The sequence below is a fragment of the Tetrao urogallus genome (assembly GCF_951394365.1).
Source record: "Tetrao urogallus genome assembly, chromosome: 8".
Classification (NCBI taxonomy): domain Eukaryota; kingdom Metazoa; phylum Chordata; class Aves; order Galliformes; family Phasianidae; genus Tetrao; species Tetrao urogallus.
Genome location: NC_136821.1, coordinates 9,013,520 through 9,157,698, shown reverse-complemented (window position 1 = coordinate 9,157,698; position 144,179 = coordinate 9,013,520). Strand labels below are relative to the sequence as shown.

The following is a 144,179-nucleotide window of genomic DNA, read 5'->3' as shown; positions in this document are numbered from 1 at the left end:
CAATGCCGGGAACCAAGTAACACCCTCCTAAGGGTGTGCCAGTGGGCTTTCCCATCCTTACCTTCTGTTGTTAGTACTGTAGTGATGGTAGTACTGTTCTCAGTTGTCGTAGGTGTGGTATCTGAGGAAGGGAAAAGAAGAGACATGGTAGCCATACTTAGTGTTGCGGGGAAGGAAACCCTTGGGGCACCACGGTGTGTTCAGGAGCACCTCGGATTCAATAAGGAGGAGATTGGTGTGGGGTTGAGTGGGCCAGGTAAGGGAAGCCTTGCACTTCCTATAGGGCGGTCCATGGCCCAGCTGAATCTGTACTGCAATGGGACTGGGTTCCCTTCAACAGACGTAGTATCACTAATGAGGATTGCATGGAGCACAGGCCTTGGGGAACCACAGGGTACGCAAGCAGGCAATGGGCTGCAACGGAGTGGCCGTGCCTGTCATGGTCAGGCAGTCTGCCTACAGGTTGTCCATAGCGCTGATATCTCTTCAGACTTACTCGCCCATTCCCACTTCCCTCCAGTGTCCAGTCTTGAGCATGTTCCCCAGAAGTCCATGGCACTTCCTCAAGCTCAGCTGCACTCACCGGCCATAGCCAGCCCAGTCACCAGCACATGCATATCTACCCAAAGCAAAGACTCTCCTCCTTCAAACTGCATCATGTTCTGCATGGCCAGCACCAGCTGCCAGAGCTGGCAAGGACACCCACCAGCCTGTGATTGTGCTCCCCATGATGGCCTGCTCTGCACTACTCGGTAGTAGCAGCACGGCAGCATCTGTCTCTGTATCTGCACATACGTACAGAACAGATGGCTTGAGGTCTGACCAGGAATGACAAGTCCCTACCTCCTTCCCTGACCATGCTCCAAACATCCACAACAACTCCCTGCTATTCCTGATGAGGGCGCGCAATCTGGGCAGGGGGACACAGTGCTGCCTGTGGCCTCTGCAGCTCCTGGAACTGAGTGAAAAAAGCCCTCTCCTAATGGGCTGATGAAGGGACTATTCATAATTACCTGTTGGTGCTGATGAAGAACTGGTGGCAGTAGTGTTGTCAGTGGTTGTAGACGAGTTTCCTGAAGAAGGAAAGAGACATGGCAGCAATACTTCCTTGTGGGGGAGGAAATCTCTTGAGGAACTACTTTGTTTTCAGGACAATCTCAGATTAGGTATGGAGTGGAGCTGAGCGTGGCCCAGTGGACCAGCCCTGCAGTGCCTTGCTCCAAGGAGCCACAGCAACGACCCCGTGCAATTCTTCAGCAAGCTTTGACCACAACTTCTCTCTGTGCAATGCCGGGAACCAAGTAACACCCTCCTAAGGGTGTGCCAGTGGGCTTTCCCATCCTTACCTTCTGTTGTTAGTACTGTAGTGATGGTAGTACTGTTCTCAGTTGTCGTAGGTGTGGTATCTGAGGAAGGGAAAAGAAGAGACATGGTAGCCATACTTAGTGTTGCGGGGAAGGAAACCCTTGGGGCACCACGGTGTGTTCAGGAGCACCTCGGATTCAATAAGGAGGAGATTGGTGTGGGGTTGAGTGGGCCAGGTAAGGGAAGCCTTGCACTTCCTATAGGGCGGTCCATGGCCCAGCTGAATCTGTACTGCAATGGGACTGGGTTCCCTTCAACAGACGTAGTATCACTAATGAGGATTGCATGGAGCACAGGCCTTGGGGAACCACAGGGTACGCAAGCAGGCAATGGGCTGCAACGGAGTGGCCGTGCCTGTCATGGTCAGGCAGTCTGCCTACAGGTTGTCCATAGCGCTGATATCTCTTCAGACTTACTCGCCCATTCCCACTTCCCTCCAGTGTCCAGTCTTGAGCATGTTCCCCAGAAGTCCATGGCACTTCCTCAAGCTCAGCTGCACTCACCGGCCATAGCCAGCCCAGTCACCAGCACATGCATATCTACCCAAAGCAAAGACTCTCCTCCTTCAAACTGCATCATGTTCTGCATGGCCAGCACCAGCTGCCAGAGCTGGCAAGGACACCCACCAGCCTGTGATTGTGCTCCCCATGATGGCCTGCTCTGCACTACTCGGTAGTAGCAGCACGGCAGCATCTGTCTCTGTATCTGCACATACGTACAGAACAGATGGCTTGAGGTCTGACCAGGAATGACAAGTCCCTACCTCCTTCCCTGACCATGCTCCAAACATCCACAACAACTCCCTGCTATTCCTGATGAGGGCGCGCAATCTGGGCAGGGGGACACAGTGCTGCCTGTGGCCTCTGCAGCTCCTGGAACTGAGTGAAAAAAGCCCTCTCCTAATGGGCTGATGAAGGGACTATTCATAATTACCTGTTGGTGCTGATGAAGAACTGGTGGCAGTAGTCTTGTCAGTGGTTGTAGACGAGTTTCCTGAAGAAGGAAAGAGACATGGCAGCAATACTTCCTTGTGGGGGAGGAAATCTCTTGAGGAACTACTTTGTTTTCAGGACAATCTCAGATTAGGTATGGAGTGGAGCTGAGCGTGGCCCAGTGGACCAGCCCTGCAGTGCCTTGCTCCAAGGAGCCACAGCAACGACCCCGTGCAATTCTTCAGCAAGCTTTGACCACAACTTCTCTCTGTGCAATGCCGGGAACCAAGTAACACCCTCCTAAGGGTGTGCCAGTGGGCTTTCCCATCCTTACCTTCTGTTGTTAGTACTGTAGTGATGGTAGTACTGTTCTCAGTTGTCGTAGGTGTGGTATCTGAGGAAGGGAAAAGAAGAGACATGGTAGCCATACTTAGTGTTGCGGGGAAGGAAACCCTTGGGGCACCACGGTGTGTTCAGGAGCACCTCGGATTCAATAAGGAGGAGATTGGTGTGGGGTTGAGTGGGCCAGGTAAGGGAAGCCTTGCACTTCCTATAGGGCGGTCCATGGCCCAGCTGAATCTGTACTGCAATGGGACTGGGTTCCCTTCAACAGATCCCTGAGCTCAGGCACCTTCTCCACAAAGGTACTGCTCCCCATCCTGCTCAGCTGCACTCACTGGCCACATCAGCCCCAGGCAATGGCACACGTGTCTCCCTGCAGAACAGCTCCCCACGTTTCACCTGGCAGCCCCAAGCAGTCAGCGCTGTCTGACAGAGCAGGATGAGGGCACCCACCACTGGTGCATTCCCTGCACGCACTCTACCCCTCAGAGAGAACAACTTCCTCCCGGGATTACTGATGGGAGTCTCTGCAACAAGCACAGTCCTTTGAGGGACTGGGCAGCTGATGGGATAACTACCATCCGGTGGGATGGATGAGCATGACCACTTCCCCATGGAGGTAGAGAAATGGCATCTCCACCCAGGCAGGGGAACACACAGTGAGTGTGGGGGTGCCTCAATGCGTTTTGGAGCTCCTTGCTCTGAAAAACACACAAAAGTCCTCATCAAGCGCTCCTGAAGGGACTGTCCACCCTTACCTGTTGTTGGTGTTTCAGACGCGGTAGAAGTTTCCAGAGTTGTTGTGGATGAGCTTTCTGATGAAGGGAAAAGAAGAGACGTAGTATCACTAATGAGGATTGCATGGAGCACAGGCCTTGGGGAACCACAGGGTACGCAAGCAGGCAATGGGCTGCAACGGAGTGGCCGTGCCTGTCATGGTCAGGCAGTCTGCCTACAGGTTGTCCATAGCGCTGATATCTCTTCAGACTTACTCGCCCATTCCCACTTCCCTCCAGTGTCCAGTCTTGAGCATGTTCCCCATGTCCATGTCCCCAAGTCCATGGCACTTCCTCAAGCTCAGCTGCACTCACCGGCCATAGCCAGCCCAGTCACCAGCACATGCATATCTACCCAAAGCAAAGACTCTCCTCCTTCAAACTGCATCATGTTCTGCATGGCCAGCACCAGCTGCCAGAGCTGGCAAGGACACCCACCAGCCTGTGATTGTGCTCCCCATGATGGCCTGCTCTGCACTACTCGGTAGTAGCAGCACGGCAGCATCTGTCTCTGTATCTGCACATACGTACAGAACAGATGGCTTGAGGTCTGACCAGGAATGACAAGTCCCTACCTCCTTCCCTGACCATGCTCCAAACATCCACAACAACTCCCTGCTATTCCTGATGAGGGCGCGCAATCTGGGCAGGGGGACACAGTGCTGCCTGTGGCCTCTGCAGCTCCTGGAACTGAGTGAAAAAAGCCCTCTCCTAATGGGCTGATGAAGGGACTATTCATAATTACCTGTTGGTGCTGATGAAGAACTGGTGGCAGTAGTCTTGTCAGTGGTTGTAGACGAGTTTCCTGAAGAAGGAAAGAGACATGGCAGCAATACTTCCTTGTGGGGGAGGAAATCTCTTGAGGAACTACTTTGTTTTCAGGACAATCTCAGATTAGGTATGGAGTGGAGCTGAGCGTGGCCCAGTGGACCAGCCCTGCAGTGCCTTGCTCCAAGGAGCCACAGCAACGACCCCGTGCAATTCTTCAGCAAGCTTTGACCACAACTTCTCTCTGTGCAATGCCGGGAACCAAGTAACACCCTCCTAAGGGTGTGCCAGTGGGCTTTCCCATCCTTACCTTCTGTTGTTAGTACTGTAGTGATGGTAGTACTGTTCTCAGTTGTCGTAGGTGTGGTATCTGAGGAAGGGAAAAGAAGAGACATGGTAGCCATACTTAGTGTTGCGGGGAAGGAAACCCTTGGGGCACCACGGTGTGTTCAGGAGCACCTCGGATTCAATAAGGAGGAGATTGGTGTGGGGTTGAGTGGGCCAGGTAAGGGAAGCCTTGCACTTCCTATAGGGCGGTCCATGGCCCAGCTGAATCTGTACTGCAATGGGACTGGGTTCCCTTCAACAGATCCCTGAGCTCAGGCACCTTCTCCACAAAGGTACTGCTCCCCATCCTGCTCAGCTGCACTCACTGGCCACATCAGCCCCAGGCAATGGCACACGTGTCTCCCTGCAGAACAGCTCCCCACGTTTCACCTGGCAGCCCCAAGCAGTCAGCGCTGTCTGACAGAGCAGGATGAGGGCACCCACCACTGGTGCATTCCCTGCACGCACTCTACCCCTCAGAGAGAACAACTTCCTCCCGGGATTACTGATGGGAGTCTCTGCAACAAGCACAGTCCTTTGAGGGACTGGGCAGCTGATGGGATAACTACCATCCGGTGGGATGGATGAGCATGACCACTTCCCCATGGAGGTAGAGAAATGGCATCTCCACCCAGGCAGGGGAACACACAGTGAGTGTGGGGGTGCCTCAATGCGTTTTGGAGCTCCTTGCTCTGAAAAACACACAAAAGTCCTCATCAAGCGCTCCTGAAGGGACTGTCCACCCTTACCTGTTGTTGGTGTTTCAGACGCGGTAGAAGTTTCCAGAGTTGTTGTGGATGAGCTTTCTGATGAAGGGAAAAGAAGAGACGTAGTATCACTAATGAGGATTGCATGGAGCACAGGCCTTGGGGAACCACAGGGTACGCAAGCAGGCAATGGGCTGCAACGGAGTGGCCGTGCCTGTCATGGTCAGGCAGTCTGCCTACAGGTTGTCCATAGCGCTGATATCTCTTCAGACTTACTCGCCCATTCCCACTTCCCTCCAGTGTCCAGTCTTGAGCATGTTCCCCATGTCCATGTCCCCAAGTCCATGGCACTTCCTCAAGCTCAGCTGCACTCACCGGCCATAGCCAGCCCAGTCACCAGCACATGCATATCTACCCAAAGCAAAGACTCTCCTCCTTCAAACTGCATCATGTTCTGCATGGCCAGCACCAGCTGCCAGAGCTGGCAAGGACACCCACCAGCCTGTGATTGTGCTCCCCATGATGGCCTGCTCTGCACTACTCGGTAGTAGCAGCACGGCAGCATCTGTCTCTGTATCTGCACATACGTACAGAACAGATGGCTTGAGGTCTGACCAGGAATGACAAGTCCCTACCTCCTTCCCTGACCATGCTCCAAACATCCACAACAACTCCCTGCTATTCCTGATGAGGGCGCGCAATCTGGGCAGGGGGACACAGTGCTGCCTGTGGCCTCTGCAGCTCCTGGAACTGAGTGAAAAAAGCCCTCTCCTAATGGGCTGATGAAGGGACTATTCATAATTACCTGTTGGTGCTGATGAAGAACTGGTGACAGTAGTGTTGTCAGTGGTTGTAGACGAGTTTCCTGAAGAAGGAAAGAGACATGGCAGCAATACTTCCTTGTGGGGGAGGAAATCTCTTGAGGAACTACTTTGTTTTCAGGACAATCTCAGATTAGGTATGGAGTGGAGCTGAGCGTGGCCCAGTGGACCAGCCCTGCAGTGCCTTGCTCCAAGGAGCCACAGCAACGACCCCGTGCAATTCTTCAGCAAGCTTTGACCACAACTTCTCTCTGTGCAATGCCGGGAACCAAGTAACACCCTCCTAAGGGTGTGCCAGTGGGCTTTCCCATCCTTACCTTCTGTTGTTAGTACTGTAGTGATGGTAGTACTGTTCTCAGTTGTCGTAGGTGTGGTATCTGAGGAAGGGAAAAGAAGAGACATGGTAGCCATACTTAGTGTTGCGGGGAAGGAAACCCTTGGGGCACCACGGTGTGTTCAGGAGCACCTCGGATTCAATAAGGAGGAGATTGGTGTGGGGTTGAGTGGGCCAGGTAAGGGAAGCCTTGCACTTCCTATAGGGCGGTCCATGGCCCAGCTGAATCTGTACTGCAATGGGACTGGGTTCCCTTCAACAGACGTAGTATCACTAATGAGGATTGCATGGAGCACAGGCCTTGGGGAACCACAGGGTACGCAAGCAGGCAATGGGCTGCAACGGAGTGGCCGTGCCTGTCATGGTCAGGCAGTCTGCCTACAGGTTGTCCATAGCGCTGATATCTCTTCAGACTTACTCGCCCATTCCCACTTCCCTCCAGTGTCCAGTCTTGAGCATGTTCCCCATGTCCATGTCCCCAAGTCCATGGCACTTCCTCAAGCTCAGCTGCACTCACCGGCCATAGCCAGCCCAGTCACCAGCACATGCATATCTACCCAAAGCAAAGACTCTCCTCCTTCAAACTGCATCATGTTCTGCATGGCCAGCACCAGCTGCCAGAGCTGGCAAGGACACCCACCAGCCTGTGATTGTGCTCCCCATGATGGCCTGCTCTGCACTACTCGGTAGTAGCAGCACGGCAGCATCTGTCTCTGTATCTGCACATACGTACAGAACAGATGGCTTGAGGTCTGACCAGGAATGACAAGTCCCTACCTCCTTCCCTGACCATGCTCCAAACATCCACAACAACTCCCTGCTATTCCTGATGAGGGCGCGCAATCTGGGCAGGGGGACACAGTGCTGCCTGTGGCCTCTGCAGCTCCTGGAACTGAGTGAAAAAAGCCCTCTCCTAATGGGCTGATGAAGGGACTATTCATAATTACCTGTTGGTGCTGATGAAGAACTGGTGACAGTAGTGTTGTCAGTGGTTGTAGACGAGTTTCCTGAAGAAGGAAAGAGACATGGCAGCAATACTTCCTTGTGGGGGAGGAAATCTCTTGAGGAACTACTTTGTTTTCAGGACAATCTCAGATTAGGTATGGAGTGGAGCTGAGCGTGGCCCAGTGGACCAGCCCTGCAGTGCCTTGCTCCAAGGAGCCACAGCAACGACCCCGTGCAATTCTTCAGCAAGCTTTGACCACAACTTCTCTCTGTGCAATGCCGGGAACCAAGTAACACCCTCCTAAGGGTGTGCCAGTGGGCTTTCCCATCCTTACCTTCTGTTGTTAGTACTGTAGTGATGGTAGTACTGTTCTCAGTTGTCGTAGGTGTGGTATCTGAGGAAGGGAAAAGAAGAGACATGGTAGCCATACTTAGTGTTGCGGGGAAGGAAACCCTTGGGGCACCACGGTGTGTTCAGGAGCACCTCGGATTCAATAAGGAGGAGATTGGTGTGGGGTTGAGTGGGCCAGGTAAGGGAAGCCTTGCACTTCCTATAGGGCGGTCCATGGCCCAGCTGAATCTGTACTGCAATGGGACTGGGTTCCCTTCAACAGATCCCTGAGCTCAGGCACCTTCTCCACAAAGGTACTGCTCCCCATCCTGCTCAGCTGCACTCACTGGCCACATCAGCCCCAGGCAATGGCACACGTGTCTCCCTGCAGAACAGCTCCCCACGTTTCACCTGGCAGCCCCAAGCAGTCAGCGCTGTCTGACAGAGCAGGATGAGGGCACCCACCACTGGTGCATTCCCTGCACGCACTCTACCCCTCAGAGAGAACAACTTCCTCCCGGGATTACTGATGGGAGTCTCTGCAACAAGCACAGTCCTTTGAGGGACTGGGCAGCTGATGGGATAACTACCATCCGGTGGGATGGATGAGCATGACCACTTCCCCATGGAGGTAGAGAAATGGCATCTCCACCCAGGCAGGGGAACACACAGTGAGTGTGGGGGTGCCTCAATGCGTTTTGGAGCTCCTTGCTCTGAAAAACACACAAAAGTCCTCATCAAGCGCTCCTGAAGGGACTGTCCACCCTTACCTGTTGTTGGTGTTTCAGACGCGGTAGAAGTTTCCAGAGTTGTTGTGGATGAGCTTTCTGATGAAGGGAAAAGAAGAGACGTAGTATCACTAATGAGGATTGCATGGAGCACAGGCCTTGGGGAACCACAGGGTACGCAAGCAGGCAATGGGCTGCAACGGAGTGGCCGTGCCTGTCATGGTCAGGCAGTCTGCCTACAGGTTGTCCATAGCGCTGATATCTCTTCAGACTTACTCGCCCATTCCCACTTCCCTCCAGTGTCCAGTCTTGAGCATGTTCCCCATGTCCATGTCCCCAAGTCCATGGCACTTCCTCAAGCTCAGCTGCACTCACCGGCCATAGCCAGCCCAGTCACCAGCACATGCATATCTACCCAAAGCAAAGACTCTCCTCCTTCAAACTGCATCATGTTCTGCATGGCCAGCACCAGCTGCCAGAGCTGGCAAGGACACCCACCAGCCTGTGATTGTGCTCCCCATGATGGCCTGCTCTGCACTACTCGGTAGTAGCAGCACGGCAGCATCTGTCTCTGTATCTGCACATACGTACAGAACAGATGGCTTGAGGTCTGACCAGGAATGACAAGTCCCTACCTCCTTCCCTGACCATGCTCCAAACATCCACAACAACTCCCTGCTATTCCTGATGAGGGCGCGCAATCTGGGCAGGGGGACACAGTGCTGCCTGTGGCCTCTGCAGCTCCTGGAACTGAGTGAAAAAAGCCCTCTCCTAATGGGCTGATGAAGGGACTATTCATAATTACCTGTTGGTGCTGATGAAGAACTGGTGGCAGTAGTCTTGTCAGTGGTTGTAGACGAGTTTCCTGAAGAAGGAAAGAGACATGGCAGCAATACTTCCTTGTGGGGGAGGAAATCTCTTGAGGAACTACTTTGTTTTCAGGACAATCTCAGATTAGGTATGGAGTGGAGCTGAGCGTGGCCCAGTGGACCAGCCCTGCAGTGCCTTGCTCCAAGGAGCCACAGCAACGACCCCGTGCAATTCTTCAGCAAGCTTTGACCACAGCTTCTCTCTGTGCAATGCCGGGAACCAAGTAACACCCTCCTAAGGGTGTGCCAGTGGGCTTTCCCATCCTTACCTTCTGTTGTTAGTACTGTAGTGATGGTAGTACTGTTCTCAGTTGTCGTAGGTGTGGTATCTGAGGAAGGGAAAAGAAGAGACATGGTAGCCATACTTAGTGTTGCGGGGAAGGAAACCCTTGGGGCACCACGGTGTGTTCAGGAGCACCTCGGATTCAATAAGGAGGAGATTGGTGTGGGGTTGAGTGGGCCAGGTAAGGGAAGCCTTGCACTTCCTATAGGGCGGTCCATGGCCCAGCTGAATCTGTACTGCAATGGGACTGGGTTCCCTTCAACAGATCCCTGAGCTCAGGCACCTTCTCCACAAAGGTACTGCTCCCCATCCTGCTCAGCTGCACTCACTGGCCACATCAGCCCCAGGCAATGGCACACGTGTCTCCCTGCAGAACAGCTCCCCACGTTTCACCTGGCAGCCCCAAGCAGTCAGCGCTGTCTGACAGAGCAGGATGAGGGCACCCACCACTGGTGCATTCCCTGCACGCACTCTACCCCTCAGAGAGAACAACTTCCTCCCGGGATTACTGATGGGAGTCTCTGCAACAAGCACAGTCCTTTGAGGGACTGGGCAGCTGATGGGATAACTACCATCCGGTGGGATGGATGAGCATGACCACTTCCCCATGGAGGTAGAGAAATGGCATCTCCACCCAGGCAGGGGAACACACAGTGAGTGTGGGGGTGCCTCAATGCGTTTTGGAGCTCCTTGCTCTGAAAAACACACAAAAGTCCTCATCAAGCGCTCCTGAAGGGACTGTCCACCCTTACCTGTTGTTGGTGTTTCAGACGCGGTAGAAGTTTCCAGAGTTGTTGTGGATGAGCTTTCTGATGAAGGGAAAAGAAGAGACGTAGTATCACTAATGAGGATTGCATGGAGCACAGGCCTTGGGGAACCACAGGGTACGCAAGCAGGCAATGGGCTGCAACGGAGTGGCCGTGCCTGTCATGGTCAGGCAGTCTGCCTACAGGTTGTCCATAGCGCTGATATCTCTTCAGACTTACTCGCCCATTCCCACTTCCCTCCAGTGTCCAGTCTTGAGCATGTTCCCCATGTCCATGTCCCCAAGTCCATGGCACTTCCTCAAGCTCAGCTGCACTCACCGGCCATAGCCAGCCCAGTCACCAGCACATGCATATCTACCCAAAGCAAAGACTCTCCTCCTTCAAACTGCATCATGTTCTGCATGGCCAGCACCAGCTGCCAGAGCTGGCAAGGACACCCACCAGCCTGTGATTGTGCTCCCCATGATGGCCTGCTCTGCACTACTCGGTAGTAGCAGCACGGCAGCATCTGTCTCTGTATCTGCACATACGTACAGAACAGATGGCTTGAGGTCTGACCAGGAATGACAAGTCCCTACCTCCTTCCCTGACCATGCTCCAAACATCCACAACAACTCCCTGCTATTCCTGATGAGGGCGCGCAATCTGGGCAGGGGGACACAGTGCTGCCTGTGGCCTCTGCAGCTCCTGGAACTGAGTGAAAAAAGCCCTCTCCTAATGGGCTGATGAAGGGACTATTCATAATTACCTGTTGGTGCTGATGAAGAACTGGTGGCAGTAGTCTTGTCAGTGGTTGTAGACGAGTTTCCTGAAGAAGGAAAGAGACATGGCAGCAATACTTCCTTGTGGGGGAGGAAATCTCTTGAGGAACCACTTTGTTTTCAGGACAATCTCAGATTAGGTATGGAGTGGAGCTGAGCGTGGCCCAGTGGACCAGCGCTGGGCAGCCCAGCAGAGCCTTGCTCAAAGGAGCAATATGAGCTTTCTGCTGAAGGAATGAGACATTATAGCATTACTTTGTTTTGCATTTATGAGACGTCTTTCAGAACCATTGTATATGAGCAAGCGTATGTGGGCTCTGGAGCAGTTGATACTGAGTGATCCCTTCTTAAGGCTCTGCCTGTGGGCTTTCACATCCTTACCTTCTGTTGTTAGTACTGCAGTGATGGTAGTACTGCTCCCAGATGTTGTAGGTGTGGGAGCTGAGGACCGGAAAAGAAGAGACATGGTAGGCATGTTTAGTGTTGTGTGGTAGAAAAACCTTGGGGATTTCTTGTGTTCCCAAGAACCTCAAATTATATATGGAAGGGACATGCACGGGTTCTATTGTAGACTAGTTCTGCCCTTATACTGTCCATGGCACTAACAGCTCTTTAGGCTGACATGCCCATATTCCCCGGTTTGCACATCCTCCCCAGAAGCACATGCCATTCCCCCAAGCACATACTCAATGTCCACAGCTGGCCCAATTAACAGCACAGATGTGTCTTCAAAGGAATGTTCCCCCCAAGTTCTCCAAGCAGGTTCTGCATGGCTAGCACTCTCCAGATCCTGTTCTGAATCTCACCTAAATCCACAAATATTACATTCACTGCAAGACAGATAAATATTTTGAAATTGTAAGAGATGCTTTCTCGAGCATCATTAAAAATTCCAGATGGACTCTTTAAGAGCAGTTATGGAGAAACGCGTGTCTTTTCTAATGCCATTTCCTCAGATGAAACAAATTCAGGTGCATATTGAAAGTAGTGTATTTCTGTTCATATAAGGCAAATTCTGCCAAATTATCATCAGTGTAATCAAGATCTTTTTTCCAGGACTGCACTACTATGTAGTCATGATATTATGCTTTACTTTTTTGTCATTTTTTTTTCTTCCTTGTTTGTCTGTCTAGTGTTGAAAGTAAAGGAAACAATATACAAAATACAACAGGCTTGCTGCTAAATTTGTGATAGCAATGAACAGTTTGGATCACACAACCTAACTTCAGTCTTTGTTACTTAATAAATGCATTTAATCTGGGTTAACGTCACACTCATAATTTAATCTAAACAGCATGAACTGGAACTCTCATATATTTGTGGCTAACACTCTTGGCACTAGCAAACTCTTATAGCTGGTGTATTAAATACAATACTGCAAATAACACTAAATTCTCAAAAGACACTTGAAAAATAGGCCCCTCTCTTCAAAACCTTTTGCAAGTTTTCAAAAATCCAAAAGAGAAGCAAATTTAATAAGCCTTTTTCTTCTCATCAATAAAGCTGTCTTGGAAAAGGCTCACCAAAAAGGCAAGGCCTAAAGTAATCTCTTAGTGTGTTCTGGGTGAAGAGGAAATGTGGTTTCTCAGTCCTGCGGGCAGAATTTTGTTTCCTGGTCAATGTCAAGAAATGGACATTTTGGCTATAGCCATGATTCTCTGTTGTCCACAGGCTAAAAGTTTGGAGCACTGTTTTAAACTTCCTTCTCAAAATCAATGTTACATCACTAACGTCTTCAGTCAACAATGTTTAGCTTTGTACAGGCTGGCTAACAGCCCTCCACAAGTACCCTTTGGACTCAGGAAGAATCACATCTGTGTGACTGCAGAGCACATGAACTGCACCTGGGCTTGGCACAGGTAACGCAAGCAAAGGTGGCTCTTTAATGGCCCTATCTGCCCAGCCCCAACTTTCTGTACCAGGAAACAGGATGTGTCATAGATTAAGGCATTTACCATGGACGTAATAGATCTTAAGATTCAGGCTATGAAATAGCAGACATCTGGGTACCAAGCAGAGTAGGCCTTTGTGAGTACTTTGCAAATGGACACAACACACAAAGCTTTTACAGTGTTTGCTTAGAATGAAGTAGGTTTCTGGGCATGGACAACCTTAGGAAAAATCTACACAAGTCAATGGAAGGCTCCCATTGCCTTTGGTACTTCCTAGGACAAGATCTTTCAGTCTTACTGTTGTTCTCCAAACAGAAAACCAACCAACTGCCAAACTTGAAGTCTTCTATGCTTATAATTTATAAATCTGATTGTAGTATGCTGTAGATGTTGCTATAAATATGTATATTCACTCACAATAGGTAACAGACTCACTGCCATCTGTCCCCATCTGATGCAATCTTGGCAGCATCAGTGAAAGTCTTAATTTGGGTCATATCTCTGTTTAATTGTCCCTGAAGTAAATGAGATTTCCTGTCCTTTCACAGCTTCAAGTTGCCACCAAACTCCTCCTACAGCTACTTTTACAAACTCCCTGCTACACTTGATCTGTTACTGAATATCAGATACTCTGACCTGTAACCACCAAAATTGTTACAGGGCTAGAAAAACGATTAAGTGGTCTATGGAATGATTCCTGCCCTGTCTTTGAATAGAGCACAGGGCAACCCTCTGCCATCTGAGCTGGTGGCGAAGTCCTTGTTAATTAACTTCAATAGGAGGGGAATGAATGCTCTGAGAGCCAGTTCAAGCAGTGCTGCTTTCCAGACTGATTGTTTAAGGAGACTCCATCCGGAAGGGCAGCGGCAGCACTCTTTTTCCTGGGTGCTGGGCTGGAACAGCCACATCTTTTATAATGACTGTAATAGAGCTTGAATTACCTGGGTTTAGCATGCAAGTCCTGAAAACTGCTCGTGGAATAGGCTGAATTAGGTTAATCACAAGCCCCAGTGCTTTTGCATTGTTCTGTGAACAAGGAAAACTGTTTTCTTGCAGTAACGTTTTTCATCACTAATTAATCAAAATCTAGATGTGCTGAATGGTGTGTGGCCACTGACTTCAGTCTCTCAGCAGCTGCTAAAAGCACTGAGTAATCTATTCACTGCAATAGAATAGCTCCTCAGACAAAACCCAAAACAGAAGATAATGTTTCTTACCTTCTGAAAGGCTCAACACCAGGCAAAGCAGCACAGTGAAGAACATACAGCGTCCCATTGCTGCCTCTACTGCTGCTGCTACTCCTCGCTAAACCTGAGATGAAGTGCTTTTCTCTTCCAGCGTCAGCTCATTTAAGGTCCCAGCCACAGGTAGGGAGTTCAGCCCCGAGCTGACGTCATGGTGGCAAGTGGCAAATGACAGATCCAAGCTGTTTTTTTCCTTCCTTCTCAAACTGGGAGGAGACTTCTGGACCCGCAGTATTCTTCCTGTAAGTTATAAACATGTGAGACCTGTTGACACAAGGAAGTTAATTAATGCTAAATACATTGACACAAACTGACAGGACACTAGCTATCCCTGCTAGCTCAGCAAACACTTTCGGTGTAATTTAGGTGGAGGGCGCAGTGCAGTCTGTTCCTAAAAGGAGAAAAAGCTATTCCATTCCAAAGCATGCTAATGATGTACTTAGAGCAGAATACCTGGGACATACACACTCAACTCTGCAATACATTGCCAGTGCAGACAAATTCTATGTCTCAGACCTCAAGCTCTCTATACTTCCAAGCAAAATTTTACCCCAGAGCATCTCTTACTGCTCAGCTGCTCAAGGTAGAAAGCAAGAGAAAACACCTGCATCTTCAACATTCACAAAACTGAGCTGGCTTTGGCTGTTTTGGGAGTGATTACAGCTGGTCTATTTGCCTACATCTTTGTGTGTTATGGGCTAGTTAAAGCAGTGTGACAAAAGAAGCAGGAACAGGGAGGACAGCCAGCAGCTATTTAACTACCTGGGCAACAGCCCTTCTTTCTTAGGAGTAACTGTGTTTGTACCTGGGAGACATTTGGAAACAGGAATGTTGAGGATGTTACAGGGAACCTTCAGGAGGCCTGGAAATGGGAATTAGCACAGGGAGCCATGGAGCAACTAACACAGCCAGAACTTGGGAAAAAATTGATGGATTTACTGAAATCACGTATCAGGAAGCTCTGAAAATCACAGAATCATTAGGGTTGGAAAAGACCATGAAGATCATCCTGTCCAACCATCAACCTTTCACCACTGTGCTCACTAAACCATGTCACTCAATATGACAGAATAATGATGTAAAGACCAACATGAGGAAGAAGACCTGTGGACAGTAGCTGTTTCTCCACAGACTGCTTATTTTCAGCTGCCTCACCTACACAAGTTCTCTAGCTCAACAGTGCATTTGTTCTACATTGTGCTCCAGTAAAACATACTACTTGAAATCAATAGATGCCAAATTGCCCATGGTATGTTGCAGCTCCTCCTTTCCAGGAAAAGATGCCATTGAGTAACTTTCTCCCACTCTGAAGGTCTGTCTGATCCTAGATCCTGCTGCACCTGCCAGGAAAGCCTTTCTGGGAAGCACACACAGATTATCCTGCCATTGTAACCCATGGACAAGAAAACACAAGCAACCCACTGGTGTATCCCCACAGTGCCACTTTGGTGGGAGTCTGTGGGAGTCTGCTCTTTCCTGGCAAATGCCACTGTCAGCAATACTAGCACGTTGTTAACAATTTCCAAATGCAAATTGACGACTTGCTTTTGAAACTCCACTCCCCTTTCTTCACCTGCTTTTGTCTGATCCTGCTGTGCTAACAAGACATGCAGTCTGTGTGCTAATCTAATAATGCATTCAGAGGGTGGCTCTCTCTCTGCAGGAGGGTGGGCAAGATCAAAAGCATTACTCAAGCTGTTTGTGTGCTGGGGTTGTCCTCAGCTTTTAACTTGTGCTGAACCAGGAAATATTGGTGGCTTGCAAACAGCAACAGTAGTTGGGTGCCTCTCTGCCAGCATGAGGAGTGAGTAGCTTCATCCCCCAGCACCTGTTATAGAGGCCATGATTGGGCCCAGGACCCAGTCACAGAGGCTGCCCTGGTGTCCCCAGGATGCTGGAATGGGCTCTGGTCTCACACCAAGAAACCTCTGCCACTCCAAGATGCAAACTGAGAGTAGAAGAACCAGGCCACTTCTCAGAGTATTATCAGAAATGTGTGCTGAAAGTCAGCAGGTGTAGATGATAATGGCTGAGGGCTGACTACATCAGCTGCTACTGATTACGTTGTCCAGCTCATGAAGACTGTTTTCTGCAATGTGTGCGCAAGAGAGGCTGGCATACCCTGAGCCATGCCTTTAGAACTAACTCCCACTCTTCATTGTTTGCTTCTGTCACCTCTGGGATGTGTGACACCTTCACCATGCAAAAAGCACCAGGAAAGGCACTGAACAAACATCTGCACGCTTAACAGATTTTTTTCCTCTACTTTTTGACAGATCAGCTGTCACAACAGGCTGTCCTGGTGAGAGGTGAGGTGATGAGGCTACATGTTCCTCTTTGCTTGCAAATTTAGGGGGAAACTTGGAGATTTGACCATTTAGGAGAGCACAGAGAATTATCAAAACAGGACAACCAATATCAGTGAAACATCATTACCTCTAATGGAATTATTAAGGAAATTATTAAGGGCATATTTAGACATCAAATAGTTGACTACTAGTGCAGACAGACTTGCCCTCCCAGAGTACCTCTGATGTACCATAGAGAATCACAGACAAATCATTCTTTGAGGAAGTTTTTAAGTTACTTTCCAGAAGCTGTAAAACCAAACTGACATGCGTCAAAGCTATGACAAGCAAGAATACTGATCAACAATTACAACGATTTTAAAGTGTGCTACGTTTAGTAACAGGCAGTGGTTATTCACCTGTCTTGATCCTTTTTTATGGCAGGAAAACAGTATCAGAGGTGAAAGGTTTTTATTAAGTTTAAGATAAAAGTAATGTCCCCATTATCCAGCCATAACCTGAATATAAACATGGGACAACTGGGGCAATTGTGTCATCAGAAGGTGTTCATTGGAGAAGGAACAATGGTCTTTTATAAGCTATTCACATGCTGCATTATTTCTTCCTGCATATTTTTTCAGTTTTATTCCTTACTAGATTCCCATACATTTTGCTGTCTCATGTAAATTTAATTAATCCACGGAATATTACACGCACATAGACTCATAGAACGGCTTGGATTGAAAGGGACCTTGAAGGTCACCTAATTCCAGCCCCCAACATTTAGAAATGTGTGTCATAACTGGGTGAAGATTCAAACAAACCTGCAGAAAGTCTAAATCAAAATTATACGTATCCAGACTCACCTGTAATTGGGGGAAGCATATGCAGTTCAAATTCTTCTGTTAACTGGTTCTCAAGATGGGAACCTGATTGTTGGAGTCCCTTGGGAGGTAGTTCGAGAGGCAAAAAGAGTCCAGAAAAGTTGGACATTTTTCAAGAGTGAAATCTTAAAGGCACAGGAACAGGTTGTCCCCATGTGCTGAATGGAAGACCAGCCTAGCTGAGCAGAGAGCTTCTTCTGGAACTCAGTAAGAAAAATAGAGTTTATGACCTTTGGAAGAAGAGGCAAGCAATTCAGGAGACTGCAAAGATGTGCAGTAATGGGGGAAGCAAATGAGAAGGGTCAAAACTCAGCTAGAACATAACTTCACTGGTACAGATTAAGGCAATTTAAAAATTTTAAAAGGCAGGATTCACCCAAAGATACAGAATGAGCTGGCAGAAGTGCTCATCAAGCCACTTTCAATAACCTGTCAGCAGTTCTGTATAACCAGAGAGGTCCCAGTTGACCAGAGTTTAACAAATATGATGTTCACCTACAAGATGGGCAGGAAGGAGGACTCGAGGGAATAACCAGCCTGTCAGTCTGATGCCAGAGCCAGTGAAGGTCATGAAGCAGATCAACCTGAGTGCCATGACATAGCACGTACAGGACAGCTAGATGATCAGATCCAGTCAGAATGGGTTTGTGAAAGACAGTCCTGCAGGACTAACCTGATCCCCCATCTATGACAAGATGACATGCTGTTTCCCACAGCTTCTCTTGGAGAAATTGGCTGCTCATGGCTTGGATGGTTGTACTGTTTGCTGGGTAAAAAACTGTCTGTATTGTGGACTCAAAGTACAGAGCTAAATCAGAAGGTAGCCAGTCACAGGTCATGTTACCTAGGGCTCAGAACTAGAACAGGTTTTGTTTTGCATTTTTATCACTGACCTTGAGGAGAGGATGAAATGCACCTTCAGCAAGTTTGCAGATGACACCAAACTGGTCAGGAGGATTGATCCGCCTGAGAGCAGAAAGGCTTTGCAGAGGGGTTGGGGTAGGCTGGGTCAATGGGCTGAAGCCAGTTGTATGACATTCAACAAGGCTAAATGCTGGGTGCTGTACTTGGTCACAACAGCCTCAGATACTGCAGGCTGGGGGCAGAGTGGCTGGAAAGTTGCCTGCAGAAAATGACCTGGGGGTCTGTTTGGCAGCTAGCTGAACATGAGCCAGTAGCACGTCCAGGTGGCCAAGAAGGCCAATGGCACCTAGCCTGCATCAGAACCAGTGGGGCAAGCAGGGCCATGGAAGGGATGGTCCTTCTGTCATCAGCCCCGGCGAGACTGCACTTCAATAGACTCACTTTGGGGGTCTTCACTATAAGAAGGTTATTGTCTGGAACAAGGATGACAGGACTAGAAGGCAACCTGGTCTAGAAGATAAGACTTCTGAGGAGTGACTGAGGGAAGTGGGGTTGAGAAAGAAAGACTGAGGGGAAACCTGGCTGCTCACTACAGCTACCTGAAAGGAATTTGCAGAGATGTGGGTTTCAGTTTCTTTTCTCAGGTGACAAGTGATAGAATGCAAGGAAATAGGCTCAAGTTGCATCAGAGGATATTTACATTGGATATCAGGAAGAATTTGTTCACAGAAAGAGTGGTTAGGCTTTGGAGCAGGAAAGTGATAGAATCACCATTAGAGGTACTGAAGAGATGTGTGGGTGGCTGTGGCGCTTATGGACATGGTTTAGCAGTGGACCTGGTAATGTTAGGTTGATGGGTGGATTCAATGATCTTATGGGTCTTTTCCAACCCAAATGATTCTATGGTTCAGGACACACAGCATGGATGCATTCAATGATCTCAGAGGCACTAGTAAGCAAATATGAAATGGGCAGGACTGTTGAGTCACATGCTTGTCCATAACTGCAAATTTACCCAACCTCACAGTAACATAACCTGTTCTTTTGCTTAAGAGATACCAACACCACACAGAAAACAGATCAGCTTGCAATACTATTACTGGTAACAAAACAGTGGCACTGCAACATGCCTTTCCTTACAAATGAACAGAACATCATTTGACAGGATTAACCATGTTACTCTCTCCTTTTATTTTCCCACTGGAGTTTTACTAGAAAAGGAGCAGGCATATAATGTAATTCTGTACCATATTATTGCAGAAAGTAGACTTGAATTTCAGGGTGCAGCAAGAAACTATGTTCTAGACTCACCATTTCTCTGCAGATAGCACTAGTGCAGATGTCTGTATGCAGAGTCCTGTGACACTAGTGTAAAGGCAGGGAAATCTTACCTTCTGTGGATGCTTGCCTCTTCATGGGTATTGGAAGAATCAGATGTGGTTTTAGATCACCCACCTAGACTTTGGTCGAGTACCTTGGTCCCATTCGATTCCTGTCACACCTGAGTGTTGTACTTCTCTGGGACACAATATAGAATGATTGCCCCAGATTAACAAGCCTGCCAATACTCAGGATGCTCTTCCATACCATGTCTCTTTGCAGGACTCTGTGTTTGTCTGGATACAAGGGACCAAGCTTTCTCCTCGGAGGAACACTCAGCTTTATAGTCTTCATGGTTCCCAGTGGCTATCAGTGATGTGGGACTGACCTCATTGTGGTCAAGTTCCCTGTCCTTGCACCAACCTCTCTAAAGCTTTTCCTTCCCTATTTTCACCAATTCCAGCATTTCCAGATCAATGAAAAATTAAATTGAGTAAAATTCTTAAATTAAACTTTGAATGGCTCAGTACTATGGAAATAAACATATCATCACAGAAGCAAGCACAACTCTGTTTGGCACAACTAATCTGAACATATCACTTTCCTCTTGCTTTTCATTTTAGTTATTCAATCACCAAGCACCACTAGAAGAACAAAAGGCTCTAAGATTTCTTCAATCTAAAAGTTGCACATGTATCTCTTCACAGGGAAAACTTTAGACAATAAAAAAGCTGAGACATACTAATATTCATAGTTTTATTGTATCTTTTTATAATACTGACTAGAACGCCAGATTTAATAATATTGGATGCAGGTATAAAAATAATCCAATCCTTAAAAATTATATTTTGCTACTACAGTACTGTATAATTAGTAGAGGCAGAAAACATGATACAACTTTAAATAATACTGGTTTGGAGAAAGTCCTTAGAACCCCAGCAACTTGGAAGCGAACATTCAGAGCTGCATAGAAGGAAGCACAACAACGGGAAGAACATGAAGCAGGCTGGTAGAGGAGGCACAGATTAATGCTTAAAGTTCACCTTTTGAAAGAGACCTTGCTAAAGGTGTGCATTACTACCACGGTTCTGAAAGCTGTTAATGAAATTGTGATGACTTTACATATAAAATTTTGGTTTCTGCTAGGAGAACATTCTGCAGAATGTAACGGGGCTTAAAACAAATGATTGAGTTGAAAAGAAATTATTACATGCTTATTCTGTTTTGTTGTTGTTGTTTCCTTTCCTTAAAGTAAGTTAATCGTACTGATGGTTTTTATAACAGGCACATCAGGCAAATTTTGTGTTACTGCTCAAGAAAAAAAAATGACCACTTTTACCAGATTCTGCGCATGTGGGGTTGTGCAGATTTGGGGCCACTTACCCAAGCAAAACTCTCATCCCTTCCAGCATTTTACCAGAATGAAGACCAATAGATTTAGCACTTACACATGACTTCTGAAGAACGTCAGGCACCCTCTCTCAGTTTTCCATCAACAAGGATATTATCACACAAAACACAAACCACATTGGAGAAGTGTTATCTCAAGCATGACCTTACAGTACAGAACCCTTTCAAAACTGGGAGATCTTGTTTCATTTCTGAAAGCACAAATATGTGAACTGACAGGTAGTTCTTAACTGTGAATGCACGAATCACCTCTACATCCCTGGAGATCTTACACTATGGGAAACAGGTCAGCTGAACAGTACGTCTTCTATGAAATTCACATTCATTCTCTTCTCAGAAAGGCATTTCAGATCTTGAACAACCTGTTCGTTCAATCTTACATAATACAGGCTCTGCTACAGTAATAAGGACATATGAAAAATAAATATGATGTGAAAATGTAGCAACAGTACACAGGAATGGGCAGAACACAGAGTTGCAGGAACGCATGGCATACACACAAGTGACCCTGACAGGGAAATAATTCAGACCTAAAATACTTCACTGCAATATGGCAGAGTCACCATCCCAGTCACCAGAGTGGATGCTGGATTGGGTCCTTTTGTGTAAAGAGGAGAAAAGCAATAGTCAGCAGAGGAAGAACATGTAAATAAAATACATCTATTCTTGTTCATTTAAGGAAGAAAACTAAACACCACCATGAGAAAATGAGAAGTCCAGATAGATTTGGAATGGATGTGGCCATTTACCAGCATTAGAGACACGTCCTGGGAAAGCTCTTTCTTTACAAGGCTACAGCAGTGTCCAAACTCATACTGCTGCTCTGTTAAGCCTCAGCAAACAACCTTTATAAATATTGGCACCATTCTGCAATTGCAAACACCTCTCACTAAATTCATTTCATTGCTATTTTTAGAAAGCTTTTTTTTTTTTTTCCCTCTCTCTCTTTTTCTGTTGCTCGCATTGCAGGCAAATCAATTTAGTGTCTCTGTAAATGACCACAACAAAGCAACTTTCCGGGATATGCTGCAATGAAAACAAGATTCACTGCTGTTCTTTTATCTAGTGCTATAAACACAGGGTAAAGGGCATCCAAATACCCCTTTCCCCACATTCCTCATACAGTCAAATTCAGTGCTTTGAGGTTTCAAGGGTGTGCAAAAGAACACTGGTTTTCCAGTGCAGCCATGCGCTGGAAAGGGCTGGCCATGATGAGCAGGGAGCAGGACAGGGATGCAGGAAGGCTGCAGCATTCCTTTACCCCTCCCGTCTGCATTGCTCTGCTCTGTTCACTCTGACTCGGTCTCCCAGGCTGACTGCTGAGGGGGTATTTCTGTGAGCAAGGGGCTTCTCTCAACACAAGTGGTAGAGCACTGTAGCAGCAAACAGGTCTCCTACATCCTTTCCTGTCGTCAGCTGAATTAGCAGTTTTTTTCCCCAAAGACTCACATCACCTGTGGGCCCTTGCTGACGGCTCACCTGGCTTTACACAGCAGCCAGAAACACAAAGAGATTCTTTGTCGAGTTGGTGTCGTTTTCCCTCCTTTCCCCACACCTGGCAGAGTCACTTGCAGTCTCCTAGCATGAAACCTGCTACTTCCATCTTGCCCTCTGCAATCTGGGGTGCTAAAAGCAATCTAAACAGCCTGAGTTGTATTTCCTTATGCATCCTAGGAGGAGTTAGGTACTAAACACAGGGGCACCCACATTTGAAAGCAGGCTTCAGGGAGTGATATTCCACATGGAAACTCACATCCAACAGGATTGACAAAAGCCAAAACTGCTGCCACTGCTTATCCTGCACAGGTAAGTGTCTGCACTGACGCACTGATCTTAGGGCTGGCACCTGTCTCAATCCTTTCCCCTGAGAAAGCCATAGAAGGTTCTGGCAGGTCAGGAGAGACCCTTTTGCTCCTCCTGTGAGCTATGTATTGAGTCACATTTGTTACCAGAACTAAAAGGAAGCTGCAATGGACTAATCTCATAGTAATTTCCCTGACATTTACTTGCTCTGGCAGATAGAATTTCAGTGCAATAAAGTTTGCTCTCTGGGAAAAAAGCCAGGGTTTGCAGTCCTCACTCAGAAAATCCTTCTGACTTTCTCAAGACCCATTCATTTCATTAAGAAGAATTTTAAAGATCATTAATAAAATGAATTCTGTGATCTCAGCTAGGAATAGTCCTATCACATTTCCCACTCAGCTCACTCGCAATTTGCAATTTGCTGTAAAATGACAGATTGAAGTTTTGCTCACATAACCCATATGTTGCTCTTCACATAGAAGAATCAATTTGCATTTGTCCTTTGGTATTTCACACTTTGTTCTTTGCACCTGGCACACAAAGGAACATTTAACAGCTTTCGAACTAAACAAGAAATTAATCATAGTAGGTATAAGCAAACCTCCACACTCTTTCCTGTCTGAGTGTCATGCAGTTAAATCCTACCATCGTTGCTGTGACATGCTTATTTTTTTGTTAGGCTGCTTTAGCAAACAGGGAAAATCCCAGTGCTCATCTATGTGCTCTGGATTTAGATCTAGCACCACGTTCCAGCTTTCTCATTCATTTGTATTAGAGGCAAAGCTTTCACCTGTCCCATGGAGAAACAGGCCCTTCTGTCCTAGGCCAGAGCTAGTGTTGGGTGAAAGAAGCAGTTCACCCTCCTAGGAATGACCCCAATAATGCCCTCTTTGAAGAGCCCCAGAGCACGGCAGGGTCCAGGCCTTGGTTCACACCACCCAGTGGACCCTGTGCAATTAAGATATTGGCTAGTAACCACGAGGAGAAGAACATCTTTCTCAATTTGAAAACACAGGGAACAGTTAATTCTTATGCTTTGCCTGTTACTCTTTTGGATACTATAACTAGAATGCTCCTTAAATATAGCTCCTTCAGCAGCATAAGCATGCATTCATTTCCACCCTACATTTGAGACAAGCCTGCAAATTTGATTATGGATTCAGTCATGTGCACTATGACGATAAGATGATGTCAGTGCAGAGCATACTGCCCCTGGCATCCATAAATATCTAGTTTTTGCAAAATCACACCCTCCCTTTGCGTAGCTGCTGCTCCCTTTTGGTAGGGAACACAACAGAACACAACATTTGTTGAAAGTGCTGAAAGGGCTGGGAGCTTCCCAGCACCACCAGGACATGAGTATTGCCATGCTTACCCCTGGCTTGCCTTCAAGGACTAGCCACACCACACATCAGCCTTGGAACTGCCCTTCTCACCAGGGGTCAGGCACTTTGGGGACACATGCTGCAGCCCTCAGTGCTTCAGAGCTACTTACTGAATTTAACTGTAGGCACTGTGCCTTTCTGAGCACTGTGTGGGAGAAAGGAATGTCAGATGGTACATGCCCTTCAGTGCAGAGATGGTGGGTTAATGGTAGGGAACTGTGCTATCTGATATGCCCATGCAAGCGGCTATCCTGAATTAAAAGCATGATCACACTGAGGGTAAAGGTCTGTAGTGGGATCTTGTATCTGGACAAGGCCTAGATAGTCTAGGTTATCTTTCCAGTTAAGATAAGCGGGAAATACACTTTATTAATAAGAGCTCTTTCAACACCCTTCTCCAGAAAGAATGAAGTCAATAAGCTTTTGATCTGATCTTTAGTGAGGAATGTAATAACTTACATTCTTCAGCTTCTGCCAAAGCGACTAATATGAACTCACACACCTAGCTGAGAAAACCTGCCCAGTTTGAATCACCTGAAACTAGAACAGAAGAAAGCAAAATATTTTGATGTAAGTGATCTTTGCGGTGCTAGGATTGAAAGGATCGTGTTTCTCTCTGCTCTAAATGCAATTGACTAATGGAGAGCCTTATTTTCCAGTGGACTGTAAGTTTCCACAGTTCCCTCTGAAATCAAGGTGGGCTGTGAAGTCCTGAAAACTATGTCCCACCCACAGTGCCTAGATGCCATGTTCCACCTGCCTAGCCAGGACCACAGCATTATTTATTCTTCCAACATTTCATCCAAGAAGCAGGGTGAATTCCCTGCTTATGTTTTTCTTCCTTGTGAGCAGCTATTTTACATCACATTTATGTTTTTATAGGTCTTTTCATAAGTAAACATCCTGTTAAGCTCCTATACAGAAGCATTGTGATGATGTGTAGCAGCATCACTTCTGAATCAGGCTGGCTGACAGAAAGACAACATACTCACACTCTTCCCTATGTACATAAGTTCTCAAAGCAGCACCCACGACCACCTGTGCCTACTTCCAGTTTGAATTGCAGTGGTATGACTAATTTGTCCTGCTTCTCAAAGACAATCCACCCATGAGTTCAGCCGACATTGCCAGGCACCAGGCTGCTGCAGGGGCCTCGCCATTTGGAGAACTTCTACCAGTAAGAAGGTCAGGCCCAGAGGACAAGCCAGCTTTCCTGTTGCATAGAAAGCAGAAAGCAAAGCAGCAAGGAGAAAAGGGGTGGACAAACTTGTCCTACCAAAACTAGTCACACAGTGAATCTTTGCATGAAGGTCGGCCAAGAAGACAAGCACAGTCAACAGTGAACAAGATCTGTAAACAAAACACTCCCTAGTGGTATTCAACACAGAGTGCTGGACACAGTTCATCCACCTGTACTGATCCATGCTTGCCATGTAGCGTAAGGAGTGAAGAAGCAGCACAGAACAAAACCAGAGTACACACGAGCTTCCACCTGAGTCTTTTACTGATGTGCACCTTGAGCCATTCACTTCCTTCTCCTCTTCCTCTCTGCTGCTCAGCGAATGTAACCATTCCTGGGAGCAGCAACACTCAGTATGGAGTTCAAAGACCATCCTGTTAAATGGAAGAGTAAGACTGGTATGGGCTGAACTGCCAGGGGACACATTGTACCTGGGGATCAAGGGCCACAAAACTGTGTCAATCTTCCAGTCCCTCTCTGTTCTGCTAAAAATAGTCTCTTCTTCTGGCTTCATCACTAATAAAGGATGGATTGTATTGTCCAGGGTAGATGCATGAATGTCGAGATCCAGGCAAACCAGTGTAGGGAGGATAAAGTCCATTTCTTTCCAGTTCTGGATTTCTCAGTCCAGTTGGCTGTATTAGTAGGAAAAAAAACACCACACAAGTCTTAGACAACTCCTCTTTCAAGCACAGCTTTACCACCTTTCCTACCAGTTGTTTCAGTAGATAGAAGGAACAACACGATCACTAATTTTCTCTAAGACTTAGAATTAATTGTACTGTGGGAGGTATGCATTTCCTGGAGGGCGGTATTCTGATGCAGCTGAGTTTTGACATCTGGCCAAATAGAAGACCTGAAGCTTACCCATCCAGAAGGTTACCTGACTCCACCAAATGCAGTCTAAATGTACAGTTAATTTTTAATCCAAGAGAACTGTGCTAACAAGCTCAGGCACTAAAATAATTCATCTTAATACAGGATATCATCAGAGTTATTGTTATAAGAAATGCTCCCAGAAAATCAGTTTGTTTCCTGCTTTGAGTATTATCTAGAAGTGCTTTTCTCTCATTTTCCTTCATGCTGTGTAAAGCAGTAAAATTACTCTGGGAAAACTTAAAATACAAGCCAGAAAAGGAAAGTTTTGCTCACTGCTCTCGTCCCTGGAAAGCAGAAGCTCAGTAAGTGTGATTTGTGTGAACTCCTGCAATCTTCACTCACATGAATAACCCCTCCTCATCTTGAGATCCTAGACATTTTCCTAGCATTCTTTCAACTGACACTTTTTTGTGATATTCAGACACATATAACAGCTGGAGTTCACATAACTCCCAACGCCTTGCTGTCTGTGGCAGCCATTTGCTTTGCTCTTTTGTTTTGAAGGAAAGGGATTTATGCTTCCAAAAATAAAGGGATGTTTCTTTGCTATATGAAATAGCAAAGGTTAAGATTTAAGCTGTGGATAGATACCGAGTAATACACATCTGTCATCTGCAACAAATTCTTGGTGCTTCCATTCTCCTGCATCTCAATGGTCTCTCTGCCCCACTCTTGTGCTCGGGGGTTCTTCGGATACTCGGCATATGGTGACATCTGGAAATCCCCACTCTTGAAAATAAGTTTACTTATGTCATTTTTATTCTTCCTGTTTAGAAAAGAATGAAGGAAAGTCAAAAGTTATAACTAATCCTGATATAAGATCCTCTCCTGTTTCAGTTTATGCCTCTTGTCTCTTAAAAACATATATTTAGAAAGAAAGAAAAATGTATGCGAGCCCCCAACTATTCAAGTTCCCAAGTGCCTTCCAGGCACTATGTTACTTCCTAAGAAGGAAGAACTGGAAGCTGCCAGTCTGAACACCACAAAAAGCCCTTACATCACCCCCATGTTGTAGGAGCGGACTTTGGTAACATCTCCAGTGCAAAGAAGATTTCTCTCCAGGAAGGCACGTGGCCTGCCAAAGGCCAAGACCCATGAGAAGACCAATCCATCCCCACAGAGTTCTGCAAGCTGGCACCTGGAGGTGTAGTGACCATCATATCTCCTGGCTGGGCCTTGCTCCTGACTCAAAGCACCAAAGGATGCTGTGCCTACTACCAGTGCTACATTACTGATCCATCCAACTGCTGACTTCAGAGAGCTGTGAAATCTTAGATTTGGGGTTAAAATGGTTGGGAAGAGAGTGTTACTGCAAGGCAGCCCTTTTTCATGGTTTATAAATCACAAAGCACAACTATCTCAGCAGCACACCTTGCCTAGTTGAAAGCTGCCTGCTGGTACAGGAACTAGGTGTGCACGTGTGTGAGTCTGCCTGAGAGGGAGACACACATGATGAGAGCAGGTGCAGGAGCTGTGCTTGGAGAAGGACCTTGAATGCACTCCAACATCTCTTTACAACGGCCCAGCAATTCTTCCTGTTATCCAAACTCCTCCTTTCTACCTAGCCTGCATTTTCGGAGGACTTACCGGCAGCAGGTGACTATCAGCGCTATGCCCATGATAAGCAGCAATCCTCCTCCCGCAGCTGCAATCACCACTGTAATGAGTTGATATGCTAGGGGCAGGAAAGAGAGAGATCTGCTTAGAGACAGCAGTTTGGCCATAAATATTCATGTATCACAGTTCTCATGCAAGTGGATTAACTGTTTGCTTCCTGCCTTCCTCCCTCTGTAGTTGTCATCTGAAGCAAATGGAACTGGGGGTCTCTCACTGAAGGAAGGATGGGCTCCTGTTGCCAGGGGATTGATTCTCTGCACTGATAAATCAGGATAGCACAGACAAACTTTCATGGATTCACTCTGAATATCTCACTTCAAAAGTGTGTACATGCTATCTTGGCAGAGCATCCATGGAAAGAAAATCTCCAAGGAAAATACTGATCTTGTTGGCAGATAATATCAAGTCAACTTTGTCAAATAAATATTTTGATCAATAAAACAATTTTCGACAGACAGTGAAGAAACACAAAACCTGACATGAATGATTTGTGCTTACTGTGCTTTAGGCATAGTTATTTGCAACCATTTGTTTCAAATTTCCCCCAAATGAAATGACTGATACTTGGTACTTACGGTTCCCACAGTTGAATCCCCCTAAGCCAAATGGGCAACTGACAACAGAAAACAAGAGGGAGTATCAGCAGCTTGCTTGTGCCAACAGGTCACCAAAGTAGCACTAAGAAGGATGGTGGGGTAAGAGGGGGCAGAGCGCTCACCATACCTCACACAGGTCTCATTTTCCAGCTTGTATCCATCTTCACAGGCTGCAAACACAACAGAGAAGGGCCATGAGCACCGCACAGTGGTGCAGAGGAGGCACTCGCATTGCTGCTTCCCACAGCAGCTTCACCCCAACCAGCCTCTGAGCTGACAGTGCTGGTGCAGCAGGAAGCTGCATGCTCTGATGCTACATCATCCTCTGTTTTAGGCAAAACACTGTGCACTTAGCTCACCTCCCAGCCTGCCATAGGGTGGGCAGCAGGTAAAATAATTCACGACACAGTCTCTTCTTACCCAGCTGGGAACTAACTGCACACCTGCATTGTTTCCCAAGGAATATCAGTGTAAAAAGTTTGCATGTGCAATTTTGTCTGCTACAACAGGCTGGCAATATCCTAATAAACCAGAAGAGACCACTAGTGTTCTAGTGGACTGTAGCTGGTCCTCTAGCTGGACTCAGAGCTTATGGCTCTTGCAACACCAGCAACAAGCAATATCAGTGCCAGCTGGGAGCAATGTGACTGTGACCTCTCCTTCATAATACAGGTCAGAGAACTTCCCTAAATTCAATTCCAAATTGAATTGGGTTTCAAATCAAATAGTTGAAGTGGAACTACATTTCACAGAACCATCCAAGCTTGGTTTTAATATTTCCAGTCACAATCAACCGCAACACTCAGTCAGATGCTCACAAAGTTAATTTCCCCAGCCATTAAAAACATTCACCTTTTCTCTGGTCTGCATTATCCCAGTGTCAAATTCCAGCCTTTGGATGGAAGTTTTCTGGGTTGGAAAAGGCTACATTATCACATTTCTCCTACTCACCATCAAATCACCCTGCCTGCCTCTGCCTGTGCACCCTGCCCTGTGCAGTCCCATTGCTCCTCCTGGGAACATTCTCAAGCACTCCCCAGGTGGCAGACAGAGCAGAGCAATACTTGGGGTCACATGGTGGTGCTCCCCTCCCAGCTGCCCCCCAGCCTCCCATGGGAGGCCGGATGGGGCAGCACAATGGCTGTTTCCCCTTTGCAAGTACTTAATGGGAGTTAGCACTCCATGTCTGCACAACCCACAATGAGGGTCGGATGCTTGGGAGACCACAGTTCCTGTTCAGTCAATAAGAGGGCAGAGATTTAAAAAAAGCCTGGCATATTATATGCTATAAATATCAAGAGAATAGCTTAGCTTTTGAAAATGACTTTAAAAACCCTGTTGGCCTGGCTTACCCAAACGGGGACAGTGATGCTGACAGGCTGGTACATTGCTGGAGCACCACACTGTGCACTCAGTAGCACCCAGTGCCACACTGCTAATGACAGCAGGGAGCTGACAGTGGAAAATAAAGACCTGACAGCAAGGGATAGGTTTTTCTCATTTTGCACAGCAAACAAGACTGGTAAGCAGGGTGTGACCACATCTCCTTGTCTAAAGGTGTTACACCACTTACAGCCTGTCAGGCATTTATCTTCACACCACCACTTGCCAAGGGTCATGGACAAGATGAATGGTCAATCCCCAAGATTGGTGGGCATCTCAGTTCCCCATTGCTGCCCTCTCTGCCTCTCAGGGTGGATGGAGACAGTCAATATTTCCTAAAAAAAGTCCTCCTTCCAACATACAAGTTGATGGAAGGAAGGGAAATACAAAAGGGTATTGCCTGGAGATGTAGAGAAGAGGAGAGGCAGGACCATGACCCAAGAGCCAGGGATGTGCATTTCAGGGATGCCCATTCCAGGGATGCCCATCCCAAAGCCCACAGCACATTCATTATTTCCAGACACACATGATAGAACCATTGAATCGTTTGATTTGGAAAGGACCTTTGAAGACCATCTGGTCTAATCCCTGCAGTGAGCAGGGACACCTACAGCTCCATTAGGTGTCAGAACACCATCCAGCCTGACCTTGGGTGTCTCCAGGGACAGGGCATCCACCCATCCACTCTGATAGTTTCAGAAATGACAAAGCATCTGCTCCTACTTTAATATCAACCCTGCTGATACTGCCAGAAACAATATATAACCACCGTTGCAATTATTATTGATAAACTGGATTAAAAAAAATTAATAAAAAAAACAAAAAACAAAAAACTGGATTTCCTAAGAAGCCCTGCAACAATTACTGCAACTAGGAAATGGACGCCCTCATCCTATAAAACTCACTCTGACTATCGGCACAAGGACAAAGGCCTTGTTTAAGATGTAGCAAAACAAATTTCATGATCTGAGGAGTAGCTAAAAATAACATAACCCTGAAGCTTAAAATTTCTATTAGGAACCTAGTTTAAAAATAAATTCATAACCATTTTCAGATACTTGCTTATTTAAAAAATAGTGAAGATGTATTGATATAAGCTCGTGAATTTAAAGCAATTATCTGAAGTTCGCTGAGAGTTCAGACAAAATCAAAACAGACAGAGCTGCACGTCATCTTTGCTCTGTGCCACTGAGCTGAAGCCCAGCACGGTCAGCCCCCCTCCTCCCTCTTCTGCATTGCTGTGACTCACAGCATGCTCCAGAAAAGGATAATATTATTCCTAGAGAGAGACTGCACCTCCAGCATCTGCTGAAAACTCCCCTAGCTGACTAAAAGGAACTTGAGCTCCTGATATCTATTTTTAATATCAAGCTTCTTGCACACACAGTGATGTGCGTGGCACACAAATACACAATCACTGCAATTGACACAAAAAGATAAAGCAAACTCAGGCAAAAAAACAAAAAACAAAAAACAAAAGCTGCATGAAGTGCAATACCTCTGCAGGAATGGTCCATTTTATTGTACTTGAAGTACCCGCTTTTGCACTGGCAGAGTGCAACCCCATCGAAGTCAGTGCACTCAGAGGTCTCCTTGTCACATTTAGGGTCCTTCTGCTTGCACAAGCTGCCAACTGTTGGGAAAACGCAGCCAACATCAGCACAGTTCTCTCTGAACACACCAGCATGCATGTTTGCTTTCCCCAGGCATTCCATTCAGCTCATTTCATCTCTCTTTCTCACTTTTTTTAATAATATTTGTTCCATTTTGAGATGGTCAGCATCACATTATGCCACAATTTCATACATATCTACCATCTTTTGTACAAGCAAATTGAGTGGGGGGAATAATAAATATTTCAGCTCAGAGGCTGGAAGGGAAATTAAAAAGAAAAATTTGTTTTGGCCCAAGCAGAAACACATCCTCCCCCTGAGACAGTTCAGCAAAACCATTTTTAAGGTTATATCTCGCAAAGCATTTTGCTCAGCCCAAAAGAGCTTCTTCCATTCCAATAGCAAGCACTGCATTTTCTTCACTTTTGAAACAGAGTTGGTTCTTTCATTTATAGTACTTCGAAGCAATATTTTACCTTTAAAAATCAGGTCTATTGGCATGAGCATTCAGCAAAACTGGGAGTGAACAATGGAAATTGTGTCACACGATTGTGACACAATGGAAATTGTGACACAGTGGAAATTGAGCCCATGTATTTTACTGGGAGGTGGAATAACTGTAACCAACAAATGAAAGCATATGAGAAGCAGGAACTTCTATGGGATGTGTGTCACTCACTTGGAGCTCCCCTTTTACACCCCTCTCCCATAATTTATCATAATTTATCCTTGGATCTGTACTCGCACACCAATAGAATATATTTCTTTCTAAGTTTTTGAACCTGAGGTAACCACTGGATATAATTTTGAGCTAGCTCAATAAAATGATTTAAATTAATTCAGTCTACAGTGCTGAGTTGTGGCTTTCAAGTATGGCATATTTAAAGCCTGGACATAGTCCTGTCCAGCACTGGCAGCCTTCTCCAGACACCTCTGACCTTTGGCAGCCAGAAGACTTGGGAGAGAGGTGGTTCTTGGTCCAGAAACTTGTGAAAAAAAGAGTGATCCATTTTTATATCCCACCGTATCCCAACTCCTGGCCATGTGGGTGGAATAATACATCACCAAGAACCACGCAGATGTGACTCAAAGGGACATGGGGTAGTGGGCATAATGGTGATGAGCTGATGGTTGGACTACATGATCTTAGAGGTCTTTTCCAATCTTAATGATTCTGTGATTCAATCTTAAGATGATTCCTGTTGAAGTGAGATGGAAACTTGCAGAGGAATTTTGCTGAATGCCAGAATCTTTCTCTCCACTTTCTTAAAGGACCCAACCCAAACAAATCTGCTGTGCTGCTTACCTCTGTGGAGTGGTTTCAGGCTGGCGATGAACTGGCAAGGGTCAGGAGGAGATTTGCAAGCCCGAATGTAGCTTTTCACGGTGCCGACAACATCATAGAAAGTCACGTTGGATGCTAAAGAGAACGTGGATTGCACTGAAACATGCACAACATTTGCCTCCCTAACAGAAAACAAAACAAAACAGCCCTGAGTACCATGGGTCAGTCTGATTTCACGGTTAGTACGTTAGCAACCTGCTAGTTATTAGTGCAAGCAACACTTAACATAGACATGATATCACACACATACTGAGAAAGCTGTCTGAGGCAGCAGATCTGTGGCTGCTCAGCAAGCTGTCCTCAGTAGGAGGACTGGGATGGATGGCCAGGGTGCAAAAGGATTTCCAGTGCCCCCATGCTGCTGCTGGGCTTGAATTCCTTAAGCACAGCACCGGTGGGTCAGACTCAAAATGTGGACCTCTAGCTGAACAACCCAGGTATTCACATGGCTGGCACCATTCCTCACTCTGCCTCGTGGCCCCTTACCTGGTGGCTTTGACTGTGGAGTGGTAGTATCCAGGCAAGCCTGACAGAGAGGCATTCAGCTGAAAGGAAGAGAAGAAGAGTTGTTGGAATGGAGCAGCACAGCTCCCAGTAGCACCCCTAGCCCCAGGACAGACCCCAGGTGTGGGGGGTTGGACAACCTGGATGGTTCAACAATTAGAAAGGCTAAATCCAGACCAGAGAGCCCTGTGGCTGCCGTCACAACTATAAGGGGAGTGACACACGAGGACCCAAGCAGTGCTGCTGCCACCACACAGGGACACTCACCATCAACAGGATTTCACGCTCCACTTGCAGGAGATCTGCATACTTCCCGTGGGTGATGTTAAGTTGCAGGGGCACCTGACCGATAAATATTCTTACTAAAAAGGAGAATAAGACAGGTGAGTTGGAATACGTGCCTCCTTTCTGTAAACCAAAACTAAGCAACACTGACTCATTTAACACAGAGAGAGACGGGGAAATTTAGTGGCAAGATGGTTTCGGGTGCCAAAGATAATTTATAGTAATTTGGGGTAAAGTAAAATCTTTTTCCCCTCTCTCCAGTGCAAGGAAAGCAAACCAAGTCAAGATGAAGCAGTGGAGAAAGGACATTTTCATTTTTTAAACTGCTGGACAGAATGAGCAATGATGTTTGAAAGGAGGCCTGAAAGATGCATTTTTCCATGCTTAGAATTAGATTTGATTCATGGCAACAGAATGCAATAATCCAACTCGTCCAGACTCAGAGAGATAATATCCCTAAATCTTGTATTAAGTGTCATGAGATACTCAGTGGAAATGAGAACTCAGAGCTCAAGTTTTATGTTCCACCAGAAAAACAAATACAGTTGCAGATAACGTTGTAAAGCTTCCAATTCTTTCCCATTCTTTCCCATCTGCAGAGCCTATCTTCACCACAAATTTTGTATCAGACAGCTCTAATATAACAGCTTCTGGTAGAAATGAGACTGGAATCACCTTCATGGTATTTACATAATCTGCCCATGGCCCAGTCCAAGGCGTAATCAAAACAACTCTCTAAATTAGAAGCTGACACATTCCTACAAGAAGAAATGTTTCAAAACACCCTTTAGGGGACACCTCAGCCATGTCGCTCAGCAAAATTTCTATGCCTTAATCCTCACTGATTAAGGGTCAGAAGAAACATCAGCAAAACAAATCCCCCCTTCACAATGAGGCATTATAAGTCCTTGGGATTTGAGCCTTTTAATAGGAAAGGAGGGGGCCAGAATGCAAGTCCCAGATAATAATTGTGCTGCACAACAAATGCGAAAGGTAGGAAACAAGACCTTGATCTTACAAAGGCTTTCACAGCTGCTTAATTCCATACAGATGGCTGAGCCAACTGAAGTCAGGCTATCAGTAAAAGTAGTAGTTGGGAGGTATACTAAGCTCCTGAACTTGTCTGAGCCTGCGTTAATTTATTTTAAAGGATTACAGATCATTATCTCCATCATTTTTCCCTTTTTTTTTTTGCTTTTGTTTTCTTACCTAAGTTGCACTTTCCTTTTTCCATCTCATATCCAAGAGGGCATTGACAGACATAGGAGCCATGGGTGTTGTTGCAGGTGGCCAGTGCAGGACAAGGGTTGGAAAGACATTTATCCACACCTAGAAAACCAGAAAAAAAGACCAGCCTATAGTTGCAGAATTACAAACATCAACAACTGCTGGGCTAAAAAAGATCAACTTGGCTCCTTTTCTGTGACCCCCTGAGCATTATCAGATGATTCATTGCATCATTTGCACTTACTGCTTATCCTGTTCTTAATTATTCTGCTGGAGCTACAGGAATAAACACAAAACACTTTCTGTTGAATATTCATTCCGAAGCCCTTGAGACCCGGTGTTGATCCAAGCTAATATTAACACCCAGCCTGCTTGCAGCACTGCTCCTGTAATCCCAGAGTGCTTTTCAAAGACAAGCAATGCTACAGCTACGGATGGCTGAAGAACCATGCAGCCCTGCAGTGCAGACACCCCCCAGCTGACCCCAGCCTTAGGACACACAACATGGGATTATCCCTGTGCTCTGGGCTGTCTGCCCTGGCTACCTAGCATCAGCAAGAGGGTGAGTGGTGCCTCTGACCTAAGCAGCCAGAAACGAGTGACAAAAAATCCACTCCCTTACAGTTATTTAAACTGTATAATGCCATAGATATAATTAATACCGAGCAGTTGAGAAATAACCTTTAAATACCTAATTAGTGGTGGAATATACACTACTGCCAGTATTTCACCGAGATTAATGCAGTTGGTATACACAATATCCTACAGTGGCATTAGGGTCAGGCTCCTGAACTTTAAAAACAGAATCGATTTCCATTCGTATAAAGCAGCTCAATACATTTACTTGGGAAGAAAAGGAACCTGGCAGCAGCGACAAATGAAATCCTTTGTTCTTCTGCGGGGCTTTTTGCTGATAGACCCCTTGTAGTGCACTGCAGTCAGGCATTGCCACCTCTATCCTCCTGCACCCCAAGAGCCTCCTGACCCTTCTGCTGGGCAGGGAAACATCTGGTCCAACTCCAGTGCAAAGAACAGGGACGCCTACAGAATCATCAGGTGCTCAGAGCCCCATCCAGGATAAGTATCATTATGGATTCAAAGAACACTCCTGGACCACAAGGTAATTAAAAAGCAAATCCAGAATGGTTGAATAGCACATTTCTCAGCTTTCCTTTCCCAGTCTTGGTTATCACAACACACTCAGCAAGACCACGGTGTATAACCTACCAGGAGAAGTGATGGGTCCTCAAGGAGAAATTTATTTAGTGAGATGGGGAGAGAACAACCATAGGTCACAATAGCAGAAAAACTTCCAATGAAAATACTGACTGCTGGCCAGCTGCCTTTTCTCATAAGAGAGATACCGATCTATTTTTCACGACAAATGTAAAGTACATCTTAAGCTTACCCGGAAGGCCGTCAGCTTGATTTTTTTTTTAAATTCCCAAATTCCAGTTTAACATTTCCATCAGAAACCTTCACCAAAATGTTCACTTTTTTTTTTTTCTTTTTCTTTTTTTTCCCCAGCAGCTCAGCACACTTGTTAAACCTCTATCTTAAAAATACCAGAATGGAGACAGAATTCTTATCCTCAAATCCTGCTGACAGTGGACTTGTCACATACACATATGTAACCCTTCAAAGACCCTCCATGTGAGACCCTGTTGTTGTTGGCCCTGCTGCTGAGCACTGTTAGACACATTACCTGTTGCTGGAGATGTTGATCTCATGCCAGCTGTGCTACTTGATGGCAAGATGGTAGTTGATTTGATAGAAGTCAGTGTAGTTGTGCTCACAGTGGTCCTGCTTGTTGGATGGACTACAGGAGGACTCGTAGCAGGGATGACTTGCTTGGTGACCTTACTAGGCATTGTAGTGGTGGGATCCACAGATTTTGTGCTTTCACCAGTAGTATAAATGTGTTTAGTGGTAGTGGGTGTTGGAGCTCTGTGGGTTTTTGTGGTGCTAGCATCACTCAGGGTTGGCTGGCGACTGGCTGGCGTTGTCAGTACAACAGGTTTCACTGTGGTCACTGCCACTGCAGGGACAATGGCACTGTGGCTTGTTGTGGTTGTCAAGGTACTGAGGGGCACACCTGCGGGCTCAGTCTGTGGGGCATCACTGGCTGTGATAAGCAGAGGTGGTGATGTTGCCTTCCCAGAGCTACCCAGCTGGGAGGTAGCACTCCTTGGTGACATGATTTCTGTTACCGGTGTGGCAGCATACATGGACACAACACGGCCACCGAGATGCTCCATGGGCTCCGTGGGCAGAGGGGGAGACCTGGTCATGTTGAAGGAGGTGTTGTTTTGGAGCTGGTGTGTGCTGCTGTGCTTGGTGGTCTCTTGGGAAGAGCTCCCAGCCACTGCAGCTGTGGAGGGCACCCGCCTGGATGCAGTTGTAGCTGTGGGGGTGCTTGCTGGGCCACTGTCACTGGATTGTGAGACAGATGATGGTGATGAAAACAGAGGCAATAAAGATACTGAAGAATAAGATGGGGAAACCAATGAGGAAGTGGGCAAAGAGGATGATAAAGCCTGCAGAGAGGTTGAAGATGCCATCACAGAGGAAGAGAGAGGCTCAGATGGCTCTGATGTTGCATACAGATGAGTTGGAGGTGGTGTTGATGAGAGTGAGTGATGCAGTGATGATGCTGAGGAAGAGCGTGAAGATACTGATGAAGCTAGAGATGACCTGCCAGTGGGCAACAACCTGGAGTCAGTGTCAAAGACAGTTGTATTTTGTACATTGCCTACAGAAGCAGAAGTCAGTGGTTTGGAAGAGTGCACCAGCAATGGCTCCGTTGATGGTTGAACAAAACTGCCATCACTGGATATGTTGTTCTTCCTGTCCTGTGCCACAGGTGATTTCGATGAATCAGAAGGGTTGGAAATTTCTGAAAAAAATGTGGAACTTTCAGAGGAGTCAGCAGAGGTGCTGCTGTTTGAGATAGATAGGAGAGTCCTTTCTCCTCCTCTGGTGTATATGGTTGAAATGTATGTGCCGTCTGTATGAGAAACTGAGGTCCTTTTCTCTCCATCAATGCTGCTGACTGGCTGATGGCTACTTGGAAAGCCTGCAGTAAGAAGACAAAATGCATCAGAAGGACAGAAAAAAAAAGAAAAAGAAAAAAAAGAAAGCATTTTAATGTCATATTAAAACTATTTGATAAATATATAAAATGTTCCTGTCTGTAAACTGGCCCATACTAAAAAATAAGAGCATCATCCAAGCATAGCTATTGAGCTACCTACCACTCCTTAGCTTGTTCAAAAATGGTGAACTCTGACAGACATAAGGCACCCAAGAAAAATGCAGGTTTCTTAAAAAACTCTTCTTCCAGCATTGCTTTTCTAATGTGACTGAGCTCTTATCATTCTGTGATATTTTGTGGGAAGCTAAGTAGCAAGTCATCTTTCTCTTTATCTCTCAATTTACAAAACTCATATCCTCTCCCTCTTATCCTCCATTCAAAGCACATCTTTGTTCTTCAGCTGGTTTGCTTTTAGGCACACTGAACTTCATGACTCTATAGGATATTATTGTGTTATATTAATTTGCATCTTATCATGAACTCACTGATTGAAAATTTTGCAGTCAGGAAATCCTAAATGAGTAGCATATCAACCTGCAGATCATTTAGCATTAAAAGAGAAGTCAATCTTATACTACAAATTTCAGAATGTATATATAACTTCAACAATCACTACAAATAAAAAAAAAATAGTATATTAAAAAATTAAAAATTTGATTTAAGTCTATAATTGATTCTCTATAACAGACTCTATAATTCATGCTGATCCACAGCATGAAACACTTCTTAAAGGATTTCCCACAAAGAAACCAGTTAGGATGCAAAAAAAGCTTTCCATGGCCATCAGAACAGGAGAGCTTCCCCGCTAGTGCCCACCTTGGAGCTTCACCTCTGGAGTGACTGCCATGTCAGTGGGGCCTGGCTTTGAGTCCTCAGCTGTCGGACGCATGAGAACACCTTCCCAAGGACACCCAAGCGTGGCACTGAATGTACAACTGACTGAAAGCTTTGCATATTACATAAGCAAATCCAGGACAGCGGGAACATTAAAAACAAACAAAAAAGATGGGAACATGCTAACTTACTTGTGAGATCATTTTGGAAAGACGAATCAGTGAGTAGCTTGGAAGAATGGGTGAAGAGCGTCTCTGTCGCGAGGCCTTCGCTGCCAACTGAGGTGTTGGCCATCCCACTCTGCTCCACTGACACCGGCCGAGTCGGCTCTGAAGCACTGGTGGTCTTGGTGTGGGAAGCAGAGCTCTCTGTGGTATGGGTCAGCACGCTGATCGTCACCGGTGTCCCCTCTCTGCCACCAGCCAATGTGGCTGAACCATATACGGGATTGGTATGGGGGCTGGAAATCCCTTCCTCCATACTTGAGCTGCTTAGCGAGTCATGGCTGCTTCCCACAGCTGAAACAGGATCAAAAATTGGGTACGTGATTTTACCATCTGAGATGAGAGAATGCTTGTGAGCTATACAGTAATTCTAGTTTGAAATGAAGATTAAGAAAATTGCACAGATAAATACAGGCAAGGTGGATCTTCCATATCTATCACCTTAAATAATGATTTAACAGATCAAGCTTACTTCAAAGGAGGAAGACAATTTAAATATACAGGATACCATATTAGGCTATATATAGTTATCAGCCCAGCCCAGTTAGGTTGTAGATGACAGCACGAAGACATAGCATAGGTTTCTGAGACTGCTTCAGTTAATCATCCATAGCTGCAGATACACAATACCAACAAGCTCAACCATGGCAAATACACAGTACCAACAAGCTCAATCTTGACAGATATACAATACCAATGAGCAATCACGACAGCTTATAAATATTGCCCACAACACCTGCAACAGCTCTGAACAGTGCTAGAGGGAGGAGCTTCAACCCCATGGAAGAGCCAAGGGCAGGGAAGGGGGGTTGTCCTAATTCAAATGCCATTGAGGAGCTCAGAAAGACTCACTGGAAGGTTCAGCAGCAGAGAAGTAGGTGGACACTCTGGATGAAAAGGTGACTTCAGGCTCCATGTATGCTGTATGGCTGGAGGAGACATGTCTGACTTCAGGCCACGCTGGGGAAGATGGGATGGAACTGGAGAGGGGCTCCCTGGCCATAGCTGGGTGAGATGTAGGGCTTCCCACCACCATGCTCCATGTGCCATGGTTTGCTGCATCCTGCGATGTCCTTTCCTCATGGGTGGAGAGCATGGTTAGAATGTACGTAGTCTCAGTAGCAACACCAGAAACCTGTTGTCCTCCCTCTGGAACTGCAAAGCAGAGATAAACATACATATATACATATTCCATTAATAACAATTTTGAGGCCTCAATGAGGGCCAAAATCTGAACATGCCCATTCCCAAAGGGATGAAACAGGGAGAAAGGCAAGCAGCCCAGGCAGAGCTGCCTCCGCCGCACATCCTGCAGGTCAGCACTTCTGTCCTGCTCACTGCAGAGGTGTAAGCTAGTGGCCAGGGAGCTCAGAATGCTCCCACTCTTTGAAAAAGACAGAATTTTAAATGCAAGGGGGAAAAAAAAAAGACAATCTTCAAAACTTGATGTTGAAATATTAAGAGCTGGACGGTGGGAACCCGGTCCTTGGTTTGAGGGTGGAGTTCAAATGGTTGCTCCGTCACAGTCTATATGTGTGGTCTTGAAAAGCTGCTTGACTGTCTACATCCTGACAGGAAAAGCTGAGATTTCAATAGAAAATCTAGCTTACAACAAGAAAGCAAGGGTAGGAACTTGGGTGGGAGACCCTACATGGCAAACCCACAAAACCCACCTGAAGAACTTGGTGAGAATGAAGACACTGAAACACCAGGAGGAAACACAGGCAGCGGCTTTGTTGGAAGCTCATCGAGGTCAGCATCACGCTGTGAGACATCTCTCTGCCTGCCTGGCTCTGTCACAGAAGACAGCAGAAGGACCACATCCAGGGAGCTGGTGCCAGCTGGAGCGGGAGCAGAGCTGCCTGCACTGGTGTCTACCACGGGCTCGGTGGTCATGTTCCCACCTTTGGTGGCCATCACCAAGCTGGGTGTGCTGGTGACAGAATTGTTGGGCAGCCTTCCTCCTTTGGCTGAGGTTGTAGCCCCTTTGGCTGGGAAAAGATACAAATTGGATTTATACACGTTAAAGTGCGAGCAGATGGGTCCACTCTCTTCTATCTCCACCCTCAGGCTGACAAAGTGGGTACAAATATAAGGCGGGAGGAGACTTAAATCTCGAGATGTCTGAGAGGACACGATCCTCCCCAGCCCGAGGATCTGGAGAAAGGCTGCTCACAGGATTGCACCCTGAAGAGGGCACCAAAAACAAGAGGTGGAAGCGCTGGTGTGCTGAAAGTGAAATGTTCCTTCATAATGCCCCAAAGCATTGCCCAGCACCTTCTAGAGAAAAGGAGGCTCAGAGGAGACCTCATTGCTCTCTATAGCTGCCTCAAAGGAGGTTGTAATGAGGTGGAGTTATCTCTTCTTGCAAGGAACAAATGACAGGTTGAGAGAGAATAGCCTCGGATTTCACCAGGGAAGGCTCAGGTTGGATATTAGGAAAAATGTATCCACTGAAAGGGTTGTGAAGCATTGGAATAGGCTGCCGAGAGAAGTAGTAAAGTCACCACCTATCGAGGTACTCAATATGTAGATGTGGTGCTTAGGGACATGGGTCAATGGTAGACCTGGCAGTGCTGCATTAACGGTTGGACTCAATGACCTTAGTGGTATTATCCAACTGAAATGATTCTATGATTCTAACATCTCCCTCACCCCTCTCCACACAGACTGGAGGCCTACAGGATGAGGCCCCCGAGGACAGACTGAGCTCACCTGTGGCAGAAGCACTGCTTGAAATGTCAAGCAGTGACCCTGGGGAGAATGCAGTAGCTCCAGTGCCACCATCAGCCCCTGCTCCCAAAGGCTGCCCAGGAGACAGGGCCCAGTCTGGAGGGTCAATAGTTTTGGCACCAGAGGTGGAAATTTCTGCCGGATGGACCAGGGTGGTGCTGGCAGGCAGAGACCGCAACGTCCTCCCTGTGCTTCTGGTGGCTGTGGCGGACATGGAGTCACTGGTGGTGTGGAAATCAGTTCTCTTCTCTGTGGCCAGGGTGCTAAATGGCATATGGCTGCTTCTGGAAGCTGAGACATGATAAAGAAAAAAATTGCAAATGCAAAACTGTAACATATATATAACATTACAGATGAACTTTCTGCCAGTAGAACCCAGAAACAACAAGCGCATGTATAGGCAGAAAATAAAAGAAGATGCCAATTTAGAGAAAAAGAGAATTTCCAAAGATGTGACTCCTTCCCGTAGAAATTCTTCTTGTAAAAGATGTGGTTTGATGCCACAAAAAGTGATGTTATGTAGAAACTGTTGAACTACTACACCTTGCACTTGATTTCAGCATTAAGTGATTGAGGGCACTCTATCCTGCTAGAACAAACACATCTCTTAACAAGCCTGAAAAGCCTGGAATAGCTCAGACAGGGCACAACGCTGAGCAGCGAAGTGGTCAGGGAGAACAGGTCATGAAGGAATGGGCTCAGAGGGACTGAATTCCTTCAGCACTACAACCAGGTCCAGGAGCAAAGAACAGAACGAAAGACCTGAGACCACATACAAATTGTCCTGAAGCTGATTTGGTTTTGGGAGGCAGCACAGCCCATGGGGAACATCACAGGATCTGAAGTTGGGTCCCTGGGATCACAAGGACACGATCGAGTCTCCACTTACTTAGTTCCCATGTCGAAGAAATAGTGATAGCAACTGGAAATGGCAAAGAATTTCGAAATGATTTGAAAGTGAATTTTTCTTGGCCCAAGGAAACTTTCCATATGTGTGCCTTTTCTGTAAAAACACCAAGCCAAACTTTCTCCTCCTTAAAAGCATTTTCTATATAGTTGTAATACATTTTGAGATGTGCAGGTAGAGTAGGATAAAGTAACCATCCTCCTTTTACTCCTCACCTATGGAAGGGCCTTCTGCAGAAGAAGGAGAGAGTGGCAGTGAAGGCTCTGCTTCAGGCTGGCTGGAAGCTGTGGTCTCCCTGGACCCAGGCTCTCCGTGGGTCTCTCTTACAGAAGAAGCAGGTGGTGATCTGACAGTGCCTGAGGTCCCAGTTGCACCACTGCTGGAAGCAGAGACTTCTGCTGCCCATCCACTGGTATTTGTGGCAGACCTCGGAGGTCTCCCCCCGCTGCTGGTGGCCGTGGCTGAAATGTAGGCACGGGTGGCAGAGGATGCTGTGGTTTCTTCCTCTGTTGTTGACGTGTCCGTTGGCTGGTGGCTGCTTCTGACACCTGAGATACAAGAAAACCAGATCTGATCAATGCATACGGAGTTACACAGATGATGGGCGGTCTTCATATGTATATATATATGTATATCTTTATAAACTGCTTTTCTCAGTATGGGAGATTCAAGTAGGCCACCAATATTTTTCAGTTTTTCAACCAGAAGCTGAACACCACTCCCAACCTTCCCCCAGTCCCAGTGCAGCCGCTCATCCAACACCGACTGATGGCATTATCTGCAGGAGAACAATGCAAACTCAGTGATGCAAAATCCAACTCAGTCACACAGCAACCACATACCTGCAAATGTATGTCCGGAGGCAGAGAGCGAGCTGGCAAGCAAAGGTTCTCGGGGCTGTGTAGGGAGGTCTCTCTGCCAGCTGCCAGCTCCATGTGTCCCAGCTTCCGAGGAGGACAAAGTGTCCCCTGAAATGCTGGTGGGCTCAGGGCTGGTAGCAGAGCTCGGAGCAGAACCCAGTGTCCCCACTGTCATGTCGGTGAGCACAGTGGACACATCTGAGTGCAGCATCACCTCTCCAGCAGTTGGGATGCTCCTGGGCTCTTGACTGCTGTGAGAGGCTGAAAAAAGAAAAAAGAAATAGAAAACTGCACAAACTGAAGCAGCTGGGAAGGTTTTGTCCCGGCAGACAATATATGTGTGAATATTTACTACTGGGAAATCATTAGGGCAGGGAAAAACCAATCTCCACATAAGAACTCCTGAAGTAATAGCTTGCAAAATTCTACTGAAGGTTTTCAAAGAAAATCTATCCTCCTCTTCCAACTAGAATAATATTTATCCATACTTTCATTTCTGTGAAATGTTTTTAAATGTACAGAATGTGCCAAGTACAATATTATTCCTCCTTTCTTTAAAATAGAAAGGATGTATTTTGTTTATAAAGACTCTTTAAATAATGTTCTGACTTATACAGCTAGCCATCAAAACTCACATGTGGAAGCGCTGCCTGCGTTGGCAAGCAGCAGATCTGCAGAGGACACGGTGGCCCCAGTGCCACCATCAGCCCCTGCTCCCAAAGGCTGCCCAGGAGACAGGGCCCAGTCTGGAGGGTCAATAGTTTTGGCATCAGAGGTGGAAATTTCTGCCGGATGGACCAGGGTGGTGCTGGCAGGCAGAGACCGCAACGTCCTCCCTGTGCTTCTGGTGGCTGTGGCGGACATGGAGTCACTGGTGGCCTGGAAACCCCACATTCTCTTCTCCAGTGATGAGCCTTTGGATGGTTGGTGTCTGCTTCCAGCGGCTATGGCACAACAAAAGAGCTGGATTTATGTGTATGAAATTATAAACAGATGGATCCGTTTTCTTCCCAGATGCTTACACTGCATGTATGCATATTAAGCAAAGGAAGTTTTCAATCTGGACAAAGTGCTCTTCTGGAAAGGCATGGATCTCCTCCATTCAGGGTCACCCAAGTTATTGCTCGTGCAAGAACTGTGGCTCAAAGTCACGAAAGCACTGCACCAAAACCCCCATGGAAAAGCCTACAAACGGTGGAGTAATCCAGCTCACTCAAAGAAAAGTTGTTTATTTTGCACCCATCCTACTCCAAATCCCAACAGCCTGGCTCTACCAAACACATGCAAAACATAGCACTGGTTCAAGAGAGCAAAAGCTACGCAGAGGCTTCCAGAGATGTTCTGAAGCTGTGACACAAACCTGAGGACCAGCAAGGCTCACCTCTGGAAGTGTTTTTGGAGGTGGGCGATCCTGTGAACTCAGGGCTTGTGGAACTCCATGCAGCATTCTCAGGATCCAACGTGGTCCCTCTTGCACCCGTCTGGGTGCTGGGAGCATGGGGAGAAGAGGGGGGCTGACCCGGGGAGCTGGGCACAGGGGTGGTGGGGAGCACACTTTGGGCCTGCAATGCTGGGGATGAGGATAGTGCTGGTCCTGGCGAAAATGTCCTATCTGTGTCCACAGGATGACTAGGAGAAGCCAGTGCCCTCCTGCCTCTTGCCTGGCTTTCAGCAGCTGCAAAGAGCAAGGGAGAAGAGAGAAACTGATCTTCCCGCTGACCAGGTCAGGGTTGAAGTAGCATCACCCATAGTGGTACCTAGTGCTACCCTATGCAGTAAATTAGGGTCATAGCAGCATTTCTCACATTTCCTGCATTTATTGTAGAACATGCTGCCAGAGAGATGGCTGGGAACAGAGGGTTTCCATCACCAAAACATGTCAGCATTCCAAAATCTGTCTGCATTTGTGCACAGCAAGAGAAAATTGGATTTATTGCAAACCACTACAAACGTGCAAGGTGGGGAGTGCTCTGCCAGGACACCCAACAGCTGGCAGCCAGGCATTTGTCTGGGATGTGCTCCTGCTGTAGTCCTCAACCAGGAGAACCCAAGGAATTAAAGAACTAAAGACACCCTCTTCACTCATATCCCAATAAGGCATTTATCTCACCCAAGGGTGATAAGCAAAAAACGGAAACAGAGATAGGGCAAGCAGCGTGTGGGAATCTGAACATCAGAACTCACCAGGAGGGGAGGCGGGGCCAGGGGGGCTGCTCCTTGTGCATCCCTGTTGTTGCAGGGAGAAAGTGCTGGTGCTGGCAGGGGGAGCAGTGTACTCTGCCTCTTGCCTGGTGCCACGCAGCGCCGTGGTGAGCTCCAGGTCGCCCACGAGAGAGCTGGAGGTCCTCATGGCCATGTCCAGGCTTCTCTTCATCTGATGGCTGCTGTTGATGGCTGAAAGGAAGAGCGAAGAAAAATCCCATTGGTGCTGATGTGTGAGGCCAAGATCTGAGCTCATTTGCACTAGAGAAAGTTCTGCATAATCATAACACAGCCATGACATTTAGTTTTGGATCCACACCAGTGTAAATTGGATTGGTTGTTGGTGCCAAATGTCAAAACTCACCACTGTGTGCAGGAGCAATGGCATTCAGCACCCCCACATGTTTTGTGTGCATGAGGAAGAATAAATCTTCAAAGGAGAGCAAAAATAAAAACCCAGGCTCCATGTGCCCATCACAGGGTAAAGGAGAGACACGATGGTGTGGATCACCCTGGCATCCTATGCTCTGCAGCCCTTCCAGAAGCAGGCAGATGGCCATGAGCACAAGAGCCTCTGGTGCAATTTCCAATTCTCTGAAGTCTCTCTGAAAATGATAGCAAGCAGCACAAGCCTCAGCCCCAAACACCCAGCAAACACCCTGGCATACAACATGGGGACCCAACAGAAATCAGCCAAACACTGACCCCTATGTGATCTAAGCACATCCCACCTTTAAACTCTACATGACCATAGGCATCAAGAGAAATATTTTGCTTCTAGCCCAAAGCCATCACACCGCTTGTGGGAACCAGTGTGTGCATTTCCCATTAAAACTAGTCCTGATCCTCACCAGGCAGAACAAGGCTGTGAGAGGCTCTCTTTGCAAGCAATAGCAAGCCGGCTGGTTTGGGGAGCTGAATTACAGCACAGCCAGGACAAACAGATCAGATTCCAGCAGATTTCCCAAGGCCTTGGGTTGGCCGGGTGTTGTGAAATGGCAGCACAGGCTGCTCAGGGAGGTGGTAGAGTCACTGTCCCTGGTGGTGTTTGAGAACCATGGAGATGTGGCACTGAGAGACATGGTCAGTGGGCATGGTGAGAATGAGCTGGGACTGGACTTGGTGATCTCACAGGTCTTTTCCAACCTTTATGATTTCCAACCTTAACAAGAGAACTTGAGTTGGGTGAGACCTTTAAAGACCATTCTGGTACAAACCCTTGCAATGAACAGGGACATCTACAGCTCTACCAGGTGCTCAGAGCCCTGTGCAGCCTGACCTTGAATGTCTCCAGGGACAGGGCATCTAACATCTCTCAAGGCAACCTGTTCCAGTGCCTCACTACTCTTATTAAAAAACACTTTTTCCTTATATCCAATCTAAATCTCTCCTCCTTTAGTTTGACACTATTTCCCCTTACCCTACCACAGCAGACCCTGCTAAAGAGTCTGTCTCCTTTCTTACAGCCCCCCTTTAGATATTGAAAAGCCACTCTCAGCACTCCCCACAGCCTTCTCTTCTCCAGGCTGAACAGCCTCAGCTCTCAGCCTGTCCTCATAGTGAGGTGCTTCATCCCTGGGATCATTTCTGTGGCCCTCCTCTGGATGCACACCAACAGCTCCACATATCTCCTGTACTGAGGACTCCACCTCTGGACACAGTGCTCCAGGTGAGCTCTCACAGCACAGAGCAGAGAGGCAGGATCCCCTCCCTTACCCTTTTGACGCAGCCCAGGACATGTTTGGCTTTCAGGACACACTGTTGCCTCACATCCATGATCCTATGCAGGGATAGGTGGTGAAGGCTCAGCCCTGGATGCATCCTCAGCCATGGGACAGCACAACACCAAAAACCACAGCACTGCAACATCTCACAGACATCCTTGGGTCCATCTTGGGCTGAGTTGAATGTAACGCAACGCAGCCTCCTCCGGTGGCAACGTGGCTGCAAGTGCAGAGCCCACATCTGCGGAGTCAGAGCCCACATCTGCGGAGTTGCATCATCTCAGCATCACCCGAGGCTCGGGGTGGGGAAAAAGTCATCTAAACTTAGAAAACTCCCGGCTGGCGGGGAGGCAAAGCCGAGGAAGGAGCACGGGCTCGGCAGGAGGAGGAGGAGCGGGGGCACGGCGCTGCATGGGGAGCGCGGCTGCGGATGTCGGGATCATGGGCGGAGGCCGCTTAGGAGCCAAGCAGGGTTGTGCGAACAAAAGCTGCAGCCCTAAATCTGGACCTTTCAGAGCGCACTGGGATTTTCAATTTCCTTCCTTGTACTTGCCCTGAGAGGAGCAGCTCAAGGAGTGGGGGGGGGAGGAGGAAAACCGGAGCTTAAAAAAATGTTCATGCTCAGAGACCGGTCAGCTCAGCGTAAACACGCCGATAATGTTGCTTCGAGCAGGTCCCTCGTGTGCACTAAGCACGGGAAGAATGCAAGAGGTTTTTCACCACATGCACTTAACCCTTTTCGCTAATTCTTTCAGTGTTGCAGCCACTTCCCCCCTCCTCAACAAGGAATAAGAAGGAAGGATTTCTCCAGCCACCAACTGCTCCAACCCATCGCAGCCGGGGCTTCACTCCAGCCACAGACCCTGTGGGTTTCGAGGCCCCCAGTGTGGGCGGCAGCAGCTGGGATACCGGTGGCCATCTGTCTGCTGGTGTCCATCTGTCCATGCTGCAATGGGGACAGATGTCCTGGGGCTGGGCTCAGGCTGCACTCCCGGGGCTTGCCACCAAGGATGATAAGGGCTGGGTTTGCTTCTTACCCTTTTTAATAACTCTACGCTCATGATTCCAGAGCCCCAGGCTCAGAGCTACCATGAGAAAAGCAAAAACCTCAGCAATTCCTTTTAAAAGCAGTGCCCTGCAGTCCAGAGAGAGGTACTTGGAAATAAAGAGCACTCACAAACCAAGGGCCGCCTCCAAAGGCCAAGGACAAAGCCCACACCACAACAGGATGCTGTCCTGCTTGCCTAGGGCTTTCCAGCCATACCATTTGGTGTTCCAAACAGTGCTCCAAACAGTGCCACCGCCACCCAGGTCCCAGCTCCAGCCCAGGAACCTGCACCTCCTGCTCTTCCACTTGGATAATCTGGGCTTAACACACAGGTCTCTGGAACCCACACTGGTGGACATCACTGACCCACAGTTGGAGCAGCACCCTGAGCCTCTCTCTAGTCACCAGCTGTGGATTCCACACAGCTTTTGGCAACTGAATTTTAAAAAGCCCTGTTTTACAGTCCAGCCTTTGGAAAACACCTTCAAATACAAATCTATTTCTAACAAGCTCTCCATACCCACACAGAAACTCCAGCAAAAGCCCCTGGAGCCAGAAGCACTAGCTGACAGACACCTCATTCCCTCTTTAAATCCTCCAGGCTGTTCCCTGACAGCAGTGCACCAGGAAAAGTCACCCACGCAGTGCTCCTCGCTCCTCTTTCCAGGGATTTAAGGTCCCCCTGGAGCATTCCAGAGCAAAGCCAGCAGTGTGGGCAGAGCCGTACGCGACCTGATGTCGCTGCAGCATTTGCTCCCATCCGAGGACAGTGCTGCTGGAGACCGTCAGACGGCACCGGGAGGAAGTCTGCTGGCAGGGCTCCACCGCAGCGCAGTTGCTAGGTCACTGGAACAATAAAAAGGCAAGAAAAAACATCCTGGCTGCAAAAAGAAAAAAAAAAAAATTGGGAAAAAAAAGGAAAAAAATGAAAGAAAATAGCTACGGCAGCTCCATGAGTGTGCACAGCGTTGGTGAGGGGAGGTGGAATGAGAGTTGGGAGTGCAGGACAAGGCTGCTGGTTTTTATGGGCTCAGAAGTTTGCTTATAAGACAGCCCTTCCTCACACAAATAAGGAATTAATGGAACCATGGAGTTTGCCTGCAGGATTTGCGATTGTTACGAATCTCACCCAGGGTTGGCAAGGACAATAGTTCAGGGGAAGGTGGCCTTGCTTCTGGCGAGGCCAGATTAATTACCCATCGAATGCTGATAAAGACACACAGCCTCCCAGCAGCACCCAGCTCCCAGCAGCTGCCCTACATGTGACCATGGCCCACTGGGGCAGAGTGGCTGATCCAAGGTGGGGTGAGAGCAGCCCATGCATTGCGGAACTCCACTTTGCTTTCTGAGCCTTGCACTTCATTCAGGGCCAGGAGGGAGCATTAGCTCATTCTGCCTGACCTCATGTGTAACAGAAGTCACTGAATGCAGCATATTTACTCCCAGCTCAGTGCCTTGGATTTGACTTAAGCAGAGCTTGCAAGGAAGAAGAAACAAACACTGGTGTTGATGGACTGGCCTGGATGCCAGTGGGACTGCTGGGTTTGGGATGGTATGGGGGTAGGAGCCATGTAAGCCCTTCTAACAGCACATGGGCTGTGCCCGCAGTAGGGGAGAGAGCAGCAGCCGCAGAGCTTGGTTTAAACCAGAGCCATGGCAGTGACATGAGTAGACTGGACAGCATGGAACAGGGGTTTGGTGGTACTTTAGGGCTTAAATAGGATTGCGCTGGTTTTAGGGGTTTTTTTTTGTTTTTTTTTTTTGTTTGTTTGTTTGTTTTTTGTTTTTTTTTTTTGGAGGGGTTTTCTAAGCAGCATCACACGGGGAGGGGAGGAACGTGTTCACTCATTGCATAGGAATGGGTTGGGAGCACACAGCCAACCTGGGAGCTGAGGGCTGCTGACAGGACTGGAGGGAGGGGAAGGTCCCCAGGCCACTGAGCTGGGAGCTCCACACCAGGCTTTTGCCCACCATTGCTGCACTCCCATTGAGACCCATGGATTCCCTGGCTTGGGGTCTGTGCAGCAGCCAAGCTCTGTAGGTGGTGAGAGCTGATTTGCCCATGGCCCCACATGGGGCTGCAAAGCAAGACCTGTGGGGCTGCCCCTACCCAACCCTCTGAAAACACCTTCACTGTGACTCTGTGCCCCCGATCAAGTTTCCCTCCTAAGAAATGTCCCTTTCAAAGGGCTTTTATCTTCAGGGCTGGCTGCTGCTTTCACCCTGTAGCCCATTCTGCATCTGCTGAAAGAGCTGATAATGTCCCGAAAGAATTAACATTAGTCCTGTAACCGAACCCAAATCCAACAATGATGAATGTTCTTTCCTTTGAGCTCTCCCAGGCCTGTACCAGGGGTGAGGAGCTCTCTAAGGATGCCTTTGTGAGCCGAAGCCACCGAAACCCTGCTCCTCATCCCCCAGACACAGAGACAATTGTGCCCAACTCCAGCCCTGAGATAAAGGACGAGTTACAAGAGCAGGACTGTGCTCCACAATCGCAGCCCTTGATCGCAGGGATACAAACCATGCTGTTTGTTTGCCAAGGTTTGCACTCCTGGTCGTGCATTCGCATGGCAGCACTTGGCATAGCTCAGTGCATTCCTCCCTTTTGTGTTACCTCCTAAACCACCTCCACTTGTCAGCTCGGGAGATCTTGCAGCTATGCGAGACAAACCTGGCCATCACTTGTATGTCTTTCTTCCCAGAAGCTTTAGCTACCAGCTGCTATGGTTTCCCTGATAAGAAAGTGTTCTCTTACTGATAACAGCACAGATGCAGCCAAACCACTATTCAGAGATGCTGACAAACCCCTCCCCAAAGTAAATGTCTGAAAATGCAGTAGATAACCATCTTTGGGGTGATCCTGTGAGGGGAGATGGCTTCAGTTCCCTTCCAAGGCCCACCTTGTGCTTTTACAGAGCCAAATCCCAAACCCTTCCAACAGCCGAACTCCAACTTACATGCACCCCAGAAGCGCTGTTCTGCCCCACACCAGCCCTGCTGGGCTGCAGCAATGTGGCCACCACCACCCCAACTTCACACCATTCACCCCAGCCCCAGCACAGCATGATGTTTCACACCGGCTCCTCGGGGCTTCAGAGATTTTCCACCAGAGGAAGGGTGTTACCAGCAGTGTCCCGACAGGCGGTGACGCGGGTGATTGTGCTCTGCAGCCCCCAAGTTCCTCCCATGGCTGCAGAGGCAGGGTGCTGTGAAAGCTCCTGAGCAAACACAGCAGCAAAATGAAGCCCTCCTTTGCTACCATGGGTCCACAGGAGGCTGCCCATGTACCCAAAATCCCTGTACAGAGTTTCCCAGAGATGCCCAAAGCATGCAGAAAAACAGTGACAGATGTCCCAAAGGTGCATGCGCTGCCATGGGGGTGTCATGGCAGCCACCCCACATTCTTGGGTAGGTGCAGAGAAACATTCCTCAGCCCCTCCTCACTAAATCGGATTCGAGTCAAAAAGGACATTTCCCTACTGCCCTCACAGCCATAACCTCCTTTCTCCCTCTCTAATGACAGCCCCAGGGGCTAACTGGGCCTATTGGGACAAAAAGCCAAATTTTCTGCAGCTCTCAGTGCAGATTTTGGCAGCATCGCCCACAGCCGATGTGCTGACAACAGTGGGGGAGATGCTCACAGCACCAGCTACAAAACCAGCTACCAAAAGAATCCACATCAGCACAGAGCAGGGTATTTGTACACCTAAGCCCCCTGAAGAGATCTTCCTGCATGGAGGACAGATGTTGTCAAATGCCTTCATCCAGAGCCACAGCAGGACTGGATGTGGATACCAGCACCACGGGAGATGGGTTGGCTTGTGCACTTGGTTCACCAAATAAAAGATATTTCTATTCCTTGTGAATTTTATATGGGTTTATCATCTCTTTCTCTGCCTAAACACTGACAAGCCCTAAAAACAAACCATCTTCTGCCACGAGTAGAATTCTGAACCCAGCCATCTCCATCAGCAAAACCCTGCAGGTGTTTCACCTTGCTCCAGCTGCCACTTCTTCAGGATGGGCTCACCATGCATAGCACATAGAAAAAGCTAACAGCAGGGAAGGGATGGGACCCAGCATCCTAACACCTGCAGTACGGACCTCACCACTCTGATCCTAGCGCAGGCCCTCATTGTAAGCAGAACTAGTTCTTATCCTGCTTTCTCTTGAGCATCCCACTTTGACAGCAGCACTTCTACAACACAGGCAACAGCTCCACGGGCAGCCTGAAGGAGCTGAAGTTTACAGAGCTTCCTTTACTCGAGGGAACTGCATTTTTCTAAGATTATATTATAACTTGGGCTGGCCGCTCAGTAACGCAACATCATTTCCCTTTTGGGTGGGAAAGTTCTCTCCTTGTCCTCTGATTCGAATGATTTCAGCCTGAAAGGATGAACACGAGTTCTCTGCATAATCAAAGAGCCATCTTGATGCTGTGGTACAGTACAGGGGCATTAAAAATGCATGGCTGCTTCTGCATACACATTGGCAAAGAGGGCAGAAGGGAAGGGTGGCCAGATGCAACAAACCCACACTCATAGGATCATTAAGGTGGGAAAATGACTTTTAGGATCCCCAGTCCAACTACTGACTTGTGCCCACTGACCACATGCCATACTGCCACATCACAGTTCTTGAACACCTCCATGGATGGTGACTCCACCACCTCCCCAGGCAGCCAGTGCCACTGCATCACCACTCTTCTAGAGAAGAAATGTTTCCTAACTTCCAACCTGAACCTCCCCTGGTGCAACTTGTGGTCATCACCTCTCATCCTATGGCTGTTACTTGAGAGAAGAGGTCAACCCCTACTTTGCCACAACCTCCTTTCAGGGAGTTGTTGAGAGCTATAATGTCTCCCCTGAACCTCCACTCCACCAGCCTGAAGAACCCCACTTTCTGCTGACAGTCACCCATAGACTTCATTCTCTCCCTGAGCCTCTGCTTGTAGCCCTCTTGCACCTGGTCCGGATGAATATCCCAGCAAATCAACCTCTAATATTTATGGAACAGCAAATTACAATGCAAATGTTGCAAAACTGCTCAGAGAACTAAAAATTTGAATTTGTAATCAGGTCTGTTTCCACTGGAAATTAGATTCTGCCTTTTATGCTCAGCTGATCAGGAAAAAGAAAAGCACATTGTGTGACCTACATCTTCAATGGGATGTAAATAACAGCCTGTGTTTGGGGTACCGGGGGCTCATGACGAGCTTGTCCACCAGCTGCAGGCCATGGATTATCTATCGCACAGCATCAGGGGATTAAAACAAGAAACCTTTAAGTTTGCTTGGAGCAACTTCTGATCCCCTGGATCAATCTGCCCTTAAAGCTTCTTTGCACTCCAGCAACAGAGAGGTACTGAGACAGGTGCCAGCATGTGGCCGTGCCTTCATCCCAAGGCCATTCCTTGATTCGGTGACCAGACTCATTGGATGGGGTTGCAGCCTGGGACCTGATTGGGAAAGTTTTCTGACCCTAAAACTGGGATCCCTATCAGAAGAAGCAAGCACATTGCACAGGAGGACTGCGAGGATGGGGGGGAACTTCATTCCTCTAAACCAAACTCTCCACCCCAAAACTGGCATCCCCTGGGGAGAGGGATGGCTGCACCATGGGCTGCAGCCACGCAAAGTAACTACAGCAAATGGAATGACCCTAAAGCAGCGATTGCTGCTTGGGAAAAGCAGCATGCAAAAGGCTGCCCAAACGGTGTGACCCTGAAAGATATTGAGTGGCTCTGGTGCTTGCTGCAGAAAAACTGAAAAATCCAGGCAAGTCCAGCATAACAGCACCTCTCCCTTTCCTTTTCTATTTTCCTTTTTTGTGTGTGCATGCATATGTACTTTTTAATTCATTCAACCTGAAGGAGCAATGCTGAGCTTACTCAGCCCCAAGGGCCTCTGAGCCTGCAGAATGAATGACGCACCCTCCCATAGCACCAGCACTGAAAGAAGCAGCATCCTGCACCTCTCTGCATTGATGTGACTAAACAGAGCACCCGATGTGCAATGGAAAGTCCAAGGCACTTCTGGAGGCAAAACACCACTTTGGTGTGAAGGAACATCCTTGTGAACACCCTATCCCAGATAGTTCCTTCCCAGGTCGTTCCTGGTCTGGTGTTGTGCCAGGCACAGCAGGGTGTTACTTCCATATGTGAGATGGGAACAACACACCTCTGTTTCTCTTGCTCCATAGGGACTGCATTAGGGGCTCAGTGACATCTCGTCCCACTCTCCTTCACAAGGACTCCTCAGGGCAGTGGAAGAATTGGTGGGATTCAGATCACAGCGGTCCTTTCTGTGCCTACAGCTTGGCCTGAGACCATCCCCAGCACTGATCCCCCAACGGACAGCAGGAACCTGTGACTCACAGTGACCCATGGCAGCTGTTGGCATGTGGTATCACTTGTTGTGCCATTTGCTGTTACCGCTCCTCCTGGCTCAGGGCTGATGCAAACTGTGAACCACCTGTAGCTGCAAACCTCACGCCTGCACTCCTTCCTGGCAGAGAGTTGGAGGGAGCTTTTCAGGCCCCAGCAAAGGTGACGCATTCCTCCATCGGTTCTCAGGAGTCATGGAGGTCACAGGAAAAGACAGCAGATGGGAATCTGAAATGGAGTACTTTTTGCTATCCAACAAGAGATCTGCATGACTCTCACCAAACAGCAGCTGAGGACTTGAGCAGGTGATCGCTGAGTCCATCTCTCTGAGCCCGGAGCAGGTGAGCAGCATTGGCCTGGAAGGGGCCTCTGGAGCAATGTTGCTGAGTGGGATAGCCCCAGGTTCCCTTCTTTGCATCCTCATGGTCCTCATGCTGCTCACACCCCACTGGTGCCACACACCTTGGTTACTGGGGACAGTGTGATCCTACAGCATCACACTTTGGATGCATTAAGGTAACTCAAGCATTACAGTTTCACCACATTTCCTGAAGTTTAATAGCTTGAAAAAGAGCAAACTTAGCCACAAAGCACGGCATTCTCTTCCCATCAGGGACTAAAAGCTGTGGTTCAGACTAAAAGCTGAGGCTGATTGTGCCCATCAGGCAGGTGTGCAGCAGCACATCCTCAGGCACCAGTGCTCCCAGGATTTCACACTGTGCCTCCTTTGGCAAACAAGTAAACCCACTTATGGGTCGACAACCGAAGCGAGCTCTGCTTTTCCTGTACAAAACGCAGCCTCCCGTGCTTGCCCGTGCTGGAAGCAGGCTCAGCATCACTGCCAAGCAAGCACCAACCGGTGACTGCTCCCAGAGCAGCTGCACGGAGCGGAGTGCCGGGCAGGGGGTGCAGCAGCGGGGAGGTTGCAGGGGCAGGAGGGCACCCACGCAGCCTCCGAGCCCACTCGCTCCCAGCAACGCGTTGACGCCTTCCCCCGCACGTTCCCTTAGCAAACCAGAACCACCCTTAAGAACACGGGGCAGGGCAGCTCGGGCAGCCCACGCGTGGAGAAAGACCCGACCCACCGTCCCTCCCCGTGTCCCCACTCACCCGGGCGGTCGCGTCCCGCGGCGGGAGGCGAGCAGGGACGGCCGAGGCGGCTGCGAGGCGGCTGCGGCGGCGGAGGAGGAAGAGGAGGAAGGCGTCGGGAGGGAGCGAGGGGCAGCGACCCGGCCGGCGGGGCCAGCCCGAGCCCCAGCAGCAGCAGCAGCAGCAGCAGGGCGCAGGCTGCCGGCATGGCGCTGGGGACGGGACGGGGAGCGGGGCTTGCTGCTGGGGCTGGAGGGAGCGGCTCACATGCCCGGAGCGGGGCGATGGGGAACGGAGGAGAACGGCAGAGGGCAGCTGCCCCGGGGAGGGGGCAGCCGCGGTCCGGCCTCAGCAGCGCGGGGTGCCCATGGCGGCGGGGGGGGGCCCGGCCAGCGGCAGCCTGCGGCCAAGTGCCGGCGCCCGAAAGTAAAAGGGCAGGCGGCCGAGGCTCCTCCTCGAGCCTGACATCACCCGGCGCGGCCCCGCACGGCTCGGCACGGCCCCCCCGCCCGGCCCGGTTCCCCCCCCCCCCCCCCCCCCCCGCTCCTCCGCACTATTTTTATCCGTCCCCTATTGTCGGCAGAGCCCGCTCCCCGCTCGGGCAGCTCCGTGCCCGCTGCAGAGGTTCGGGCTGCGCGGTGCCCCCGCTCGGGAGGGGCTGCGCCACTGATCGGAGCGGACGGAACCCGGCCGGGTTCGGGCAGCGCTGCTCCACCGTAAAGTTTCTTTCCGGCTGAGCGCGGCGAGCGTTAAGTGGCCCTGATACTCCATTCCCACCGAGGCTGCGGCAAGTCCTTGCCAAAGGACTACGAATCTTTTATTGGTTATAAAGCGGACCCGCTCTCCTTTAAATTCCAGCAGCAGTTTCTCGCGGCGGTCAATTTCCCAGGCTGGGCTGCACGGGAGGTAGAGGATTTCCCTTTATTGTTCTGAAATTCCCTTTCATAACTCCACACTGTTGGCTATGCTGTGTGCAGTGCGCACCACAGCACTGCTCTGTGCCGCTGCTGGCAGCCCCCAGCCCACAGTTCACTGCCGCCACGACCCCAACCCATCCTATCCCCATCTCCTCCATGGGATGCCCAGACATCCTTTGCTTTCCCCCCTCAACTAGTTCAGGCTGAATTTCCACGAGCCACTTCCACCCAAGCAGAATCCAGCGCTTCAAACCACAGCAACAAATGGCAATCCTCCAAACACAAGACAAAGAATGCTAGTTCGGTCCATAGTCCCCAGCTCCCCTGTTCTCCCTTCCCCAGAAGCATAAGCAAACAGTTCACTGAGAAACCCAAACTCTCAAAGGCTTCTTTCCACCCAAAAGGTGGCACTGATGAGCCCATGCAAGCATGCAAACTACATCGGCTTTTCCGGTTATTAGTACCTAGACACGGGGATATTTTGTTCCCTGCTATTCCAGGTTTCTCTGAAGTGAACCAACAAATCACAACCAGCTGGGCCACATCTCAGTGGCCCAGGAACTGCTGGCAAGGAGCTGCATCGGACACAGAATCACAGTATTGCTGGAGTTGGAAGGGACACCTAAAGGCCATCTGGTCCAATTCCCCTGCAATGAGCAGCAACACCTACAGCTCCACCAGTGCTCAGAGCCCCCTCCAGCCTGACCTTAGGTGTCTCCAGGGACAGAGCATCCACCAACTCTCCAGGCTGCATCAGCCTTTGTCAACAGACCCACCTATTTCCTATGGAACACATCACAGAAAGAGCCCTAACCCAGAAGACAGAGTAACCAACACCCAGCCAAGGAATGCACTGCCATGAGTTAAAGCTTGTGTGAGGAGCTCAGAAGTATTCCGATACCTTGGCGGAAGATGCAGGGCAGGAGTTCAAACATTTGGAGATATCTTTTTATATGAAATAAATGGCTCCCCATTCCTATAAGTACTCCTCATCCTCTGAAGCTGTAAATCCAACAGGCAGGAAGTGCGGTATCAAGTGCTTTTCCAAAAAGCCTCAATAAATTCTTCCTACTGTTTTACCCAACAGGAGCAGCGAGAACAAACCCGGCAGCATGCAGACACAAAATAAACATCGCTGAACACACAGCCATGAAGAAAACAGGGCCAGACCAAATGCTTCCATGTCCCTGTGGCCATAGTGGATCCCACTAAAGACCCAGTATGGCAGACTCCTATTGGCCCTCCCAGGCAGGCAGCTTTTCCCAAAATTCCCATTAAAAGCATCACACATCAGGAGGTGGCCATGGGGATGTTACACCCATCCTCTTGCCATTGTGGTCACCAAGAAGACAAAAGCACCGCAATGGGAGCCGATGCCATCAAAGGAGTATTTACCATCACAGCCAAACTGTCCCCTCACTGTCGTGGCTCAATCACAAGCACCTGGGGAGGAAACACCGATGGCTTTTTTGTACCCCCCAAATGCACTCCCTTCCCCACCAGATAGCCAATTTGCCAAGGCTTTGTGGCTGAAAAGGTAAAGTTACCACATTTTCCTGCCATGTTATTTCATTCCCACCTTTGCCACTACACTAAGGGATATCCCGGCACTGAAGAAGTCAGCTCATGAGGAACCCCAGTATTCCTGAGCCCCAACTCTAACATAACTACATAAAGCATGATGGATGGTATATGCTGATCAACTGAATGCCACCATCACTCCATGCCAGGGGAAGAAAAACACTGTTTGGTTTTGTTTTACCTTGCTTTCCACATCCCAGCCCAAGGGGCTGCAGGCACACAGCCCGATTTGTCAGGTTCTGCATTGTTTTGTCCTGAAATCACAGAAAAGCACAAAAAAGTTTTGACAGAAGAGGCACCTCCATAACTCCTCACTAGGATTGCGCACGATGGTCACTCCTGGCCATTTCTCCAGGAACCCTTCCCAGCCACAGCACGGAACTCCTGCAGCTTGCTTGAAACATAGCCCAGATCTGTGCCGAGCTTGGAGCAGGCTCATAAACTTCAGACAAGTTTTCAGCTGATGATGAATTAAGGTACAAAGTGAATAGTTTCTACTCCTGGAATTTGTTATTAAAAGTCCCAAGTTTCCGAAGTAGACAGATAGTTCCTAACCCAGTAATTAATTACCTTCCCCATCTCCTCTCGATGCTGTAAGCTATCTATTAATGGATCCCAATCATCCAAAAGACACTCAGCACCTGAACATTTTTCTCTGCATTCTGGGGGTAGCAGTGCTCAATTGATTTCTTTATAAAGGGAACGTTTGCCTTGTGCCTCGCTTGGAAGCAGCTTGTTCCAGATACTTGACATTTGGAGGTCAGGATGGATGTGGGTCTTGTGATCTCCTTTCATCCCTCACAGCAGGTTTATGCCACCAGGTCTAAAATATTCCTTTCTGATTCCTGTCAGAAATAAACCCCACATTTTTTGGGGAAAAACAGTCAGCTATTTCGATCCATCTGAAGCAACCCAGAACCTCTGACTCCTCTCTTTCAGGACCCTTCTCAGCCTGCTCTGAGAAGGAATATTAGTGAGTTCACTGCACACCCATTTTTTTATGGACTTCCTATGCTTACTGGTTCACTGCATTTTTTTCTCCTCCTATTCATGGCAGTAATTGCCCATTCTAGAATTCACTAGGCAAAGGCAATAATTCTAAGAACCTCCTTTCCCCACTAATTTAAATGATAACCCTACGCTGGCCACTGTGCTTCAGCACACCCTGTCCAAGTGCAGGTATAATGCTGGATGAATCTGATCCAGAATCAGAAGCACAGGGCTGAGAACATACTGCCTTGCTGGCCACAGAGAGCCCCCTGCCACATCCCAGGCACAGCATCATTATTTATTTCAGGTGTTTTGTTTGCTGCTTCTCCTGAATCACAATTATCTGCAAGTGACCAACCCAAGCATGTGACTTTCTGGCCAATGTGCACAATGAAAACACTCAAGGGAACCCAAAGCTGACCGAGAGAGCTATGAAGAGAGGAAAGAAGTATAGGGATTTGGGTAAAGCTATAGATTGAAGAGGTTTGGTTCTCCCAGTGCAGAATCCCAATGGGACATTCAGACAGAACCAGAGTAATGGCAATTAGCAGCAAGGAGCTGTCACTTAATGCCCATATCACAACAAAACTTGACTTTTCCCCTGCCCATTCTCAACTCTATTTGTGTTGCACTGTTTTTGAGGCAGATGACTCTAATTCCTGGACACTTATTAATGTTGTGGCATCACAAACACACCGTGAACATCTAGGCAAGACCACAAGGCAAATAATTTATCCTTCAATGCCTTCTGCATCTGTGCCTTTTGCAAATGAATCTGTCAAACCTACACGTAGCAACTTACAGCTGGAGGCTCAGGGAAAAAAAAGGTTTTACATCTACGTACCTCATAAAAACAAATGTTTTCACACCCTCATTTCTTAAAAACAATTCCACGAACTCAAAGGAAGGTTGGTTACAGATGATAACAGAGCTCATACAGCTTAAAAGATAGAAGGATCTTTTCATTATGAAAGTAACTGAGTTGCAACTTGTTCTGGACAGATAATGCTCAGGGCTGAGTCCCAAACCAACCTTCAGGATTCCTGAAGCAAGGCTTCCCTCCACCCTTGCAGTTAACAATGTCAAAGCCAACACCCCAGGAAAGATCAGCACACCCCTTCTCAAGCACTAAGAAGAAAAGCTGCTCTACTTACAGCATACAACAGCAGCAATGAAACTGGACCAGAAAGCCCAGGCACAACATGCTCTGAGACAACAGACACAGCAACCTTCCCAACAGTGCTGGCCAAAACTATGGTACCCAATGGCAGGAGCTGCTTGTCTCACTGAATCCCAGAATGGCTTGGGCTGGAAGGGACCTCAAAGCCCACCCAGTTCCGATGCCCCTGCCTTTGTTATTTAGTTGTTCTCTTAATTTAGTGCTGTGAGACGTGTCCTGATGCTGACATTTTTATTGCATAGAAGGAGAAATAAATAATTTAATGGCTGAAGTGATCAGAGATTACAAGAAGGGAGAGGCAGTGATTCCTTCCCCCCATTCCCCCCCTTTTACTTACGCGTACGCATGTATAAAGCTCAATACAGGATGAGCTTTAAGCAGAATTAGCAAAATAAGGTTAAATGTATCTTGTTAAGGCACTTCTGAATCATTTCTCCTTTTAGCCAAGAGATGTGCTATTTGGAGATAGCTGTGTTCTCAGGTCCTGGCTCTTGTTTCAGAAAGGATGTGGGAAGCCACTATGCAAAGCTTCTAAGGCATCACATCACCGTTTCACAGTAGATTTCACCATGCTGCACTGCTGCTTATAAAGGCACAGGTTCAATTCCAGTTATGAATATATTTCATAATCCTCTTGCACTTGCCACTGACTCCGGCCTATCATCTAACACCTTAAAGTGCTTTGGTCACTGAAAATCTGAGGTAGAAAACCCCTGCACAACAAGCAGGTTTCTTTTTTTTTTTTTTCTTCCCCTTTAGGTTAAGATTTGTAACTTGGCCATGTTGTAGCTTGTATAAACAAGCCTCGAGCATGTAAATAACTAATCACATCCTTTCCATACACATTCAAGTACTTCACAAGGCATGTCAGCAGTGATTGGCACTCATCAGCCCTTTCTGAAATGACAGCTTGCTATTTTTTTTCATCCTCCAATTTTACTGAAACTGATTCCTGAACTCTTCCCTGCTGATGAGGGAGGACTGGTGGTAGCGGTGCCTGGAGGCAAAGTCCTCATTCTCCTCGGTGAGCTGCCTGGTCTCCATGCCCACTGTTGCAAAGGCTGGGGTCACCACGATCTGCTCCTTCGGCGATGGCCTCCTCCTGCAGGCACAGAAGCAGAAGCACTCACATCACCCAGTGTCTGCCTTTAGCAGCCATGAAAACAGAAGAGACCAAAAATAGCACCAACAGGGGCAGGCAGGGCATATTGAGAAGGGTTACATCTCTCCTGCTGCCCTTCCAGCTAATCTGGAAACATTTTTCCTAGAAGGCACGCAGTGACCATACTCCCCCTCCCCCAGCAAATATTCAAAAAATATACGTTTTCTTAGCAAATATACATTTCCTCTTTGGAGTTGCTCCAGATGTTGGGCTCTGCCACTTTTAACACTGTGCAGGAAAGGAAGGAGCATGACCCATTGCTAATGAAAAATACCCTTCTTACAGCTTCCGAAGCTTTTGTGTACATCTCAATTACTTTGGGAACCACGCAGGCCGGAAACTCTCTTCCTCTTTGAAATAAAAAGAGGAGACTTTCCTTCAGCCTCTTGTTCTCAGAGGCAAAGTTTAAGAAACTCTTATTACACACTTGCAAGTCACAACTGGAAGTGTTGATCCGATGACCTGGCCCTCTTCCATAGAATCATAGAATGGCTTGGGTTGGAAGGGACCTCAAAGGTCATTTCCAACTCCCTGCCATGGGCAGGGGTGTCAATCACTAAATCAGGCACTAGATCAGGTAATCAAGGGCCCCATCCACTCTTTGAGAATTTGGAAGTACCAAGGACCCATGGTTGTTTTCATCACTCTTGCACTTCAATAGGATGACTTTTTTACCTCAAATTCATTGTTATGTCTTGCTTGGATTTCAAGAAAACAAAGCTTAGGAGAAATGTGCAAGTGATTTCAATGCAGTTTCTTGTAGCGTATCAGAGGTGGACTAGCTTCTCCCTTCCCATCCCTGGCCACCTCCCTGGGAAGTCAGCCAGCCTCCCATGGGGATCATCTGACAACAGGCAAGAGACACGACTGAGAAGCACCAAGGGATGACCAGGAGGAAAAATGCTCCATCATCATAGCTGCACTGAGCTAAATTATAGGCAATGGATCCAGCTGCACACCGAGGTGGAACAGGACAGCCAAGTGCCTGGAATACAATGCAGCAGGGTCTGACTCACTGTGCAATGAGTAATTCTGACAGTGCTTCCAGCACAGTCCCGTGCACCCTGTTCCCATTCTCACCTCCTCACTCCTGGCCCTGGCTCACATTACAAATGCAGCAGATGCTGTGAAAGGGGGAGAGATGGGCAACAACCCCTCTTTCTAAATGAGGCACGAAAAGCATAGTGCATTCCCTCAGGACACCCTCACTCCTGTTCTGTGTGGTTTATCTGTCTTGGGCTCTTATCCTGCTAACGGAGAATTCTGCAGCTTTAAGACATTGCCATGAGAGGCAGCAGTAGCTGTGTGAAGGAAGCTGTTCACGGGCAAAGAGGTCTGCTGGACAGGTGTGTCCTCATGCCACTCTTGCAGAGTTTCCCATGTCTGGTAGAGACAGTGCTGGGCAGTGATGTAGGAGATCCAGCTTGTCTGTTCTTAGCTGCATCATGGACCTACATCCACAGGAATCTAAGAGAGATCCCACTGCCTTCAGCTTAGTCCCTTGAGCTGCCTCTGCCACCAAAGACATGTGACTGTGTTATAGGGACTGTGGTCAAAGAGTTGGAAAGGAAAGCATAGGCATGTGCCAATGTGCCTAAATATCTGGACCTTCATTTATCTCAAGCCACCAAATCTGCACACCTACTGCACAGCACTTGTATTTTATGGTCTTCAGTACAGTGTTCCCCCATTGCAACAGAAAAGAAGTCAAACAGATTAAGAACCGCATATCCCACTGAATTGTAAAGCAGCAGAGATGGTCACTACTCCCATGGGAATCCAGACTCTATGGAATTAATAATTAATAGGATTAAAATGAATTAACAAAACCAGTTAATAACCAACCATGCAAAAACCCTGAGGTCTTCCGGGAAGGAAAACTCTAAGGTGTTAGCAGATGCAATCCCTCAGAAATTCAACACTGAATGGTTCCTTCACTGAAGACCTTGTTTATTGTATTTTCCCCTGCAGCTATTGCTGTTTCCTCCCAAATTTCCTCTCTGAAACTTCAACCCAGCAGGAATATGACTGCCTGTTCCACCATTACCACAGCCACTGGGCTAACTGAAGCAAACAACTATTAACTAAGAACTTTGAGTCTCCATCCAGGGAAAGATGGACTGCTCAAGATAAGAAGACAGTCAACGTTTACACACATTAGTGGATCAGTGCCTTGATCTCTGCCATGTGATCGGTACCAACCTGCATGGGGTAGTCAAAACAGACTTAATCCAGCTGAACAAACTGAAATTCGCTGCTGCTCCTACAGAAAAAAAGGCACAAGAAGTCAGTAGGTTGTTAATTCCCTCATAATTGCATTTTGCCATTGAATTTTTGTATAAAATCCCAAACCAGCCTTCATTACACAAAAATTTAGTGATTGTGAGAGCACTTTTGAAGTATTCCTGCTTGCTCTAGCTCTTGAAGCAAGAAATTAACTCAAATTTCTCCATCCCTATGGAGAGCAGCTATCCCTCCCCAGACTGACAGCTTATTAAAATACCAGCAGTGCTGAGGCCAAAGTGAAGATACCAGTAGTACCTTCTCTTCCTGAGACTGCGAAGCCCATTCCCACTGCAGGGATGGGGAGACTGAGGAGCTGTGTAGCTGGCCTAAGCCAGAGTGGCCGTGGTCTCACTGCTCCTTCCTGGCTGACCCCATGGAGAGCTGGTTTAGCTTATTACATCAACACCAAGTCTTTTGGATTTCTTTGTACAGTTAATTTCCTGCACTGGCTCACTGCAGGGGCAGACAAGTGCTGGAGCTGGCAGCAAAAGCAGTCCCAGAAGTTTGTGGTGAGGGATAGGGAGAAGAACAGAGACCCAGCAGAGCTTGTTGGATTTGGCTTAGGCTGCTGGAGGCCAAGAGAAAAGAGGAAGGATGTGTTGAAATCTTGGAGCATTCTTGTGGCAGAGCTACCACTCCCAAGGCCTTCATCTAGTCCCTAATCCAAAGCATCACTCAACCATCATCTCGCAGCCTCTCTACATGGAAGGGTCATTCTGTCTTTGGAGAGCAAGCTCATGGAGCAGTTGATGTAGTGTGGCCACAGGATAACTTTCAGTCAAAATCAAATAAAAATCAGGCTGAAATCTGTTTATTTCTGACTTCTTTGCCATCTAGTTCCGTGTGCCCTGCCAAGAGAAGGGACACCTTACTCTAGAGCAGGTTGCATAAAACTATCTCATTTCTTCTCCACTCTTCCATACAGATAAATAGAAATCAGTGGTAGTGTAAAGGTTAGTGAGTGATAGATTGATGGTTAGTGAATAATAACTAATTTTTGGCTTCTCCCAGCGTGGGTTTCTGAAATTTGGTATCTACTTACAATAACTTTTCATCTAGATAAATAGAGGTGGCTATCTCTGAATTGTTTAAATGACACATGAACTCAGGCTCTTTTGTCTTCTCTTACCTAGGTTTTCATAGATGCAAAACAAAAAATAGCACATCCATACAATTTGCACCATGTACTGTCATACAAATTTGCACCCACATATGTATGTATGTGAGCAGACACATGCTGTGCATGTATCACCCTCTCCCTTTAGAGAGGCAGAGAAATGCAAATCTCTCCCTGCCCCTGTGCCAAGGAGCTATATACTCTCCTGAGCTGCTTTCTCAATGTGCTATACTGTTTAATTTTGAACTTGTTTAAGCCTATCACATGCACAAACCTTTTAAAAGCCTTTTGCCTAAGAATATTTTCCCAGATTACATTCCTGACATATTCAACCTGTTGAGATCTGGAATCAAAAGGCTCTCTTGTTTTGCAGTTTTGAATGCTGAGATTTAATGAGAAACTTGTCATAATTCCCATTTTCATTAAAGTTTTCTCAGGTGGGTTTAGATCAATTAATTAACTTTATTAAAAAGTATTTACAACAGATTTTTCTCATTGCCATGATACATTTGCAATCTGCAATCCTTCCTAACTCTTAGTGTCTGATTTGGCTGTTTCTAGTACAAAAAGTATCACAAGTAGCACAATATTCAAACTACCAAGCTAGTGTTTGCTACAGTTAGAATCAAATATGGAAGAGCTACATGTAAAATGCATTGAAACTAACAAAGAAACAAAACCTAATCCTTCCTAGTGCCAACTGCATAGTCTCTCAATTCGTAATCAAGTGAAATTAAAGCTTAATGAATTTTTAAGCAGATTTAATAATACAAAGAACACATAACTCACCCAGGGGGAGTCCTGGACTCACTTGGCCGATGTAGAAATACAGAACCACCGCTGCCCCCAGGCTGACAAGGGTGTAGATCCACTGAATGACAAACATTATGATGAGGGACACAATTGCCTATTGAAAAGACAAGGCTTGGGGTCACTCCAAGTGAGACAGTGCACTGCTGTCAATGTGACAGCATCACCCTGCTGAGCATTTCTTTTTAGGTGTCTGCTCAGGGATGGGGACGTAATCAACACTGCCTGAGCTCACCTCTGGAGGTGCTCAAGGCAAGGTTTGATGGGGCAATAACATGGCTGGATGGACACTCCTGGTGCAACAGGCCCTCTAGGGAACCACATCATCTCCTACCTCGGAAACACTCCATGATGAGCAGTTTCTGGCCACATATCCATTATTATTATTATTATTATTATTATTATTATTATTATTACTTCTCAAGATGATGACAAGCACTTTGAAGCTCTGTTAATTACTGAGCCCAGAGAGTGCATTGGTGTACAACCTCCCATAGATTTCACCACTGGAGAGCAGCCTCCAGCATCCATCCCACCCACCCATCTGCAGGACCTGTCTCCAGTAGTTGGCTACTGGAAGCCCGATCAGCACATCTGGAAAGTGGGTGTCAAACTCAATCTAAGCATTAAATTAGAAGGCATTTGTGTGCTGTTCAAAGGTGTTTGTTATATTTTACATACAGCTATGTAATCCCCATCCATGAAGAAAAGCCATATGGTTCATTCATTATGCATATCTGACCCTTCTCCTGTCATCTGCCCATTAATCCATCTTCCCAAGATGAATTTAAATCTTCTCAGTGGCTTCAGGCAGAAGCTATTTAGAAGTTATTTATTCTTGAAAGTAACCTGCTGGGGAACACTCTGTTTTTCTCCCTCAAAATGTGGAATTTCAGTCAGGCTGCTCCGATCAGGAGTTCAGCACTAATGAAATCCTACCCTAAGGTAGCATCAACTGTTTCATAAATAAGAATAATACAGCTCTGAAGCTGATGTCTCAGTCCATCCCACAGCAGGCTGGAATATCGTGAAAAGAGGGATCTGATGTTTTTTCCCCATCAGCCCCACATCTCTAACTCTAGAAAAGTTCTAAGACGACAGACTTTGAATTTGGATCTTCTGTGTTTGTTTGTTTTAGCTCTTTTAAATAATGTCATCTGCCTTTCTTATAATTTGAACTAGGGATGCATATTCCTGCAAGTATTTAGTTCAGGTAAGCGGGGAAACACAAAAGCCATTTTAAAATACTGCAGTGTATTTGCACCGCATTAAGTGATGAACTTCCTTCCACGTTTTACAAACACAAACCAACGCTCAAAATAAAATTACTTACACCAGCAAAGGAAACCCAGTAATTGCAGAATTTGGAGTAGAAGGATTTTTGAATTTGCTGAATTTCCAGCTCTAGATTTTGCTGCCTTGTAGATGATTCTGGAGCATAAGAAGAAAGAAAGAGAGATATTATAAAGGAGCTGGTGTGTCAGTCTTTTTCTACTTCACATTACCAGATTGCAGAAACCAAAACAGAAATTCTATCTGACAGCTGGGCATGGCGGAGTTTAGACATAACTTCTAAAATGAAAGCAAAAAAAAAACAACAAAAAAAAACAAGCAGGAAGGGAAAAAAAGAAAGGAAACAAAGGAGTTTACAGCTCTGGTACTGAGGCCATTTTAAGTTCACACATACGTCATCGTATGTGATGGAAAGCAAGGCACAGTTTCTGTATTTGTAAAAGAAGAAAGATATAACATTTAATTGACTAACATTGATAGAAGATTACTGATCTGAGACAACAGCCCCCACTGTAAACAGTATTAAATACCCACAGTGCCAACAAAATGAATTCAGATTCTTAGCTGCGGATGACGAATTACAGCCTCCTCCTGCAGCATGGGGATCATTTCATTTTGATAGCTAGAGCTTTAGGCTTGCAAAAATCCATCCCTCCTACCCTCCTACCCAACATCATGGCAAAATAAGCCCCAAGGTAATACTCAAAACCTTTTTAATGCACAGCATTAAGAGCACATTTGTAGAATAACGAGCATGCAGTAAACAACCCTACACTAAATACAGTCCTGCCTGCTTTCCTGTGATTAATCTTCCATAGGAAATTACACTGGAACTTCTCCTGTGATTCATTACAATGAACTCTATCCTCACCTGTAATAAAAGATATTATTGCTATGAATCACCCAATGACAGTCCCATATAAAGCTAGTTTCTCGCCTGCCTCCAAGAGGACCGAGGCCGTAAATCATTCCCCATGAATCCCTTTCCTGCAGCCCTCACCTCCCATCCCACGACCTGAGACCTTTGGTGCCTTGCTGCACAGCTGCTCCCCGTGCTCAGGTGGCCCCCGGTGATCCACAGCAGGCAGTGCCCAGCATGATCCCACCTCACACTGCTGGCTTTTGGGTGGGGGCTCCATGGTCTCATCCCAACCACACTGAGTTGGAGGAGCATCGTGATCAAGATCCAGAAGAAAGCTGTCTTGTAACATTTGCTTGGCTGGCTTCTTTGCTTTTTTCTGTTTGACTTTTTGCAGTAGATTCTCAGCTCCTTCCTTTTTGCCAGCATCTGACTCATTACGAAATGGTTTAAAAAGCTGGTCCATGTCTTTTCTGAATTCCAGCAAGGTGCCATTTGATCTGCTTTGAATTACTCCATCTGATGCATGGCTGGAGGGCCTGTTAAAAATCAAAGGCTGGGAAGAGTGAGGAGGCTTAGTGTTTTCCATCAGTGCCTTGCCAGGTTTTTGCTGAACGTCGTAGCTCAAGGAGATCGAGAAATAGGAGTAGTCTACAGCAATATAAGTCAACATGAAGTTGATGGTGACTATCGGAGCAAGAACATTCACTTGCCCAATGAAGACGAAAGCCATGGTGATGAGACTTGTTAAGCAAATTGCAGCTACTGGAGTCTTGTTGGGTCCTTTCTATTGCATCAATAAGAGAAAACTATTTAAATTAAGACTTGTGAGGATCCCCCCAGCTCAGATGTAACACGTGAATATCCCAGCAGTCTGCAGGTACCCCGTTAGTCATGAAACGTACCTCCACGTGTGCACAGCAGAGGTTCACTGGCTTAATAAATTAAAGAACAGACTGGAAGCCAAGAACTGCTGAGTTCCCACCTCACCTCTGATCCTTCCTCAATCTTTGTCTTTGGAAAATTCATCCAGTCTCACTCTATATCTCCATGGTAAAATATTAAAGCAGCAATAAACCTTCAGAAAGATTTGTGGAGCCTATGGGAAGCTTGGGCTGTGTTCAGGCAATAAAACATGTTAATTACACGTAACTGTTCATTTCTAATTTCTCTACAGGGCCCTTCATTGCTGTCTGCTCAAAAGGCTTCTCACAAATTTTAATCTCCGGTCCAGTACACCCTTCTTTGATCACTGCTAAAGAGTGAGCCTACACGATGCTAACTGCCCATCAGAGCTGCTGTGAAGGCCCTTCTGAGATGTGGTGTGTCCCACACGGGCTACTGCTGGAAAACAAGCTCCATTTCTAAAAGTCTTGCAGTTTGGGAGTTTTTCCAGCAGCTCACAGCCGAGAGGAGGCACCTCAAAGATGAGCTGAAAGGTGCTCTTCCAGCTCCTTTACACCAACAACATCACGAGACGGGGAACATTTTCCATCCTACATTTTCATTTACTGCATGTTCTTCTCTAATAAACACATAGCTCAAATGGAAACTATTTCTATTTTCTCCACGCTTACTTATTAATAGAAAAGGGGACCTTACGCCTTTTCACAATGAAATGAGAAATATGTCTCCGGGATAAATGAACTCGGTTCTCAGAAAGCATCTTAGGTATTAGAAAGACTTACTGAGATAGGGAACAGATGGTACGATCTCAGGATGCCTCTGGCTTAGGTTTAACGCTACAGAAAACAATAGTGTCCTTCACATTAACTGGGGTTATGTTGCCTACAACACTTTCCTAAACCATGGAAAAGAAGAACTGATGTGGAACAGACTGTTAAGGGCAAACTACACTTATTAACTCTCCAAGAACCAAATCTAGACAATTTTCAAGGTAGCAGAGAGAAGGAAGGGGAAGGTGATCTGCCTTTAATTTCTTACCTCCTTCTGAGCATTTCACAGTGAGGCACTCTGCCCAGTGTTCAGAGCAGAAAACACTACAAAAAGACAGAATACTGCCGGAGAAGAGAGGCAATCAACTTTGCAGCCCTTGGACTAAATGACTGACAGTTTGGCAAGCATTGCCACGTGGAGAACAGTCTGTTCTGGGATTGCCTGACAACTGCCCTCAGTAGCTGGAAGGTTTTGCTGTTGGTACCATTCCTGCTTCTCCTGTCGTTATTTCTATTATTCTTATTTCTGTTATTATTGTCTTATTTTTCAAGAATTACACGGAGAAATATAAAATACAGGAAACCATTATGCTTCTAAAATGAAGATATTTTAAAATATTCTTAAATTTCAACATTGTGCAATATTTGTTCTTCATTTATAAGGCTGCTCTGAAGAAGCAAAACCACCTTAAGGTTCTCCCAGCTGCTCGCTGCAGTTAGGTGCTGTAGGTTATTTAGAGCAGGGGAAATTTTTTTCTCCCTCTTTAGAAAAATGAAAATCCATATGAAATACTTTGATCTACATGCATAGCCCATGACTACACAATCCTTATTGGCTGATGCTTTGACTGTTCTCAGTGAAACAACTCATGTGAATGAGGATTACTTGCTAGGACAAGGAAAAAGCTTCTTGCCAAATTCAAAGCAAGGCTTTGTTTAAAAGCAGCCCTCTAAATTGACCTTCCAAATGTATTCTCTCTATTATCTTCACAGAGTCCAAAAGGTACCTCATCCTTTTCTCCCAGGTGCAGAAACAGAATCCACTGCACTGCAATTAGTACTCAGCTACCATGTCACCAAAGAAGATAGGAAGATCTCAAGGAAAAAGAGCAGGAAAGAAGAAAAATAAAAGAAAAAGATAAAGAGGAAGCTACCATCCATTCAATTAGGGTGCTTGGACAAAACTTTAGACTTCTGCCCTGAAAGGGAGGGCAGAGAAGAGTGAAGTGCCTCAGTCACAACTATGACAGCATGGGTTTAGATAAGGTGTTTGCAAAAAAACCACCAGCAAATCACACTCAAAGTTGTATCTCAAGCAGTTGTCTTCCTGGAGATGTCTCAAAAGAAGTGGAATCAAGGAAGGAGGTCACACAGCCCAGAAAGAGCCGTCCATGTGTGCAGAAGGGCCAAATGGCTCTAGGACAGGGGCACAGCTGAGACAGGGAGCACAGACCCCATCCCAGAAATACTCCTTGTACCAACAGCTTCCCTTCAGGTTAGCTTTCACAGTAACTTCACAGGAAGGGTCACTAACCCCACGTCCAAGGAAGGTGAGCATGGGGACCACATTCTCCTGGGCGATGCACTGCAGGATTCGGGGCGCCCCGTAGAGCCCCCCCATGCAGGAGGCCAGGGATGAGATGTACAGCCCTAGCAGAAACAAGAAACCCACCAAAGATACCTGGAGGAAGCAGAGAGAAGGCAAAGTCAATTACTTTGTTTTTCAAAGACCCACAGGTGATTTTAAATGTGCATTTTCACAGATCCTCTATATTTTATAACATTGCAGAATGATCTAAGTGGAAAAGGCAGCAATTTAACTGGTCTGTGGTATAAAGTGCAAGTAATTAATACGGGAAAATTACCCCATAAAAGTAATTTAATACTGAACATCCTGTATCAACAGAGCCATTTGACAAACTCATATCCAAGAAAGTCTTTGTCACTCGGAGCAATTGCAGCAAAGCAGCAGCTATTAGATTCCACTTAAGTATCTGCAAGTGAGTTTATTTCAGGAGAGATCACTTATATACAGAGCACACCATACAGGAAAAGCTACCCAGGCTTCCAACCATCCAAAACAGGAAGACAAACCCCTGCATCCCAGAGGGGAAAACCAATCCTGAAAGAAAATCCGCAGTAAAACCAAATCAAACTTGCCACTTAAGCAAATGGCATCTCAAAAAACATGCTCCAAAGGATATAATACAATGACCTTTTTTTCCTGTCTTCAATGAGCAAAGAATTTCCTCCGGTATGCACAAAACTTCAAAACCTTTAAAGCCACAGTGCTGCTTACTACAGGTGGTTTTACTGCCCTTTGCTAGCCAACACCTCCTCGAGCTGGCAGTCCAGCTGGGCAGCACTACGTGTAGGCAGCAAGCTGTGGGCCAGGCACAGCTCCCAGCCCCCAAACACTGAGCCAAGGCCAGCTGAAGCCCAACCTTTCTCAAGCAAAGAGACATCCTCACTAACCCTATAGTTATGGGCAGCTTCTACAGGCTGAAACACAAGTTGTCTATTCAGAGATTCGAGGGTTATTCTCTGGGCTTGCTAATAACAGGGTTTTAGCACAGTTTTCTGTGGGAATACTTGTTTTCACTGTGTTTGCCAGATGTATTTTAGAACTGTACCGGACTCCTAACACTCAAACAACAGTGTTGCTTCTCCCCATGCAAATCCACTTGCTGTGGGAATTTTATCTTGTGGGGCAGAAAAACTTGAGGGGACCATTAGCAGCTATCAGCTTCCATCAGACAAATGGGCAGACCCTGGCTGCAGGAGCCTGACAAGCAGAAATACCTCCCCCCCCCTCCGAGAACTGGTCTGGTTTGGGAAACACTTGGCAGAAACAATCAGTAGTGCCAGACATCATATATTACTTCAGCTGCCAAAAAAGCTTGCATTTAAATGCACTACTTGACATTCAAATCAGGGTTAGAGGGGAAGAGTCCCTTTCACTGAGGCTGATGAAAGGTTTTGCTGTTGGTTTTAAGTACGGAGAGTAGGAATACTCAGTAAGAAATTGGCACTTCTGGCTCATTAAGAAGGGAAATCAGTGAATCTCATTTCTGTGTTTGCAAAGCCAAACAAGCACCATGGGGCACAAAAGCAGCCACTCGCTCACCTGCACCTGACAGAAATGGGGAGCTGGAATGTTCAGTGTGCAACGATCGCGTTCTCTCTCCAAAGTCATTCCAACACACAGGCTTGCTTGTAGCCACTCAGAGAAGCCAAATGAGTGTTTGGATTGTTCCACTGAAGGGAGTTTGCTTTGTTTTTGGGGGGGGGGTCTGTTTATTTTTTTTTATATTTAACAGTGTTAAATATCTTCAGATTCATCTCCTGGGAGATATTACAGCTTTTCCCCATGGAGGGTTTTGAAGTTAAAACACATTCAAAAATCTCTCTCTCTTCAGCTGGTTCAGTTACAGGTACTGTTTCATTACCATACTTTCCATCCGCTACATCTGTCACATTTACTTAACAAAAGCATTGCGTTAAAGGTAAACCCATTCTTTTTTCCCTGAAATAGAGATGATGTTTCACCTTAGCAGGAAGTCACAGGAGTACCAACATTAATTTGAAGCTTACTTTGGGGACTGGAGGATATCTAGGGCTGCAGTTACTTGGAGAGAAAACAAAGCCATAGTCTCAAACTGACATTTTAGATTAAAGTGTTATAAATTAAACTGATAGATAACATCTCAAAAAATAACCACAAAACAGTGTCAGATATCATATAGTATAATGCTGAATAATAGGAAATTAGCCCTTCCATATGCCATCTAGAGTAAGACAGAGAGGCACACCGACATCTTTGCTCTTCTTTCAATGGCCTGCAACGCCTGGGTTCATTGCACGTAACCCTACAACTCTCCTTCACTCACATACACCATCATGGAACGTCTCAAGTTCTCTAATCCAACTGCTCACACTGCAATTACAGTCTGGGTCATATGAGACCCTCAGCCTCGCTTGACTTAGTACAGATAAGCAGTGGAGTTCTTTAGAGATTTCAATTTGGCCCAAAGTTCCCCCAATGAGAAAGGATACATTCAATAAAAGACAGCATTTATCACTGGACCATATTAGCATACTGTAGCTCTTAAAGCTATCTGCTGAGTGATTATGCCACGATTCAGCATTATTGGATAAGCTGGTGAATGCAAAGATATTCAAATCAATTGTACACAGGTATGTGCATGGGGAAGATCCCTTAAATGTCAATGAGAGATGTGCACCCAAATCTCTTAGGATTTTGGAAAAGCTCAAGCATACAATGACAAAGAAGCTCCCCAGGCTAAAAGCCCCATCATATAACACCTTTTTATACACCAAATCAAGTTACCTTCTCTGCTATCATGAAGTCGTAGCGGAGAGACTGACGGGTACAAATGGCTCCTAGCAAAAAGACGAAGACCATGTAGAGAAACCACCTGCAAACAACAAAACCAAATCATTTTCTCCAGCCAGACAAGACCAGTGAGAACAGTGCCCACCAGCAGAGGCAGAAGAAGTCCGTGTGCCTGTAAGCTGGGTTTTCAATCATTCTGTACTGGCTGGCTCTGCATGGCAGGATGTCACCACTATGCTCATTAAGTGCCCATCACAGCACAGGGACAGTAAATCACAGCCATGGCATGACAGTACAGTTCCCCTGAGGTAAGGAACCTGTATGTCCTTGATATGCACACAGGGGAATGATCCAGCCATGCTGTATGCAAGTCCCCTCTTTCAGGGGGCAATGCCAGGTTTACCACCTCTGTCACAATTCTCCTTGGATATCTGTGGCTGTTCCATTGGAGGGATAAGCCAGGTTGCCTGCAAAGTTCAGGCAGCAGAGGTGTGAATTCCCTGCTCTAAAACAAAACGAGCACCAGCTGCAGTAGGAATTCAGCAATGTCCAGAAGATCCCCCCTTTCTGCCTCAAGCTGGGTATGCAATTAATATAATATTTTCAGAAGTAGCTTAATCAGCAATGAAAGCAGGAAAGGAGCTACTGAGGTACTTTTTAACACATAACATTGCATTACTTCTGGAAAGCAGCATTTCTCAGGGGGAGAGCTCTGCTCCCCCAGCCTTGCAGTCACACTGGTCATTTCATCATTTCACCACTCTTGGCCTCATTTTCCCCAATAAGAACAATTACATTTTCTTTTTTTTCCAAAGACAGTGCTTTGAAATCAGCAGCAATAAGTGACAAAACCACGTGTCACAGGCCTTCAAGAACTCTGCATGCTGCTTGGGGACAGCCAGGCTGCAGTGGCATAACCCCTCTAGCACCAACACACATCCCATCCAACAGAGGAAGCTGAACGGTGAGGAAGGACTTACTCTGTATCCACTGAACGGATCTCCTGTCCAATCCACCCAGAGTAGGTGGTGGTAATGGATGAGAATTTGAATGAGAGCCAGACGTTAATTTTCCAGATGGCTGAGTAATAAAAGGTTGATGGGAATATGAAATGGATTGGTCACATCCAGGGCAGGCTCCAAATAGTAAATTTTCCCCAGCCTATTACTTACGAGGTGCCAATAGCAGCCAGAGACCCCAGGGGAATGTTGGTAGCAGGCTTCTGGAGATCTCCACTCATATTGAACCCAGCCATCACACCTATATTTTGTAGACATAAATGCAATTTAGAGTTAATCCAAGTTATAGCATCCGTGACATATATTCCAATATACAACATAATTTAATCAGTCACTTCATCGATTACTTAGAACTGTAACTAGATCATTTCACTGCGCTGCCACGTGTAGGGTTACTACCTCCCATTGACTGCTTGGTAAGTAACTGCTCCTGTCTCAAGGGAAACAAGCAACTGCTACCGCATCTACAAAGAACTCTTTGTCCATTTTGAACAATACTGGGGGGAGGGGTGTGTGAAGAAGCAGAAATCCAACAAAACCCATCTTATCTTAATGCAAACATGATAGAAAACAGTGTCATTAGATTTTTGGAAAGAAAAATGCCACTGTTCATCACAAGCTTGCATTCAGCAGGCTGTCCTGTCCCACCAGCCCCAGTCAGAGCAGATCAATTGCAGGTGTCTGCATTCACAAAGGACAACCACTAATGCAGCTTTTAATGTATGTGTTCAATGACTACCCCATGCATTTAGCAAAGAGAATTGGGATATGCACGTAGGTGGCATAGAAGAGCCTTGGGCTCTTCTCTGCAAGCATCACTCAAGGCTCTGGACTGACATTATCTCTGCTGTGCAGATAAGGAAATGGAAGCATTGAGCAGGTAAGTGATTGCCCCAGCATCACAGAAAACACCTGCAGAACTAACAATAAGCACTAGAATATCGTTTTAGGCCAGAGTGCAGGGTATTGCATGACCAGTGACAGTCCTCAGCTTAACAAATCACCATCTAAAGTTGCAAGAAAGGGAAACAAGAAGGATCAAAGGACTGACAACTCTGTCTTAGGGCTGGGAACCCCAGCCTAAAAAGGGTTAAGAGACTTTACTCACATTTGAAGAGAGTCATGCCAGACTTGGCAAAAAAAGTGCATCTTTTCTCATTAAATTATCCCCAAATTTCTCCCAGAATATTTGAGATATCTGCTATAAGTAAATTAAATGCTTGACTTAGAATTCCAATGAGAATTCAGACAATCTGAAGGCAGGACAAGAGCCTCCCTAAGACACTCATTCTTGCCCATCTCAGGAGAATTTTCTCAGCAAAGGACAGTCAGTTTTGCAACAAATCCTGCAGCACAGCAGATAAATCTCAGCTCAGCCAGATGGATGTCTTCTCTAAAGGCCTTGCAGGGCTACAGATGGATGGCCACCAGGGAGCCATGGTTGTTGCTAATCAGGGATCAGCAGCTCATCTGCCTGCTCTGTCCTGGGCTTTCCTACACGTTTTCATTGCTGCATGGCCCCATCTGCTAAGTGGGAATTGTAACACTTTCTCTCGGCACGCTAATGAGCACAAGGCACTCACATGTTGCTAAACACACCAGCTAAGCATCCAGCACTTCATTTGTTTTCTTTTTCTTCCCCTTGATCATCTCAGGCCCACCCAGCAGCCATCTCTTTCTATCATCCTCTCCACCAGAACCTCGGTGCCCTGGCACTTTGCTTCCAGACTTCCAGATTCAGATCAGATTCAAATCCCTGAGACTTACTTTAAAAATCAAACTGAGTTGCTCATTTTCTCCTGGAAGACTGCTCTGTGGATGTAGTTCTGTGTAGCACTGGTAAAAGCCCATGAGCTAGTGTACTTTTCCCCAGATAAAGTTTCCAAGTGCTGTTCAAGCACTGCTCCTTTTTCAAGAGTTATACAATAGGCTTAGCTGGAGGTCAGAAAATGTAGGAAGGCAGAAGTCTATAGGAACAGCCAAAAACATCATACTACATGGAGCATCCATGAGGCACTCTTCAGTGACATGCTATTCTGCATTTCAGGGGTAAAGCAGAAAATGCAGAATACCCTGCATTTTTCTTCCAAAGGGAGCAAGCTGTTGTCAGAAGGACAGCTGCTAATCCAATGTGCCTCTTGGCCAAGTTTCCCAAACACTTGGCACCACTTCTGTATCTTCCAGCTCAAGCTTGACTCACCTCCTCCTCAATCAAGCTCTTACCTCAGCAAAGCACTGGGGAAACACCAATATGGTATTTTTCTGGACCAAGTATGAAAAAAAATGAAGGTGTGAAGTCACTTGTGCACTGATAACTGCATGGCCTTGACTACCCCACTGCCTCCCTTGCAGAGATTCACACATAAGAAGGTACAGCCCAAAATGGCCTGCCAGAGCCTATATACACCAAGATCAATGACTGACCTCGTGGTTAGGGGTCAGATCCAGACCAGTGCAGAACCTCCAAGGTCACCAGGGTGTCACAGCCTCTTTTGACAAAGGCCAAGGTCACCACTACAAGATCCAAAATAGCATTGGTCTGAGTGGCTGAGAACGTCTGTCTCCTCCATGCTGACTACTCCCAGACTTGAGAATCTTCTTGTACAGAAGTACAGACAATGTCAAAGTCATCTCTCTACCACCAGCCAAAAAGAAATTATCCAGATAGGGTGCCAGCTGCTGAAGAGTGGAACTGAGAAGACCTTGTGCAAGCAGCAAACTAACCATCCCACTTCTCAATGAAAGGACAAAAGGACAACCCAATTCCTTTCTAACAAATTAAAATAAAAGAAATTGAACAAACTCCACTATCAATAGCTTTGGTCATCCCTTGCCAAAGAGTGAGCTGGGCTGGTTTGCAAGACTAGCTACTAAAGAGAACAAAAATACGTGCACTTGCACATAAAATCCAACCAAGTAGAGAAGTTGGGACATTTCATCCTCCAGACAGATCTATTCCATAAGGAAATGGCCAATCCCTTTTGAACTCAAGCAATCCTATCTGCAGATTGTCCACAGAGAAAATTATCCACCTCTCTGTTTCAACGAGATAGCAGGCTGGATTTTCCACACTAGCTATTATCTCGGAGAGCGGCAGATAATGACAAAGCTGCTGGACAAGGAAGCATGAAAACACAGTCAGCTCAGCCAGGAAATTATGGCTGAGACAGTCTGTACATTGCTGCTATTCCCAGCGTAATCCTGACCTGGGAATCATCCAGGCAGTGGATACGTGCATGAAGAGACCACCTACACTGTACATTAGGCATAAGCATCAGCTCCACCAACCCTGGCTTACAGCTCTACTAGCTATGGTTTATAACTGTAGATACGACTGCCTGCAAACTGCCATTGTATTGCATTTTCCAGAAAAATTACTATAAAATGCGAAAGTTTGTGGTGTTTAGTTTGTTGGCTTTTTTTTTCTTCTTTTTTCCTTCAACCAAGAGATGAAGAATGGAAAATCTGAGATTGGAATTGCAGCTGATTGTTTAAAAGGGCCAAATTCTCCACTGATGTAAGCTGGCATCTCTCCACAGACTCCAGTGGAGTTGTGCCAGTTTACATCATCTGATAACTTAGCCCAAAACTTCTAAATCTATTTGCTGTCATTTTGCAAGTGCCAAATATGGTTTATTTCAGAACTGGTGTCAGCACAATGACATTTTCCAGTAATGCTGCTCAAACATCATCTTACTTTATCGTATCACACAATAACACACTTCTTTCATTAAGCTGAAAACCTTTGGAATCTGGTAGAAAGAAAATCATTCCCTGCACAACACTAACGCTTAACTTCATCTTGAAGCTGCACTGGCAGTTGTGTGGCTGCTGAACAATTGCATGCGTTTCTGTGGGCAGGCAGCTGCTGAGCCTCCTTTGTCATGCACATCCCTGCTTAGATGGGGAGCTGAGGTGATGGCTTCAAGCAGTGCCAGGGAAGGTTCAGGCTGAATATTAGGAAATATTTATTCTCAGAAGGAATGGTGGTGCAGTGGCACAGACTGCCAGGGAGGTGGGGGAGTCACCATCCCTGGAGGTGTTCAAGAACAGGGTGGATGTGACACTGAGGATTGCGGCTTAGAGAGGTCACAGGCATGGCATGATGGCTGGACTGGATGATCTTAGAGGTCTTTCCAACATTCATGATTCTATTATTCTAAACGTGGTTGCCTCTGACTTAAAACAGAAAATCTGAGTTGTCTTCTTCGGCAGCTTCCAGAGCTATTTCTGATGGAAACAAACAACTATGAAGCACTTTTAGCCGTGTCCTAGAGACCAGACTGAAATCAGTTGAATTCAGATAACAATTGGAAAGGGAGAATAAAGAGTTTATCCTGAGAATATCAAAATAGTTTCACTTCAAAAAGGAACACTTCATCTCAGAAGGGCCCAAACATCTCGTTTCACAATTTCCTAAACACTTTTTAAAAAACCTTTGTTATTAGAACAGCATCTTAAATTGCGAATCAACATATGCTAAAAATTAAAAAGAATAAACAAAACATTCAATAATAAAAGCTAAACCAAATATCATTTTGGGTCAAATTAGTTTTTCAAAGTGGCTCAAAGCAGCCCCACACACTGAACAGCAAATTGCTTGGCTGAAACTTTCCTTGAATTGAAAAACTTAATGCATGGGATTGTGCTGCCAATGCTTTGTCCACATCACCAAGGGGGTTCCAGAAGAAGCAGAAACTGCTTAGGGATGGTGCAGGGAATGGTTCAGGAGGATAAAGCAGAGGTGCAGCTGGGGGTGACGTTCATGCATCCTTGCCATTCCTTTCTTTTCTGCCCTGCAGAAGAGGCTTGGCAATTGTGTGGCATCTCTCCAGCCTGCTATTAATGCTGCTGCCAAAACTATCCCTGCAATGTCACCTGGAAGCCCGCAGACCGCCTGTGCTGCTGGGCCTGCTGCCAGGCAGGGAGGAGCACCCTCCTGTCCTCCTGCCTGCAATGCAGTGGGCAGCATTTGTCTGCAGAATGTGGGGCACCGGGAAAGCTGGCATCCCCTCTGCAGTACTGAGCCTCCATTTTGGGTGAGGATTCAGGCTAAGACATTGCACCAGCTCTTGGAGATGGGAGCTCTGAAGTTGCACAGGGCTCTCAGCTGTGATTTGGAACAGAAAAGCCTTGACTCCCATCTCTTGCCTTCTTAATCTTTTTTAATCAGATCACAAGTTCTCCCATGTAGCATTACGTTTTCTTTCACGAGGCTCCTAAGCACTGTGGTGCTATAAACAGCAATAACAGGAACAATGGTGGTGTTATATGGTACCACTGGCATCGCTGCTCCAAAGCAACAATTTAAATCCTGTAAATAACTAAACAATAAAAAAGAACACATGAAAAAGATCCGCAGTAACCAAAGTAATTATACGTCAGCCCAAACGTGTTTTTAGAGAATATTTAACATTACTACTGGTGTTACAACCGCTAACTAATAATGCAACATGCTGCCAGGACTTCAAATAAATTATATCTGTTAGTTTTGGCCTTCATCCTAGCAGCCAGGTATTAGCAGTGATGAAGAACCATTTAATATGGTTAATCATGGCAATTTTCTGCACAGCTTTGTCATAACTGTTCCTTCTTCTGTGATCAGGGAACTGGAAAATCCCGCTTTCCTGAATCAGAGCAGGACTCTGAAGAAGGGCTCCTTCTGCGGCTGGGAGACTTGTGTGGGTAAAACCAAAGCAATAAGGAAGAGGGCAGCAGCCAACTTCTCCATGGTGCCAACAGTTTGGGCAAGGAAATTTTTCAGAAGGAAGCCTACCTGGAGGCAACAACCAGCCTGGTAAGCTGTGAGAGAGGATTTCAAAGGAAAAATTGGGCTCTAGGTACACCTGACAAAGTGATTCTGCTAGATTATTTCTCCAGCTCATCTGCTTCACAAAACCTTTCAGTTTCTCTCTCTGTACCGCAGCAATTCCACTAACAACTTTCAGTTAGTTGCTTAGAGTTAATCCTCTGCAAATTCATCCTATAATCCAAGGATTCATTGCTATGGAAACTGCTCATGATCGGTACTTTTTATTGCTTAAAAAACAGCATCAACAAAAGGTATTTTAACTCCAACTGATAGCTATTTCATTCCCACTGGAGAGTACCAGCTGTGGAGAGGGGACATCAATCTTCCTCTTAATTTAAGGGAAGGAATGACATAAAAGCATGAAGTTACACTTAATGAACATGAGTCCTGCTGTGTGGGCAGTGCAGAGAGCGGTAGGTCCGCATCCTGGGTGCTGGAACCAGCCCAGCTCAGCCACCAAGAGTCCTCCCATCCCCTTCCCTCCCATCCAGCACAATCTCATTGCAAGGCTTATCTAGCAACGTGAATCATTGATCATCACAATTAAAAAAGCTTGGAACCCTGTGGCCCCAAAGCATTGGCCAAGGTTGCCTAATCCTTGGAGGGGAGGAAACAACACCATCATGTCAACCCATAGGCTTGACAAACAGCCTGGAGAATCTCCCCAGGAGATGTGCCTGTGGAGGGGAGGATAAAACTCACCGTACCTGTGGCAGCTGGGAAAAACACTCCAAAAACAGTGAAGAAGGACTCCCCCTGGCTGTAGTCTGGCAGCGTGTTGTTAAATAAAAGCTCTTCAGAGTAGCCAACAAAGCCGTGCTCTGCAAACACAGGGAGGGAAAGAGGAATATCTCAGCCACTGCACGGATGGTGGGAGAGCCAACTCAGTCTTGGGTGACAGCCCCTTCACCCCCAAAAATGTGTGAGCAGTAGCTGTTTCCAGTGGTTGTTTGAAATGGCGAATGTCAACTTTTTTAGTGGGGGAAGAGGTAAGCATGGTTAAATGGGTACCAATGCCAGGCAAAGACATGGGTAGCAGTGATTGGACTGCAACACGTCTCAGCTGTGCTCCCCCATAGCGAGTCCTGCCATCAGCACCTTTCCATGCAGTGGGGGGAGGTGAGCAAAACTGGTTTATTTCTTCTTCCAGCCACTACAATTTATTTCCACAAGACATGTGACTGCAATAACTCGAATTTTCTCATTAGCAGGCAGGATGTTGTTTATGGCTGTGCAGGGTGACAGCCAGAAATTTAAAAACGACTCCATCAAAGCTGTCCCATGCCTCAAAGGCAGCACTAATGATGTTTGGACAATAGATTCGACTGGAAAGTTAATCAAGAGTTCTGAACACAAGACATGTTCGTTTAAAGTGTCAGAATATAACTAACCACAGAGCTTTGAAGTTGCCACAGAAAAATCCTATAGATAATCAAAAGTTTCCTACTACATCTGCATTCATTGTGTTGCCCAAACATGGATGGGTCTCCTGCTGCCAGGCTTTTAGAAGTTCCAGTCATCTTCACAAGGAAGAAGCTACAGATGAGACTTAAAGGGAATATGCTCAGTGCAACACCCTGACCTCCGGACCTCACAGAAGCCTGCTTAAACTATTTCTACAGAAGCTGCAAAGGGGGAATTTGTGTATGTTGTACATTCCTGCAAGACTAGACCCAAACCCTTTTTTCAGACAAAGCCCGTACAATCTTAACTGGAATTTGTGCCCACAGCACAAGTGCTGGCTGCAGAACTTCTAACAAACTCCTCAAGAAAAGTCTCAGTCTGCAGTCAAACAATTCTTCATCTGCTCCTCACAGAAATGTTTTGCTATTAAAACAAAAGAGGTGGGGAACTATTCAACTCAGCCTGAGGACTCATGTATATAGACAGACCTTCTCCAATTCATGCTTCAGAGCAGCATCAACCAGAATTATACCACTCTTGACAGAAGTTTGCCCAACCAATCTGGAAAAGCTCCCATGGACTCTAGGCTCTCAGGATAATTTACTTTCATATTTTCCTGCCTCGGGTTTTCCCTTCTGCCCAACCATCACCACCCTGTTTGAAGCACTTGTTGCTCCCTCTTGCCCATCTTCTATGTTATCTGCCTTTTTTCTTTTATCATGCCCTTTCACCCATTTGGAACAGTCCCCATCCTGCACTGGCACAGCCAACTGTTTCTGACAGGCTGTAGGACTTTGTTTGTCTCAACTGATGCCACTGCCCCAGTACGTGTGCAGTCACCTAGAAGCCAGATCCCATCAGCTGATCCAAGCAGCACATTTAACCTGCATGTTCTGTTTTCCATCATCCAAGTGCTTAAGGAAAACACCAAAGAACTCAAACCAAAACCTTGCAGAACCTCACCAGACACAATCTCCTTCTCTGTGAATAGACCATCTCTGATTGGGGTCTTCCAGATGGACTTGGGGTCTATACAATTAAATGACAAGCTGATGCAGGCAGCTTGATTAAATGAATCACAGAACAGCCCAGGTTGGAAGGGACTTGAAAGATCACCAGGTACAACCTTTTTGTCTCCTTTTTCATATCAAAGGCCAAGTACATAACCAGACTGTTTTCTGTATAACCACTTTGGCCATGCCACAGCCGAAGGGAGATTCTGAGACCCTTCAGTCCCTCATCTGACCTGCAGAGGAAGAAAGGAAGCAGGAAACATCTGAACTGCAACCCCCGCCCACTAGTTTCTACACAGCTCTTAGTATTAAGGTTTCTGAGAGACAAAGAAAAAAAGACCTATACTCAGGTCCAGCTTACACAATTAGGTGGGATACGGTCAAATAACTCCCTGTGTTATTAGCCATCATCCTCTGAGACAACCAGAACATATTAACACAATCAGATACCTTAAAGTTAAGGAGATGTGCAGAATGAAATACCTTAGCATTTGCAATCAGCACAATGAATGGACAGTATTGGTGCAACCAATCTCCGCCAACCTTAAGGAGCCAAACGATTTCCCACACTCCTTTCATTTGCCTGCTGTTCCCTTTCCCATTTCATTCACCTAACTGTAAATCTTGGATGGCAGAGACTATCTGTATATATGCACACAGCCCGAAACAATGGCAGATGTTACTTGAACATGACAGCAACAGATTTGTTGAAAAAGTCACAGGATACACAAACTGCTCTGTCCCACTTCTATTTCCTTTTCTCGCAGCTTTGGTGGGACAGAGGAAGCCCAGCAATTCAAAATTTCCCCTTTATACAGGATCAGGAGCTTTCTACCTCTATTAAAGAAAAGTTCATCCAAATGTTACTTCTTATGCCAGCCTCATTTTTCAGTCAGTCACCCTCCTGTAAAACAGAACGCAGGTCCCTTTTGATCAGTTTTACGCCATGCTGGGCAACGACCATCAATTTAAGTCAACTCCCTACACACAACTCAGAGCTAAGCGCACCATGCTGTGAACATCTCCTGGCTGTCATCGTGCCCACCACTGTGGCAAGCCTGGCCACCCTTTGTCAGTCATATCAACTGTCCTAATTGTAGCTAATGGGGCAATTGGGCTGAACATCATCCAAAACAAAACAGGAATCAGCAACTGAGACCAATTGGTTAAATCAACAGAGCACTCACTCGGGTGTTCATGGAGTCAATTATCCACATCCCATTTAAAATGCACTTCAAAAGGCCGCACTTCGGAAGGAGGAGGGAAGGAAACGCCATAGGGTCTATATTTGGCTCTCTGATTTCCCAACAAGGCATAATCGGTTTTTAATTTTTGCAAGAGGATCTCTTCCCTTTAGCTAACTGCTGGGCATGTGAGATGCAAGCCGTACTCCTCCCTCCTCCTGTATCACTCACGACAAAATTTCTGCTCTCCGTTAATTTATGTGACCCCACAGCCTGTAAATCATGCCCTTAATGAGCCTGATTCCTGCTGGTCTGCAGTGGGCTGGATTGAAGGGGGATCAGCAATCTTCCCTGTGTCATGCTACAAGGCAAAGAAGCCGATTCCTTCCTTGTGCTGTCTCAGCCTTAGGGGAAAAGAACAATAAAAAGCAGTAACAATTTATTTACATCATTAGATACTCAATAAGAAGAAGGCAAATAATGGATTTCTCAAGTGGCTGAGCTGAAGTAAATAAGAGAAGGGGGAAAAATTGACTTAAACCAATATCTGAATTATTTCTGTGACGTTTGATAAATTAAAACACTAAAAAGCTTTAGGTTCAAGGCAAACTATTTCGCTCAACCTCAAAAGATTTATTCTCATTTTGGGATTCTAATTTTTGATTTATTTTCCCTTTTTTTTTTTTTTTAAAGAAGACTTTGAGTCTATTTCAAATGAAAAATGTCACTGTAGGGAAAAAGAAACTGGATTTTGAATCTAGATGAAACATTTTAACATTTCCATGGCACAGTGTTTCATTTCAATGTCTCTGTGAAATCTTTCATCATTTTCTGATCTTTTTTCTTGTGTGTTTGGAGAAAAATCTTCATAGATATAACTCGTTCCAGTAAACTCAACGCAAATCTAAGCACATTCTTTGAATTTTAAAGAGCATATTCCCTAAGTTACCCATTTCTGGCAAGCTTTATTTGTTGCAAAGACCTCATCTAACATCCTTTCAGTTGCCCTTATTAAAATGAAATAGCAAACAACAAAACAACACCTAGAACATACTAGGCAGAAGAGGCTCCAGGATGAGCACCCTCACCCCCAAGCACTACAAAGCCAACTGGGGATTCCCGTGGAGACCCCAGGCAGAGGCAGTGGCCTCCTCCCTCCATCCCAGCTGTGCTTTGGGCTTACTTCTCGCTCTTTTTCTCTCCCCAGCAGTGGGAATGAAAGTATCTGAGCAGGCTTCCCTTGCTCAGGGCACAACTCAAAAGGCCAGAGAAGGAATGGGATGTGATGGTGGCAGTGCGGGGTCAGCTCATTACACAAATGCACACAGACAACCTGGAGCTCATTACAGATTATTCAAGTCCTGGCCAAATTCAATAAGCTTGTTCACAAGCTTAAGGTTAAGTAAACCCTGGCCTGGAGGCAGGCCTGACCACGGAGCAAAATAATGCAAAATGGAAAACTACCTTAAGAAACAGCTCCCTGAAGGCTGTCAAGTACCGCGCTCTGCTTGTGATTAGAGACTTTAATTATGAAGGTGGATACTGAAGGCTTGAAGTGCTGGGATCTTTTTCTTTTCCTAAATAAGTAGGTCCACACATTCCTGCCTGAAAAGCCACAGAGAGGCACTTACTGAGATGTGCTTGCAGAGGAACAGCTGGAAGCGTTTGTCTTGCAGAACACTGCCCAGCTCCGAACCCAGCATTTCCAAGATCCTGTGTGATATGCCATGCGGAGAGCCAAAAAGTAATTACAGAGCCTTGGCATAATTATCTCCTCTCTCTCACTTTCCCTCTTCTGTCACAAGCTCCAAGATCCAGCCATTCCCACTGGCCACCACTGAGATCCCTCCCAGTGCGGGGTCCCATGTGGGCACTGGAGGTTTCTGGGGACATCGGCATGGAGGAGGCAGACACAGTTCGTACACCCAGTCCCACAGATAAAACTTCACTCCTTCTTGACACAGTTGTATTATTCTCCCTCCTTGTCCTCTTAGCCAAGGACAAAATACAAGAGTAGGATTTATGGGCTGGGGACAAGGCATGTCACTTTGGTAGCTCTCAAAAGTTGTGGTCAATCAGGTTGAGTGGCCTAAAGCAAATTCATTTCTATGCAGGTCTGTACACCCAAGTGCTGTGTACTGCAGAGGACTGAAATTATCTCCTGAAGCCCTTGCAACACTATCCTTCCCCCACCCGTGGATGAAATCTGTCTTTGGATAGTCTGGTGGCCACCAAACTCACTCAAACCCACTACCAACCACATGAACAGCAGTTTCCCACACCAAGGGAAGTTCAACTCACTGTGAGCTGGAATTCAAGGCTGTGCAACGCAGAAGCAGATTTCCACCAGCACAGCTGAGGAGATGGGGGTCTGGAGAGCCAGGAATGCAAAGCACTGACAGAGGCAGAGCCGTGCTGGCAGGTTCTGAGAACAAACATAACCTTTGCTGAACTCGCACAGATACAAAAATGCTTTCACATTTTTTCAGGACATCTTCTGCTTCACTGTTGGATGTGTGTACTTCAGCTGGAAGGCTGGGAAAGAACATAAATAAAGGGGAAGAGCTGCAGGGGGGAGATGGAGGTGAGGGGGCTGAGGAGAGATGGGTGGCCTCACTGGTACCTGGGGACTGACGCACCCATGGAATCAAATGCATTTCAGTTACCTTTTTCTTTGTCAATCTCACAGCTCCTGCCTGACCTGCTGGTCCAATGATGATCACATCCATCTGTCCCAGAGCACACCAGAGCCCCATCTCAGCCCCAGCACCCCAAACCTGAGGGATTTGAGTAGGCAGTTCTTGGATGCATGCAGGTCAATGATTATACATGATAAAATCACAGCTATTATAGACTCAACACCACAATTTCATCACCAAATTCCAGCTTGACACATCTGTCACCAGATGAGTTTCCTTCGCCCTGCTGCTGTTGTGAAAATGGGTTCAATGCCAGGAAGCACAGAACAAAACCCGTGGGTTGAAGTGATTTCACAGCTCCAGTAAAAGAAAAAAAAAAACAGGTCCAAAAATGGAGCTGGGTGCCACAGCTGGCATCTTCCCAGTCAGAGCAAGAGCACAAGAGCAGAGCAGAACTCAGCTCCTCTCCTGGCTTCCCGGAGAGCCAGCTTTGTAAGTCAGGACAAGCTGCAGAAGTGTGTTTAAATGCATCACTATTGCAAGGAACAAGAAGTAGAAATATTTTATTCTACAGAAAGAAAAAAAACAACTTGGCAAAACACAGAGAGGAGAAGGATCAGAGCATTTTTAAAGGAAGGAGGAAAGGAGTTCCCTTGTCCGAGACCTTCTCTGCACCCATAATAATAAGTGCGGCAAACCCAAAATGAGAGATTATATAAAGCCTGTAATTGAAGGAGTGAAAGCCACAGTTAAAACAATCTAAAAAGAACAAGCCCTGAGAAATGCAACTCGAATCCCTTATCTTTTGATGGAAAAGAATGTGCTCCCTTAGATTAATGACGTGTTTACCCAAAAGGAAATCACCGCCCTTCTGAAGCAGCGAGTGTTTGTTCCTCCCAAGTCCCTGTTTTCTGATCCAGCGCTGATCTCCCAAACCTCCTGTTTAAAGCCAGCACACAATGCAGCTTCCTGCAGCGGCAGCCCTGAGCAATCCCAGCCTTAACCCTCTCCCAAAAACCACCCTCAGCTGCACCTGTTGGGGAAGATCAGAGGGTGTTTGGGTCCTGCCTCAGCACAGGGACAGCCATTTGCAGCGTGGCTGCCAGCAACGCTGCTGCAGAGCAATCAATCAGCCCAAATATTATTATTACTTCTTTTTTTTTGCAATATATCAGCAAAAATATTTCTGTTGTGAGTGGACAAATGAGCATGCAGCGTGACAGCATTTACAAAGGGAAGTGTGAGGATTCAGTAGAGCATCCTGCTGCTTTGTCTGGGGTGCTCTGAAAAAGGCTGACTGTTGGATGCTGCAATACGCTGGTGTGCTGTGACAGGCATGGAGGTGCACAGATCAAGGCACTGGAAACTCATACCAAAGCAAAGAAGTGCACTGGGGCAACTTTGTAAAACACACACACACGTGCAAAACTCCGCAATATAAGCAAACAAGCCAAAAACACACACGGGGACTATCAGTTCCTTGTATGCATGGTAAATCCAAGTATTTCCTAGAACCACAGAATCGTTTGGGTTGGAAGGCACGTTTGAGATCATCCAGTTCCAACCCCTTGCTATCAGCAGCAATACTTCTCTTTAGACCAAGTTGAGGGAAGCTCTATCACAGCCCCATCCAAACTGGCCTTGAATGCTTCCAGAGATGGGGCATCCACAACCACACTGGGCACCTGTTCCACCTCACCACCCTCACAGGATCTGGATCTTTTTTGTCTGCCCTGTGACCCCAAAAGGGTCCAAGGGTGTGTGACCTGCAATAAATGCATCCCATGGGTGCCACCTCTCATCTCCTCATGTCACAGGAACCTTGGCACATCTTGGCTACAAGAGCTATCAGGTCATGGGCATCTTCATCCCCCAGAGTTCAACAGGTCTGCAACAGTGGGAGCCGGCCAGCAGCTCAAAATAGCACAGAAGCCATAATAAACAAAGGGAGCTGCTTAAATCAGTCCCTGATGTTTGTGCTGATGAAGCAATGTTCATCCTTGGGTCACCATCCCCTCCTGCAGCCAGGCAGGAGCCCTGTGGAGGGAGCACTCTTTCCTGCCCCACTCCTGCTGCAGTGCCCCATGGACCAGCACCCACCTGCTTCACCTCCAACTGGCTCCTGGGGCACGGAGACATGGAAAACCAATGACATAAGGCTGTGGGAGGAGCTGGTACTGTCATTTGGCATCTATGCTGGCTGCGCAGGTTGGTGGTTTTGAACAGTTTTTTGCAAAAAGGCAAAAAAAGACCTAACAAAAGACATTTGTTGCAGGTAGAAAATCTGAAATCTTGGTTAGGAGGAAAAAAAAAAAAAGAAAAATATTTTAATGTGGGTATTTATGAAGTCCACTTATGTTTTATATTACTTAATGCTAAGCATCAGTCTTGCCATAATACATAAAATACTTCCATGACTATTTTACATCTTGATGTGGTATCCGCTACCTGGCTTGTTCAGTACTGTTCAAACCTGCCAGAGGAAATGGTTTTGCTCATTACAAGGAGTACAAGAAGTAAACCATCCCTTGCTTCACCTTTTTCTAGGAAAATGTTTTGCATAAATGGGATACTTTATTTTGAGTGGTATTTCTTGGAAGCCATACCCAGAGTCCCTGTTGTGGGTGGCTCTGCAGAACTTCTCAGATGAAAAATTCCAGCTTTAAGAAACCAGAATTTGGGCTGAGCCAAGGCACAATTGGAGGAAAACGAATGGCACCGGAGCTGCAGAGGCAATGACACACATCCTCTGGGCTAGCTGGAGTGACTCTGTTCCTAGCTCAGAGCTACACTGGCTGCTGCCAGGGCCAAAGCCCAACCCACGTCAATTGAATCCAGTGCCTGATTTAATGGTTGACAGCTCTGCCCAAGGCAGAGGGGTTGGAATCAGATGATGTTTGAGGTCCTTTCCAACCCAAGCCATTCTATGATTCTATGAATCCCCACTTTCCCAGAGTCAGCAGTTGGACACAGTGGAACAAAACCAACTACATGCTGCCATGATCTGCATGCTCTTGTGCTATACTCACGAGTAGAACATCCCATGCTCCCACGTTCAGATATATTATCTAGATGACAATGGTATTTAAAAGAGAACTATTCCATATATATAATTTTTATTATTATTATTCTGTACCCAAACTGATTGTTTGATTTTTTTCTTATTTTATTTTGGGGAGGTTTTCAGCATCCTTGATAGAATTCACACAGCTACAGCTCAAAGCCTAGCTTCAGAACTGTGAATCAAAACTGTTCGATTTTGGAGAGGCTGAGCAAGACACTGTCACCCTAAAGGATTTTTTGTTGTCGTTTGTAGCCATTCACTGAATTCAGTTTAAATGGAAGGATACATTTTCCCTATTAAACCCACACTGTTCAGTGAACACATTTTTTCTTTGATAGAAAAGAAAACCAAGGAGAACCAGCAGGTCCCCGCACATACAACTGGGCTAAAATCTCTCACCTAAGGTCAAAGAAGGCCACGAACTGTTAACAGAAACCAGCAGGGAAGACGATGAGCAGTAGATAAGAACCCATATCCTGCAGAAAGTTTCCTCTGCAGCCCTCTGGATAGGAATGCAAATTAGAAGTGAAGTGGCTGCAGAAAGAATCCAATATCCAGAAATCATCTTTTTAAGTTAAACCCCTTAATAAGGAAAGCTGATTCAGGGCACAGCTGAACTGTGACAGGAATTAAATACTGCAGGGATGGAATACAAGGAGGCACAAAATCTCCATCATTTGAAAAGAATCATGTAGTGGCGCACACACAAAAAAATCAATGCAGTTAAATAAAGCTGTCTAGTTTAAACACAGGGACAGGGAGAGATGGAGGGATTATGGGATGCTACACACCCAGACCGTCTTGTGAAGTCCCTAGCATTAAACAATTAAACAAAAACAGAGAACCCAGAGATTTTTTCGGAGAAAGCCCATGGGAAGGCAATGTCTAATAAGGGACAAATCCCAGGGCACCATGCTGCAGCTGAGTCAGCTCCCTGCCCAGTTTGGGGATCCACCAACAGGCAGCATGGGCAGCAAGAGCATCCACCAATGAAGCCACTGAGGTGTTTTAGGGTTTAGTTGCAAGCTCGATGGAGATGAGCTTAGCAGTGCCTTGCAGGGAAACAGCAAAGGAAGTAAAGGTTAAACGAACCATGTACAAAATCGCCTCGATAAATCATGAGGGTTATCACCTATCCTGCAGCAGGGGGATATAGCAGCAGTATTTATCACACCCATACTATCACAGGCTGAACCAACAGCCTAATTCCTACTGCTGCTGCTATTAAATGAATTAAAAACTAACACCTATAAGACAAAAGCAAACCCTCTGCTGCTCCAGGGATGGACATGAGGCAGCCCTGTCTCCCAGCCTGCCCCTGAGTGCAGTGGCATGCTGTAGGATATCAACCAACATTAGGACCGTCCCCTACAGTACACACTCTAAAGATGACATTTGCTCCTGTATGGACAAAACTCAAGGGGAGCACCACAGGTGTTCAGTGAGGTTCAATACAAAAAAAAAAAAAAAAAAAAAAAAGGATATCAGCAGGTTCTCAAGTCCTTGGGAGACCCAAAGCTTCAGCAGCAGTAATGAGGGAACAGCCTGGGATAGTTGTGACTGGAACACTGAATCCCCTTATAACCTGCTTTCCAGCCTGGCTGCTCGAGGTCCGGCCAGCAGGGACAGGGCAAGAGAACAGCAATCCAGGTGGCTGCAGATTCTGAAGAAAATCCATAAGAAAGGAAAAGACAGCATCCTGCTCTCATCCCTGAGCTTTCATCCCTTCCTCACCACCGCTGCGGGAGATGCTGCTGGCAGCTGGGGACGTGGTGGAAACACACCATGCAGAAAACTGACAGGTCAAGCTACATTTTTTATCATCTTTTTTTTTTTTTTTTTTTAAACCAAATTGCCTTAAACACCTACTTCAGAGAGACTGATGTAGCTTTCCTGTCCATACCTAAACAAGCCCCCCTAACAATGTTATCACTTTTCAAAACACATCTGTGCTGCAGCTCCTAGCCCAGACAATTGGCAGGTAACCAGTTAATAAATTTCTTCTCCAGACTGTTGAATAGGCTGGCCTCCACTCAAAGGTGATGTCACTCCAATTCAATGTGCTATAATTGGAAAAACCTGGGGAAAGCAATCGCGTGTTTTTTAATAAATAAAGATCGCATTAGCAGCCTCCTGCTTTTATTCGCCACTAGCTCTACCTTGTTCAGTAGCAAAGTGGGATTTTCTGCTGCCACCCACTCCATGATTCCTACTTGGAATATGATGCCAGTTTCCAGATGTGTTTCAAGCCAGGAAGTCAGCAATCAGCCTGGATAAAGCCTCTGGGATTAGATGCAGATCATCTTCTGACACACACATCCTTCCTGCACCCTCTCTTAGAAAACGGGCACACCCCTCGTGCCCAAAAATACAATAGAGAACAGCCCAGGCCAAGCAAAATCCTCTGATTAGGAAGCTTTGATCATTTCCATGTTAAATATACGTGAATACATTTAATTGATTCAATCCATCAAAGTCTCCAAAGCATTTTAGGGATCTTTACAGCACCGATGTGTTTACAAACACATCATTTCAATAGTTGCAGGTTCCCTTTCTGCTAGAGCAGCCCCATGCAAATGTCCCCTTCGGTTCCCTTGCCTGGCAGGAGAGAGAGCATAATCTCTCCCAGGCAGCCATGAGACACCCAATGAGGAGAAATCCTTCACAAGGCTCATCCTTAGAGGAAGAAGTGAGGATAAACGTTTTTCTGAGCTCCGTGAGAATACTGTCAAAAGGCTACAAAAGAAGCAGGTGACACGAAGGATGTGGTTTGTGTGAAGAATAATCCCAACCAGCAGCTCTCTGGCAGCAGCACGCCCAGGGGCTGCAGGGGGTTGGATGCAAGCAGGGGTTATGCTCGGGGCCCCAGAGGGCTCCAAAGACTCCCAGCAGCCCCAGCATGATGAGGGACTGCCTGGGCTCCACCAGGAGAGAGGCTTGGCTCCTGCACAAGCTGCAGGAGGGGAGCCCCAGCCCAAGCAAACCTCAGGCCTTGCTCACTCAAGAAGACCCCCACCCTCCTATTATCTAACACCCTGCCAACAGAATCCATATTTTTAATTTTTTCCCTCTTCTAAGAACATTAAAGAGGCTGTTGTTGGGGGGCACTTTTGCTTGTATTGCGACTCCTTTCATCTCACCACCAAAACAAAGCACAACCCAATTAACACCAGATCTCCCCCCAAATAACCCCACCCCTCCCCATTTGCTCCCACAGAGCCGCTGGGCTGTAGCAGGGTACCTGTGAGCAACTGCCAAAACAGGAAAGCAGGCGCCTAATTGAAGGGAGTATTTGGGAGTCACCCTACACAAAAATTAGCAGAGATATGCTAGGAAAATAAAAGTGTGGGCACTAACAGCGGTCTTATCTTCTTTTTCCATGACTCTAATGCTCAGTACGTGAAGAGGCCAAAAAGTTTCACACGATGTTCTGAGGAGTTGGTTGCGGACAGACAGCATCCTCTCTTTTATGTTCACTGCTCCCCCTCAGAGTAACACAGACTGGTTTTGAAGCAAGGATCTACGGCATTTATGCAAGCCAAGAAACCCAAGCACCCTAGTTCTGCCTGCAACACGTTATTCAGCAGCATAGTGGACACAAGGTCCCATCTGTCTGCTCTCAATTCACCTGCATTAGGTTTAGCAAGAAGAGAAAGCCATGAGGAGACATGGGGGGGAGAGAGGGGAGGGGGCAGCAGGCTACAAGAGGGTGACCGTTTCTGGAGGTTACACTGAGCTTGGGTTGGTTCAGAGCCTGGCAGAAAGATGGCATGGGAGCCCCTCTCCTTACCACCTACCCCTTTCCTTACCATCTACCCCTCACAGTAACCTGGGACTATGTCCATCACTAGGGAAGCACTGGCTGGATCCAATGGGGAAATTTAGAGTTCCATGGCCCCCAAAAGAAGCTCTGGATCTTGGGACCATGCCAATGTCTGGGGCTAAGCAGGAGGGATGCTGCAGCCTGGTGGCACCTGGGCAAGGCAAGTCTGATTCCGAGTGCCAGTGATTCTCACCTTTTGTTGGCTTGTTTGTTTTTCCCTGTAACATAAATACACAAACTTTTCCTGCCTTTGCTCTTTACAGCTTCTCCATGCAGTGCCTCTCAGGATTCCTGGCTCTATTCCGAGGTTGAACCCCGCAGCCTCCACAGGGACAGCCACATCTGGAAAAGGGACCGCAGCCCCGAGTGCTCCCCACAGCAGGACAAGCCGTGGAGAGGGAAAGGAGAAAGCAGCGGGAAGTCCTGCTGAGAACCCCTTTTGTCTAAATAGGGCCTGTCCTCCGACTAAAAATAAAGGCTAACCACAGGAAGGGAGTGAGAGCTTGGCCCACATCCCATGTTGTGCATGCCTGGGTGTGAGGTTGAGGAACGGGGGGGATGAGCGAGGGGCCCCCACCCAGCGCAACCACACATGGGCTCGGGCGCCAGGCCCTTGGGATGGACAGGCACACTCATGGAGGTTAAACCCAAGCAGACAGTGCTTGGCGGCGGCACAGACCTCCAGCATCTTCCCCGACCTGCTCACACCCCTCCCAGCATGGGTGGGAAGGCGCTCTGCTAACGGGTGCACAGGAGAGGCCCAGGCCCACAGAGGCCATGCTCACTGTTGGTGCTGACGCACCACTCAGAGGCCTGCTGGGGAAATGCAGCACCCAGCCCAAGCTCAGACCGTCCTCTTAAACAGAAGCTGAATTAAAAAAAAACAAAAAAACAAAAAAACAACACAGAAGCTAACAAAAAACCTTCATTCTCTTTCCTTATAGGTCTCTGGGTCTATACCAAGGTCACCCCTGAGCACTAAGGGAATGCAAACCCGCATGGTTTCCTTTAGAAAAGGACTTCTGCGCACAGCAGCTGCTTGGAGCAGGCTAGCTGCTTTCCCTTCAAGACATGCCAACTATTCCACACTGAACACATGCTAAATACGAAATGCAGATGCCTTTCCACAAGCTGCTTTAGTGGGTTTCTTGAACTTTCCCCCCTTACGATGCTTTTTGATGCAGCAGAACTCAAGAAAAAGGTGACACCTTCTGTTTACTCAGCTAATTACACTTAGTGACTGCTGCAGGGCTGGCTGCAGTGCTCATGAGCTCCTTACAGTCTGCGGTGGGCTCCCAACCAGCATCTCTAGGGATGAAGACACAGAGAGGGGAAGGGTGTTCAGGGAACTCCATCCCTCTGCCTTGCCCTTGCCCAGCTGCCCCCACTAAACCTGCCTCATGCTGGGGACCCCACAGCAGGCTGCTGTCAGGCTGGGGAAAGGTAACAGAGGATACTCTTCGAAACCCCAGCAACTTCCTTCTCCATACCACTAGCCTCTGCCCTGGGCAAGGAATTCAGCAGTGCTTTCTCAGCTGGGCAGCCCAGAGCTAGTGTCAGCTGCACATCACACTGCCAAGGCTTAAAGGATGCCCCAGGCTTCCAGAGAAAAAAACTCCTCCATACAAAGTTGTAATGGTCATGGGCAATCTGCTCTAAGAGGCCCTGCTGCCACATCTGATAGCCCTGAGCACTACCTCTGCCTGGATGCGTGTGTACCTTCACAAAGTTGCCTATACAGAAAACCCCAGAAGAACCAACACCCATTTCCCCAGTGCTCAGGACCGTCAGCTTTACCCGGATCGAGGTGTGAAAAGGACCCGATGACAAAGTCCAGCGTTGAGACAGCCAGCAGGAAGAGCAGCAGGAGCTGGAGGCGGATGATCCACTTCACCCCTGCCAGGTTGATCCCGAGCAGCCCCAGCAGCACCGCCAGGGAAATGCCTCGCACTGCCCAGATGTTGCTGAGGTTCAGTACATCCGCGATGGACTCTGCAAAGCCAGTGATGTACATGGCACCTGCAACACACTGAAGGACAGAGGTCTGTAAGTATTCTGTGGGTGCAGTGCCTGCAGCAGGGCTCAGCCTGCTGTTGCCACACTGCAGTGTTTAAGGTGACTCTGGCCTACAGGCACTGAACCCTACTGCCACAACAGAGGACAATGTCAAGGCAGTGTGGGTAAGATACTGTATGTACTGCCTGAGTCAACACAGTAGCAACCAGCAACTTTCCCCTCGCTTTAAAATGTACCTCCAATTAACATTCCAAGAGAAACCTCTCTGGCTTATCCGAGGAAGAAGAGGATGAGTCAATCTTTTTAGCTTCTTCTATTTCTCTGAAAGAAAGGCTCCTAGTTAAGCACCTGCCTGAACAGCAGCCACATGCTTCTCCTCTCCCTGCTTCCTAGGGTGTACTTTTAACTCTGTATTTAGCTTGGATGTAAAGCCTGATGCTTCACTGGCTCCCTGTCTCCTGGAAGGGAGCCTGCACATTTGAGGAGTGCATATTGTGCAGTCCGTGCTCCCCAAGCACTTGGGAAACCTGTTTATTTCCCTTACTCTTCCTGGGTGGCCAGCAGTCCATATGATGGGACATCCGCAGCACAAGAAAACAGCTGCAGGTTCAGCCCTCAGATCACCCTGTGGGGCAGCAACCCCAATTCCAGAGGTTTCCAGGATGGGCATTTCAGCAACACTCCCTTTCAGCACACAGCATAGCTGGCAAACCAAGCCAGGGTATGCAGTTGCACATCAGTACCAGTAAGGGTTGTTAGGAGGACACTCAGAAAGGAGCAGAGCAGGAAGGAGATTCAACATCTCAAACATCCTTTAAGCCTACCCTTCAATAAAACACGATATCTCCAGATCAGGGGTCAAGTGTCTGTGAAGTCCCCAGTCCACCTTGCACAGTAACAGGATACCACCCCACTGGCCCTGCAACAAGGGGTTCTTTCTTGGGGCTTGAACTACCTATCTTGAAATCAGAACAGAATGTCTAGGCTGAATGCTTGCAGAAATCAGTTCCTTAAGAGCCTTTGCAAGACACACACTTTGCTGGCTGAAGAACATAACAGATTTGTAACACCCAGACAAGTGCTACCTTTACATTTGCTTTCAGCAGAAAGCTATTTTAGGGCTACAAATCCTTTCTTTCTTTGAACAGCTCTTACTGTGAGCCTCTTCAGAAAATGAGACTGCTTAGAAGAGCATCAAACCCCAGCCCTGCAGCCCAAGCTGCCATGACCAAGCACATGCTGATCTGTAGAGGAGCTGGTATAGGCATGCTGGACCTGATTAGGGGAGATTCAAGGTTAACATTAGGAAAAATTTCTTCTCAGAAACAGTGGAGATGCACTGGAATGGGCTGCCCAGGGCGGGGATGGAGTCACCGTCCCTGGAGGTGTTCAAGAGCTGTGTGTGGAGATGTGGCAGAGGGACACGGTTAGCGGGCATGGTGGGGGATGGTTTGAGGTTGAACTTGATGATCTTAGTGGTCTTTTCCAATCTCAACAATCCTGTGATCAAGCATTTCCTCCAGCGCATCACAAGAGGACCCCACGCTGGGTTCCAGCCCATCTCTGCAGCATGCCCCAGGATGCTGAGCAACCTCTCATTACTGAAGGCAGCAAGACCACGTACCCAGTTCCTGCGCCACTTCTGACCAGTTACAGCTCTCTGTGTGCAGCTTGCAGCAGAGATGCAGCTCACAGCTATTGCAGAAAAAGGCAGATAAAGTCCGCTGAGCACAGCCAGAGAGAAGGGAAACACATCAGCTTTCGGGAGCACGCAAAGCATTTCTCCTCAAGCTGCCAATTCCCACCCCGCAGCCCCCATGCGAGCTGGACGCCTCACTACAGGATGGGGCTGCCAGAGGCCAGGTTTTACGACACCTGGGAGAGGCTGCAACCTGATTGCTTTCCCAGACAGGGTCCACTTAGAGAGCAGGAGTGGAAAATATTACAGGAAGGATTCTCATGTGTGGCCCATTTCCATATCTTGGCTTATAAGTGCGTTCAATTTGTATTTTATGGACACTTGCTTTTAATCTGAAGTGAAAGGAGAAGAGGGGATTCTTTTTGGTTTGTGTTTTTTAAGGGTTTTCAGAGATTGCTGCAAGTCAGTCATTTTAAAACAAACTTCAATAAAAATTCTTGCCTGCTCACCACACTTCAGACTGTTCATAACATCTTTACAGGGGGAGGGGGTTAAGTTATCACAGATTTAAGAGATTATTTTCCACTCTTTATGTTTACTACACATGCATTTCAGAGCTCCGCCACCATGGCTCCTCGGGGCCATTCAAAAAATACAGAAGTTGTGACTCTCAAAATACCACCTTCCCTCTGCCCAGCTCCCATCACACACCAGCTCCACTTCTGCCCCATTTGGAGAAACAATCAAGGCTAGCCTGGTCCACATGTACCCCCACATCCCCAAGGGCATAGTGAGCACATAAAAGCCAACATGGCAGCCCAGAGGGCTCTTTGCTTTAGGTGGCCACCCTGGCCACTGCCTTTCCATTGGATTGATGTCTCCTTAAGGGCAAGGCCTGTCTTGGCACCAAGGGTACTTTGGGAATGAAATGCACATTCTGCACAAAAACCAACTCCTCTGCCATTTAAACTATGCCAAGTGCCATTTGGCCTGCTCTTACGGATGCATTTAGAAAGACTGATAAGTTTTCTAGTTTTTCTTTTTAATTATCTTCTCACGTTTCTAATTACCTGGCCAAAAATATAAAGGAGCCCAATGGTCCCCCCAACTTGACCTCCAAGGACAGTAGAGATCATGGAGTAGACGCCTCCACTTCCAATGCTGCACTTCTCACAGACCCCAATTCCAGATAGGATTGTCACCAGAGCAACCAGGACCACAAAGGACACCAGAAACATGCCCATCACAACACCAGTGTTCCCCTGCAATGAGAAAACAATAACAAAAAATAACTCACACAAGAAAAATTGGTTGAGACAGAAAAAGGACCCAGCCACTTCTAGTTACTTGTGATCAATGGCTATGAAGTCATTACGGATTAAAAGGAAGAGCAAAACCTCAACACACACCCTAATTATGTAATTAATGTAACTGATTGCTAAATTCACAGATCTTATTGATGTCCTTTTGAAGGAGAGCTGCCTCGTCCTGTGGCTGGACAGACCCTTCCATGATAAGGCTCTGCTCCATCACTGGGCTCCTGCATGAATCACTGATTCCGGCTTCTGGCTGAGAAAGGATGATGCCAAACAATGACTCAATGACCACGGGGAGGGGGTTGCTGCCATTGCCATGTTTCATTATGTTTGAGAATGAAATATTAACCAAAAACAAACAAACAGAACACTTTCAAAACAAAAAGCAGTTTCAAAACCAAATGCTTGGGATTTGTGACAACTGATCTATTAAAATCATCACACTGGAATTTTAATTTATCACAACATTACCTTTAAAAGCTGCAATCCTCCCAAACGATAACAAAGAACAAAACCCCCAGGGAAACACTGCCTGGAAAATAAATAATGCGCTCATAGGCCAGCACACGTGGGGCTTTATCTGCCCGATGTATGCAAAGTAGCAGGTGGCTCTCACACTCAATTTCCTCACACGCATTTTCTGCGAAGGATTTCACCCTGCTGATAAAAACTTCCTTCCTGCTCCAGGCAGAGGAAGCGCCAGGGAGGAGCGGCTGCAGCCAAAGGTGTAGGGTGAGCAGCAAAGCCTGCCTGCAGTGCAGGGTACGCTGCTTGGGGCGCTCCATTTGTGGTTGCATTTCCTATGTGCAGTGAAAGCATGCCTTCCACAGAGCCAAGGAGAAGGCACTTAGTTCCTCCATGCAAATTCAAGTGCCTCTTCTGCACTCAGGACCTTCCAAACCTCTCTCTCACAGCTCTAATTTATTTTCCAAAAGTTTTGCTCCGTGCTCCAGCCCACCTTCCCCTGCTGACAAATTGCTTAGTCCAGCACACTGCCAGCCCAACTGCATCATCAGAAGCCTCTCCCAGTGCCCAGTTCACGTCTGGCCTCACTTCCTCTGCCTCGACTCGTGTTTCAGGCCCTGTCCCATCGCTCCTCTCTATCCTTGCTCCCTCTCCTCCCACTCCAATAGTTTCTGAGGTCATGCTAGCCTTGATATGGGTTTGTTTATTACCAGCACTGCTTCTCATCCTTGGGATTGGTTGAAATCCCAGATCTCTTTTTTTTTTTTTCCCTTCTTTTTGCAAAACAACAGAAACATATCCAGGATGTTACTATCATCATAAAATCCTATTTTGGTTCAGCATCCCGTGGCCTTTGACAGGGCTTTATCTGGTCAGTGGGGAACAGAGCCAAGATTTGTTACAAATGCAGCTGCTTGCAGGGTCAGCCCAAAGCCCAATTCAACCCGACACTCCTTTAAAAGGACAATTGTTCCTTTTCCTCCATAGCTTATCCTAAGGTTAAAAGGGTTAATAAATACGACACGCTTCAGTTAAAAAGAAAAAAAAAAAAAGCACACACATGCAAACATACACATGGCCTTGGGCTTTTCCAGATCCTGGAGGAGGCACCGGGCAAGCGCAGCAGCTGGTTAATGGGCAACGTGGGGCTTTAGGCAGAATAAAGGTTTAACATCGGGGCCAGAAGAGACCTAACTCCTTCCAACAGAACACCAGTGGGAGGAAGGCAGAACTGGGAGGCAAAAGCCCTGATTACTTATGCATGCATGCTGGAAGGATGGAGAGTAAGTGGGCAGCACAGTGGTGCAGCAGTTACTGAATACATGTGGAAGACTGAGGTCCCCTGCAACTGCAGGTGTTACTAACTCCAGCTCTGAAAATCTGCAGCAAAAGCCTGACAAATGGATCCATGTATGTGCGTCCTCTGCTACGTGTGCTCTGCCAGCCTTGACTTCTCCTCCCTTCCTTTTCACGCTGTCTTCCAGCTGTTCCAGTTTTTATTTACTTACTTCATTTTTATTTGCGCTCGTTCCGGCAGTAATTTGCTTTCAGAGGAGATATGGAGGAAATCAGATCAAGAAAAGTGAAGCTAAGATAATCATCCCGGTTTCTTCAGCTTGCAGTTCCCACCAAAAAGCACGAGCCATGTTTCAGCTGGAAGAGGTGAAGCAAAGAGCACAGCACCCATGCACTGACCCACCACAGATCAGTGGAATGCAGGGTTGGGGTTTGCACCCTATTGTCAGCGAGGGAACAGCCCCACTGCATCTCAGCTGCCCTATGGATTCACCTGATTCTGTAGCTCTGCGGGTCTCAATATTCCCTTTTGATGCCTTCAGTGAAGCAGTGTTCAATATAAAGTGCAAGCTTCCTTTTGGAAAATGTTCACTGTGACACAAACTTGCACTTGTGATGCAGACTGAGCCTGAAGCTCAAATTCCAATACTCCCTGGAGATGCTTTCCTTTTACTGAGGGGAAATTTTAAGGGACAGCACAACAAATTGCAGCAGGAACAGTTCCACACTGCAGTGCAAGAGAGAAGAGGCAGGCCCCAACCCTGCATAAGTCATTGGGTTCATACAAAGGAGCCCCTTGGGCAGTGAGGACACTTCCACCTGGCTGTGGACTGCCCATCTGAGACACACTAGGGACCCCAAGTAATGCAGTTATGTTTGGAAGAGATCTGCTCTGGTGGTACTGGGAAGATGTTAAATTAGCTCTACCTGCAGTAATGTGCTTTGCCTGAAAAGCAATTCTTCTGCCTCAACAGCACAACATCAGGACGTCCCAAGCTACTGTCTAGGCTGGTGGTTGTGGTGCTGCTTTCTTTTTCTGAAAGCTAAAACAGGAACACTTAAAAATACCACCTTCCATTTTTGTGGATCCTTCTAAAAAGCTAGGAAATACCAGAGGACTTCACCAATTCATTGCCTATGAGCATCACAAAACCAAGAACACTCAGGTTCTGATGGAGAAGAGAGGTGAGGAGAAAATGATCTATTCCCACTCTTATGTTCAACCGAATCAGCCCTCACTCACCACAAGCCATCCTGTCCTCAGGAAAAGAACCACTCCAAAAATGTTGATCATGCAGGAGGTGAAGACGCCATCCCATGTCCCAAAAAGCACCGGCTCCCACACGAACAGCTGGATCTTCCACCAGGGCCTGCTCTGTGTTTGGGATTCCTGCAGGAAAGCAAAGCCTTTAGTTTCATCCCTTACACTCTACACGCAGGCTGCAGAAGTGGTGTGAAGATCAGTGACCATTATAGTCACGTGGCTTGCCATCAACAAGTGTGAAGATGTGACTTAGCTCCAACTTGGAAGCGGTGTGTTTTGGGAGGCCAGGCTGGATGGGGCTTTGGGCAATCTGACTTAGTAGGTGGCAACTAGCCCATGGCATGGGATTAGAACTGGATGAGCTTTGAAAACCCCATCAAAAAGAACAGGGTCAATGCAGCATCTCTTGGAGCAGAAGACAAACTAGGTTGGATAGACTGGGGCTGGAAGAATAGGTTCAAATAGCTCTGTCATCACACAAAGCCAATAGATTAGGGATGAGGACACTGAGTTTCTAGAGGAGATAAAGGACATGTGCAAATTTCAGAGCTGCTGAAGCCAACAGCTGAAACCTCAGGGGACGTGCAGCTGGGCTGCAAGGGGAGCTGGCTCTCACGTACCTGCTGGGCCTCCTCGTGGAACAGCTCCTGCACGTGGCCCTCCCCTCTGGCATCATGTGGCATGTTCATCATGCCCTTTACACTCCCTCTGCCTTTGGCTGGTGGGTCTGAGCCCAGCACGTCAGCTCTTCTCCTCTGTCAAGCTCCTGCAGCGCCCAATTCCCTGCTGTAGGTTCATGGTCTTACTGCACTTCCTGTGGAAGGAGGACAGACAGAAGGCACTGCTGCTGTTTCTCAGTCTGCAGAAGCGCGAGGCTATTAACCAACCAGAGCCAACGGCTGATGCTGAACCACAGAGTGCAACACCACCACAATACTCTCTCAACTCTAACACTTAACAGCCCTTGGTGGGCTTTGCTCAGTCCTTTCCTGCTCCTGGCAACCCCAGCATCCTGCAGCACTAGCTTCACAGCTTCCTTATGTGCTGTCTGGGAGAAGTATTTCCTTTCACTTGGCTTTAAATCTGGCGCCTGCTCATTCTATTCCATTCTTCCGTGCTGTTATGACATGACAGAGCACTTCCCAGCATCACTAACAGTTGCACAGCACTTATCACCTTCCCATCCACTGCACTGTTCTGCAGACTAGAGCCCGCCTCTATATTCTCTGCCTGACAGAGGGCCCTGCTACCCCTCTCTCTTCCAGTGCAGTGCAAGGATGGTAAAGGAAAGGTGATGGTGAGTCAGCCTCTTCTTCCTGGTAAAAGCCATAGGACAAGAGATAATGACCTTAAGTTGAGCTAGGGAGGTTCGGGTTGCATGTCAGGAACTATTTCTTCTCAGAAAGAATGGAACAGCAGTGGCACAGGCTGCCCAGGGATGTGATGGAGTCACTGTCAGTGGAGGTGTTCCAGAACCATGGAGATGTGGCATTCAGGGATGTGGTCAGTAGGCATGGGTTGATGGCTGGTGTCAATGACCTTAGAGGTCATTTCCAACCTTAATGATTCTATGACCCTACCAAAAGGGAAAAGCTGGCACAAGCACTTCTCTGGAGGTTTCGTTCCTGGAGTTGACCCAGTAGGAACCACTGCCCTCCTAGATATCTATGGCCACACAGCTGAGGGTTTCCTTCTTTTTTCTCAGTTAGAGGACTCCAAATCCATACGCAGACAACGTTCTCCTAACGTCACCCCCTCTTCCATTATTTAATTCTACAGCTACTTACACACCTGGATGGATGCATTACACACTGGATGGACACATCCCTTTAGCCTGTAGAGCAACTGAGGCAAGCACCACACGCAGGCAGGGCATAAGCTACAACAGTGAGAGGCAAGCACACAGCCATGGCAATCAGAATGACAGAACCCTTTCTAATTTAGGAGTTAATTGATAGCTGAATCCTGAAGCTTCTACTAAAGACACCAAGCAGTCTGTGAAAAAAAAAAAACATCTGACTGCAGGGCCCTGAGTGAGACAGGAACGCAAAGGAAATAAGGCAGCAGAACACTGCTGCGCATGGGAGCTTCCAACCTGCTCAAGGTTGTTCACCTGTTATTCACTCACCCCAACAGCCACAAACACTGTGTGAGCACAGCTCCACACACTACAAGCCCTGGGACCCCCACAGGGCCCTGCCCTGCAATGTCCCACACGTGGTGGGATCAATTGCTCAGCATTGCTGGGGAAGCAGCCCCGGTCCATCTCACTGCTGCAGCTTCCTTTTCCTATTTCCTTATTTTATTTTCCTTTCCTTTCCTTCCTCCCCCTCCCCCCCCCCATTTTTTTTTCCTTTCCCCTCTTTCTCTGCTTGCTTTTCCCCCTTTCTGCCTCTCTTTTTGCTTGCTTTTCCTCCTTTTTCCCTCTTTTTTTCTTCCTTTTTTTTTTTTTTTTGCTTCCTTTTCCCCCATTTTTGTTCTTATTTTTGGTTTGTTTGTTTTTCTTTATTTTCCCTCACTTTTGTCTCTTTTTTTGCTTTCTTTTCTCCCTTCCCTATCCCCACCCGCAGCACAGTCCCAGCCCCCAGCACCTCCCACCCTCACCCCCCTGTTTCCCCCCGGTCCCACCGCTCACCAGCCGCCCGCAGCCGTTCCCCGGCACCGCCTCCTCCCGCCGGGGGGGGGGCCCGGGAGGCCGCCACGTGTGCCGGTGCGCACCCTCTGCCCGCCCTCCTTTACGTCGGGAGTCGGCCCGAATGGAGGCAGCAGCTAGCAGCGTGCAGGTAGGTAGGATGTCCGTGCCGAGGTGCCGGAGGGACGGCCTCCAGCACGGGGCAGTGGTGCTGCAGTTCCACAAGGGAGCGGCCGCCTCCCGCTTCCACGTCCCTGCGTAGAGAATCGACCGATCGATGGGCTGATCGTCGAGTCCAACTCCTGGTTCTACGCAGGGCCATCCGAAAGTCAGACCGTCTGACCGAGAGCTCCGTTTGCTTCCAAAAGAAAGCAAATTCAGCCTATTTCAAGACGGCTCGGTAATAAGGCAAGGCAATGATTTTCCAGCTCACAGAGATAAAGCACAACCCTAGCTTTAACCCTTCACTTTGCAGAAACAGCAACGGCTGGGACAAAGAGGAAAGAGGTGCCCGGACAGGTAGATGGAGTCGAATGGGGAGGGCAAAGAGATTCCTGGAATAGTTCTGGAACTCCTTCCAGGAGGACACGTTTATAGGTACCTGCGAGCAGGCTGGGCCAGATCCTCCCATGGCATGGGCCTGTGCTCCCAGTGCAAAAATGCAGACTGACATACGCTCCTCTGAGTGTTAGCAAGTCACGTGCAAAGCGCTTTGTTTTCATTAAAGAAACATGAGTATACAGAAGTAACCTGAACACCAGAGCAGCAGCTTGAAGTCAACTAAGCACACTGTGTGGCACTACGTTGGTCGTTCAGCAGGAAGGGATGTGCATTTAGGTGCATAGGGCTGGGGGATGATGGGAGTTGCAGGAAGCTGGATGATGCTTATTTCTGCCACCACCAACCCCACTCACAGAACCGTGCTGCCCTTCGCAGCATGGCAGCTGCTGGGCACACGCAGCTCACACCTCTCATGGAGCAGTGTTGGGAATCAGCTGCACGATATGAGTTGCATCACCTAGTGGTCTACAGACACATGCCAACAGTAAAGCAGGGTGTTCAACCAAGAGAGTCCTCCTGAAGCAGAGTTCTGTCCACTGAGAGCCAACATTTTCCTGAGTTCATTCATGTGCTAAACAGCAAAAAAAAAAAAAAAAAAAACCTGCTTCTAAAGTGCATTTTCCCTAATGCTGCATAGTGCTCCTCCATATCCAATGTCAGAGGGCTCATGGGCAAGGAACTGCAGTGCTCTCCTCCTGTGTTCGACCAGGTGACCCAATCCCTCTGCTCAACACTGCTTTACACTAACAAATACAGCCTTGGAAAAATGAAAATCCACAAACCAGCCTCCTTCTGAGCCCTGGAAGTTCTGGAGGAAGGCAGAACTCACTGGCACACAGCTTACCTTGCCCTTCTTTTTCCTTCTTTTGGAACCACAACTTTCTTAGACTGATCTGACCTATAATGAGACAGCTTTGTGACAAAGAAGTATTGGGAACTGGCAAAGCAAATGGAGCAAATCTCAGGTCTTGAGAAACAAACCAGTTGGCATCCTCCTGCTGCTGAGAGCACACTCTGTGTTGTTGATACACCTCACTCTGTGATCACCATTACCTTGAAGTATCCCCAGCACTTCTGGCTGTTAATTCACCATCTCCCATGATTTCCTATACCCATGTGGAACAGCTGCAAGTCAGGCAGCAGCCTCCACTTACGGGGTGGGAGCAGGCACAGGGCAAGGGGAGCTGCCCACTGACTGCAAGCAGAAAACCAGCAGCTTCTGGTACAGCCAGCAAACACCCAGAAGGACAAATATAGTAGTACTTTTTTCGCATGTCATGGACTGCAGGAGATCCCTGCCACCACCCCACTTTGAGATGGCACCTCACCGAACCCTCAGATGCACTTTCTGCCAGCATGTATGTGCCAGCCCACCTTTGGCACTCAGAATACAGATGCTGCACTGGGGATGCATCCTGAAGCTCAACCTGGCAAGGTAGAAGGGCAATGTGGGGCAGCTTACCTGCAGGACTGCTGCTCCTGGGAGGGCTCCAGCTCCAGTTCCAGCTCCCTTCTCGCAGCTCCACATCTTGACAGCTAAAGCAGACAAAAGAGCAGATGGCATTCTACAGGCAACTGTCTTCTGCTGATCTGGCAAGCACAATGCACAGGACAGCTGACCACTCAGACGCTCTTCCTTCCCATCTCCCTAAATCCAAAGCTCCACCTCCAGATCTCTCTGTCATGAACCTCCCTGGAGCTACATAACAGTTCACCCCGTGCACCACAAGGAAAACATTCCAATAGACAGATATTTTTTCAACCTTCTAAATAAACAACCAGCACTTTGAGCAGAAGACTCTTTCTTCCTCCTAGCAGAAAGTACAGCTATGTGGATTCTTTTTTCTCACTGAACACAAAATGTAAGGTCTGGCAATTCATTTCAATATAAAAACATTGAAAAATGTCCTGTTTTTCAGTACTGCTTTAGTATCTTGACATTGTAAAAGTCAACAGGCAGAAACTATCAGTATTGGATTTCTTATTTCCACCAGTACACGGCCGAGCAAGCCAGTGCTACTTACCGGTGCACTTTGCACAGCACACCTTAATGCTGCTCAACCTAAAACAATTGAGAGTAATCATTACACAAGATGGATGTCAACACAGAACTTCAAGTTCTTTAAAAGCCATTTTAAAAACAATACCACAGCAGGCACAGTGGAATAACATTGCAACAAAGGCCTATCAAATTACACAGCTGTGTTTGCTCTGTATTTCAGAAGCATGTGAAAGCAGTGTGAAGCAGCAAGGCTCACAGCCTCACACTCCTGAAGGCAGGAAGGTGGGCAGCCCCTCCTTAGTGTCAAGAAGTTCTCCCAAAGGAAAGCTACCCAACGCCACGAGCTCCTATCCAAGTGACTCTATTGCCACAGTAGCACAATCTTCTATGAGGTCCAAGGTTAGAATTAAGGCCAGATATTCCGCTTTCTATAAACGGAGGTGACAAGATAGAGACCCAGAGGAGAAGAAAACCAACAGAAACTTTGTACATCTCAATCAAATCCTTCAATACTCATTGGCTGCAGTTATCCCCTCGTGTTCTTACACAACAGCAAGCATCCTCACGAGCCTCCATCTGCCTCAGAGACATTTCGTTTGAAATTCACTAGCGTGAAAAATACTGCTAAAAGTCTATTCATAAAACAGTATTCTATATTTTTATTTTTCAAACAGCAAGTGACCACATTTAAAATGCATCATTTGCAAATATAAATTATCAAACTATTAGTTTAATTAAAAATAAAGCGAAAACATAGCTTCCCTTAGTATCACAATACATAGGAGGGTATTATAAGCCCCAAATGACTAAGTTAACCATAAGAAAACAATTATGTCAAAAGCGATGGAACTCATTAAGTCACCGAATGAATAAATCAATCCTAATACAATACCATTCACCGTGATTATGTAAAAAAAGCCATCTTTCATTGTATTATACAGATAAAACAATCCGATCCTTCATGCCACGTTTTGTAAACCATGATATAAATTACACTCACAGTCAAAGGAACAGATAAGAGTAACTCCCAAAATACTTTAGGTTGCTTTTAGGGCAGAAATAAAGGCAGAAATAGAATCATTTAAAATATATCAAGTTTAACCAAAACATTTATTTGGTCAAGCCTGCTATCCAAATAGTTTTGTTTCCTGCAAAACTATTTTTGTCTTTTTGAATTATGAAATTTATACGTTTCTTTTACATACTAAACATAAGTCATGTGTTGAGCTACATTAAATCCTTTTACACTTGTATCACTTTTGCCAGGAGGCCCATGCATCTTTCACATATGTACACACACACACTCACACACACATTCTTTGTATCGGGGACTTCCTCATCTCCCAGGAGCACAGACAGACCCCCACCTTGGTTTCTGTCATAAAGAATATACAAATTTCATCCTTGCCCAGTTCCTACAAAACCATCTCTTATCAATATACATACTTTTACTGATGGAATTCAGGTTATGATCTTTTGCCTAGTAATAAACGGACGGAATAGATGGCGTAGGATAAAGAAATACTGTATAATTATCTAAATAAACCTATTGTCCTAAGTTTATCTATATGGATTTTTCTGTTTATTAGTTGAAGTACGAAGAAGGCATTTGGACTTGAGGAAAATAACACTAGATCAGAAAATGCACCGTAACAGTGTTCCACTAGATACGTATCACCAGGTTTTCCAGAGCACAGTTTCTTCTGTACACTTAGAGTTTGCACTAATTGCTCTGTCTTCCAATCCATCACGTTTCCAGATCCGATTCAGCACTACATAGTATGCCTTCAACATAAAAGGAGGTCACTTGCTTTATTGAACACCAAGCTCCCTTCCAGACAGAGTTAAAAGAAAGACAAGACTACACAGACAAAGTCCAGTATAATTCATTTCTGACAAGGAAAAGTTCAACCCCTCATACTGTTGCAAAATTCCTCCTACTGAAATGCTTTACTACAATAATAATAAAAAGCATACATTACATATAAAAGATACCAGTGTACTAAAAGTGACAGAAGTGGACTAGCAAATCCTTCAAAGCACATATTATATAAATGACTAGCATTTAAAAACATTTTCTTTTCTATAAAATGTAGGTCATATACATTTATAAATCGGGGTGGGGGGTTCTAAAGCAGTGATGACTGCGTTCAAATAGTTTTGCTGCTCTGTACAGTCTAATCCCTACTCAATTCAAACTATAAGTTTGACGTTTAGTTTATTTGTCGGAATAAACTCATCATCTCATAGCTCATAATTGGAAAAATACGCAACTCAACTGAACACGTGACTTGGAAGTTCACTGTTTAACTGCATACGAAATACGGAGAGAACCACTCCTTTGTACTGGAGGCCCAAGTCTCGTCAGCTCAGTATCAGGACTTAAAGACTCCAAATTTAAGCAGAGGAGTTGTCAGGAATCAGCACAGAAGCAGAATAGTATCTCTCATCCTTTAGAGACACAGCTATTCAACTTTTGCAGTCTTCCTCCTCTTGCAGAAGTGCAGCCAAGCCATTCCTTTCTTACTCAAAGAGTGCACGGATGAAGCCATGGATCTAAAGGCTGTCCTCTCTGTGACTGAGATTGTGCTGTGTAAACAATGTTACCTACTCCAGCAGGAGGACACTTGAATTTATTTATAAAAAATGATTAAGAATATTCGTTAACTCAAGGCTATTAACTCCCCAAAGGTATTTTTGGAACTTATCCTTATGCTACTCGTAAAGTTAGCACTGTCATGTATTATTGCTTACAAACAGTACAACATCGTACGCCTTCGAACAGAGCGGTACTGCCATCAGTCCAGATCTATTTACAGCATTTGTTGTTTCTTCTTTAAACAGGCTATAAAAACATTACATACTTTACAGACAATACAAATTTCCACATCGGTACTCGATTCAAACAAATGGAATGCATAACAATAATAAACATCATAAAGGAAGACTGACATAAGTCCTTGATTGTCAAGACATTTATATTTATATATAAACTCTAACTGTGCAGAATCAAAGATTCAATCATAGGTACATCCTTATTTGATAAATCATATTTACAGCATGATATTGCATAAAAAAATAAAATAATGTTGTTTACACATATTACCTTTCCATCCATTGGATTAAGGAGAGCAAGAAACAACTCTTAGAAATGTTTGCTTGCCTCAGTTTGTGTTTCCTACCAAAAGTTACAATTTTAAAAAGGAAACATAAGGTTCTTTACGCAGAGTAGAGCAAAAGCGACTATAAATGTATTTCCCTGACACAAAGCAATTTAAACTTGAACAAAGGTTGAAGTTTTAACTTAGAGACAACTCTTCTCATTAGCAGTAATACTTTCTAGTACTTGCCCCTTGCCAAGTGAGCTTCAGCTAAATGCATTACATGCCTAACACAAACATGCATTACCGTAAGTCGAATGAACTTTCAAAGTTACAAGGCTTCATCTCCGTAACACATTTAAAACTAGCAGAGTGTAACACGATGAGCTTGCCTCAGTACCAACCATGTAATCTGAAAGTTCACATGTGTACTGGTACCGACTGCAGAAGCAGATTTCTGCCTATTAGATTTGTCAAACGTATTCCCTGGAGCATTAGGGTTTTCCCTGCAATTTGTAATGGTATTAAAACAGGCCAACAAAGAACAAACAAACAGAAAAAAAAAAAAACAAAGCTCTCAAAACCAAGAATATTTAGTTGGCAAATATACATACATAAAGAAATCCAATGCTGCAAAATTCAGACTGAATTCACCCAAATATTCTGGTTCATTTCAAATAGTTACTACGTGTGATACAAACACTGTAAAAATATTCTGAACAAGCATGGAATATCATGTATACGTCCAGGTGGAAAGTTTTCATAGGAGAACATACGAATGCTTCCAAAAGTTACAGTAGAACCCCAATAATTCGCAGCAATGACTCGGAAACCCTTTAGAAATCACAATTTTGAAAGTAGTGAAGAAGCAGGCAATGAAAGCAAGGATGTCACATCACAAAAGGTACTTTGTTCATTTATTCTGACAATTGTGATTTAGTTTGCAGTGCTTCGTGTACCTCCCAGTATACTGACATAGATTCCGTAGTATACTCAGGTGAAGCAGTACAGTATTACTCATACGAGACTTCGCTACTGTACTTTTTAGCACATCGCAGAGAGGTGGGAAGAGAGAGACCATAGGGGACATATAAACCTATGGGATGCTCTGGTTAGCTGTCAGCGAATTAGCAAGATTTTACTGTACTTCTCAATTAACAATGAAAAGTTCCCCTCATCCAAAAAACCGACAAGTACAATAGAAAAGTAATGCAAGTGTTAATTCATGCAGATACTTTCTTGTCCTATTTTCTTCCTTAAACACCATTTTCCTCAAGACAATACTAGGAGACACGCGATCGTTAACATAATTCCTTTATCATTCAATTTATGTATTTTGTAAACCGGTGTACAGCGATACACATTGTTAACCCTTCTCTCTAAACCTTGCCATTTGTGATTAATTCATTCTCAAATCAAAAGAAGAAAACGTAAATGCTTATTAGGATACCATTCCAAGCTGATTCCTTCATCGTCTGTTACGTGAACGGTAAAATATACCAAAGGACTCATGCTAAAAGGGACACTGTCAAGTAATTTAGGTCCAAAATATGGCCTATGAGTATGTGTCTATATATATAGACATATATGTATATATATAGTTTGGTAATAAACATCATCCATTTCCTCTTTTAAAAAAAAATCATTGTTGCTCTATGGCGAGGAGAGAGCCACAAAAGGTTCCCCCTTACATACACACACCTGCAGCCTGCATGACCCTTCAGAAAGAACCTGTGTTGCTTGCTCTATGCAATACAGATGCTAACTCCAACTTCTGCTGAGCGACCACAGCAGTACAAGAACAGAACTAACACCGACGTCACTGCTTTTTCAGCTCTTTTGGACATCCACGGAAAACTAACAGAAATGAACACTGACCTGCTTGAAATGAAGAACATGCATCTGTAGCAGATTAGAAGCAGCAGAATTTTAACAGTAGAAAATCTTATTAAATAATGTAATTATTGACGAAGCGCAAGCTTTTACACAGAGCAGTCTCCCAGAACTACATACAGACTTTTTCCAGAATGAAAGGGCATGCACTCAGGAAATGATAGCAGTATATTTGGTTAACTCCTCTGTCACAGAAAGCTTCAAGCATCGGCAGATCAAGTACTCGAGAATCCTATAGATATTCCCCACAGGCTACACTGGGACTTCACAGCCTGTCCTAAGGCACTGAGGATAGCTGTAATGGCTCATCAGAAGACTGGAGAAGGAACTACAACAGAAGGAATAACATCTTCTCAGATGACTCCCACTTTGCTCTGGGGAAGGGTGAGTTCCTTCCCTCTGTACAGCAGCTTGCTCACTCACATACCCAAGCAGCGATTTGTTAAGAGTGAAGATGGCGCGAGGCAACAGCGCTCCCTGCTACTCCTCCATCACCTTCTCTCAGCAGAGAATCAATGCAGTGACTTTTGTTAAGTAAAAATGAGTCAATCTGCTTTAGGAGATTCAGGCTTTTTATTCCTTTTACTTTCCTACCAGACCAGACTAGTGCAGTAATAATCTAGTTGCCCTCTCCCAGCCACCCCCCCATCCCCCCACACTTGTTTTTCTTTGTTTTCCCTTTTTCTTTTGGCATTTGCTGCTTGTCGTATTTACAACAAACAGTATTACTAGTAATGGTCATCTACTTGCAACAACAGGACATTAGAACAAAGATGTCAACAACATATTAAGCAGGCAGCACAAACTAGGATGTCATGGAAATAGAACGATGAGAACAAAACAGGTGTAACAGGAGGTGGCTTCGAGGCTATGGGGGCCATATTTATTATAACTGTGCAAAGCAGAATGGAAAGCCAAAAAAAAAAAACAAACCAAAATCAAAAACCAACCAACTGACCACAAAGGAAGAAAAACAGAGACATGAATCAGATTGAAAATATTCTTTCCAATAATTTTTGTTTTACATGTATTATTAATAGTCCACAAGGAATTTACTCTTCTCCCTTGATGCACATTCTTTTTTTTTAATTCAGGGCCAAATATTCAGACCAAGTTACTGGCAAGCGATAACATGCAGAAACACCTTCCTTATATTAAACACACAAGTCAAAACATGATTTGTTTTCCTATACAAAAATATTTAGTGAGAATTTTATGCAATTTGTATTTCCTGACAATGCAGGAAGCAAGCCGTGGATTACAAACATGCTTTCTCCCTGAATTGTACCAAGTGAAGTTAGTGCTTTAATAGTGATACCATAAGGGAAAAAAAAAAAGAAAGAAAAAAGAAGAACACCTGTAAAATCAGCTTCCTATCAAAAAGAAAAAAAAAAAAAATTGCTACTGTTTTCAGAAGAGGTGGGGACTATTCTGTGCCCTGCTCAAGTCCCTTCAAAAGCAAGATATGTTTTATAGCTCCTTGAGATGCAGTATTTTCTCCTACCTGATGGCTTCATCTGAGAAATACCAGCTAGCAATAGTGCTGTAAAAGAATGTTTGCAATCCTATAAAAAAAACATACATATATATATACATACATATATATATATATATATATTCACACACACACACACGTGTCTGCGCGTGCATGTTTTTCCCTGGTTAATCAGCCTACATTAGGCTTAAACTGCCTTAAACTACCAGACAGTGTCCCTTTAGGGAAGGTGCAATATTATGAACATACAGTTCAAAAATCTGTAAATTGTTAACTTAAACTACACAATAGTTATGCTACTCAAATCTTACCACCTTAAAAATGCACACAGAACTACTTATCGTACCATACTGCATACTTCAAGACAAAGTACTATTCAAAAAACCATATCTGTGGTAGAGGGATAAACTTTGTAGTTTATTTATATTGTGAAATGCAATGAAAACTTCTGATCGCTCATTTATATTGAGAAAGAAATCCTGTTCACTAGCATTACTCGACAGTTTTGGTTGGTAAAATTGGAATGACCTCTAATCAAACATTAAGAAGATGCATGAAATTTGAATGCCCACTTCTTCAGCTCATGGGGATATTTTGATTAATTTAATGAGCTGAACTGTCATAATTCTAGACAGAGAATTAAGACAGAAGCTCAGGATACCCAATCTCACTGTATATTGGAAGCTGTAATTGGAGCTGTATGAGATGAAAATGCAACCGTATCAAACCTAAAAATCTTAATTTTTTTCTTTTTTTGAGAAATCAAATCAATCAAATAGACTAAGTGCTCTATGTTAATCATGAGTATGTAGGGTAAGGTACAGTTAAGCTTTTAAATCTTGGAATACACGGTTTGTGTAAGCATTATGTAATTGGGAATGTTATCTACAGAATATTTTAACTAAAACTTCAAAATCTTGATATCTGCATATGAAAAAAGTCATTAAAAAGTTACATCTAGATTCAGCTGTACAAAGAAATACACATTACTTCAGGAACGAAGTAAATGCATTAGCAGTTATGTGTTTGCTTAAAAAATTGTTTAAAGAATTTTAAATCAATTTGACTTTTAAATAGTAGAGTTAGTCTACCAGAATTCATTTTTTCCTCCAAACACAACTCAAGGTAATGGAAAGCAGAAACAAAGGGCATGTGATCTAAAATTATTTTTTGAGAGAGATGGAAGCGAGATTATTTTTCCAGAAAATGCCATCTTTTAAAGCCATATCTGCTTGACTCTTAAACTTGCAGTTTATTCTGTGTGTTTAGTACATGTTGGTTCCCTGATGAAGAGCAATGACTACACTGACAAGCCTGAAAATGACAATATGAATAGTAGCAGACAATAAACTGTCTTCCCAAAGCACACGAGGAAACCAGTAAGGAAGCAATCATGGGGGAAAAGTCTTACCTGGGGATTCTGTTTATTTTAAATTTTATAGAAGTTAAAATAATTACTGGATTCAAACAAGTGAATAATAATCTGCCTTTGATAAGGGCAACGACGTGAGGCAGATCAATTACTGGTTACTAACCAGGAAAAAGGAAATAAAAAATATAAAGCAGTTATTGGTCTTGCTAATATCAGCTTACTTTTGTTTTAACATAGCGCTCTTAAAAGCTGTACAGAACTCCATCTTATACAGAGCAACCCCCTTTTGACAAATGTGTTCTAAAGTGCCAGTATTATTTACAAAGATTTCTTAGCCAAAAGTCTGGCCCGTTGTGGCATCAGGTGAAGAAGTCATCCCAGCTCTGCTATCATTTACATTCACCAAGGGAAATTCTGGGAAGTCAGCACTTGTCCCTGGTCCCCGAAGGTTCACCTGTCCATTGGCAGTGCTAAATTGAGATGATATTCCAGCTCTTGCCCCATGATACTGAGCTCTGAAGGGCTGCTCAAAGGAGCTAATTTGATATGCTTGATGAACAGGCTGTGCCTCTGCTTTCTTCTGAGAAGTTACTTGTTCCAAGAAGTCCTGTGTAGAGGAGGAGGAAGAATGATTTGCCTCGTCACCTGAAAATGGAAAAGGGTGCTGCGAATCACCAACCATTAGTCCAAAATGAGACTTGTCTGGAGTTGTTCTTAACGGAGAGTTCATTCCCGAGCGAAAGCTGTTGACGGGGATAGACGTGTAGACCTGCTTCTCTATGGAAGGAAATGCTGGCTGGGTTGTAAGAGTCTGGTTATCAGTCACAAAATTAAGGCTTGGGTTGTTCAAATAGGCATCATTTTGGCTAGTTCTGTCCAAAGCTTGTTGCAAAAACTTTGAGTATTCTTGTAACATACTAGCTTTATCTGATGAGGAAGCTTGAGAGCTTGTTCCAACGGTCTCAGATTGGGTGACCTCAGATACTTCGGAAGAATTGATTGATATACTGGAGGTCACCTCAGTGTCAGCCACACTGAAGGAGATCTCATGCTGTCCGTTAGCCTTGTGTGAATAATGATCTAACAGAGTTTGCAGTACCTCATCTGGAATGACATTTTTGTCATGGCTGCCTTTAATTTCAACATTCAGTGCCTGTGTGTCTAATATCGAAGCTGTGGCAGTTTCATCAATGACGCTTGCCACAGCTGCCTGTGTTACAGAAGGCTGAGATGCTATGGTACTTACATTCAAGGCATATTCCCTACTGTTGTTACTAGCTGCTTGTAGATACCTCTTTTTCTTTAAAAACTGCATTGCATCATCATAGTTAGTGCTGCTGTGTACAGGTTTACTGGGCCCTTCTTGTAATGTGTCAACTTGATCAATGTCAGCATTACCTTCAGAGTCCAGTAAACTCTGTTTATCCACAAGATCAAAGGTATACTTTGAAACTTTGCTGTCTTCATACGTAGATAAAGGTGAAATGCTTTGACTTTGCTCAAGTGGCTGTTTAAGACTCCTCTTGCTGTTAACTTTCTTGAGAACGAGTTTGGGAGGGTGTATTTCTCCAGAATTTGCTTCTTCTAAGTGCGACCCACTGACAGAAGAATGTGGCATCTCGACAGCATATTCTGCTACCATATATTCATCTTTTACTTTCGTACTAGCAGAATACAAAGGCAAATAGTCATTTTTGTCCTTCTTCTGTTCTGATTTATCCGTACAGTCCTTATCTCCAGATTTTGTTTTCTCTGTTTTCTGCCTTTTCTTCTTTGGCAAGGAGCTGTCTTTCATAGGCGTAGAGAAACCAGAATCTTCCTCCGATGGCAAAAAGCCAACTTTGGTGGCACTTCTGTTGGGTTTCTTGTCACGGTTCTCATGGCACATACGTTTATGTTTCAGCACACGATCAGTCCTGGAGAAATACTGCAGAATACATATTTTTGTAATTAGAGAACAATAAATGCATTATCGCAAAGAAACTAATTGTAACAAATTTACTCGATAGGCTATCCCATGTTATTAACTTCTAAAGAAGTGTCAAACAATCAGTGTACATCAACAGTCAACCTCGGGCAGCTGCGACTGCTCCACCTAGGCACCAATTCAGCTCACTGTAACTGAAAAAAACATTATTTTATACATGTACAGGACTACAGTGGCTGCAGAAATTCCCATGTGTACTACTTGGGAACTGGCATGTTTTTTATTTTTTAACTGTGAAAGATTTCACTACATCATCTTACCTGCAAACAATACTCGCACTGGTAAGGCTTCTCTCCACTGTGAGTTCTTTTGTGCCTTTCCATGTGATACTTCTGAATAAACCTCATACCACATTCATCACAACGAAATGGCTTCTCACCTGATAAAAAACATGTAGCAACATTAATCTAAAAAAAAAACCACCAATATCAATGTTCTTCCCACAATTACCAGGACAAACATTACATTCTCTATTAGCAGTAACAAAGAAGAGGACTTAATCAGCTACTACTGTAAAACAGTATAGGGCTTGCTCACAGTTCTCTCAGCACCGAAGCTGAGGCTTCAAATTTAAAATAAATCTTTACAGGAAAAAAAAAACACTTTTAAAATTCTCTTCCCCTCTTTCTAATGCAGATGCACATGTCTGTCTTAAACCTAACAAATGAAGAACAACAAAGATAACCTTCCTAAATGTTTCCACATAATCTCAAGGCAGAGGATTATATGAAAACACTTTAATTCTCTCACCAACTCATTTAACTCAATCCTATCCCTCCTAGAAGAGAATTATGCATTTTCAAGCCTTCAATTCAGAAGTTTTGAAGGATACTTGCTATTTTCTTTTTTTTTTTTTTTTTTTTCTTTCTCCTTATATGTATGTGAAATAGAAATAACTATTTTGATTCCAGGAACATGCAGATTATTTCTGAGGTAATTTTATTCTTAAAAATTGTTTTATTAAATTGCATACAAGAATGATTCATAATATATAGTATATAACATGACAACTAATAATTAGTAACATTATATTAATTTTTTAAAATTTTACTGTTATTGTTTTCTGTTTAGAACAGAGAAATTTAGCCACATCCTTCTATAGATGGAAATATGGTAGAAATGACTGTACTTTAAAATAAGATGGCAGTATTTATAGAAACTAGAATGGAAAATAGCTGCATCACCCACACATTTGCTCCATGTCAGATCATTAATGTCCCCAGTTTCAACCTTCTTAATTCTAAGCAACTTCTAAATCTCTCTGTAAGCCTATCTCCAATTTCCAGTTATTAATTCCTACCTCACAATGTGGTTTCTCAACCAAATGCTTTCCTGGATGAAATAATTCCAATTTATTCTCCCTTAAACCAAATTATCTCTCCAAAAGATCTCTCAGTTACCACCCATTCTTTTTCTACTGGCTCACAACCTCAGCATCTTCACTCTTCTTTCACATTCAATTGGAGAGCAGCTTTTACCATTTCTTGCTTATTAATAACCACCGCAAAATTTTGTTTTTCTCAGCACCTATCACGTATTCCTCACTGGAACTGTCTACAAGTAAATCCTCCTCTCTGGTCTACCTTTTTCATTTTCAAACTCCATCTTCACTTTTCCTGTCCTTTTCTTTTCATCTGTTAGGTGTACCTACTCCTATGGTGTTTTTATGTACATTGAGCCTGCTGAGACTTTCTGCATCAAATTCAAATCCCTGCTTCACTTTCAAAAAAAACGAGGCCTCACTGTTCTACTGCTCTATACAACAAACTCTTCAATTCCCAAAGGCTACTAAATCCTTTTTAAAATTATGTTTTATTTCATTTTTCTTTACTGTTCCACCTCGTGTTTCTTTTAAATCAGCCCTTTGAACAACTCTTGTTACACTCTCTGAGTTACCTTTCAGCCTCATAAACCTTCAGTGGCACACTTACCTTCAGCCTCACACCCATCTCTGGACGGGAGCGGTCCCAGAATCCTTAACACTCACCTACTGAAACTGGCTATTAACTGGCAAAAGACTAACTGCTCCGTTTGTTATCCAAGGTTTAAATTGGGTTAAAAAGGGGTTTCAGTTGTTTCCTTGCAGAATATTTCCATACCAATGGCAAGGTGGCAGAAGCAAACCTCTGCCAGAGCTTGTACTACTATCACATGGTTTCCAAATTTGTGGTGTGGAAAAGAAGCAGATTGTGAGAGTTACTCAGCAGACTTTGAGGGTACAGCAAAAGGCACTGCTGGCCACACCTCCTTAAGAACAAAAATTTGGGGACGCTGCACAGAGAATAATACTTTTCAGTTGAATTCCAGAACAGCCTGGAAAGTCAAATCAAGAAACCCTTTGTGGAACTGATACCAGACTTAATTCTTCCTTTAATCTTCATAAGGAAGATATAATATTAGAAAAAGATTAAAAATGAATATAAGGATATGCATTCTATAATACTCTTTTTCTAGCAGAAGCCTGAAACTTCAGATGCCTTCTGAAGTTTGGTTTTACTTTTAAAACAAGATAAATTGGAAATGGAGATCATTTGATCTCCACGGATAGCCTTTGGTAGCATAGGGAGAATCTAAAACTTATATTTCTGAAATAAGTGAGTGGGAAAGATTCAGATGCAGAAAAACAGTTAAAAAAAATCAAACTGTGTATTATTTACAAAAACAGTCTATATTTTGTGTCTACACTGGAAACATGTTAGAACTGAGTGCTACAGCTGTTAAAGAGTGGCTCTGAATACTGTATAAAGTCTCTTAACAATTAGAGCAGCAAATCTCCAGGGCCGTTTAAAATCTAAACAGGCAAAATACAAATGATAAAATACAAAAGAAAGCAATAAAAAGCATCACATCACTGTAATAATAAAGCATTTGGATGATTAGCCCCAGTGTTGCCTTTTTTTAATGCAACCTCATCTTCTGTGTTTAAAATGGAAAGTAGGGTGGGTTACAGAATTATGACACACGAGTGCATGAGTAGATAAGGTATACAGAAATATTTCCAAGCAAAAATAAAGCAGTCATTTGGGAAAAAAAACACAAACATTTGATACCTTCATGAGCCCAGTAAGCTTAAAAGATGAAAGAATTCATGTCCCAAGAACTGTTCCTTTTCTCCTAACTGAGACAGCAATTTGCTGCATCACCAGTGGCAAGGTGAGCAGCAGAGCTCTAGCACTGCTGCCTTTCTCTTCATCCAATTGTTTCTAGGAAGCTAATTTTGTATTAATGTAATGTCTGCTTTTAGATGCAACTATTTAATTATTTACACAGAATAAGGCTGTTCATTGATTGCTTCCTCCCTCCATCAAAACGTTTCATTTGACTGAATTCAAGTTACACTGGAACTTGACTTACTGGGAGCACCTGTAAATTCAGGCCTACTAAGAGACATTAAATGGGGCTTCTAAGTGTAACCACCATCTCTGATTATCTTAAAATAATAAACCTGAAAATTTGATAAATGCCTTTTGAAAAAAAAAAAACAAAAAACTGTTCTTCATCAATGTTTTCAGCACAGCACAAGAACTGGTGCTGAAAACCAACCATTCATGGGAATAAAAAAGCAAAATAAGTATATATATAAAAGAATATTTAAGGCGTATTTCCTAAAGAGAACAAGTAATACAAAGAGATTTCCTTTACTTCCACCAAAGCAAAAACACAGGACCACCATTTGCCTTACTGTCAGAACAACTAACTGAAAATTCCCCTTTTCTGCTTTCCTGGATGGATTCAGTTATGCAGCTCTGCACAACACAGTAACACCACACAAACAGCCATGGCCCCATTGTGAGCTGTCCTACAGGAGTGAAAACACAGATGGTATGCAGAATGACAATTAGCCATGCTACGACTGGGCCAAGCCCTCAAACAGAGCAATGGGCAAATATTTACTAACTAAATGAAATTGAAAAAGAAATCCCCCTTTTATTTCCCCCTTTCTTTTACTGGGGAGGGAGGGGGTGATAAGAGAGGGGGGGAGTTACTAAAAAGAAAAAAAAAAAAAAATCAGTGTTGTTAGTTATTTTATTATTTTTTAAACAAGAGCAGTAACTAACACTAAAAATGTGAGATGATTGCCTACAGGAAACTACCTCAATAAAATGGAAATTACACTCCTGGAAGCTGGGTCTTTAGTGATTTCTCCTAAGCATTTACTACTTGTCATCTAGGAAAACACCCACAATTCAGCCATTCAGACACAACCATCATTTTTAATATTCCCGAACTATACCTCAGGATGCAGAGGAAAAGAGAAAAACAGTTATCTAAAGATTATGATAACAATATAGTTGATTTGTTAAATGGCTGCTTCCCCTCTGCTAAGCAAAAAATGGTGTATGTGAGAGCTAGAAAAAAACCAACAGCCCCACCACCATGCCCAACCCTCCCTCCAAAGCTTAAGGTCAAGGCAGCACGACTGTCATTGGAGCTAGAAACTGAATCTCAAAAGATAATCAAATTCAGTTATGAAATATTTGCAGTCAAGCGTTAATTAACTACATTGCCCAGACTCACATTTTCAAAGCCACGTACAGGGAATAATCGTCACGAAAAAAAATCTTCTGAAAAATGTGGAGAAAAACACCCTACACTTAAATTTCTGTCTTTTCTTTTGGGGTGGGAGGCAAACAGACAGACAAACGAGAATGAATGAGCGTTCTTTTCAAGAATAATATCTACACAAAGTGAAGGCAGCATGGTTCACCAATTCAGTGCCAGAGGAAAGACTATGAACAGAACAAAGACGCTGGACAGAAGAATGGAGGACTCTTCTGTGGCTGACTGGCTGAAGGAAACCTACTTAGTCTGGACTCGTGGCAACTTAGGATACAAAAATCCCATAAACAAAAGGGCATTTGTGCATGTAACTCCCTGTACACTGCTCTGAAAATTCATTTTGCAGAGACTTTTCTCCCTCTCAGCTCACACACATGCACACACTGCACTGCGTGTTAGTAGTTTTCATATCCACTTAAATGCTACAGCCAAGAAACACTGTGCACATTCACCAGCTCTGCTTTTCTGTAAAAGAGGCTGAGAAATTGGCATCTAGTCCAAAGGGACCATATTACAAAATATTTAAAGAGGGATTGAAAGGCCATGCACCAAAATGCCAAAAACCCAACAAAGCCAAACCTGTTAAAGAATGTGGTTTTGTGCAGTGCAACAAAATAGTAATAATAAAAAAATAAACGTGTATAAACTTTAACTCTCTTTGGCTTAAAACTCTGGGCCTTGTTTGACCTACATTGCATATTTTTAAACTAAGGCTCTTATTTTTAGAACAGTTCTGAATTAAACCTTTCAAAAAAAGAAAAAAAAAAAGCTATAAGTAAAGCTGACTCTAATACTTTTGGGGTTAGGCATTTTGGCCATTTTAGACCTGGCACTTATCCATTGAATTCCAAAAGAAATTTAAATTTAAATTAAATTTAAAAAAAAAAAAAAAAAAAAATCTACCAAAAGGAAGATTTGGAAGTCCCCGCTGTCCAAATTAACTTGATACAACAAAAGGTACAACTGCTTACCAAACCTTAACCTTTATGAATGCACAAATTTCAAGATTTATCACTGGGACTATGTATAGACTTTCAAAATTGCCTATTAGATTTATACTCACTTTACAGCCAAAGAAAAAAGGAGCAAGTCAAAAGCACAGAGCTAATTTATTTTCTAAAGTTTTATAACATTTGTTAAGTCAAACCAAACTACAACAGGGTTTTAGGCTGCATACTTCTTACAAGAAACCTTGCCTGAGTGGGGAAACAGTTTTTAAGCACGCCAGTAAAGATACTCAAGGCACTATACTCACCAGTATGAATCTTCTCATGCCTCTGTAGCAGGTACTTCTGTATGAAACGCATGTCGCACTGACTGCACTGAAATGGTTTTTCACCTTGAACAATATAATTCCACATCCATAAGTTAATAACTACACACTGTTGTTTCTGATAACTACTTTTGAGGAATATTAAAATCTCTATTAAAAAAACCAGCATCTGAGCGAATTCCAAAAATACTCCAGTACCAAAAAACATTAGCCCTACTACGTATGTGAACTCCAGAATGCTTTCCATGATCCTAAGATTCACATTAAGTCTAGCATGGAAGAGTGATCTGAAATGGCTTTAATTTCCTCATGAACAAGATCAATCATGATGCTGGCATAAGACTGCATTCAGGATACTGGCAAGCTATTATAATGGTAAGTACCTTTTTCACTTCTCCGAACCAGAGAGATACCTCATCAGGCAAATAAGCAGCCGGAACACATTTTACAAAGGGGTCAATTTTGGCACTTAGGCTACAAGTCAACCCATTACTTTCTGATAAAGAAAGAAAAGAAACCTTGTAAACAGTTAGGTCTTCAGTTTAATAAACATTTGCTGTTTGTTTTGTTTTCTTTTTTTCCCCCTGGCATTCTTTTGACACTTTGGTGCATGGAATCTCTAAGCTTAGATGCCAAGTTAGCTACAGTCTTAAAAGTGAAATTCGCATAGAGCTGAAAACATTTTAACATAAGTAAATAACTCTTTATATAGTAGAAAAGACAAATTTGAAGTCAAGCAGTACCTGTATGAATGAAGACATGTCTCTGTAAATGGTAGTTGGTTCTAAAGGCAGCATTGCAATGCTCACAAACATGAGATTTGTGGGTTTTCAGACCAAGTGATCCATCCTCATTTATTGTAAGGATCTATTTTAAAAAGAGTAAAATTTGTTCTCACACTACCCTCTAAAGTTGTCTTATTAACTACAAAAAAATAAAAAGCATTAATTTTTTTGATGCAGAAAATGTTGATTTTTCAGGTAAAACAATACTAATTTCTATAAGGCTACTCGACAGGCTTTCAGCTTACATTTCCAATTGCAGTCCAATCCAACTTGTGTCTCATTGTACATTAAGACAGGACGGAAGCAAAAGCAGCTCATGGAAAATCAGCTTAGAGTTTTCCTATTCACAGCTGAGTCATTTTAGATGCTAATGTTTACTTTGCCCGTCTGTTGGAAAGGATGCAAAGTAACCAAACCACCTCTGGGCACTGTACCATGGATAATCATATTTTAAAGCAAAAATTTATATTCTTTTTTTCAAATCACGATTGCAATTTGCTAAGAGACAAATAAATTATGTAGGATAGACATACAAATTACCTACATCTGCATAACAACAGCGATCTCGGAGACAACATTGTATTTTAAGAACCAAAACCCCAAAGCAGAACAACCAAGACAATAATATTATCCTTCAGCCAAGTTTTTCACTCAGTAAAATATGGCTCACTCAATATACACGTCAGAACATCTCTTTGACAAATTCAGCTTTCCACACTCAATTGCTCTGGTGTCAAAGCAGCTATTTTCATTTAAGGTTGGAAAAATGAACTGAAAAAAAATATTTACACCACATCTATCTCATTCAATAAAGCTCATTATAGGTTTTCTCTTAATTTGTCAAAATGAAAATGAAAAAAAAAAAAAAAAAAAATGAAAACCCACACCCAAACCCTCTACTATCTCTGGCAAGAGTGTAAGAAAACCAGTAAATACAATGCGTTTCCAAAAGGCTTACTTCACTGGAAATAGAACTATAAAGAAGCACTTAAGAAACCTTCAGTAAAAGAATTTAGTCCCTTGTTATTAAAAAATAAAAGTCTGCTGGGGAAAGACATCTGCATTTTGATTAGTTATGACATTTAAGGTTTTATGATAATGATAATGATGAGAAAGGGAGTCAGAATAAATGAAATAATCTCTCTGCAACAGTAGCAAATGCTGTAGGTTCTACTTAAAACAATTTTTAGTTTTGCTGCATCCAAATTCAGCAAAAGGGAAAGTCTCAGCTAACAAATTCTTGTGCATTCACTCTGAAGGACAAGCACATTCATACGCATGGAGGAGTGGCATGTTACAGCTCCAGTAAGCCTCTGATACAGACAGAAAAATTCTGCTCTGTAACAGCGCTCAACTAATGAAAGGCTGACTGATCAAATCAAAATAAATTTAAATACCTCTTAGGATTTCTATACACATATTGAAATATTTTAAATAATCATGCAGAAAATACACTTAATTTCACAATTATGCTAACCCTGGGCTTTTCTACTACATCCATTCATTGAACATCTCTTAAATCAAGAACGTTAACTTTGTCAGTGCAGCTTTCATAATAAAAGTAACAAGAGTATGTAAATGTCTGTGTGTGCATGTGTATGTGTGTACATGTGCATGCATGTGTGTGCATGGAAGGGGGACAAGAAGATAGGATTCATAAAAGCAACGGACTTTTTATGCATATGATGACTACACTGATACAAAATTTAAAATGTTTCCACATATCCACTGACTTCCATTTGTAAAAGTCCCAGCTGCAGTTTGGATAGAAAAATCAACCTGTTACTCTGGAATTGCTAACTTAAGCTGGAGTAGACTATCACCTACGTCAGTCCTTTAGTTTCTTTCAGCCATTCTACTCTGACAAGCTTGAAAAAAAAAAAAAAAAGGGAAGAGAGACTGAAAAAACCCACAAACCTGTTTAACAATTCTCCTGATCATTTTTCAATCTTTTGTTATCTCAAAAGAATGACATTGACAGATTGGAAGATAAAAAGGAAGCATGCAAGTACGTGCCTGTAGAAGGAGGGACACATGCCTCTTCTACCTTGCAGTGTTTCCATGGAAGTGATCTTTGGAGGGTATTCAACCTAGATCTCCTTTTTCTATCAAAGGGACAAACATCTTGATGCAAAGGATTTGGAACTTGCTTCCACACCCAATCTGAAACAATCTGTCAACTTTACAAGTGTACTACAAACATCACCAAATTTGGCGGTGCTTTGAAGAGGACTCGAGGGTCCCCAGCAGGAATTTTTGGAACTTTTCTTGGTGCTAAGTTGAGTTTTCCTTCTATGGGTACACAGCCTAGGTTGAGTTCAGAATAGGCTTATTTAATGCTTCCGTGTGACCTCATTTTTGCCTTTCAGAGCATCCAGCGTAGGTTCTATTTTAAATATGAAGACTGATTTAGAGAGTTACTAGAAGGTCTAACACTGCTACCTCATGAGGTGAAATGACTGTTTTTATCTGAAGTCTCAGAAGAAAGCCTATGTTTTCAGACATACGGGGACACATACTCTTCATGAATGGATCTACAAAACAATTTTTGAAGTAACAAACGAGCAGTTCTCATAAGAATCTTTTGATATAAATAAATACATATATGAAGATGATTATGACCACAGAAACATTCCCTACCAGTAGATTATTTTTTGTATATTAGTCAACTTTTTAGAGTTTTCCAAACTACCATTTTAGATTTCTTTTTAAAAACTTTTCACTATGCATAAAGCATATGAAATGGTCAGGCTCAAAGAAAAGCACAATTATTGTTAGACTGATACAGAGTAATGATTTATAGGTTGTCTACAAAGCTACCGACTCAGTTTTAAAAAAATATTTGGAGAAGACTCCCTGGAGAGACAGATGTTAAAATACGTCAAGGGTTCACGTTGCTAAAAAGAGTTCAAAGAAAAACACTGTTATATCAGGTTTTGTTTGGGGTCTCTAGTAAACTTCAGACCTGCATCTTTACTGAGCAAACAAACCATTTCCAGCCTAACTACTTCAAATGCTAATGAAATTAGTCATAGTAAACCAAATCTTCAGGTTCTTTTAATCTTGGTTTTGCCAAATCAATGTCTTACTTTTGCTGGTGAACGCTGTTTTCTTTTCTTCTTTTTCTGCAAATCTACTGGCTCTCGTATTTGTTTTTTGTCTCGTTTCTGTTGTTCAGATGCATCAGTAAAGGTAATTTCTTGCTTTACACTGATCTGTTAAGATACCAAGTGCCAGTTTCAGGTAAGGTTCTCACTACAGAAAAGCAATTTTTCAATTTTAGAAGATGACAAACTGCTGAAACAGAAAAATCTTTTTCTAAAGGGAATTATCTTGTGGCTTCATTCTTTCAGAAATTTAAGTGAAAGGAATAATAAATATCTAAGTAAAAAGGGCATAGTTAATTTTTACAGTGACATTTTGATGTATCCTTTCATTCATCTCCCAAAGTCTTTTTTCCTTCTGATCTGTGGTGATTTTGAGATCACTCTTTATATTAAAATCACTTCCATCTGTAAAACCATTCAGCTTTTCACACCTATTTTACTTTAGTCTGCGTATTGTCAATGCAAGCTTCAACTGAATAGTTTATTATATATTTAAGACAGAAATATTTTTAAAGAAAACAAAAATACTGCTAACAAAGGGCTTGGTGTTGTTTTTTGTTTGTTTGTTTGTTTGTTTTCCAAAAAGTATTTCTCGAGGTAAACTTTAATGAAGAGCAAGATACTCTTACATTTTTCTAACAGCTGAACTGCCTGATCTCCAGCTAACAGAGTAGTGTTTTAACAACGCTACCTTTCTAAGGATTATTCCTCGGATATAAGGCTATCTACTTTTAAGGTCCTTGCAATTATCCTTTATGTTTGACGGGTAACAGTGATGATGTGCTGCTTTACAGACAGATGCTCTGCTTTCAAAAGGAAGTCATCTGTATTCGCTCTGGGAAAGATGAGGTACGGCTTCTGTTAGATATCGAGGAGGGGCATATTTATGGTCATGTATGAAGTGTCACAGTCCAACCTGCAGTGTGAATGCAATTGCTAAGCGTCCACATATTTGGAAAACATATAAGAAAATGCTTCCTATATCAAAAGAAACTAAACAGTACTACCAACCGAATAAACAGTATGCACCTTCTCATAATGCTATTTATTCTGGTCTATAGCTACCCTGGAACATTAAATATATTAAGAAGAGCACATTTTAACTCGCTAATACTATGGTAACAGCCTGATTATAAAATATTTATAAAACAGATACTTGAAGATTATACTTAATTGGAAAAAACTGTCCACAGACAGAGGCAAACAACATTTTCGTAAGTAGCATCTATTCATAAATATTTTGATAATCAAAATCCAAACAAGCAATTAATAGATTCTTGCCAGAGTAGGATAAGACTACCAGATCAAGTTCCCTAGTAAATTCTCCAATATTTCACAAATAAATTGCTTACAGGGACGTTAACAGCATACTGCAGCCCTTGAGGAAGTCTATCTTGCGTATCCATGTCATCATCATTTTTTACCGTCTCCTCATGGACCATGAGTTCATCATGTGAAATCATCTCTTGCTGTCGAAGTTCACTTTCCTGTAACACTTCGTCTGGTGCAAGAATTTCCTGGTGCGCCATAGTCCGATCTTGAAGCACTGCCTCTTGCCGTTCTCCCGACACTCCGGACTGGTCAGATACTGCACCCATCCCTACCATAGCCCTGGATGACTGCATCTGGTCTATGCCACCACATTTAAGAAATAATCCTCCCAGCTTGTCTTCAATGTTCATTCTTAAGTGCAATAACCTACAAAGAAAGTTTTAATAGTAAACATCTACAATTGGTGCTCTTGCTTAAAGTTTTACTTAAGAACATTTTATAAGAACTCAGCACTCAACACGCACGCATGCACTCCACTCCTAAAATCTATACCCAAACAGAAATGAAAAACTGGATGCTTCAGTTCAACACTAAACATTCTCCTTTCACACACATGCACATGGACACAAATGAACACTTTTGAACAAAAGGTTTATAACAAAGTGCTTTTAAGTTACTGGCAAAATTGGAGATTAAATGAGAGCTAATTCCTCCTCCTTATTCCTTAGAAAACTGGTGTTTGGTTTTTTGATTCCTCCCCCCCCCCCATTTTCATTCTGTTTCAGTTGTCTGAGAAACACTGTCAGGTTGGTCCCATTCTCCCTATTTCCTTGTTCTTTAAGTGCTCTTTCACCACCACTACCCCAGACCACACTAGAGAAGCTGGAACATCTTAACAACCCAAAATGAGAGGAAAAGGTAACTTTCTGTCTCAACACGTACGCCACAGGAGAACTACAGAGAAGTAGAGTTTGTTTATGAAAAGGACATTCATTTCCACACCGCTAAGCTGGCACATTAGTCAGGAAATATTTATTCCAGGCGGGAATAGCAATACCATTACGCTGATTCATGATACACAGAGATACAGAACTCCAACAAGTGTCATGGCTTTACCAGTTGCTTTTTACTACAAGGCAGCAGGCTTTCGTGGCTGGAAGCAGCAGCACAGAGCAGGTCCAACAGAAGCACACGATGGACATCTGAGGGGCACCAGGCCCAGCACTGCCACCGGGTGAGGGAACGGGTTGTCCTGCTTTGCTCTGCACAGCCTCACCTCAGCATTGGCTGCAGGTTTGGGTCCCACAGTACAAAAAGGACATAAAACTATTAGTGTCCAAAGGATGTCCACAAAGATGGTGAAGGGACTAGAGGGGAAGACATATGAGGAGCAGCTGAGGTCTCTGGATGTGCTCAGCCCAGAGTTGAGGGAAGGCCTCATGGCAGCTGCAGCTCTCACAGGGAGCAGAGAGCAGCACTGAGCTCTGCTGTCTGTGACAGCCACGGGGCCAGAAGGAACAGCATGGAGCTGTGTCAGGGGAGGGGTAAGGTTCTGCCCCAGACAGCCGTGGGCACGGCCCTAGTTGCCCGAGTTCAAAGGTCATCTTGACACCACTCTCAGATATAGGCTCTAAAGTTTGGGTAGCCCTGTGTGCAGCCAGGAGCTGGGCTTGACGATCTTCATGCAACCAATCCAACCCGAGATATTCTATTATTCTATCATCTCAGGGAGCACAGCAACAGCAGCAGCACCTTTGATTTTGCTGCATTTGGAACAGCCTCAAATTCTGTCCCCTGAGCTTGCATCATGGTGAAGTGCTCCATTCCCATTCCAACTTCAAATGCAAGGCTATGCTTCCCTCCATATAGCTCCAGCTAACAACTTGTAATCAAAGCAATCAAGTCTGCCTGGAGCTGCCCAAGCCATCACCCTGCAAAGCCACCTACCCATACCCACTGCCAGCTAACAGCCTGCCAGTTTGCTAAATCACTGCATCAAACAAACACACACTTTGGTGTGGTTACTTTCCAAAGCATTTTCTTCATCAAGAAAATCCGAAAATTCTCAATGCATACTAAACCTTTGCAAAGCTGTGTTTATACCAAACTACAGTGAGTTCACAATAATCTTTCTTCATTCAGGTGAGATCCTGCAGTGCTTGGTTGGAATGCATGCCAAAGGCAGAACCAGCTGAAAAGACTGGGAAGTTCTGCTAGAGGATAATCTGTTTCAAAAACTATTACTTTCCGACCTTCTGAAAGTAAAATTCACTCACTGTTTCTTAAAAATAAAAATAAAAATCCACTTTAACACCTTCTAGTAGCAACTCATGTCTTCTTACACAGAAGTGGAATAGCATTTGTCTCTGTTCCCTACGATGAGAGGCTCTAAATTTCAGTCTATCATCAAGAGACTGGCAATCTGGATAGTCTGACTTCTCCAAGTTCCAAGTATTTAAAAGGCATGTCAAAAAACAGCTTTTCAGGCAATTAAAGATCTTTCTACTCAGCCTTACTTTGCTGAAAGTCAGGAGAGCATGGTCACCAAGCTAAACCCATTTAAATATGACGATGCCATCAACAATTCTAATAATCCCCTTCTTATACACACACACACACACACACACACACACACACACATACACACACACAAAAAAAGAAACAACAACAAAAAAAACATTTTGGATACAGAAAAAAAAAAAAGCAGCTTTTCTGTGATAGGAGTAGAAGAGAAAAAGTTCTAAGAATACTTTTGCTTTCGATTTGTCCATTTTTCTTCTGCAATTTTAACACAAGGACATTTGATGCCTTTGAAATCTTGCTCTTGATTTTCTCAGCATCTGTCTTCAAATACAGACAACTCCTTACTGTCGTGAGTGAGTTCAGGTAGGTAACAAGCTCACTCCCAGTTAATCTACTTTATAGTCAGAGAATGGGGTTTCAAACCTCCAAGAGAAAATGCATGCCTGGTATGCCACACAGCCACCCAGAGACACGATATAATCCATGAAGTATTTTGGGGAGGTAAATGGGAAATCATATCGATTGTTTCTCAGCTATAATGCAACTAGAAACCTGGCACAGCACAAAAAGCTGGTTTTTTTTCCCCCCCAAGAATATAGGTCTCCAAGGGAGATCCTGCAGCAGCAGACCTTAGTGATCCTAAAAGAAGAAAAAGAGGGTGAATTTATCATCTTAGCAGTGTGGAGGATCCTGCGTTAAGAAATGCGAGAAGGAACTGAAGTTCTGGACAATCTGTCCCCCATGGAATCATTATTTGATAAAGGATGGCACAAAGGAGCTAAGGTTTCTTAGGTAGGGCACTTTAAAAATACAGCATGGAAGGCAGACTCCAAGGAAAACAAACAGATGTATTTAATCATTTCAGTCCTTAACCTGAGTTTATTCACATTTGAGACATGTCTTACATAGATGACCATTCGCTATGCCTTTTCTTCCATTCCACAGTAAGTCAGCAGCATAAGCTCAATGCAGATTCTGAAGAAGAATTATATGGGCAGGTACTGGAATACAAAAACTCAAAATAATCAAGAGCATTCCAGGAGAAAAAAAACAAAAGCAGAACAAAACCAAACAGAATCAAGTGTGAGAACACAGTGGTCCTGATCTGTCTGCTCCAGGTACTGAACGAAACAGTTGCTCCACACGGGGGATTCCACCCTATCACTATGAAATTAGGTATGAATTGAGGAAATCCTGGATGAAAGCAATTTCCTGGCAGGAAGGTAGGCAGACAAATGAAAACAGAGAGACCCAAGCATTTAATACAAAAGAGCTGCTACTTTCACCAAGAGAGGTGGGCAGGCTCATGACGTGCAGAATGACAGGAGAGTCGGCAAGAGGGAACAGCTGCCCAGAAGACAGTCCAGCATTAGGTGGCATTTATTGGACTTATTAGTTCTCTGAATCGGCAACGATATGGAAACTTTCTTCTCACCCTGCCTAGCAGACTTAGTAGTCATGCAAATGAAAGCACTCTGCTGTATTCCAGTCATGATCTTGAGTCATATCGGATGCTGCTACTGTGAGTGTACTGCTTATTAAATCAGGCTTTCAAACATCTGGCTTTTCATAGAAAAATAATGAGAAATCATACTGTTAGGCTGCTCAGACTGCATATTCTAAGCGATAAAACACTGTAAGCCATACGAAACCAAGGTACTGATTTAAAATGAAATGCAAATAAAAATAAGCTATTAATCCAAATGAGAAGTATCCCAATTGCAGCCATCTCAGTAAAACAAGAGTAATTTGTCAGCTGGCACCTTTTGGCTCACACAAAAAGAATCCTTTCACTTGAATTGAAGAAGAGGAGGAGAGATGTGTTCTTGGAAGAATGACAGCATGATAAAGAAAATGTAAGTTAAAAGCATTCAAACGAGCTCACTTTACTAAGCCTGTAAAGATTAAATAAATATTTTAAGTGCAAGATGCATCTGTGAGATAAAGATCAACTTATTTTGAGATTATCGTGACTGAAGTTAAAATAACACAAACCATACATGAACATACACAAGTTTTTTTTTTTTTGCATAAATCACTGTTATCCTTATTGCAGAGATATTTTCTACAGAATTCCAGAACTTTATCAAGCTCCACGAAACAATCATATGATTTTGGCATATTCTTTGACTACATAGAGGGGAAAAAAAAGCCACCAACAAAAGTAGTGCTTGGTAGAGCTTCTCCAAACCTTTACTTTGTGCAGAGCATTTCACAAGAGACATCTATAGGCACAAATTTGGGGAAAAGAAAGATGGGAAGAGACTGCACGGAAGAGGGCTCATCAGATACCTCAGCTCCTACTCCTTTCACACAATGCTCAGCAGCTGCTTGCACAGCATCTCCAGCCAGGGAACCACGCTGCTTCACTTCAAACACCACTGCTGAGCCAAGCCCTGCAGCACTTCTCAACAGTTGCTCCCTTCAGGACCCCAACAGCAGTTTTTCCAAAGATCACGGTGCAGTGAGTTGGAGAGACGGGTGGGAAACACAATATTCCCAATGAAAGAAAGAGCTGCCTGTGGCTCTGGGCAGTCTGGTCTGGGGGTTGGTGACTGTGCACAGCAGGGAGTTGAAACTAGATGATCACTGCGGTCCTTTTCAACCCAGGCCAGTCTGTGATTCTAACAAAATTATCATAAGAGAAAAGCGTGAGGGGCTTTCAAACTCAGAATTGAAAATTAAAATAAATCATAGGGACACAGTAACATCTAAAAACGACTACTTGGGATGGTGGCTGCTATGTATTAAAGCTGAAAAGACACCCTAAAGGAAAGGGATAAACTAGACAGCCACCAGAGCACGTGTGGAGCAGCATGTTTTCTCCACCCCAACCGAAGGTGCTGAGCAGTTATCCTGCCCTTTCTCTCCTTTGCTTAAGCAAGCAGTAAAGCATTAATTAATTATCAGCAAGATCCAGAAACACTAATTGGGTTCACTTAAAGATTTGCTATTTTATCTACATCCCGCAGCCTTTGGAAGAACGACTTTAAGCAACAAACTGTAGAAAGGCAACCAGTGCAAAAGCTAAAGAAACTTCAGAAAACAAGCAATATATGGGAATGCCTGAACATATTATTTTCTCTAAAGGCTCCTCTCTATGGCCACACTACAATGAGTCATGCTAACCTCTGAATTTAAATGAATATCAGGTACACAAAACCACAAAATTCAAGTGAACCCAGTCAGATCATGCAATGTGTCGTGGATTTTCACATCAGGAAAGATACTTATCTGCATTATTAAAATACTGATACAGTCTAATATAAAAGGAAACACAGCTAGCTTCCACAATGTCAAAAGTTCCATTTTAAACATACAGCCAAGGCCTGGAAAGTGAAAAATAACACCCTCATTAATGGTTCTAAATAAAGAACATTAAATGTTATCTCTTCTCCCTACTCAGAAAATAAGACAAAGCTAAAAGAAAGACTTCGAAATTAACATCCATGCATTGATAAAAATGAATTAAAATGTGCCGACTCGCAGAATAGAAGGAAAGCAATCAAACATGACGCGTTGTGAAAAGGTTCACAGATCTGAAAATTGACACGTTCTAAACCAGAGCGTACGATGCAGTCACTCTTAGCATTTTTAGCACGGTTGTTTCTAAATGCCCCGTGGTGCTGACTGCACGCCAGCAGCACAGGGCCTGATCCTACACAGACGTCCACTCATACTGAGCTGTGAATAGTCCTATTACAACCAACAGGATTACTCCCAGAAAATCTACTTATTGTGCATAAAATTATCCGTGCATGAAAATCCTTGCCACCTTGCTTACCCTAAATTCAGTACTGGATCATCACCAGCAAAACCACATCTAATAGCAAACACACCTGTAAGAAAGCTTTCAATATTAACAAAGCCATGGTTGCATTTTAAAACCCACAGGGATGTTACCAGTGTAGCAAACTCATTAACATTTTGTAAAATGTTACATATGACAACTATGCCTCAAGCTGAATTTTTGTAACAGTATTTCAGATATTGAATACATATATATATAATTTTTTTACAGCAGTTATGTGGCATAGCTAAACCAATCTGCCAGCTAACTGTCACCAAAAGGGCACTTCTCCTTCCTCCTAACTGACACTCTGCTCCTTCCTCCTAACTGTGACACTCTGCCCCTATCTGTTGCACTAATGCTGTGCTCATACAAACAGACATTTATACAGTTCATAAACTCTCGTCTTTTGGGTTGGTTTTTTTTTCAGTTATTAATTTTCTGCCAGGCTAACTCGCAGAATTGATTTATCACAGACTGTCAGAGGCAGTTCAAAACAGTGTGGGAGCAGGCCCTTCTCTTTGCAGCATCCACATGCTAACAGGCTCAGCCTATCTCATATAATTTCACCTTGAAAACAAACAGAAAAGACAAAAATGTTGCTTTTAAAAATCTTTTTTTTTTTTTTTTTTTTTTTTTTTTTTTTAATATAAAGTCTTTAAGTTCCTTGGAGAAATTCCTGGGTTTCATCACTGCTCTGCTCCCTGCAAATATCTGCAAGGCCTCTCTTCCTGCTCCCCCCTTCTTGCCACTGGCACTATTCTAGTGTTATTTTACAGAAGATGGTAACCTGCTGTTGCCATCAGTTACCCCACTGGCTTAAATGGCAAAGGCCTCCAAGTATGTATGTACAACAGTATTTCTGGTGTTTCCAGACTATTTCCTAAAAATCTGTAAAACCCTACACACAAAAATCCCTGGGAGAATACAAGAAGTTGCATCCACACACACAAAAGTCTGGAACAAGTGCCTGGGTCATCAAATCATCATCAAAAATTACCATAATTTGCCTGTCTCACATTTTGGCACTGTATATAAGTAAGATGTATATAGTTTATAACACCATTGGTCCATTTTTACAATGGCTGAAATGAGTGTAAATGAGGCAAGAAGTCATGACCACTTAAGCACTTCAACACATTGCAAAACAGAGTCCTACCCTTGATCCTTCCAGAGATGATCTGCAATTCTACAGCTCTCAAAGAGCTCAGTGGACATCTAGACCAAACACAAGTTCTGGTCTTACTCCCAGGCATCAGTTCTCCAACCATACCACTGGTCCAACCTGAGGACCAGTGAAAATACTTGTCAGAATAAGCAGTGTTCAATACAGGTCACAAGGGTGAACTGATCACTTTTTAGTGTTCTTGTTCATGTGGCCAACACAGCTCCTGAGGGAAGAAGGTGGCATACACAAGATGGAAAGGGATGCCCACATCACTTACTTAGCAAGTGAGACAGACAAGAGTGCTTCAGCCTGTCCTGGGACCTAATCCCAGATCAGAAAGCACAACCAGCACATTTCTAACTAATACACATGGGTGGAGGATCGCGAGAGGAATGGGGAAGCACAGACAGAGCTGGCATCAAGAAAAAGCAAGTGCAACGGGATGACTGAAGAGAAACCATGATGTTGGAACAGAGCTGTGAGAGACTGATGGATTTGGCTTCTTTTCTCAGCTCTGCCACTGCTCTTGGGCACATCTGTCATTTCAGCAAATCTTCCCTCTCCCTGCACTTCCACTTCCTTCTCTCTACAACACAGCGATGACCTACTGAGGGCTCAGCTGTGAAGAGAGCAGTTGGAACTATTTATGAGGGGCTCACTAACCTCTCTTTCAACAAACCATATTCATTCTGCCTTCAGAGCAAGATTAAGCTGAGTACAGTAACAGAACACGTTATATAATGAGAAGAAAGCTAACGACTGAGCAGCTGCTCATTCAGTGAGAACCACGTATCCTACTATGCATTCAGAAATAAGGGGGTCTCCGTGGGAGGAAACACTGAGTTCATGTCTCATTAAAGACCACAACATAAAAGAATTGAGCTACAGCAATGAAAATACATTTACTATGGTAAATTTACAGTGGCATAGGTAAAACTCCATGCTGTAATTTCAATGTTTATTTGTTTGACTTACCTAAAAACCTTCTTCCATACCTAAAAACCTTCTTTCATACCTAAAAACCTTCTTCCAAGTGCTTACTTCTCTTGTCTGTAATATCTTTGCTTAGCTTCTCATTGTTTTCTAAAAGCCCATCCATAGGCATTCAAGAAAAATAGTAATTACAGAAAAACTCAAGTCAATTACTTAATAAGTCCATACAGACTAAATAATATGCAAATGCAAGTATAATCAAGAAGATTTTGATCCCAAAACCTTAATGGCAAAACCCACAGCTGTCTCAGAGACCCCCTATTTACACACAGGACAGGATAAAGAAAACTTTCAGGAAAATCCCAACCATAATCTAAACCATAGGTGTGATGGACACAAACAATGCATGCAAAACATCCAACTGAGCACAGACTGTATTCTTAGGTCTCACTGAAGCATTTGAGATCATTATTTACACACCGGCTCTCAGACTATGAGGGCAGCTACCATGTTTTGGAATGCAGGAATCATTTTCCTAAGTTGCAATTTCAGTTCTAGGATGCTGGCAAAAACTAAATAAATAATTTTTCCTTAACTTCATCACAATAAACTTATTCAAGATAAGCATACGCTCTGTGTCACACCTAGAAATAAGTTGTGAGAGGTGCTGTTGGCCTTCTGCAGGGTAACTTTTCACACATTGAGCTTCTTCTCCTTTACATCCTGGTGTATCTTTATTGTTAAGCTATATTTGCTGTATTTCAACCACACCTTTCACCTACACGTGGAACAGTAACCTCAGAAAATCCAATTAGTCCAAAAGATGAAATAATCAATATGCCTTTTGTGGAAGATTCACTGTGGGCAGACAGAGCAAATTTTCTTTCTCTGTTGCCTTCCAAACACCACCACGTTACCTTCAGAGGGCACCTTTCAAAGCCATCAGCGTGGGCAGAATATGTGAAAGAGGCCTTCTGAAAGCCCAGAGGCAGACAGCTTGGTTGACTGCTCCATTCCTCTATCACAATAGGTCTGACCTGCCTACAGTAAAAATAAAAGGCTTCGGGGGACATGTGCCACAAGATTAATACATCCAGCAGCCAAAAAGTACTAAACTGAATATGATGCACAGAAAATAAGCTGTTTCAAGCACAAACAAGTTTATCCACCTCACTTTTGCTAATGTAAACAAACACAAGGCACACACAGCTCAGCTGATGGGAAAACAAAGCCTGTGTAATAACAATCTCCTGGGGAAACAATATAGAGACACAAGGGACAGTTGCTAATCACAATGCAGAAGATATTTCTGTAAGGTGCTCTGCCCCTTCAGAGATGACAGCTCTATCAGAATATGAAAATACTAAGAGACAGCACCTTAGGTACCATTGGAAGCAGTCCTGCACTGCAAATGAATGGCTTGGGATAGAAGAGACTTGAAAAATGATCTGGTTCCAGTGCTGGCAGCCCTTTCATTCCTTTACTGCACAATGAAGAAGCAGCAACAGAGGACCTTGGGATTCTATAGTTAGGGAGGTCACTGACCAACAGTGAATAAAATAGATCTCTATTTTTTTTCAAAGCATTCAACCTGTTATGAACAGGGTGCCAGGGAGCAATTTTCATCCCAGGAACCATGGACTGTGGCCTCACTAACCACTGCTACAAGAGCCAAAGGAGAGCATCAAGCACCTCCATCAAGGAGACGGAGAAGAGGCAGAACACAAACAGACACCTCTGTACTGAAAAGCAGTAGAAAATCAGCCAGAGGAGGAAGCAGCAGAAATAGACTCTAAATCGAGGATAGCAAGCAATAGGCCGCTTTCTTAAAAGCCACTCTCAGAGCACAAGTGACAGACGATGTAAAGTTGCCAAGGCAGCAAAGAAGTTTTTGAAGAGTGCAATTCTGTACAGTCAGGACATTTTTTTCCCCCACACTGTTGCAACAAATCTATCACCTCCTCACTGATAACCAACAGTTGTGGTTAGACTGAATCAGCTAAGAACTATTCCTATCCTGCTTACATAAAATACCAGAATTGTAAGTCATTTTAATCTGCCTGATCCTCACTCCAAAGGAAAAAAAAAACCACCAAAAAAACATGTCAAATCAGGTAACTGCTAACCACAGTGCTCTTCTGCAGCGAATTAGGCTGTCCCACCCAGCACACCTCCCAGTGCTGCCCCACAGTACTCCAGGAGCCACACGAAGTAGGGAACCCCACTGACTTCCATCGCATGCCCTGAGGTGATTAGTCCTCATTACAGACTGACTGTTCTCAAACAATTTTAAAACACTTAAGCTCATTTTCAGATCAAGGCAAGCCAAAACATGAGATGTCTAGAAGTCATTTAATAAGAGCAATAACAACAAAGATATTTTAGCCCGTTAACTAACATTGAAAATGATCCAAAACCTGAAACTTAGGATTGTGTGCTCCTGAAGGAAAGGACTGTATAAATTGGATTCTAGCTCAATAACTTTGGTACCCTGCAGCTAATTCTCACTAATTAAGTGCTAGAATACAGTAAGACAAAAATTCAGATTGATCAAAAGATATGATTTGTGTTTATAATAACTCCTATAATTATTAGGAACAAAAATCATGACGGTTCTCGATGCCATTAACTCACAAGGCAGCAATTAAGAGCTACCACTCCAAGCAGGTCTGGAATTTCTGAGAACCACTAGTCAAGCAACTCCATGGCGAAGCCAAGTCTTAGTAAAACACATCCAGTGCAATCCATATCTGCAAGCAAGTAAGCAAGCAACCCGGAGGGTGAGAAAAATTTCTTAAAGGATTTTGTTAAAGGAAAAATCCAGCATGTCCTCACCCAGGTTCCCGCAATGCACAGATGTGCCAGATGCAACAGGGTCAGGAGAAGCCCTGCAAGCATTGGGGTAAAACTGGCACATAACTAAGGATGGAAAACGAAGAGTTACCCAACTGTATGGCAAATTTGAGGCACACAGTTACAACAGATCCCATGCTTTTCAGATATGCAGCCATACCATCATTATCACTGCAACTGAGGAAAGCTCCGTGCTGTCCTATGACCTTTAAGGAATGCAAGCTGGGGACAACACAAACTGCAGGGTCAAGCACAGGACTGGGAGAAAAGTTTTATGTTAATTGGCCCTTTCATACTGTTGCTCCTTGAAAAGTGACAGTAAAGTTGAAAGCTTCCATGTATTTGACCCAATAAGGTGTATATACCAAAGTGTGGGTTCCTACCGGGCACCAGGAAAGTCTGAACACATCTGGTTTGCCTGATGTACTTTTAACCATGAGATTAAGAAAACAAGTCACTGGTTTTGCCTACAAATTGCTGTCTTGTCTACATATTTAAGCAATATATTAGGACAACTGGATGATCACCCTCTGCACGCTCCTTTCCTATAGACTCTTTTTTATTCCTCCCTCCCAATCCCTTAATTTCGTGTCAAGTATAAATAATCTGTGATTGTAAAAACACATATTTTAAATATAACAGATTTATTTTCTATGAGTCATTTTAGAAGATACTACTGGCAAACTTCATAACATCTACGAGGAAAAAGCAAAATCAAAGCCAAGTAGCTTTCCTCTACTTCCTTATGACCCTAAAACAAACCAAGCTTTCCAGATGCCCAGAAGACAATCTATAACTCACACATCTCTATGCTGACCTCACAAAAATTCACCAGGGTGTAACAGTCAGGTTCACCAGTGACAAAGGATGCTCCAAAGAACTGCAGCCTGATGCAGTTTCCTTAAGGGATGACGGCAGCCTTCCCTTATATGAATTATTCATTTTTTGTTTACATTGTTAAAGCAGTATTCACACAGAACACCTTTCCAGTAGGTTTTACCCAAAACAGTGGTTATAAGGCCAAAAAGTTAAGTTGAACACCAATATTCCAGACTCTTCTGGAAGATCTACAACGACCACGTTCTAAAACAGTTCCAGACCCACCTGGACGCCTACCTGCACAACCTGGCCTAGGGAACCTGCTTTGACAGGGGGGTCAGACTAGATGATCTCTAGAGGTCTCTTTCAACCCATACAATCCTGTGATTCTGTGGTATCTGAGGATGGGCTGGCTCTATCCATAGCTAACCAACCGTGGTCATCACAAAATGCTGCCTCGCTTTAAGAAATGTAAGATGACTTCAGCAGAAGGAGGAGTTGCTTGAGTTTACCAATCTTTCACAAAGAACTCATTGTTAAAAGAAACTCTGAACACGAAATGAGAAGATCTTAAAAAATTATTTATAGTTACTATTGCATCTATAAATGCTCAGTGCTATAAATGTCTCAGCTTAAAAGCCTGACATCCACCTCACACAGATTTCATCTGACTTTGACATATAACAGTGACCCATGCCAGAAATCAGTGTGTGTGTGTTCAAAAACAGGAGAGAATGACATTTCAGGAGGTCAGCAGCAGAGATGATCATTTGCTTTAGAGTACGTATACTTGAAAAATTCTGAAATCATCCACTGCATCTGGAAACAGTGACTGCTAGAATGCTTACAGGCTAAAATGTCATCTGTGCACATCAAGTCTGGTGAAATGTACTCATCTCTTGGCATTAATACTCCTTTTGCTCCTTTTGCAAAACTGAAGAATGCGTGCAAAGTAATGCTATGGATTCACTTGTCAAAAGCAAGACGCAAGAGTTTCCACTATCAAGGGAAGCCTGCAGAGAGCTGGCCTACGCAGGAACTGCTTCCCTGCTCTGCTCCTCCCCAGCAAGCTACAGACTGCAGCTACATCCCAGGCAGCCCATGTGCTGCTCGTGTTTGGCAAAACACACTCCAGTTTATGCTGAACATTCCTCACACTCAGTGACTTCGTGCCAGAAATCACCACGGATACACACAAGAAGTATTTTATATGTTCGCACACACATATGCACACATGCTTCTTAGGAGCACATCACCATTTGCTTGATTCGAATTTAATCCCAACAAAATAGAAAAAGAGGCATGTTTTCAGGAAAGTCATGTAGAAGTTGACTGTATTTTATACCATCTGAATCTTGTCCCCCTTTTCTTGCTTAAATGCTGTCAGTGAACATATGACTATAAAAGCTGCCCCGCATCAGTATTTGTCATTCCACCCCTTGCACAAGGTAGCATGACCCGGCCTTGATGTTGCTGGCACTGTAAATGCTCCTAATTACATGTTTTACCCTAATTTTGGAGTACATAAGCAGTAAAAGTTAATGCAGACTTGATGGACAATCATTCCAATGCCACTGAGATACTCACTGAAGTTTTTTATGAATGGGCATCTCTTTCTCTTATGGACATAGCTGTCATTTGAAGTCTCCTGCTCTACAGCTGTTCATCAACCTCACATCTGAGTTTGTTTACACAGACATCACCCCAGCTTTCTGCATCAGCACTACTGAATGCTCTACCAATAAACTATTTTGTCTTACAGGTATTTCACGGGCACCTTGTGGGCTTTTTTCCTTGCATCTAGACAGTTTACATTTGCTCAGCTGCTCATAAATGACACCCTACTGCTGCTTGCAGGTTGGAACTTCTTCCCACACAGATTTCATTTTATCATCAGACTGTTTAATTCGGCACATATAAAAATGTCATCCTCGTCATAAGGAGAGAACTAGACAGCACTGTCTTCAAGTTTTCTGCATAAACTGTGACAAGACACAGCTACTGCAATACTAACACGTCTGTGGAGCATATCAGTTGCAGGATAAGGCCAATGCAGGGACTCTGTTCAAGAGCTGTGCCTCGCTGTTTTCCAAACTGCCATGAAATCATGAAGTAATATAAATTAGTAACACATTAACTGTATTACATTACTGGTAAAAACCATCACCTTTCAGTATCAGTCTTGAACACATTAACACACTGATAATGTATCGTGGATTTTTCCAGATATTTTATCCAAGATGCTGAATATCTGAATGATCCATGAAAAATCCCTACATGCAGTTAAGGGCTGACATTTTAATACGAAACAATACTGGAAAACTCACATACCTTACTGTATTTAAAATTGTTTGATAATTTAGAAGTTAAATAAGTTTAACCTGTGACATCTGTGTAGTTCATGGCATTATTGCTGATGTATAAAATATTCTATGTGAGATGATGAAAAGATTGTGTATTGAAAATATATAGTGTGCTAATGAATTCAACAGATGGGAGTTTAATTGCACTGAAAGACAACTGAAATAAATTAACTAACAGAATTTGCCTAACTGAAAATAAATCTCCAAGTGTGAATGGGTTTTGTTTCATTGGAGGAAGGGTTCCTCTTGGTATATGCCTCCTTCTGACACATCCCACTAACAGCCATGCCTCAGCTCCTAATAACCACTAAGTTACACATATAAACTTCAATGCCAGTTCAGGGTTTCTGCTTAGATGTCAATATATAGAAGAGGCAAACAAATTAAGACACGAGTGAATCACCACATCGATGTTTCACATTGCCTTGTAACCTGGGAAGAGCAGACACCCATGGTTGCTTATGTCCATGGGGCTTCATTTAGACAGATTGGACTGTCAGCTAAAGGTTTGAATCTATTTCATCATAAATGATGTTGGTTTGAAAGGCAGCTATCATTAAGATGCCATGCTGAGGGAGAAAAGGTGCTTATTTTAAATAAAACTTATCTATGATGTTAGATCCACTAAAGATCCACTTAGGAATCTTTAAAACAAGAATAAGTCCAGCGGCAACTGCTTTTCAGTCCTTGCCCCATTCATTCAGTAGAACAGATTTTGGAGTTTAGACAACAAAATCAGACACCTTGACCTCAAGGTTATGGTCTCCAAAACACCACCACTGCATCTACTCATCAAGTATATATATGCTATTACTTCTTATCTCATTTTTGTTACTCCACAGTGAAAAAAACGTATTTTACATTAGAGCCAAAATTAAATCAAATTTAATTCCAAACTAACCTAAACAATTAAGGACTTTTTAGCTTGATGAAGGGCCACCTCATGCAGCTAGCTGCTTACCCAGCCAAGTCTCCACTGGCAATACCTGCAGTGGGACAGCAGCACAGCCACACTTCTCACAGGGGCATCACTGAACACATCACTAACGCCCAGCAGCAGATACAGCCCTGCTCTGCACCACAGAACATACCTTCCCTCCTCATTAGTAAATTTAAAAATATTTTACCTAGATCAATAAGCTACCAACTAATATCCTGAACTTGACTGCTCCCGAATTGATATCATTAAACCTGTAGTGCAAAGACCCCAGCTAGAAGCGAGCGAGGCTGTTTCAGATGTAGCATTATCGTATTTCTCTGGAGATATAAATTCTAAACACTCACATAACTCACTCACATAACATTACTGGTACACAGACGTTCACAACTGGAAGTACAAATTTCCAGCCTCTACCGTTTCATCACACCAACTCTACATCATATGCATGCTCCACAGAGCCTTCAATCATAGTATCAATGAACCTTACACTGAACAGAGCACAAAAACCACCTTTTGAGAAACTACATAATGCTACAAAAGCTCCCTTCAGGTGAACAATTTAGCCTGCAATGTAACTTGGAACATTTGGAGTAATTTTTCTTCCAGACAATATTTTTTTAATCATTCTGGT

At 44.8% G+C, this 144,179-nt stretch overlaps 3 protein-coding genes across 4 annotated transcripts; all 3 read right to left on the bottom strand.

Moving 5' to 3' along the window:
- Nucleotides 1–25,871: 25,871 nt before the first annotated feature.
- Nucleotides 25,872–56,145, bottom strand: LOC306949502 (protein HEG homolog 1-like; the record flags this gene model as incomplete). Its single annotated transcript, XM_079539412.1, has 21 exons — nucleotides 25,872–26,021; nucleotides 26,857–27,031; nucleotides 27,853–27,940; nucleotides 28,458–28,495; nucleotides 28,606–28,648; nucleotides 31,360–31,494; nucleotides 32,781–32,941; nucleotides 33,306–33,364; nucleotides 33,591–33,685; nucleotides 34,818–34,937; nucleotides 36,541–37,911; nucleotides 38,955–39,281; nucleotides 39,840–40,142; nucleotides 40,661–40,978; nucleotides 41,703–42,011; nucleotides 42,843–43,175; nucleotides 43,470–43,748; nucleotides 44,123–44,431; nucleotides 44,869–45,162; nucleotides 45,672–45,881; nucleotides 55,959–56,145. The coding sequence occupies 21 exons, from the start codon at nucleotides 56,143–56,145 to the stop codon at nucleotides 25,872–25,874; spliced, it is 5,304 nt and encodes a 1,767-aa protein (XP_079395538.1).
- A 5,396-nt stretch (nucleotides 56,146–61,541) lies between these two features.
- SLC12A8 (solute carrier family 12 member 8) lies at nucleotides 61,542–102,808 on the bottom strand (the record flags this gene model as incomplete). Its single annotated transcript, XM_079538757.1, is given in 15 exon segments — nucleotides 61,542–61,707; nucleotides 63,970–64,030; nucleotides 65,960–66,077; nucleotides 67,314–67,411; nucleotides 68,274–68,919; nucleotides 71,343–71,489; nucleotides 74,160–74,247; nucleotides 75,338–75,425; nucleotides 81,704–81,817; nucleotides 95,921–96,152; nucleotides 98,849–99,040; nucleotides 99,188–99,244; nucleotides 99,246–99,347; nucleotides 102,099–102,245; nucleotides 102,740–102,808. Coding segments are annotated over 15 exon segments (2,325 nt in total).
- Nucleotides 102,809–115,506: 12,698 nt separating this feature from the next.
- On the bottom strand, nucleotides 115,507–128,581 carry ZNF148 (zinc finger protein 148; the record flags this gene model as incomplete). 2 transcript variants are annotated; one of them, XM_079539442.1, is made up of 6 exons in its annotated part: nucleotides 115,507–117,102; nucleotides 117,423–117,541; nucleotides 122,978–123,061; nucleotides 123,739–123,862; nucleotides 126,870–126,995; nucleotides 128,240–128,581. In XM_079539442.1, 6 exons carry the CDS (start codon nucleotides 128,567–128,569, stop codon nucleotides 115,507–115,509), a joined length of 2,379 nt encoding a protein of 792 aa, XP_079395568.1. The 2 variants fall into 2 exon arrangements, with proteins under 2 accessions (XP_079395568.1, XP_079395567.1); XM_079539441.1 differs by lacking the exon at nucleotides 126,870–126,995 and having other exon boundaries at nucleotides 128,240–128,569.
- Nucleotides 128,582–144,179: the final 15,598 nt, after the last annotated feature.